Genomic DNA, 142,953 nt, shown 5'->3' with positions numbered 1-142,953 from the left:
CCAAAGGGGGACAATGCCGCTTCTGTGGCCTCTCTCCCTGTGAGCAAGCAGTTTGCTTCTGGCCTTTCATTGGAATTAGCACGTGGGAAGGTTTAATATCTGCATACTCAGGTGCTCAGAAATTTTCTTCAAAGCATATTAAAACTCTCAAGGGTCCCTAAGTGTCAGGTTTTGTGTTCAGCAGTTAAAAGATTGGTTTTGCACTTGCATGATAACTTCTGGAAACAAGCGCTGTGGTGTCTTTCTGAAAGGGTGTTTCAGAGGTGCCCTTCACAGTGCTGTTAGACACCCTGCAAGAATCTGGAGCACTGTGGACACGCAAGGGAACTGGTTGATTCACCATCATACTGTTTGTTCTTGTTAGTCATCCCTCAGCATGTGCCCATGCTCAGCTAAGTGAACAAAAACCATCAGAGGGTTAATGGGCACAATGGCTAACCACTCTTCCATTTTAGTTGCTGGATTTCACTGTAGGGGTCATAAGTGTACTCTTGCAAGCAAGTAAGTGTTAGGTATCTGTGACTCACATTTTATCATATGTGTGAACCTGAGGAAGTTGTTTACTCTGCCCCAAGGCCCATCTTGGACAGTCTTCCTTAAGAACACTTCCATTCCCTTCAATGTTGTACAAAAATTTTTGTTTCTGTTAACAGTCAGCTCGGGTCGGAAGACGGTAACACATGCAGCTCTTGGCACTACCCAGCAAAGGACTGCAGGACTGACTGAAAACACAGAGGAAAACTCTGCAGAGAGCACCCTGAAAGCCACTGCCAGAAATCAGCCACTTCTCTCAGTGGATACAGACATGTCTAACCAATCGCTTTCTCAGGGACCAAAGAAACAAATCAGTGGATTTGTGCCAGGTAAGATTTGAGTAAGTTTCAATAAATCCTTCTCCTTAAAGAAAGGAAGTGTCTTGCACCTTAAATTTCATTTAATTGTCTTTTGGCTCCTGGCTAAGAGGAAAAAAATTTCAAACATAAATAAATACAAAAGAAACCTGTAATAATGAAGTTCTAAGTAGGTTTTAATTTATTATTGTCAAGTCTGTTTTTCACTAGGTGGAAAATGAAGTTAAAATGTAGGAATGCTAGGAAAATAATACAGTCTAAAGAACAGAATGTGCAGTGAACTAAATAAAAATTCTGCCACAGGTTCAGCTGTGTAGGCTGATATATTCAGGCTCTTTAAATCTGTAGAGGAGTACTTCAGGAGAACATAATAAGGTACTGTTCAACTTGGGTGAAAGTAATTGCTTTTCTCCTGGTGCTAAGTATTACTTCTCTTTTTTTTTTTTTCCTGAACTAATATCTTTACTATTATGGGCATTGTTTTTTTCTGAACTCTGTCTCCAGGCCAGGAGAAGTGTTTCATCACTGTACAAAAGGAGATAGGCGTTGATAACAAGCTACTCAGGTGTCCGTGTACATGTCCCCGGTATTGTTCTGCACAGTGGCTGTGAGCCTGTAGTGAGTCATTGTGTGAGGTTACAGGCAGAGCCCCAACCCTGGCCTTGGTAAAGTTCCAGAAGCTGCAGTGAAATTGATGTGTCTTTTAAGGTTCATGATGATGAATTAAAATGATCTGAAATGGCAATTATATGAAAGCAAAACTGTGCACACAGAGCCTAAAATCAATACCCACCCACCCCACCCCCCTTCTATTTCTTCATGGTTTAGACTGATTCATGTGCCCTAAGACACAGCTATTTATAACCAGCTTAGTTTTCCAGTTACAACAGATCAGTGCTCAGTGCCCTCTGCTGTCAGCTCTGGAAAAGGGCATGCCCTGGTTGGCACCTGGACGTTCCTTCAAGGCGCTTGTACTTCCTCTGTGAAGTGCAGAAGAAGTGAAAACTCTGCAAAGGGAGTGAAAACAATGTTCTCAAGAATTTGATGGCCTCAGTGAATGTGTGGGGAATGATAGCAAAATCCTGTCCCAAATGTTTTCCCCTTTTCTGGCAGTGTAGCTGACCTCTAGATGACTCCTCACTGCTGACTAAAATTCTGAAGTCTGCTTCAAACCTTTCTCACCCACAGTCTTGAGTGACACCTGATATGGGGCCACCCAAACTAAACATCAAACTTCCAAAGGGCTTTGCAGGCTCCAGTAGGAAGTCAGCTGCTAAATAGGTCTCAAAAATCATTTGGCTTGTGAATCCGGGCATAAAACCAGAACTGAGGTCACCACCTTCAGCAACTGGTAATCAAGGGTTGTAACTGGATGTACAGAAGCAGAAGCATTTTTGCATAATCATTTTCTGTGTTTACCCATTGCACAGTAACTTACTTGCACCAGTTTTGCTCTAAAAGTAGCCTTTGGCACAGCAGTACACAAGCAAAGAAAAAGATTTGTAGAAAACTTAGGAAGTGTGATGGGGCTTCAGTGATTAGTGTACTACCAGTACCTGTTTTAATCTTCTAATTTTCAACAGGCAAGATTTCAAGCTGTTTTAATTCTTGTGGGTTTAATATTTTTCTTTTGACAAAGCTCAGTCAAAATTTTAGATGCTTAATAATTTTCCTGTGGAATAGAAAGATCCAGTCTTTATTGACCTAGGAGCCCAATACTTCTAACTAAAAAAAGCAGCAAATAGCTCAGTGAGGTTTAAAATCACCTATGGATCAATTCCAGTTAGGGTGCATGGGGTGGGACATGAAGAGTGCTGGTTAAATGCTAGGTACCTGGGTCTGAAGGGCAGCTGCCAAAAACTGCTCTGCCAAAACTTGCTCTGAGCTGCTGTCTTCTCCTGCCGACACTGAAACTTCATAGAGGTGATTCACAGAGGTCCAGAGAGACTCAAGTCTTGCCCCACTGGGAAGCACCTCAGTCTTTATGGAGTTGAAGAGACAAGCATCTAACCTATTCCTTAAAATCCACTCAGATCCATTAATTAGACTTCCCTCCATCACTGCCATCTCAGGGAGGTTACAGACCAAGTCTAATAATTATGTGGTACAAAAATGAGAGGCACAGAAATGCTGGAGCAGCTCCATGAAGCTCATCTGGAAATGTGTCCAGTAGGGCAATAATGCTAGTGCATTTTTGAGGAGAGGTAAGCAATGCTGAGCAGGAATCATACCAGCAGTCTCAGAAGTTCAGCAATGCCTCTGGCAGAAATCCTGTTCTGGGAGAGATTGTCTCCTGGTGCTTGTGTCAAGGTAGAACCTCTGCCTCTGAATCACTCTAGAGGTCTTTGTTGGACCAAGGCAGTCATGTTCTTGTTGGCCTGGAGCTGACACTGTGAACATCCAGGCTTCTTATATACAATTTTACATAAATTTTGAAAATAAGCTTTAGTGGTTTTAATGTCACTATGGTGAAAAGCTGTCTACTTAAGATACAGATTAGAGGATATGGCTTTACACTGGCAGCACAGGTTCCAGCTTTTCACTTGCAAGTGAAAAATTCAGGGCCACATTTTTCTTAATTCTCAGCTGACAGTTTCAGATCATCATGGAAATACAAGGAAAATGTAATACTCATAAATCCAGTGACTAAAAGGCAGAGGAAGTGAAGGTTTATATCTACTGGAGACAGCATGTGGCACATTCCAGCCAGCTGCTAGACTCAATGCTTCATACAGGAGCTTTCAGTTGATTTTTAAAGGAGAAGTTTTTCCCAAGATATTGTAGGACTGAAGAGTTCCTTTGTTTTCTTTTTTTAATTTGTTTTTTCGTTAGTGGTAGCTAAAGTAACAGTGAAGGCCTGTCCCTTCTGGTACTTACCTCTCCATAAACAGCTTTCATCTCTTGAGAATTCAATAAAGATGTCTAATAAAGGGACTTCCTTATCAAGTATGAGCATATTTATCTTTCCTCCTTTTCTTCAGAGGAGCTGGGCTAAGTTATAATGTTTTGGACTGTGGGATAGTTCCTGGTAGCAGATACAGAGTTTTCTATCTATGTGGGTGATACTAGGGGAGCTTTTTTCCAGAATCCATATTCTCTTAATAGTTTTTCTGTTCCAAATTTCCTTTAACCTTCCTTACAGTGGCCCTTCATACTTAGCTCTGACTTGATACAAACTTTAAGGATTTACACTGAAGTATCAGCGATCAGAGGAAAATGTGCAAGTCCAAGTTAAGGACTGTTTAAAACTTCTGCCTGGCCTAACAGGGGATCTATTCACAGTAAAGAGAAAAAAAACACAACCAACCAAAACAGAACCCAAAAATCATTGCTTGTTTACAATGGGTAAATCTTATTTTGCACTCGTGCCTTTTCAATGGATTTCTCTACAGCAGGTCAAGTCCAGGGGAACACCAAGTCTGACTTTGAAATAACCCCCTCAGACACTCAGGGCACTGAGTCTTCTGCAACAGGAGGTCTACTTTAGCCCAAGCTGAAAGGCCAAACATTTTCTTTCCAAGTCGGGAGTGGATGGAGGAAGAGGCATTTGATGTCAATAAGAGTCCTTTCTCTCTCTGTAGACATGTCTCCATGGTAGTAAAGTTACCCAGGCTGCATCTCCTGAAAAGGCCAGCGCAGCATTTCTGCATGGCTGCCTCCAGATAGCCCCAGTCTCCTTCTCCAGGGAAATTCTAAAGCCCAGCTGCATATTCTGGCACTCCTGAACTTGCAGATGAATATAGGAAACACTCAGTAGCAGCACAGCACTCTGGCTGAGCAGTGGACTGGTTTCTAAGCAGCAGGGGCCAGTAGCAAACAGGGTCATGCAGATGGGTTGAATTCACGTGCAGCCTGAAAATTTGCACTCTCCAGCACAGCCAACCCAAGTGTATAAATCACCATAACAGCTTTGTGCTCCCCTGGCACAGGGTCTCTGCCTCTCCCAGGCTGCCTGTGCAGTGGTGTTCAGGGCTGGGATTACAACATTTGACTGAGTGCCCAAGCCTTAGTCATGTTTTTACTGTGGAGGCACCCACAGCAGTAGCCGTAACCTAGATCTGTGATTAGGGTAAATGGAAAGGGCTGTAAATGGCAATTTTCTCAGAACAGACTAGAAAATCAAGAGAAAGTGAAAATCAAATTAAACCCATGTAAAATGCTTTATGCCAGGCTCCTAAACTTCTTTGGGGAAATTTCTCTTTGTGTTGTAGAGATAGCAGATAAGATACTGAGCAGCATTGACTCTGATAGTCTCTCCAGGCGTGTAAGAACAGCCACAAGTCCTAGCAAAACCCTACAAGCTTTATCAAAAGGATTCTGTTCTTCTACCCTTCCAAAAATTTCCCATTAAACTTCTCTCCATATTTACCAAATTTTTTGACTTAAAAATTGACTTAAAAATTCACTTTACTTATATGGCAGGGAAACAAATTTCTAAAACAGGCATTTAGATGCAGGCTGGAGTACCTCTTAAAAAGAGCTGATGTCTTTTGGGTATTTTCAAAATAAAGACAAATATTAATTTAGTTTAATTCAGGAAAAACAGAAGCAGAAAACAGCTGCTGGTGTTGGTGTCAGTTACATTCAGGTGGTCTTGCACATCTCTGACATCATACCGATATTTTAATTTGCTCTTAGGAATTTTTTAAGCCCACTTTACATGCCAGGACAACATCAGGAGCCCAGCAAGGAGAGGGCCATGGCTTGTTTCTACAGCATTCCCTGCAGTGAAGTTGGTGTTTATGCACCCCCAGCCAAAATGGCAGGGCAATGAGGCAGCAGCCTGGGAGGCTGTGTTCTGCCTTGGAGTGGGGGCATTAGCATGGACTTTCATGTCAGTACCAAGGAAACAATTTAAGCTGTAATTAGCAGTCGTGTACATTTGCTGCTGCCACTGCCAGGGACACCTTCTGCAGCTCTTCAGAGCTGGTGGTGGTGGGTGTGACTTACACACAGTGCACGTTCCAAATTGACTTAAACACTTCCTTAGCACCCACCACTATATGTAATTCCAATTACAACATTTCACATTCATATCCTACCAATCTTGTAGCACAGTGTGTTTCTGCTAGCTCTCCCACAGTTCTGAAGGCTGCCAGCAAATGTATCACAGCAGTCAAAGTGCCCTTGCTTTTGATTGAGATGCACTGTGCTTTGGGAGGTAAAATTGAATTTAAATTTTAGCTTTAGTTTCATATTATTTCAAAAATTCAAGTTACACAATCAGAAGTTCTTAAACTGTTCTTTTGTTTGTGTTTTTCTCTTATGTTTAAGTGCTTCACATTATTTAATACTAGTGTCCTGTGTGTGGATAAGGCTTCCTGAGTCACTGAACTGCAGTATTCATTCATCTTGCTTGATTTTGTGCAGATAACAGTTCCTCAGGGAAAAGAACAGATGATAAAAATGGGGATGGCATAATGATGCCAAAGAGAGATCAGGTTGGAGGTGGTCACCCAATCCCAGAAACAGGTAAGACCAACCATGTGAATTAATTTTGAATTACGACAGGTTTCCAGTCAGGTGCTATAGATACAGATAAAGTAGTCAAGAATTGAATAATGTACTTACATATTCTGAACTGTCCCTAACATGATCATACACTTTAGTTTCATAGTATGAGTTGTTCCAATGTTAGAAATTGGACTAACTAACTAACTAAGTGATAGACTAGCTGTATTTTTAAAGAAAAAATCCAGGTTTTCTCTACCAGCATCTCGCTGTGCTAAATAAAATGTAATTTTTCTTAACCTCACTGTAGGTGCTGTGTTACCCTTAGCCTTAGGCTTGGCAATCACTGCTTTGCTGCTGCTTATGGTTGCTTGCAGACTGCGCTTAGTGAAACAGAAGCTCAAAAAAGCTCGACCCATTACATCTGAAGAATCTGATTACCTCATCAATGGGATGTATCTCTAAAAACTGGATTTGGGTTGGTTGTTTTCTCCCCTTTCTCCTGTGTCCATGAATCTCTGCCTCTATGAAAGGACCAAAATCCGTAGTTTATTTTCAAGTGTAGAAGAAGCCTATGAGATGGAGAACATACTCTTCCCCTTTGGTGATAATATAAAAAGTGGGTAGATGTCCTTGCTCAGAAAATAAGAAACATTCAGGCTCCAGAGAATAGCTCCAGTTGATTGTTGTGCAGAAGACAATGCAAGGTGAGGAGATCCCAAAGTGGTTGTGGGGTGCCCTTTCCCTCCTCACAGCAGTTGGGATCTCAGCCAGGGCCGAGTGCACCCCAGGGCCTGGGCACTGGAGCAGCCAAGGCTCCACAGCCCGGCTGTGTTGGCCAAGGTGTGGAGGGAAGCCTGTGCCACCTTGCTCTTCTCAGTGCTGCCACCACTGTGGGGACCAGGATGCTCCAGCCAACATGTTCCTTCACTGTCCAGCAGAGACCAGTTGTGTTCTTTCCACCTGATGCACTGGGAGTATTGTCTTTAAAGAATGTGTCTTGCTATGTTAATTAAAAACAATTGCTATCCAAGCACCAGCTTTTGCAAAGAAAATTGGGATTTAAGGAAGAAAGCGTCTTATTTTCACTCGGTTTAGACTTCTGTGCTGCTAGCAGACAGCCATGCTTGCTAAATGCAGAAATGAAAAAATGCACTCCTCAGCAGATAAGCTTGGACTTCCCAGTGCTCAACAGCAGTCATGTACTGCTGCCTAAAGAAGCTGTGGATGCCCCATCGCTGGCAATGTTCAAGGCCAGGCTGGATGGAGCCCTGAGCAACCTGGTCTAGTGGAAGGTGTCCCTGCCCATGGCAGGGGGGCTGGAGCTAAATGATCTTTAAGGTCCTTTCCAACCCAAACCCCTCTATGATTCCATGTGCAGTCCCAGAGTTGTGTCTCTCCCCAGAGCTCAGGGCTTGTTCAGCCTTTTCCACATCTAGCCCACCACCCGCCCACAGTGTGAGAATGCAGCACACAGCAGTTTCTACTCAAGATGCTGGAGTGTAGATTCCTGCTGGTTATCCCATAGCTCCCTGCAAAGCTTGAAAGCTTCGGTGATCTGCCCTCACCCCAGAAAAATTCTCATAGAATTAGAGCAAGTAATTGATATGTGTGAGTGAACTGCAGATGTGTTACCAGTAAAATGTGTACAGTACATGTTATATATACATATATACACACACACTGTTCTGTCTGTCTTGTTTGGCTGTCCAAGGATGTCACATTCCTCATGGGTCTCAATAAAACCAGAGTCAAATGAGGCATGCATCATTTTGTATGTTGTCTTTTGTACTTCAGTAACTTTGAGTCAGCAAGAATATTGCCATGGTATACAAACAGTTCTTCAAGTAATTTGTTCTTGATTACTTTATGTAAAATAGATCTAATAAACCAATTCTATTCTTATATTTATTGCATTGTCTTTCGTTTCTATTGCCAGCTAAATTTTGTGCTACAAGACTCTATCATGAGAGTAGGCAGAAGTATATTATATTTCTCCTTTCTGTGAAACAGCCTTATAAGAAGCTGGAATGTGTATGCTGGGGGGAGTTGTTGAGATACTTATTTCAGGGAGACAGAGAAGGACAGAGCATCTACCTGTCTGACCTGTCTCTCGAGCAGTGCTTGAGCTGAGCAGGACAGTAGTTGTCAAGCTGGCTGTGCCAACCACTCAGGGAATGTGGTTGACAGTCCTCCTTGCTCATGCCACATGAGGCAAAGTCTGATTGTACTTCAGTGTTACAGTGGGTCCAGGACACCATCTGCTGATGCTGCCCATTTCCAGTTTGGGAGTACAGCCTCTCTTCCATGCCAGCCCGCAGCAGACATGGCAAACAGTGCAAGACCCAAAAGACCACGTATTAAATACAGCCTCCTGTGGAAGATTCACTGCCCATTTGGTTGGGGTCTTATTTTCCATCATTGAAATCTGCATTGGGTTTTAAGTAAGTACCTAAATGTCCTTCACCACCTTACCAAAGCAGCAAGAAAATGGTCTTTTCTCTCTGTGCCCATGGTGCTCCTATCACCAAAACCCATTACCCTGGCACACAGCCAGCAGCAGAACAAAAGGTTTGGTTTTGTTCTGCTGGGCAGGTCAACAGCAAGATCTGGCACAAAGCACAAGCCAGCCAGTACAGCCGTGGTGCAAGAGGCTGCTCAGCTTTCCAGTCACTTTACACAAGAGTAGGCTTTGTTTCTGTGCTGCTGCTAGTGGAATCAGCCTTGAGTGATTTTGCATATGACAGCTGAGAATGAACACCTCCAAGCAGAGAGCAGCAGACAGCAAGCATGGTACAGGAGTCTGGCTAGTGCTGCGTTAGCGTTGCCACAGTTCCCAGGGACTCTTCTTTCTGGGAAAGGAGATGGTGACAGTTGCTGCCCTGCAGGCCACTCCACAGCTGGAGCGAAATAAAATAGTTTTCACCTTACCAGAGAGCTTGGGGGCATTGTCAGCTGGATGGAGAGCAAGACAAAGTTAGCAAAGTAACAGATTGGCTTGGCAGCTCCTGCAACTAACACACACACACTGGTCTCAGTATCATGTGTTTGCATTTAATAGCTTTCATGCTATTTGATTTTAAATAAGTCATACTGAACTACTGAGCTGGAGCACACCTGGGAGTAGCAGAAAAGACTGTCAACATGCTCAGGATGCTTTTCCCTTTCTCCCCAGGCAGCTCCCAGCCACTGCCTCCTGCTGACACCACTTCTGTAGCCTTCCCAGCCACTCCCTAGGTTGGGGCTCTCCCTCTGATGTCAAAGATGTGCTCAGAGCAGGTGCTGCTTCTAGCCCATCTTCATGGCTGCATTGCTAAAACTGCATTCCTGGCCTCTCATGCAGACCCCAGAGCTGGGGAGTTTTACACGATCACAGAATATCCTGAGTCGAAAGGGACCTACGAGTGTTTATCCTGCAGCAGAAGTGAGACATTCTGTGTGAAAGTTGTCACTGTCTGAAGTCTGTCAGGTCTGTTTTTCCTGTCCTAAACATTGACGTTTGTCTATCTACCTACCTTTTAATATGCTCAGTCCACCTATTCTTACCAGCATTTTAGGTAAGCAGAGAATACTGACTACCCTGACTGCACAGCTCTCTGGATGTTGCTCCTCTGTGAGTTAGGAGAGGTCATTAAAATTTATTTTGTCAGTGTATTTTAATGTTGATCAAGATTCTTATTTCAATTAGACTTTTTTTTAAACTGTTTTGCCCTTCAGACAGCTAAAGGGTACAAAATACTCGAGAGTGGCAAACAATACTTACCTAGGTTTGATCCATATTTAGAAGGTTTGGGTTTTTTTACCATAATATGGGCTGCTTTCTGCCCACTTTTGCAGGGGATCCTAGGCTGAACATCTCGCTGTAATCATTCCATAGCACTGTAGGATAATAGCAGGGGCAGTTCCAAGAGCACATTTGCAAAACAAAAAGGCTGAAATAGGTCAGTGTGATGCTCCATTTGCTTTTCAAATCCTAGATAAAGCATAAGAGTTTCAATCCCAAACTGCACAGAGCCAGTCAGAGGCATGAACCAATAGCAACACAAACACGCCACCCCAAAACAAAGGGAGAGCCTTTCAAGTAAGCCCTAACAGAATCCACAGTCATGCATCACTGAGGTCTGTGCTGGCTGTTTTCATGTGCATCAGGAATTGTGACTTTTCAGTTTCTAATGGTAAAAGCTAAAAGAGTAAGAGCAAAAGGAAAAGCTAGAGAAGATTCAGAGAGCACTGGTGGGCATAAAGACCAGACAGAGGCAGTGAAAAAGAGCCCATGACACAATCAGTCTAAGCTGAGTGACAAGGAAACATGCTGTAAATGAGGAATATTTAAAGGGGGAGAAAAAATGCTGTAAAAGTAACTCTGCTCTGTATTTTTCAAGTATTAGTTACTTAAAACAACTAAAAAAGTGAGCTGGACTCAAGCCCTGAAATACAAACAATGAGAAATCTAGAATGACTGGATCAGCACACTTCAGAAACAGGTTTTTAAATACACCTGCTAAAATTTTGATTTTTTGCAGCTACAAGGGTCCTGACTGACAGTTATCAACCACCCATAAACCAATGAAAAGTGTATTTTGAGCAAGCCAGCAGAAACCAGGCAAGGCAGAAAGGTTCGGTGAAGGACTGAGAGTCACCACTTCCTTGGCCAACAGAAATGTATAATCCTGTTCTAGAGAGGGCAGAGCAAGACATTTTAACATAGTTCTTAAAACTAACAGATCCTAATGCATTAAAGAGATGCATTTAAGATTTCTACATTCAAACCAAATGACCGGACAACACAGATACAGAGGGAACAGGGAACTTGAATGACTGTGGAGGACTTGAAAGCAGGCAGCCCAGTGGAAGATTGGGCCCATAGGGAAAGCATCCCTGAAGGCTAATTCCATGCCCAAGGGATGACTATCCTGAGGCTGCCTCTATATTCAGAGGAGAGGAGCTTCTCTAGAGCAGTAGCAGGTGCTCTGAATCACCCATTTTCCTAACCAGAGGCATTTGAGAATGTCCTCCTAGTCCATAAGGCACCTGCAATAAAAGTTACTGATTTATCTCAGAGGCCACTTCTCCATTATAGCTGAAAAAGGATTTGGCAGAACATAGTAAACAAGAAACATGGACTGTTCCTAGTACAAACACATAAATGCAAACATAAGCCCAAACATGGCTGAAAAAAGGACTTTAGCTTCTCAGCAGCATTATGGAATGTTTTCAAGATTATCTACCAGATCAGTTGCTCAGAAGCATGTGATGAAAATGGCTGGACTACAAAGAAACCTTAGAGAATTGAAGTGAGATTTTACAGTAACTCCATCAACAGTCTTGAAAATAGTCTTGTTGCTAAAAAAGTTTTGCTAAGAGGCACAGGATTGTCTCAAATTCTAAGTTTGGTATGATGAGACACAGAATGAATTATTTTCATTTTCCCTTCCTGAAGCTTTCAGGCAATTCTCAATGGGCAGCTGGATCTCCTCCATACATATTTCAGCAATAGCTATGTCCACTCAATTAGTAATTTAAAGAAATACAATTTTAGTTCCTAAGCACATCCTGCTGAGCCTCTCATTAACACCCTGCCAAGAGCATGAGAGAACAGAAACAGCCTTTCACAGGAAACTTCAGAGTGCATCAGCTGCATCATGAATTTGTGCTGTGTAAAAAACTACTACCTGGAACAGAAAGCAGCCCTGTATGTCAAGGATGAAGTGTGGGAGTTAAATAGGCCAGCTAGAAGGAAGTTTACATCACCTCTGCCAGCATAAGGCCAAGGTTTAGTCCATGCTTATTTCCTCAGACCTGGCCAAGGCATGGAACCCCCAAACCTTGCCAGCTGGGGGGTCTGAGCACACAAGTGTGTGTTACTCGCAGTAAAGGCAAAGTGGGGTTATGATACCTTAAGAGTGCCTGTGCACTTAAACAACAGGTCTGCAGTTAACAACATTCCACAGTTAAAAGCAGATGGACAAAACTCAAATAGATCCAACAAAGGTAAAATGTATGAACTCATAAAACCAAATTAAACCCCATGCTCAAAGCCATCTATTGTATACCACAGTACTTAAACTCTAATTTACCCTTCCTGATCTATGAAATCTGAACATCCTGAAATGGAAAAGACCAATTTCAGAGCTCATCATCTCCTGCATCCCCCTGTGCCATCTTTGGGGCAACATGTCCCCTCTGAATTTTTTTGTTTGGTTCTGCACAATGTGCTTGTGTGACCTCACCATCTGCCTTTTTTCTGAACCAAGGACCACCCCTCATTCACTTGAGCAGAACCTCTTCCACATTGCTTGGGACAGGGATCAAGGTTCCATAAAGGTAACTATTCATCTTTTGAACTGCATCCCAATATGTATAAAATGAGCTAAACAGACACAAAATCACAAATCACTCAACCTTTGTATCATGTCAGAATTCAGAAGGAATTCTCTCATGTCCTCCTTCTGTGAACTGCATTTAAATCAAAAGCAGCACAATCTGGGGCACATTAATGAGTAGAAGGAAGAAAACACTGCTACTGTAAGAATGGGTTAACACCCTTCTTCCTGGCAGGAAAGAGAGCAGTAGTGCAGAATTTTCTTGAGTATTTTACTTTACCTCTTTGTGCTGATGTGCTAATTCCACAGTCCCTACACACTCAAAAATCCTGGAGCTTGTCACCCTGTCACAAAAACACTGCACATTTGGAAAGAACTGCTGCCAGCTGGAAGCTACAGAGCCTACCATGCAGAGCCCCCCTGGCTCCAGGCATTATTGCCCATTTCAAACTCGATGACTACAAAACATTTCAGGAATCATCCAGGTGGCTTCATCAGCAGTGCTGGTGTGTTGTGTGCTGGTTTCCCTCCAGAAAAAGTCATGTTACGGGCTCTGTGGCCTCAAGCCAGCTGACCAGCCTGAACAGAAAAAGAACATAGGTCATTCCTGCTACATAAACAGGAAGCATCCATACAGCACATCCAACTCCTCTGTGGAGAACCCACAACTCTTGGTGGGTTTTCAAGATACAAATATTGGCTTTCCAAGTCTTCTACTGTCTGGATCCCAGAAATGACTGGATAAGCAACTCAGAGTTCAGCCAATCCATTCTCCCAAGCTGTTCTGGCTTAGAGGTGACAGTAACAGCCCAGTGAAACATGACTGCACCTCTTATAAAGAGATAAAACTTTAATCCTTGCAAGTGGCAAATCACACTCTCCGAAGTAGCTGGATTCAACTATGGATAGCAGACAGAACTGTGCACAGAGCCTGTTGACCAAAACACACAGATGTGAACTAAGAGAAATTCCAAGCAGCCACCAAAAACCCCATTTACATTCCAGGTAGTATTACCAGGCTTTGTAACTGCTGCATTACATGAATTGACTGAAAAGGGACACATAGTTCTGGTCAGTTAGCAAATCAGTATTTTTATACATGTTTTCTTTTGGAGATGTGAAATCCCATTGAATGTTAAAAACAACAAAACCAATGACAAAATCAGACAGACACCTAGATACAGCTTCCTCTCAATTTGTTTTATTTGGCAAAGTAGCAATTCAGACAGTTCACACAGCATTTATTCAAGCTCTTCAAGTCTTCTGCATTTCAACTTGTCCTTGTCTCCAAGTTTTTACTTCAGAACCATTGCTCCACCATGGAGGAGTTTCCATTTTCGACTCCTAAATGCTACTCCTGGATACTCCTTTCTGTCCGAGTACCTTGACTATCATCAGCCCCTTCAGTGGAATGGGTGCACTATTCCCACCAGCCTTGGTCCCTGAAGCCTTACACCTCCTGAAGTGGTTCTCCCCCAGGAAGTTGTCATTGGGTCTATGCTTTAACACCACTTCCAAGTCAGGCTAGCTTATTACACTGTGTCCAGAGACAGGATTTTGGATACAGTTGAGCTCATATCTTTCATTTAACTGATTAAATTAGTGAGAAGATGTAAATAAAGCTGAACTCAAACTGAAAGATACAGCGACCAAAAGGTTGAACGTTAGCATGCATCAGTTAAGATATTTCACTTCAACATCAAGAACTAGAGTCACAGTTGATTGTGGGTTAGTACAAATTTGTCAGACGCAAGTGGATTTTTCTGGATTGTATTTTCTAGAATATGCACTATATTAATTTCTTTATAAGATTAATCTTATGCATGTGCTCCCAGGCTGCAGTCAGATCAGGAGGTGGTACATTAACATCCAAACATCTAAATAAATTAAGTCATATAGTATCTTTTACAGAAGAACAAAATGGGGCTGGCCTTCAAAAGGCAGTTTATTTAAAATGTTCCTTTTCCATATTCGGAAGCCTTTGAATTTTAACCTTTATGCTTCCAGGTATTAATCCTATCTCAAAATTATTTCTTCCACCATAAAAAGTTGTTTTGGATTTTTTCCCAGTGATCACTGTGGGTTGTTTTATTTTACAATCCTTCCTATCATAAAAAACCCCAAACAACAACAACAAACAAAAACACCCCCCTGTTCCCTGTTTATTTTAATTCCTGGTTGCTCAAATATGAGCAAGATGATTGAAGACACACTTCCCCCCTTTCCCAAAGCAGCCCACCTTACTGTACTGCTTCGCAATTTGCTGTTGACATTTACAGTACCAAAACAGAAAAAAATGGTTTATAGCCTTCCAACTATTCTTCTGAAAACTGAACAAGTACATCTATCTGTACTTAGGAGTCCAGGACTCTTTATGCATGCATGATGTGTTCCTTTTACAGCAATTTAGAATTCACCTTCTAAAAAGCCAGAATTTTTCCTGGATGCCCACTGTTATAAAAATAAGGATGTTAATACAGCAAATGGCTTTGCCAAAAGCAACTTTCTTTTAGAACCAAAGGGGGGTTTGGTTTTTTAATAAAGAACCTAGCAATCCATATCTCAGACTACCCATCCTAATCTTCCACACAAGCACAAAACCCCCCTTTTACGTTTATTTGGCAAAGCAGCATTGTGTAAATTGTTCAGTGATTGGAACACACCTCACTTCACATTTATGGAGTTAGATCCATGTGTATCACACCAGCACTGAGCTATAAACCACAAGAGAATATCAAGATTACATTAATCAACTTTAGAAGGAAGGGGAAAACCATGTCTGTTATGTCCAGCTTGAATAGCAATGTTTGATAAGAGCGGCCACCTATCTCTGATGTCTTGAAATTTTATATATACAAATGCCTGGTTTTAAGGTAAAAAAGCAGCTGATTGTATCTACTACATGCTAGTCTATGACACCATGTCAAAAGCTTAGAAAGGAAGTTCATCTCCTTTTAGTAGCATCTAGAAGACGTTGGAACACAGAAAACCTGGTAATACCTACATAGTGTCGTAAGGTGCACAGAAGCAGTTTTACCAAGGGACACAGGAGCCGAGAGAAGTGAGTGTTCAAGTTCCTCCATCAAATTTAAAGTTCACAAGCTATAGGTCTTTATCTGCAGTTTTGCAGAAATTCACTTTGAACAGATGAAAGTGAAATAAAGGCATGTTAAATAAAACAGTGCCCACATAAAACTTTCCACCATTTCTTTATCAGATTTGCCTTGAGCATCTAAAAAAATAAAACAAACATCACGCTTTTCCATGCTGATAACAACAGTATAACGAAGTCCAAAACAAGCTGCAATGCTGTTGGTTTTCAAAAAGCTTTTAGAACTGGAGATGAGCAGTCCACTGTAACACTATGTTTGGGTCAAGATGATGTAGCTTTTACAATTCATCCCTGTAGAAAGAAAACACATGCAGTTATGTTTCTTCTCCCCTTGGAAATGATATTTGAAAAGTTTTGTTATTGAATCAGGTTACATTTAAGTGCTCACGCACATCAGCAAAACTTCAGAAATCTCTTCAAGCATTTGAGAAAAAAAAACAAACCCCAAAGGAAAGACAACAGCAATCCCATCTCATCTCATACTATTATGCGATTTAACGTGAAATATGGGTCCCTCTATTTTACATTTAATGGATCACTTGACCTAAGGAAACTCCATACACTGCACAGCTAGCAACACAGGTACCTGCCATCCGAATTCTGCTGGCTACACACTGGCAAGCAACTGAGCCAACTTACTGGACAGAGTATTGGCAAAACCCATCCTCTGTAGTTGCCAAAAAGGCAAGTTTAGCTTCAGCTGCACTCAAGAATTCTCAAGAAAGTAGGAACACAATCTTGCATCCCTGTTATGCAGTTTGTACCACTTAAATTTATTTATTTCTCAGAGGATCTCGATTAGCACCTGAAGGAGCTACAATAAATCAGGAGTAGGTTATGGAAAAGCTGGGGGGGCAGGGCAGTGTATGTGGGGTGTATGTGTGTGTGAGCTAAAAGGAGATCTAGTCAGGAGAAAGGATGCATCAAGAAGTCTCTCTAAATTGCTGAAAGGAATCTAGAAAATGTAGAGGTTTGTTCCTGTAGGACATTTAAAACACATTGAAACAAGAAACGCGTAGAACCTATATTCCAACCATAAGTTGGAAGTTATAAGGTAATCATATAGTAGTGATTTAAGTATTTCTAAAGCATTAATTTTAATGCAAAACACCCAACAAATGTGAAAGCTGTGCACTGTGCCATTCTGAGCACTGGAAAACTCAAAGGGAAAAGTTTTGACTCTTTTTTTTTTTCACAAGGCATAAGTGATCTATAAATTGGGAATGAGTTTGCTGCAATTTTTCTATTAGCAGGTGCATCAGCCTCATTAGCCAAAGCAAACAGTGTCTGAATTAGAAAAAAAACCTCAGTAATGTGATTGCTGGCTCAATCAGTATTGATTTCAATAGTATTTCCTGCTATCATGCGCACTAACCCACAAAAATATAGTTCTACATGCACACATACAAAATTTTAAGTTACAAAGACATTATTACGCTCTAGGAATCATACAGCATGGAATGACAGCATGCAAAACATTTTAAAAGCAACTGAAAAGGCTGTAGAAACTAGTGCTTAAATGACTAGTTTTCTATCTAATGCAGCTGGGGATGCAAACCTTGTGATTTGTAAGTGATAAATATTTGCATTCTTTGCACTTTGCACTGCCTCCTAATAGCAAGGTACTAATCACACAGCTTTAGAGCACTGCAGTAATTACAGACAGCAGAAAAAAGCAGGAGGTGGAAGAAGACATCCTGGCAGGGATTAAAAAAAAATTATTTATAGCTAAAGGTTTGGAAGCTCTCCGTATTTGCTGTCTCACAGAATGGGTATTTGCTTACTTTAAACAGATAAAAAGAAATTAACATCTGATACCCAGTTTAAAATGCAGTGCCAGTGAATTCAGGACAAGTGCTTCATTCATCCCTAACACTTCCAGGAGCTGCATCATCAGTTAATTTTTACAACTTCAAGAAGTGTATGTAAATAATGACTACTGCTGTTGCTGGCTTAGTCTCATATGCCTAATTGTGGGTGTGATTTTTATCCTGATTCCTACCACACACTCACAGCTTTATTAAACACTGGTCTTTTACTGTGACAAGTAATTCTTAATCCTTCAAACCCAAGGTAGATTCTCAAGAAGCTGTAAGCCTAAGAAACATTCTGTATTTACTTCAAAATTATTAAACACAACAATTTTACCCAGCCACAGATGTTAGCAAAGCTTTTGCATAATGTTGCTAATGCACTTAAGGTATTTAAAGTGAGGATTTGTTTTTTCTTTTCCAAAATGATATTTCTACTTAAAACATGTAAGCATTACATAACTATATCATTTAAAATAAATTATATTAACATAGCAATGTTTTATTTGTTGGTATTTTTCATTGCTTTAACATATTTGTGACCACTACATCCTATATGTGACATTCAAAATAAGGATTTTCATATTTTATTTTTTAGAACATCTACTGTATTAAGGGGGATCAGCTTTCCTCAAGAGATTTTTCACTTGCTCTTCACTACTCATTAATCTAACAACAGCATGCCAGCCCAAACCAATCCATGATATGTGTCAAAAATATACAGCATTTATTTTCTACAGAGAGAAGTTGAATTTATATGTGCATTACTGGATTGTATGTATTAGAATGTTCCAGAAAAGTCTTGGATCACCTGATAGGTAACAGTTGTCAGCTTTCTCCCTAATGTAGCACAGCTTGCAGACATAAATACATATTGCAAACCAGCATCAGTTGACCTGAGCTGATCCTGTATGGATCGGAAACTGCCAAGCTATGAAATCCACCAGGTTTCAGCCACCATTAAGAATCAGAATACAGGTCTATCCTCCCACTGATGCAACAAAATCTATCCTGCTAAAAAGCTTAAAAGGAGACTCAAAAGATTGCTCTTTCCATGTTAAAACTATCCTGTTGTCCTCTAGAGCCACAGGAAAGATCTACTAATTTGCATTCTTCCTAGCCATGGCTATTTGCTATGATTCTTACACAACTTGTGCAATTTCCCTCCACCTTCATATATGCACTCCTTCCAATCTTCTTACCAGCTCCTGCTTAGCAAGCAATATCTATATTTAGGGTTTAAGTCACCACAGTAGTTCTTCTCAGGCCTTTGGAATTCCACCAAGAGAACCACTCATCTGTCAACTGAGGCATCAAAGCAACTTTGTAGGTTAAAGCAAATTTCAGAAGTCATTAGCTCAAAATGACTATTCTTGAAAAAAAAGTAATAAAGTTTGAAAAATGTTGGCTTACTTCTAGGGAAAACATATACATGAATACTCTATGCTTCCCATTATCCCATTATGAATATTCAACAACAAACCAAGAAACACTGTCAGAAAAAAATCCAGTAGGCAACATTTCAGGAAAATGACAGCGTTTGCCATGAAATAAAATAAAGAGAATCAATAATCTTACCAATAATAAGTTTGGAATATAAGTCATGCAGCTTTGCAATCCCTCACCACCTCTTTAGTGGAAGACATTCAAATTAAATATTTGAACATTTAGATTTATAAATCTAGCTAAAGTCTGTATCTCAATCTTTTAGATCCACTTCAATTTTCTTGTCATTAGGCAGTATTTGACTTTCCCTTTTCAATGTCATTCATCTATGAAAAACATGTTGTCATTACTGAAAGTGAAATTCAGAGCCCAGCCTTTTATTAATTAGAAATACAGCATCTACTCAGTGTTTCAGCAGCCCATTTCTCACTTTGTAACTTTAAAGATGCAATATTTGGACTTGTAACATTTTAATCTGGAAAGGTGCTGTTACAAAATATTTATAATTTGCCATGATCAATCATAAAATTCAGAGTAAATTGAAGTTATATAGGATTTTTTTTCTGTAACCCACTGCATCAGATATATCACATGTACTTTTACATAATTGTATTGGGTTTATCTGGCAAGGTTTTGGTGTTGGGGGGTGGGAGGACACAGGGTGGCTTCTGTGAGAACCTGCCAGAAGCTTCCTCCCTCCATGTTCTACAGGGCCAACATCAGCTGGCTCCTAGACGGACCCTCCACTGGCCAATGCTGAGCCAGTCAGGAATAGACGCAACATCTCTGTGGTAACACATTTTAGAAAGAAAGAATTATTGTGCAGAGAAGAGCGGGGTGAGAACATGTGAGAGGAACAGTGCTGCAGACACCCAGATCGGGGAGGAGGGGCTGGAGCTCCTCCAGGTACCAGAGCTGAGATTTCCCTGCAGCCCCTGGTGCAGACCATGGTGAGGCAGCTGTGGCCCTGCAGCCCATGGAGGGTCACAGGGATGCAGAGATCCACCTGCGGCCTGTGGAGGAGCCCACACTGGAGCAGCTGGATGTCTGAGAGGAGGCTGTGAAGCTGTGGGAATCATGCTGGAGCAGGGTCCTGGCAGGGGCCTGCAGACCCATGGAGAGAGGAGCCCACACTGGAGCAGCTTTCCTGGCAGGACTTGTCACCCTGTGGGGAACCTAGACTGGAGCAGGCTGTGCCTGCAGAACTGCATCCCAAGAACAGTGACCCATCTTGGAGCAGTTCATGATGAACTGTAGCCCATAGGCAGGAGTCATGTTGGAGAAGTTCATGGAGAACTGTGTCCTGTGGGAGAATCCCCACACTGAAGCAGAGGAAGGACTCCTCTCCCTGAGCAGCAGCAGGAAGAATGTGTGATTAATTGACTATAAACCCCATTCCTTGCCTCCTTGCACTGCCAGGGGACAGGAGGTAGAGCCAGGAAGGAGAGAAGGGGTGCAGGAAAGGTGTTTTGAAGGTTTGTTTTACCTCTCATTATCCTGCTTTGATTTTGCTTGGCAATAATTTCAATTAATATCCCCAAGTCAAGTCCATGGTGATAACTGGTGAGTGATCTCTTCCTGTCCTTAACTCATGAGCCTTCTGTTGAGTTCTTTCTCCTCTGTCTAGCTGTGGAGGGAGCAGCTTTGGTGAGCACCTGGCATTCAGTCAGGGTCAAACCACCACAATAATACCTAATTATTAAATTTAAACTGAAATGTTCTGTGCAGAGATTCTTTTAGCCAAAGTAAAATAAGCACCTGAACCATAATCATTGTAATAAACAGAGTATATGTATTTATAACAATCATTATTCTGCATGGCCTGAGAATTCCAGTAAACAGTACCTGTTAATTTGAAATTAAGTTGGTCAACTAGATCATCAGGGGCACTTGAAACACTGAGTAAGAGTTTTGAAGCAGAAACATATAAAAATATATCCTAATAAATACATTTTCCAAAAGGCTGTATTTTTAATTGTGGTTTATGTACAGATAAGTGGGATACATTAACAGTCCCAGTTCAGTCACTGAAGTTTTTGCTCAGAAGGGTAATACTGTCATTATAATTTTGTATTTTATCAGAAAATATGAGTTTAGCATAACATTTATAAATAATTTCTACTAATACAATCTCTAAGAGAAAAGCAGTTGTTAACATTTTTAAACAGCTGCCTGTCTGGAAATCAAATCCAAAATGCAGACCCACTGCTAAGTGTTATTTACATTGTTATTCTCTTATGCCTCTGTATAAGCAACAGCGTGGCCAGCAGGACAAGGTATCCTCTGGAGGTATTTAAAAGATGTGTAGAAGTAGCCCTTGAGAAAATGGTTTAGTGGTGGACTTGGCAGCACAGGGTTAACAGTCAGACTCAAAGACCTTAAATGTGTTTTCTATCCTAAATAATACCATGATCCTGTGACTTTTGAAATCGTTTTTCCAAATAAGTAGTATGTGAACTCTCATAGAGAAATAGAACCAGAGATCCTAGTTTATACAAGATCTGCCAATAAGGCAGCCATCAAGCCATGTTCCCAACTGTGCAACACAAGAGGCCTTCCCTCCATCCTACTTTTCAGTAAAAATACCCAAAACAATTGATAAGTTTTATATGAAAGGATACCCTTATCAATATAAACACATCTGGGCACTGGCTGCTGGATCTCTGGCACACTACTTTGTATTGTTTTGTACCAAAAATAGGGTTCCTGTGTATATTCTACTTCTAAATGTCCCAGGGACATTTGAGATGATTTCCACTAATATTGGGTGCTTAATAAAATATGACTGTAACTGAACCAAAACTAGAAAGTCATGGCCTAAATTTAAAGAAATTTAACAGTATTCACAAATAAGATGCTTTATTTAGCAATGTATTGAAATCCAAGTAATCTTTTCCTTCCAACTAGTCCAGATTTCCTTTTGCTACAAGACTGCAGTTTTACATAGTGAAGTATGATACACAGTACCTGAAGATAGGTTTGACTTCAAAGACCACTTAAGAGTGTTTCGCTGCTTTGCAAAAGCATCCTGCAGCCCCATTAAAGAACATTCCAAATCGTGAATGGCTCAGCAAAAGTTTAAACAGTTTCTTTCCTGCCAACTGGAAGGTCTGCTAGCCTAGGAAAATGCTGCTGGCCTATCAATTCTATTCTGTGAAGGGACACCAATTCTTCATTCAATGTAATGGAAGAGTTACCTGCATTAGGAATGAAATCACATAATGTAAACTAAAAGAATGACAAACTAAACACACAGAATTGAGCTAATCTTAATATGATTATTGTTTAATGAATTTGAGATGTACAGCAACAAACTGCTCACAGATCTTGAGCCATTTAGAAAAGAAAAACTGAAATCTAGGAAGTGAAGAAAAAACACCTCTTTCATCTTTGATGCCAGCATAGATAGCAAATGCTGACTTATAATTAGGAATTTCCTTAGCAGCAGCTGGCTGACTATACACTTCATAGTCACCAACAAAAAAACAACAACAACAACAACAACAAAATGCGACCTTCTGTAAGGTCAGCAGTACACTGACAGTTATCCTAGAAAACGGAGTGGGAATTTTATTCAGATCACAAAAAAAAACCAATTAAAGAAATACCAAACATTACAAGAAGTGGACTTCTGAGATTTTCTTTAACAGAGAGTTCCAAGATGGAACAAAATTTAAACGTGCATAGGAAGATACAGCCTCTATGCCATTGCAGAAGAACCCTTCAGGCTAAGCACTTATATTTTCTGGTAACACCACTGTAAATTCTTAAATTATAAATAAATAAATAAAATCAAGAAGTGTATCATAAAAGCACAGGAACTGGTATGAATTTCTGGAGAAAATAACCCTACAAGATGCATGACTGAAGAAGGCTCAAAGACAAACTACTAGCTCTTTCCAAGCTGGCAGACAAAATGAAATACCAAACTGCACCAAAGAGATGCAAAAAACTCAGAATTCTATTCTGTAACACAGTACACACCACCTTCACTTCTAGCAAGGGATAAACACTTTTGAGAAACCCTTCCTAAAGTGTTTTATGAACATACACTGCTGTGACCAAAAAAAATTCCAATTGCTACTATAATCAGATCAGCCTGAAATGGAGAAAAATCTATGAAACCTCTCTGAGAGAAGGAAGGCTTAAGAAGATGACTACTCTTTTTTAGAGCAAGTGAAGCATGGACTCCAAACTTAAATAAAACATTTGCCAGAGGAGGAAACCAACCACAAAGGAAAGCTTCCAAAGCCTTACAAGAGGCAGGAAACCCCTGAGTACCACACTGAGGGAATACTGGCGATATTCGAGGCCAAAGCATTCATTTGCATAACAAATGGAAAACATCTGAATAACAAGCATGCTTCACAAGCTTTGAACTAAGCAGTACCTCACTGAAGTTGTTTTAAGAGTCATTTGTACATGGTGGCAATATAGTAATCCAAGAAACACTGAAATGGGGTTTCACTAAGCAACAGTATGCAAAATACTTTATTTGTAGTTTTTATGATTATTTTGATATGTTAGACTAAGTATTCATGTATTCAAATCACAAACTATACTCCAGAATACCAAGGGAAAAAAGTAAAAAATCTAAATTTAGCTTATAAAGCTCAAGAGTTGTTTTCAGAGCTCAATGCACATCTCTGCACTTCACTAATGCAAATAATACATTCACAAGCACTTTCTGCCAGGAAGCAAAACAGCACTGCTGCTTTGTTCATTCACATACTAATGCCTACCATGGCTTAAGCTGACAGCTGCATTACATCTATTTATTTATTTATTTATTTACTACTGGCTATTCAATTCAGCAAACTGGAAGGTTTCCTACGTCTAGAAAGGCCTTTAGAGTTTGCTGTATTGGCAAACACAAATACTGCCCCATCAGAGACAGATGACAGACTTCTAATAACACATCTGAGACAATTTTCTGGACACTACTCAACTACATTTATACTTTAGGGAAGAAAGAATTATCTCCTCTACTTTTTGCTATTTGGGGGCTAAAGAAGAAGTGCTAGCAAGATCACCTACATTTTCCACAAAGGATTTTGCAAAGATTTTTCTTCATTTGTAGTGTTTCAGGAAAATAAAAAATGAACACCCAATTACCACTAACTTAAAGGACAAAACAGTATTTATTAAGTAAAATTTTACACTTCACCCTAATTATTTGGCAAAATAGTTATAAAAAGTTCATTAAAAGTGAAGTTTAGCCTTAGAAAATACTGTGTTTAAAACAACAATTAAGAATCTTCAAAACACCAAAGACTAAAGAAAACATGTCCAAAAATGACAAAGTGCAACCCATGCAATATTTTTCTTCTGCTTTTAATTTAGCTCAAACTTAGCATAACCTCCTTTGGGTGATGTAGTAATGCAGACTGAGTCACTTTTCATGGTATGGAGGAGCAGAAAGCAATGACAGCAGCAAAGGCAGGCCTTGCAGTCTATCTGCTTAAAATTCACACCCTTTCACCTTGAATGTGTGTGGAAGAAGTAAGTGGAACAGAAAATCACTTCCACCTGGACCACTGCTTCTCTTTATCTGTTAAAGGCACATATATCACTCCCATCAGAGGCTTCATTTTGACACTGCCATCTTCTAGTTTGTCATACTGTTCGAGCATCTGGTTTCCCCCAGCAGGGCCAACTGGTAATATCAATCTTCCGCCAGGTTTTAACTGGTCTATAAGCTAGAACACAACACAGAAATTAGAATGTAACCAGCCACTTCACAGAAGCTGGATCCAAAGTTTGTTACAGTAGATTAATAGCTTTGCCATTATGTATCTATCTACTTTCATGAAGTAGATAACTACTTCCATTAGGAAAAATAAAAAGTGCACTGAAAATGAGAGTATCACAGCAACATGGTAAAACAACTGGTATTACAGTAAAATAATTTAATTAACTGGGGAGGTTGCAGTTTTATTTTCTGTATATGTGGGTGGGGGAAGCATGTAAATCACAAATTATTAGCAGATTCAAACTTTTGAAACTGTTTAACTGTTTAATAGTTATTGTGTATCAGTACAGGCCCAGCATCAAAAATTCTGGGGGTAACTGATCTCCCCTTAAACCTTCAGAGTAAGATTGGTGACTTTTTATTATTTCTCTTCCTCAAAAAATTTTGTCTACAACACACTCATTACCCAACAGCTCCTCTTTCATTCTGTGAATGGAACAGTCTTTTATGAAACTAGTCTAAAATATATGAATATGAGTAAGATAAGTGACATGTAAACATAGTATGTGAAAAACGCTTGCATTTTTTTTCCACAGTTAAAGGCTAATCACAGTAGTCTCAAGGAAAATTTCATACTTCCCAGATGTCATGAAAAAAAAGCTTAATCCCCATTGCTAACAAAAGTTATAATTAAGAACTGTTTCATTCACAAATAAGCTTTCAATTACTTTTTAAATTGTCATTGTCAATGTTTTGCTGGGAACACCCTCCCACGCATCCCCACCAAAGAAAAAACAACAGAAAAACTCAAACAATGAAAACAAATAAATCCCCCTCAAAAAACACTTAAAACCACAACCAACTTTAAAAAAATTGAAGCACCCCCCCCCCCCCCCCCCACTGGTCATTGTCTGGAAATGTCCAATCTGTCTACGACGCCACAAAGCCCAATCTTTCACTATACCTCACTAAGACTTAAAAACCTTAACTGGCATCTAGCATATAAAAATTATGCTATATATTACCATGTGCCTGATGAAAGGAAGAGAAAAAAAAAAAATCTTATCTGCAAAAATGGACTATATGGATGCACACTCTAAAGCCCCTAGTTACTCTTCATCTTCTCTGGTAAGAACTGCCCCGTATCCATTCTGAAAGCTACGAACAAATGGCACTGTTTGTACTTCCAGCTGAGCATTTTACTTTCAACAGACTCAGTGCTTTGGAACTTGGGAAACACACTTAAATTTTGTAACTCAGTGTTTTGAAAAATTTTCTTATTAAATAAAATATACCAGTTCATTTTTGTAATAGATGGTTGCACACGTGTAATTTTAAAATATGTTTATTTAGAGCAGAGTTATTAGAACATACAGCTTTATCAGACCAACAGGAAGCCCAATTGTAACAGAGACAAAAACCCCACACCATACAGTAATACCACACTGCCCACTGATACTCCCAGCAGTGCAAGCTACCAAGTATACCAAGTATTTTACATACAGATATATGCAAAGCACTCTCTACAGCTAAGATATTACAGAAACACACACACAAAACATAAAGGCTTACTGCTTGGGGCACAACTGGGGCTGCAGCTCCAACATGAATCGCATCATAGGGAGCTTCTTCTGCATATCCCATTCGTCCATCTCCCACTGCAAGAAAACACTGTTTTTTAAAACATTTTCAAAAGGACTGGAGAAAACAGCTGGTTTCCCATATCTGTATGTAAAAAATAAACACATTTGTAAAATAAATGCAACAAAACATCCTCATATGCGCATACACATGCTTGTAAAATATACATATATAAATAATATTGAAGCATCTGAAATTAGAAAGCATGGATTTATAATGAAAGTTCTTGGAAACACATCATCCACCTAGAAAAGATACTAAAGTATTTATGCTCCCTACCAATTCAAGCACAGGTGAATTTCCCCCCTCATTTACCCTCTTGGAACAAACAATTTGCTTTGCCTTGTCTTCATGCACACCGTTCCTAAACATAATGCAAATCTTATGTCCAAAGCATTAAATGTCAGAATTATGTATCAGAAGACTCCAAAGGTGAGGAAAAGACAAAGGAAGTGTTCCCCATGGACTATGCCTACAACTGCACTACCAGTTGCAACAAAAGCCCACACCTATATGCATACATTAATGCAGTACTGCAGTAACCTCTGCACACCCCACATTCCAGCAGATGAGCCTCACTATTCTTCCTGCAGACAATCACTGGACTAACACAGAGAGCCAAATCAGACTCATGACTAAAGCTCCAGGTGGCTGCTTGGAAGATGCTAGGAGTAACTATGGTTTTCAGAAGTTACCAGTGCTGCTTCACCTTTGGTGGAGAACTCATGGAGAAGCACCCTAGCACAGACATCTCATTCCATCCCAGTTATGCAGAAGCAAAGAGTAACAGTTTGGGGGTTTTAAGCCAATGAAATGTGACAAACTAAACTGGACCTTGAGTCAAGCTTTGAAAAAAGACAATGTGAATATGGCATCTGCATTATTTACAGGAAAGCAACAGGAAATCAGAGCAAGTCAGGCAGGCTCCCTCTGGAGTTATTTAGAACAAATGCAATAAATGATGCTGAACCATCCATAAATTCATACTCTGTGATTACAGAAGTTCTAATAATCAGTCAAAAAGAAAAAACATGGAGGTTAATGAGCATAGTCTTCTGATCAGCACAAGTAATTTGGGGTTTCCCATCGTCAAGCAGGCTAAGCTTTGACTTCTGTGCAAACAACAGTATCACAGGTTAATTAAAACTGAAAGAATCAAAAGAAGTGCTATGCCCCAGTCAGACACTGAAACCTGTCAACTTTTTAACAACTCTCAAGGCAAGAAAAATATATAGTCACCAGAGCAGGTTTCATTTTGGCCTCCATGATAAGGAGAGCCATCTGGATAGTAAGAACACCCTCAGGTATCCAAGACAGTACAGGAAGACCTGGACAGCTCCACAAAACAATTAAAACTGAGGTATTTGTCATCTTCCTTATGAGGTCCTAAAAGATGATCCTCTCAAGGACCTTCTGCATCCATGCTCTTTACGAGAGCACATTTCCTCAGAAGCTGAGAAGCCTCTTAGAGGTCAGTGACATAAATACTCTTCAATTCTGACTAGCAAAAGCTCCAACCAAGGGCCACAACCAGAAGCTGCGAAGCAAGAAGTACCAGCGCTTCAAGAGAACTCATCCCTATTGGTCAGCATTTCCACTAAGTCAGATGGCAACAGAGATCACCAGTAATGAAAGTTCCAGTACTTCCAGGGTCTAATCCCTCTGACTGCCAGAGTGTTCTACTGGAACAACCATCTCAATGCAGTCAAGTATATAATACTTATATATCTTAATAGCACTGTACAACTCTTCTAAAGAAGCGGCAATGATGTGTTACTGTATCAAGCTGCTGTTCCATCAGAGATGGCAACAGAGAAAGACTTCTTTAGCTTATTCATACAGATAGTGCTAAAAATTATGTTAGTTACTCAAGGAGGCAGACCCTTATTCCCCAGGGTACACAGCAGGCATTAGAAGCAGTGACCTCCAGTACTGCTGGAAAAAGAAGTGATTGCCAAGTTGAAGAAGCAGCTGTGAAAGAAACTGCTGTCACTTCTGAAGAACACATGTATTGTGAGACATTAGTGTTCCTAGTGCACTCTCCAGAGAAGTTTGAATGTGGCTTCTGTACATCACTTTACTGACAGCAGTAAAACAGATCCAAAAACAACTATCCCTTTGCTCTCAGAAACCATAGCTAACATCTCCAAAAACAGCACACACACAACCAAAGTGGGGAAAAAAAGATCATGCTCCTTCATATGCATCAGGTACAGCATGACTCCTCCCTTTTAAAATCCACAAAACTTATGGTTACAGAAGAAATACATTCACCTACAATGGCAGGAGACTTTTAGATATCCAGGAGATTTAAAAAATAGTTAAGTTGGCGTTCATATATTCAATGTCATTCAAATTATTTTATTATTCAATGTCCAAGGGGAAAGAGGACCCCAAATTTTCAGCTTGTGTTTACATCCTGAATAATGTCACCTATCCTACTCACATCTCAAGTTACATGTAGCCTGTTAGTGAAGTAATTGTGGTGGTGGGTGGCAGGTGGTGATGAGGAAAAAATGTCAGGACTTTTTGTTATAAAATGGTTCTGTAGCTTGTTTATAAATCTAGACCTGATCTGCTGATCACAGTACTCAAGCCTTCAGTGCCTCTATGCAGACCTGTTTCACACAGTTGTAGCATAAGCACAGAAACAGAAGAACATTACTTCCCTCAGTCATTTAAAATCCCTCATCGCCACTGGCTATAGCTGCATCAGCAAATAGTGCAGTACAATAGAAGCAGATCCGTGCAGCAAAAGTTTTTGCTGAGAACCTGGCATCCATGCAACATACGCATTTCGGGATAATCACTGCAGTCTAGATCTAAGTCTTATTGTCTTAATATCCACATGCAACATATTTGGTTGCTAATTGGAACACATAATCTTGTCTAGTTTGTTCCAAAATGAATAAGATTTTGTGCTTTCCATGAGTACTCTCACGTGAGCCAAATGTGGTGAGTAGAAGCACTTGAGAGATTCACCTCAAAGGCTTCCTCCTGATATTAAGAGGAGACAAAATCAAGAGATAAAAAAATAAATAAATAAAAAAGCCAAAAGACACAAAAACTAACAAAGACATATTAATCCAAGTATACCTATTCCCAATCTCTCAATGCAGTTTTACTGAGACACCCCAAAATAATTTTGGTGTTCCTGAAATGCAGTTATGGCATATGTGAGATATGACAAAGCAGAGTAGAATCTGAAGGACACTGTGAAAAGCCAGCAACTGACACACCTGATCTTATTTCATACAGCTCCCATTATTAATCAACAGGTTTACACAATTTTTTTGTTTCTGTGTTTGGGATGGGGGTTTTGGTGGGGTTTTCTGTTGCTGTCTTTTTGTTTTAAATAAATAGCTGTCTGAAATCTTTCTCCACAAAGAGCTCCCAGGAATCCAGCACAGCTGAAACATTCTTTTCCACCTAATTCACAGAAGTATTACTTGTCCATCTGTACTTTTTCAAAATGTACCTCACAACAAAACTATTCACAAGTCTCTTAGTCACCCTGCTACATAGTCAAAAATAATGTAGATAATGATGTTTACTTAGAATTCTAGACTTGCAAGAGCACCAGAGTTTGTTCAGAAACGACCAAAAGCTAAGTCAAAATTGCTTTTGTATAGCAACAATGGAAATTATTCCCTCATTCCCCCTCTACAGCCCTAGCAATCTAACTTCTTTTCCAAGAAGTTCTGAGACCTAAGTGTTCTCAGCAAGATACACTGCACTATATTTATGCATACTTGTTGGTAAACTTATTTAAAAAACGTTTAGAAAAGTCCCTCCTTTACAAGAAAAGACCAAGAATCAAAATGGTAATTAAGCTAAGAGCCAAACGTCACATAATAATGATTTTTCCAACTGTTCTTGTAAGAAGCCTCAAAAAACATCCTGACCTTCAACTTCTTTTTAAACTTAATCAATAGAATGACACACTTCTCATGCCATCCTTGCATCTTCTAAGAAAAACAAACAATAACCAAACAAAAAAACAAATAACCAAAGAAAAAACAAACAAACAAACAAAAAACCCACACAATTTTTTAAATTTTTTTTTAGTAAAAAAACATTACTTAAAATAATTAACTGTCCTTGTATTGTTTGGGCATTTTTTCCTCTCAGTAACCAACTGAATTAGAGTACTTTGGCATCAATCACTTCCCTGACATACAACTACTGTCAATTTTAAAAACAAGTGAAATAAACTTCAGTGGTGCATGCTTCCAATCTAGTACTTTTTCCACTTGAATCTTCACATGCAGCTTTCTCAACTACTCTATCAGAAGTGTGAAGGCTTTGTTAAAACACCCGAATTTAGATGACAGGGTATTTATTCAAGAACAGTTGTGAATTAAACCCCAATTTTAAATAGCCAAAGATAAAATTACAGACCTTCAGCATGTATTTTCACTAAAAAAACACTTCCCTGTTAATGAGAATGATTACACAGTCTTTGAGATCAGCAGAAGTTATATTCTGAACACTGGGGGAATACACTGTTTTTCAAAGGTCTAAAGACAATTCAGATTTTAAAGTTTTCATTTGGCTTCTCTTTCTTCGGTTTAACATCTTAAATTCAAACATTTAATAACATCCAATTCAGTCATTTTCAACCAGCTGCTAGAAAGAATACAAATTTAATTAGTAAAAGTATCAGTCTGATGCTCACCAATCAGTTTCACTCTTCCTGAAGACAGCAATGTGGGATCGTCTTTTTTGACATTATTTATTGAGTCATCTACTAGTTCTTTGATATGATCAATTCCTACAACTTGTCCTTTGGGACCAACCTGGAATAAAAATATACAGTTGAACAATTTCTGCTAGTTTTACTTACAGAATGAGTATTTATACTTCCTGACCTCATTTCTCTAAAATAAAAACAAAAACAGAAAAGTGGAAGTATATTTTCCCAATGTTATTCAAACTCCTGTTAGAAATTACAAGCCCTGACTGCTAGAAACACCTGATAATTAAAGTGTGTCTGCACAGTTTTATAAATATTGTGACAGTGATCTTTCTGAGATGTGATTAATTTGTGTAATAATGTTAGTGGATATTTCTTCTTGGAATTTTTAGAAATTGAATTTGATTATGTTTGTTTTGATTACCTGAAATAAAAAGTAACTATGTCAAAGGCAAAGACTAGAACTGATCTCCTTTCACACTGAACAAAACTTACTACGGATTAAGGCTTTTCTAGAGAAGATCTTACTTCAAGGATTAAATCATGATTTTTACTCAAAATCATCTCAAGACTCCTTTCAGAAGCAAATGCTGCAATTACCAGTCAGGGACAAATTACCTTCCACATTCATAAATATGCTTTCAGATCATTCATGAATATACTTCAGATATATTTACAGCTCTCCTCCATAGGAAGAGTGGAACTTCTGAGAGCTCTTAACTCAAAAAAAGAGCTTGGAGAGGGGAAACGAGGGCTACTAACAAAAACTTCTCCATTACAGGTATTTCTTCCTGAATTTTGTCTTTAGTCCAGAAAAAAACATTCAAAACTAAATCTTCAAAAGTCTGACCACTTTTAACAGGATCCAGCTCAAAGAACAGAATAGCAAAGTACGTCCTAGCAGCAGCCCATGTTGTCTAACAACTGTCTTAGGACACATCTGAACACATTGTTTATGTTTCTGTATCTTACATTTTAATATTGTTAAGACATAGAAAATTAGTAACTGGCTATCCTGGAAAATTTTTTTATTGTTTTATTATGAACAAGTCCTATGTTAAAAGTATTAAAAGTGCAGAGTTAGCTTTTCTGGTTTGAGTGGAAGACCACCACAGACCCAGCCTTTGAAAAAGGGCAAGAGCTAGAGAAATGAAAATTTAGCAAAATGGTCAAGAGCATGAAATAGATAAAGTAAGAGAATCTCCTGCTGCATGTGATAGCCCATTATATTATATTAATATATAACCCTTATTTCTGAGTCCTCACCAATTACCTCTGTCTATTACCCTGGAACTGTGAAGCACATGCAATTGAGACAACAGAAAGATGGCACAATTTTTGGGATCTCCACGTTAGGAAGAAAAATATAGCCAACTCTTTTCATAAATCCAGTACTGAGAAAATGAAAACTGTAATTCATTTAATTTGCCAGCAATCTTCAAAAGTAAATAAACTTAATTTTGCAAGCCATGTAGATAAGTTTAGCACAGAAGTTTAACATGAAAATTCAAACAATAATCTTAAAGATATTTTACTAGTCTAAGTAAACATAAAGCTTTCCCAGAGGTTCCACATATGAGATTATCATCCTAAGAGTAAAGTTGTCATCTACGTGCACTGAGGCACTTGTGACCCAAATGAGAGCTACTAATTCTAGATCTCAAGTAGACTGAGAAGCAACATCAGCACAGTCACAAAAAGCACATCCCCAACTGAATTTTGGTGGTAAAACACTCCACCATTACTTCCTGTAATATATGTCCTTAAAGTTTTTATTACTGTTAGCAGTGCTATCAAGTAGAATGAAAGCATTTACTCCATTTTTCACGATGCATGTCTGTAAGCCATTCCAATGCAAACCACCAAGGAGGATTCATAAGAGGCACAAAACATTCATATGGCAATAAAAAGATAGAGGGATTAACTTCAGGAAATTTGGAAAGAAATTTCCTTTTTGTGCTGATGATTCTGACTTCTATACAGCTACTTTAGTAGAAAAAAGTGCACAACCACAATTTAGCACATCCTATTGAAAATGGCTATTCCTTTATGCATTCATAACTTCAGTGAGAAATAAGTACAGCCTGGACAAAAGTTTTAATGCTTGTAGGATTGGCGCTCCCATGCTAGCATTTCATTACTGACTTAGAGACCAAATACAATAGGCAGCAAGTTGAATTAAGTGCCATTTAAGATTTCCTCTAAGCTGCAGTTTGGTTAACTTATTCAAACTACCTTTTTTTTTAATTTTTTTTTTAATTTTGTAGCTAACACTTAGAAACGTAAATACTTTTGCAAGTGCATTGCCCAGTCCTAAACATTCTCAGCTAATTCTTAACACAGGGAAACAGAAGCGATTGCAGACTCAGACTGGTGCTTGAAAATCGAAAACTAAGCAGCGAAGAAACCTAAACGAGAAATTATCATATGTATCAACACCTTTCAAATTAACTTTGCAGAAAGACAAAACAAAAAATCTAGTTAGCAATTTAATGAAGGTCCCTACTAATCATAAAGCAATTATAAAGCCCTGGAACAGAGATAAGAACTGATTATATTCCTCTTCATGAATCAGTCTAACAATACAATTGCTACAACCACTAAAACCTAGATTTTTTTCATCTTTTTTTTTCCTGATGTAAGATAGGGAAGAAGACAGAAAATTCCTTAGGTACAGGTAGAATAACACAACTGAGATTAAGTAATTTGGAAAAGATGTAAAATTCAAATTAATATCTAACTTATAAAAAGTTAAATGGACACTTATAGTAATGCTTGTGCAATATAACAAGAAAAGAAAGCAATTAAATTCAATAACAATTTTTATATATATATATCTACACAAGATATTTGCCTGTGGAAATAGGATTCTTTTACTCCTCACTAAGCTCTCATTGTAACAGGAATCCATAACAATTTATCACAATGAGAACATTCATAGCCACACAGGATAACAAAAATTGAACTACTCAAGACAAAAATCTTCTTTCTTCAAGATGTAAAGCAACAACTAAAATTCAATCATTAAAAAAATCCCAAAAATATCCAAAAAAACCTAAACTTCCCCGCTAGGTGGTTTCTTTACCATTATACCATTTATTGGACAATTTAAGTTAAACATCTACTATCAGCTACCATAAGAAATGGCTATCAATCACACTCAGGAGAGTAAATTATTTTCTGTAGAATATACTTCAGTCCACTACAAAGGATGCTTTTTTTTCCCCTGTAATTCCTCAAGTTACACTTGAGTTCAAGCAGTTCTGATGATCAAGTGATTAAACGAAATAACTCACCATTCGCGAAAAGCATGCTGTAAGAATTCCACTTCCAGATCCTACATCAAGTGCTTTGGCTCCTTCATGTAACTGATCAGACAGAAGTTCAAGTGCATATGCATGCTAAGAGAAGACAGAGAGAGAAAATTTCAAATTATTTTTAGTGTATGTTTTACTCAATATATATTAATTTCTTCTGAGATTTTGGGAAATGCCCTGAGCATTTTGTGTAAGGAATTTCAGAATAATTTCTATTACAAAAAATGGGGGGTTCATTAGCTTCAACAAATTTCAGGAGTGTATTTTTTTTTTGTTAGCATCCATATACAAAGCCTCATTTGACCATTCAAGCTTCTAGCACAAACTCTATTTATGTGTTAGGAAAAAGACTATAAATCAGTTTATTTCTCCTCAGGTCTGGTGACTCTTCCTATTCTAGCAGTATATGGCCAATAAAGAATTTTGTTTATCATAATCCAATATGCATTGTAATAAGCTGGTACAAAAGCTAGCTAGGAATAAGGCAGCTCTAGAGCATCAAGGCAAATGACTATTAAAACTACCTCCTGTATTACCTGCACACTTGTTGAATCAAAGAATAAGAAAAAAAAGCTGTCTCTTACAAAGGCAGATAGCCAGGCTGACATATGAAATGCAGTGGTCTATAGACACATTTGACCACTTTTGCTTTGCTATGTGGTGGACCAGTACACAAACTAAGTTTGGGCTGCACACTAAAAAAACAATTTTCATGTTTCATAGATAGCCATTACAACACTTATTCAGCTTAATCCATCCCACCCAGAAAACAGAAATAATTAGAATATTCTCTTTTAGAACATTCCTAGTTCATATTTGCTTAGAGGATATATTACCTTTTTGCTCTAACACTTCATATACTTCTAGTGCTAAGCATTGGAAAAATAATGACTTAAGGGACTTAAAATTTTGAAGCATATTTAATACTTAGCAACAGTACTTTTTTCTGTTTTTTCTTGAATAATATCATTAACACATCTGTACAAAATTCCTGATTTTTTATATTGATAACTAGGTAAATTCTAAGCCAACTACACAGCTTTTAGTCAAGAGAAGCAGACTTTTACTATGTAATGACACTTTCCAAACATCACAAAGACAAAATACATGCTTCTATTCACCTTCTATCTCAAAGAAACATAGAAAAATTGTATCTGGGTTAGATATATGCACTGAAATCCCAGCGGGAGCACTCACTCTGGTCTCAAACCACATGGCAAAAAAACAGTACAATGCATCTTTCTTTCTGTCCAAAGATTTAAAGGCATCACAGCAGTACCATACTATAGGCATCACTGTCATTCACTCCACAATTCTTATGATTTTATAAATTACAGAGTAATTTACAATGGAAAGATCTCTTGAAATCTTCTGGTCCAGTCCTCTTTCAATACATAGGCATTTTAAATTAGGCTGCTTAGAATCCTGTTCAATCAGCTTCTTTGTATATCAAAGAACAGAATTTCCACAAGCTGCAAAGCCTGTTTAAGTGCCTAACTACCCTCAAAGTTGTTTTTTTAACTGTAGAAACTAATCAGAATTTCCTATGTTGCATTTTTTTGCCCACTACCCCATATCCTATTATGGTGTATCTGCAAGAAAAATCTTGACTTATCTTTTCTACTTCCTCCCAGTAGGCAGTTCACAAAAGTGTCACTGCAATCAACTGCTCATTAAATTTACTGTGGTAAATGTTTTATTTCAAAAGCACGTGGACGTTTATAAAATCACTATACTAAGCGCCTAGATTTAAAGCTTACCATATGTGGAGCACTGATTGTTGCTTGGAAACCTGCAAAACAAGAGAATGGAAGATGTTCATTGCTGTTCAGACAGTCACCTTACAATCTTTATTACCTCGACTGTAAAGTGCAACATCTTCACTGTCACCCTCAGTCAGGGTACAACATCCACACCCCAGCAGTTACGCAGTACTCAACATCAGAACTGAGTTATGGTACATCAGCTGAAAACTATGCTGTGTCAACTCTGGACAGGAAAAAAAAGGGTTTTATCCCTGATCTCAGTTACAATCTCCATTTTGTCACTATACATTGAATGAATATCACATATTGAGCAAGTAGGTTTACTTCAGAAGAGCAATGTCTCCCAGAATAATGTAATTCCTTTTCCACTCTTCCCATATGTGAAAACATGAATTTGTTAGTTTGAATTTCATGTAGTGGCAACCATAGAACATCTGGAGAACAACTTCATTTTGTATTTTGCAAACAGCAAGTGAGAATGAATACTTATAAGAATGGGAGGAACACTCACCTATATTTGTTTTTGTAAAGATATACAAGTCTTTGAGTAAGTATCTTAAAATATTTTTAAGTTTTCCTAAAGAACTAACAAAATCCTAATAAAATTCACTCACCATGTACTATTAAAGGCAGGGAGAAGATCAAGAAAAAATAAATTAGTAAATTTACATAGTTCATTTTCTTGTCTTGGAAAGATAAAACTGGGACCTGGATGGAAAACAACTGTCCTAGCAGTAGACCTTCCCATTCAAAGTCTATTTTTAAAGATGTCACATAAAAATAAACTTTGTTTCTTTTTGTTTCTTTGTTTGTTTGGTTTAAGAAACTTTGCATTGGTCCCAATTGAATAATGTCTGTAAAGATAGGGAATGTTTCTACCATAAACCAGATGCAAATAATTTTTAAGTATTGCATCAGCTGCACCATTACAAGTTACTGTGGTCTGAAAAAAAAAAGCCCACATATTTACACATATTAATATTGACTGAAGAACACCTCTCTACCTGATGTAACCAAATATGCCAACTATGCAAATATCCAAATATGCATTCTGCAAGAAATGGAAGCTTAATTAAAAGGTATGCAATAAATTGATGAAGAAGTAAACAACCTTCCAAATTAAAAAAAAAATCACATTCTTAACACATAAATGACAAAAGTAGTTCAGACAGTTATACAAATGAAAACAATCACTTTTGCACGATGCTCTTACCTATAGACTGTGGAGAGTCCATGTAAGGGTTGTATTTTGCATAGTGGCAACGGTCTGTAGCCAGCATTACTTCAAATACCTTGTCTGTCTTGATTATTCCATTTTCTATAAACAAACATATATATATAAATGAAGGCTTTGCCTCTCTTCTGCAGGGCAAGAGTCTGTGAAATGTGTTAACATATTCATAGCATTGTGAGAAATCATGTGCCTTACACAGATCTCTAACAGTCTTACCCTCATCATACAGCCCAAGGCAGGGGTTGGACTACATCATCTTTAAACGTCCCTTCCACCCCAAACCCTTCAGTGCTACTAAAATTAAATCTGGAGTCCAGAGATCAAACAATGGTTAAGCCAGTGAATGTTGAACAAGACTTTCCCAGCAGTTACAAATGTTTTTCTGAAACCATTTGCAAAGATCTACCCCCTAGGAAAACTCAACTTCATGCACACCTTTGATAAATCCTGAAAATACAGTCAGTAAGAAATTAGTATTGCCATGCACACCAAACAAGATATACTTTATATTTCTAAGAAGCCATACAAGTAATTACTGAAAAATATACAAAAGCAAGTTAGAAATGTGAAGTTGAAGCATTATTGCTCAACACTTCAGTTTCCAGATCTGTTTGTCTTGTGTTAGCAAAGAAAAAAAATCCTTTTGTAAAGAAACTCCCACTGAATCTGAATTCTTATGCTGGGGCAGGCTGAGGCCAAAATGTTTTTATACCGACAACTCTGAATCTTTTTTCACTTTTCAAAATAAAATATAAAAGTGCATGCATGTAAAATGTCAGAAGCATCCATTTTTCCTTGCTGTTTTATTAAAGTTTTTTTAACATTAATAATTCTATTTTTTTTTTTAAGTTCTGAGAGCCCATTAATGAATAACAGAAAACTTTGGAAAACAAATGGAAGAAATTAACTAATTACTTGCATTAAAAGACAATATAAACTAAAATAACTGACATTTCAATGATAGATTGCCTCATTAACTACTTTCTTTAAATAAGAGTTTATTTGCAAAATTATATCTACAAAGAAAAAAAAAAAATCATTTGAGCACCACTAATATCTAACCCAAAACATGAAAATCAGATAATGGAACTTGTGTAAGATTGTCCTGAAGTTGTACCAGTGGGTTTTTTTGAAGTACCACCAACAAAACACACCTGTGCCCAGGACTGGGCTAACTTCTGCAGAGACTTTTCCTGACTGTTTAGTGTGTGCTCCAAACTACAACTATTACTCATGGGATTTTCCTGTCTTTTTTTCTTATCTATTATCTGTGTCCAGAATTAATTATCCTATATAACACAGACTTGAATTCAGAAAGGAAAAGAACTCCTCAGATCATATTCCTTTTTCGTCTGAAGACAAAGTATCACATAGAACTGCAAAAGGAATATACTATTACTATGGAAAGTTTTAAAGAAAACAATTCCTTTTTAAAAAAATATAAATTTTTAGAAATATTTCTGTATCTGATAAGTCACAGAAAAAGCATACACTCCACTCATAGTCCCCACACATTGGACATATCCTGTTCTTTGACTTCATTTTGAACTGAATACTACAGCAGTCCCAGTTAGAGGAAACTCATTTCAATCCAAGGTTTTAAATCTGAGCCAGTAGGCACTTGCAGCAGTTCATGAGTTTATTTACTGAGCAAAATTGTACCCAAAAGAAAACAAACAAATCAATCCACTAATACATTGGCACTAACAACAGAGAATAATAAGGAGAAAAAAAAAAGTTTTCCCTGACCACTAGAAATTAGTTGGATAAGTTGTATAGCAGTTCTGTGAACAAAGCATAGAAATGAAAAAAATCAAACTTTTACTCTTAGAGTCTCATTAGGAAACATTAAGAAGTTAGTATCTCCAAAACAAATGTACTTTAAAGAAAGGAGAATAAGCAAGGCTGATTATAACAAAAGTGAGGCGATAAAGGCTCTAGGGGACTGAAGGGATGTCAAAAAATAGTAGCTGAGAAGCACTCACGAAAGATCTAAAATAGTGATTTATTTCTTTACATGCAGAGAGGTGTCTGTATTCCAGAACTATAGGTAGCCACCTGCTCTTTCCTGTTGTGCCTTGTGGAATAAACATGCAGAGAACAAAAGGAACAAGCTTCTAGCTTGGAAGTGCAACTGCAGGACCCTATGACAAGGCCAAGAACCTTCTCTAACTTCACAAAACTTAACTCAGATCCAAGTTCAGACAACTATCAAATAAGATGCTTACACTGACAGGCAAATTACAAAAACCCCCTGAAAATACAAACTACTAATATTCTACAAATTTTGAGCATTCAGGGTGCTCTCATTCAGCAAACAATCATGAGATTTGCTGACTGTTGTACTGTCTTTGATTGTTGTCTTCTTTTTCATCAGTAAATAATAATTGAATAAAGTTACCAATACACAAGAGTCCCCAGCAGAATCTCTGGGAGAAGCTGAATCTGCTATCAGCAATTTATTTCAATTACTGAATAACACTCCATTCTCATAAAAAAACCAACACCGTCTCAGCTATCCCCCCATAGATTAAATCTGCTTTTCAAATTTGCTTATTATATGATGAAAACAACATCAAATTTTAGGTGGGAATTAAGAAAAAAAAATCAAGCCCTAAACAGGAAGGTCAATATTGGCTTAGTTGCAATTTTTATTGTGTTGATAAAAATAAGATTTTTTTTCATAGTCTCACAGCTGAATATAGAGAAACAGCAACTGTAAGGTACCAAACTCCAAAAAAGTCCTTTCATTCCTGCAAGTCAGTCCCAAGATGACCAGCTGCCAAGATCTTAATTCTATCTGAAACATGTCTCTGTCAAATTCTCAATTAAGTCCAGAAAACAAGTATACCCCCTAAAGAAGCCAGTAATAGAACCTTATATTTCAAAGAAGACATTCTAATTTCATGCCGTCTCTACCAAAAATCAAAACAATCAAAAAGAAATTAACTACTAATAAAATGCTAATTAAAAACATTTTCTAAATCTTAAAACGAATCTGTATATTGCAAGAAAATAATTCACAATTAATGTATAGTAGAATATCCTTTCCAATTATAATGTGCAGAGAAAACTCTCCTTGAGGAAACTGTTGAGTTTCAAGACCGATAATCAGTTTGTACTGCAAACAAATCAGATATTAAAATGTTTACAAGCAAAGGATAATACACAAACACACTGACAGCTTGAAATAAAAAGTAAACTCAAATAAAACAAAGTTATATCAGCACAACTTCCAAGCTTCAAAGGGCTGAAGCTGAAAAGTAAGTACTTAACAGTGGAGCACTGCCTGCCAAGTTCAAGAGTTACTCTGCGCAGAGGCTGTGGCAATGACAACTTGACATAATTGGAGCATGTTTTGAAAACTCTCTCTGGTCTGCCTCTTTTCCACAAATAACACCATGAAAACAGGAAAAGAGCTCAGAGCAGTCCTTGGACTTGAAGGTGGGAATATACCATGGTTGAATGTAACCTGGGAAACTGGGCAGTTGGCTGTCAGAGAGCAAGGCAAGTAGAGTCTGAAAAGACACCATGGACTTGCAACAAGTAAACAACCTATCTTTTCATTTTGTCTTTTATTTAGCAACAAATGCACTACTGAAGTACTTTTGTTTCAAAGAATTGCCTGCCTCACTGATGGTATCCTGACTGGTGATCAAACACGTTTCTAACCAAACCATAAAATACTAGCAGTCAACATTTACACCAACACTGGCTTCCAGATCAGAAAAGAGGATGTGTCATTGCCACATGATCCAGCACACAAGCTTACTATACAAACCGTAACACCTACTCAAACTCCTCCTGTGGCTGACTTTTTACGTATTAAAAAAATGCTCTTGCAGATCCCAAAACCATTTACTGTGTAACTACTTCAGCATCTACATAGTTCAGCTTCTGAGATTATTTTCTCCATAACCGCTGCAGAATACCTCACTTAGGAAAACAAATTTTCAGCAAAACAGTGATATTTTAAAATCATACAGAGGTCTGAAGGCATGATGCAAAGCACACATGGCTTTACGTTACAGAAGATTCATTCATGTAGATTAAAATTACTGATGTGACAAATCATAGAATGGTTTGGGTTAGAAGAAACCAAAGGTTTCTTCTTAAAGCTCAACCAGCTCCTTCCTTGGAGCCCCGTGTTGGGGGCCTCAGGCCTGGATGCAGCACTCCAGGTGGGGTCTCACCAGAGCAGAGCAGAGGGGCAGAATTGCCTTCCTTGCCCTGCTGGCCATGTCACTTCAAAATGAAGTCACTTTTGATGCAGGACAGTTTGCCCTCCACAAATGTGCAGTGGGTGCAATTCCTGTCCTGATCCCACTGTCAATGTCAATGACAAAGATGTTAAACAACACCAGTCCAAGTGCCAACCCCTGAGGAACACCACTCATCACGGTCTACACTTGAACACAGAGCTTTTGACCACAACTCTTTTGGGTGCTACCACCCAGCCTTACCTATCAAATGGTCCATCTGTCTAATACATGCCTCTCACTTTTAAAGACATGGATGTAGTGCAGGACAGTGTCAAATGACAGCCTCCACCTGACCTATGCAAACCAGCTAGCAGCTTTCCAGAGGAGAATGGGCTGGAACAAAACCACATCCTGATTTGCAAGCAATGTGAAGATTGTTGACTTTAAGCACCTGATTAACTGACATTTTTAAAGTCAGTGTCTTTTTGTTTGAGCAGAGGAAGAAAAAAGATGGGAAAGAATGTGGTTCAGTTAATAGAATTTTATTTAAGTAATGAGCACAGGAAGACTTCACTGCAAAGCATGAACACAAAGAAAGCACTTAAAACAAGAAGCAGTGCATCAGCACCCAAAGATCCAATAATGGACACTGTCCCAAAACATACAAAGCTCTTCATGCTAAAGAAATTGAAATTAGGTGTTTGAAAACAGGTGGTTCTTATACCGCTCATATATGTAAAATTGTTGTGCTTTGATGATTATTTAAGAGCTATCTGCCTCAAACATTCAGCTGCCTATCTACTGTCACTGTGATTTGAATTCACAATATCCAAACATATTCCAAACAGGATGTTGCAAACAGCTCACTGGAAGGAATCACTTGAGCGTCAATCGTTCAGAGACACGACGACAGAAAGACTGAGGAAAGCAAGAGTCCATCAGAGCTAATCTTAACAGCCCAGGAATGAAACACAAATACCAAGCCCCATGAAAATTCTGAAGTGACAGAAACTAAAAATAATGGGAATAATAATAATGATAATAATTAAATTACTATTTAAATGTTACTCAAAAGCTGCAGAGGTAAAACAACACAAGAATAATAAACTAAGCTCAACACAACAAACTAGTATACAGCCTCCAGCTTCAATTAAATACAAACCTACCTGTCAACATTTCACTTCTATTTTAAGGAAGTATTCCTTCCCTATTTAATAAGACACCTTCAAAAACAACCCATCCACTTTGGTGTAACAGGTAAGAGCTTTCTATTCATTTTTGTGTATCTGAATGTCTGCAGTTATCTAATTTAGACATTTTAACCACAGCTGTATTGCCCCCTCCTACTGTCGGCCAATGTTGCGAAGCTGGTATTAACCATTTTCTTTTCCAGAGGAGGAGAAAGACCTGCTAACACAGCCTTCTAGCACACAGATTTATATAGAAGTTCTCTGTAATGCACTCCCATTTATCATAATGGTTATGTTGATTTAATCTAAATCTGTATCAGCAGCTGAATGAAGAAACATTGAGGAGTACATGAAAGAAGAAAGTAACTTTTAGGTTGGTTTCAGCATGCATAAACACAGAATCCCATCTTCCAATGAACTTTAACACCCATCTGCAGATGAGGGAGACTTTAACCTCTGGGCACTCCTCAATCCCTCAAGATTTGAGAAGGCTGAACTTCAATTACACATCACGTGGATAGTCAAAACTAAAGAGTTCAATACAAACTGGTAACAATCATCAGTCATGATGAAAAAATGATCAGAGGTTAGGATAAACTTAGCTGGATCAGACAGATAGACAGGGAACTCTCTTCACAGTAAGGCTTAAGGCAAGACGACTTACAGCTTTAGTAGATCTGTAAAGAAGGCAGATGGTGCACATCTCACACCTTACTGAGCAGATTCCATGCAACCACTCTGCAGTTTTCAGAAAAGCCAATGCTGTTAAGACCAGCACCTAGACCACATGAAGAGTTTGTTATTTTGAAGGTGGTTTCATTAAGACAAGCACTAGTACCACATGGATGTGAAGAAGATCAGAAGATCAGCAAAATATAACCCTGACTCTTGGGAGAAAATGACAAAGAGCTGTCCTACTGACAGAAATTATGAAGAATTTCTGAAACTGTATTTCAACAGTGCAAGCACTTAGAAGTATTTTGTGCTCAAGTCCACTATTGAAGTATTCAGGTTCTGAAGTCTTAAAATGTAACTCACAAATCAGCCAGTCCAGGAGAAGTCCACAGTTTATTGACCTCAAGCTTTAAAAGAGTTCACTCTGGTTTTTGCCAAATGTTGGTAACTTAAATTAAAAATTAAAACATTTATAAAATTAACCTAATAAAAAATGTAATAAAATTATTTATTTAAAGTGGTATGTAGCACTAAACATGACTTTGAGGGATAACATTCACATAAACAATCACTCAAAAGAACATGAACATTATACATTTTTTTCTAAGCATTCCAGTAGCTCTTAGTGATCTCTTGATACCACATCATGATGAAAAAAACAGCATTAAAAGAAAAGCTTAGAGTTATACTGAAACCAAACCATAGGAGTTTCCCTCTTTCTAAAACGCCTACATGCAGCAGTAATGACCTGTTTTGGACACATTTGCAGTATCATTTCCATTTTGCTACGGATTACTACGTAGCTTTAGACCACCATGACAAAAATCATATTATGCCATTATATTCACATACAAAACTAAAAATGTATCTTCAATCCAGCAAAAGAACCAAACATTTTTAATTAAAATTATTTATTAGAAGTTATAAAGATTTGTGATGTAAATAACCAGAAAAAAAAAAGCCTTCTATTTTTCTTGAATGATCAAGGACTTGGATTTTGATGCACTGAATTTTGTGAGTTTCTGGGATAGTATGGATATATTTTTAACATCACGTTGACACCCTGTCTAACAGTAGGGGAAAAAAAACCATGCCAACAACAAAGAACCAGTTAAGAAAGAACACAATCTTAATTTACACACCAATAAAATGTGATAAATTTTCTTAAATTTAGGTTGGGTTTTTTTCTTTCTGTTATAATTTCCTATTATCTGGGATATTTAGGCTGCCTTGATTTACTTGAAGGCCTGCCTCTTAAAAGATCAAAAGTGTAGAAATTCCTTCAAAATATTTCACTGATATGGGCAAATCATTAACAAATACTTAAGTCTTACTTAAAAATAAAAAAGTTTCACAACAACTCTTTTAGGCAATTATTCAAATTACTTACTAACAATTTTTTTTTAAATCTCAATGCTCCAAAAAATAGCATCACAGATTACAAGTCTGCCACCTGAGACATGAACTAAATTTAAGGAACTTTAGATATTCTTAAATTAACATATCAGTGGATGTGTTAATTTTTAATTGAAAAAAATAGTTCACTTTCTAACCGTTTCACTACCTGGTCATAAGTTACAATGCTTAGTCACTGAAGCCTCAATATATTTATGATGAAGGAAAGGGTGGTCACTGAACACACACAACAGGCAGCAGAAGTGCTTGGAGAGGGGAGTCATTAAATTCAGTCTAATTTTCCATTATCATTTCCCTTCTTCGTGTTCATCCAAGTTACATTACTCTTCCTTAAGCAAAATTAGAGAGATGTAGACGAGATTTGGTTAAACCAAGGGAAAAGACATGACAGGGGAAAATAAGCAAAAGCAAACCATGTTTACTGATTACTGAACCTAGGTTTGGCTTACTACATCCAATGCTGTCCCATTCATGGCAGTTCCCAAAGAGATTTGTCCTCAGCAACCAGAAATCTGCACCAAAATGCAGATTCATTGCAGATAAGCCTTCATCATGATGAAGCATGCCAAGATGTCATTTTTAATTGTTTACCATCTAAATAATTAAAACACTTGGAGAAATACCTTTAGCATGTTTAAAAATAGAATTCTCAGACCCTTATAATATTTGAATATATACTAATTAAGAATCTGATCTTATGTGAGGCACAAAATTCTATGGAATCTTGTGTATTAGAGCTGATAACTTTTGTGACACGAGTTTATTAGATGAGGAAGGTAAAAGAATGTAACAATAAACAAATCCACAGACAGTTAACAACTTCAGCCACAGCCAAGTTAACTCACTTTCACTGAAAAATGTGGATTCCAGAGCAGGTATATGTGATGAAAACACCATTGACACAATATGACCAGATAAATAAGCAAAGCAAGCTTGTCATACGGCAGTATGACATTGACTGGAGGAAAAAGGCACAATGGGAAACTTAATGAACTTTGATTGCTTTTGAACTGGACAGGGAACCAATTTTTCTGTCCTTCAGGTGGGAAAGAAAAGCTGACTTCTAAGATGCTGGCATGTAAAGTAACAGGACTTGGCAAAAGCCCAAGTATGAAAGACCAAAGATGAAATTATCTAATGGTGACGTATCAGTGGATAGCTGAAGATACAGAGAGGGGAAAAAAGTTACAGATTTAGAATCAAAAGACTTTCAATCAAGACAACAGTAAATAGCTCACCAATTCTTTTTCTCCTTCCTCAACAACTCTATATGACAGATTCATAATAAAAAAATTCCTGTCAGAGTTATTTATTTAAACACAGGCCATTTTTTCTGCGTTTAGTATGACTTCCAACCCTACAGTAACCTGCATTTAGTTAGCTTTCCTAGAAATGTTGTCTGCTAAAAGATCTTCCTTTAATTATATTTTAGGGGGAAGTTTACTCAAGTTTGAAGGTACATGTTCAACTATTTTCAGTTAGGAAGAAGCAAATATTTAAATAATTACTCTATGTTTTAAGGCTGTAATGAAGAAAGAATCATCAGATTAAAAAAATGCATTTTTAAAATATGAGACGTACTTTCAAGAATCACTGAAACAAAGCAGCTGAACACCTCATAGCAACAGCACATTCAAGAACAGCATTTTTATTGCAAAGAGCATGTTTTAAACAAATTTATTTTGTCTTTGTCAAATTGTGCATCTATGATGCCTCAAATTAACAGTGCAAAAACATGTTTACAATACAACAAGAAGTTAAAAATCAAAACAATAAAACTATTGTACTGCAACATTCTTCAGTCACTTGTCCCTAAATTTGCACTGAAGAATATGCAAAGTTCCAGGACCCTCTTCAGTAGTTTGTCCCTTTTAAGACAGGACAGCAAAAATAACGCCTATAAAGAATAATTGCCTAAATCTGCATTGCAAATACCCAAAATCACTTGTCACTGCCCTAACACAATGATTATTGCCATTACAGAATACTTACTTCCATAGTTAAGGCAACAGTGAAATGAGCAGTAAAGCAAATGTCATGAAATGGGGAACTTTATTGCCACAAAACAGAAACACTAGTAACTATCAAAACAGCTTATAATGAAGAATAATCTCTATAGCTGTTTTAAAGGAAAAGAAGACAAAGCCTACAGGAATCCTCCAATGATGTTTTTATTTGGAAGCAAAACCACTTTATTAAGTTCCCATTTTCCCCAGCCCTCATTTACCCACATCCAAGCTCACTGCTTCTCTAACAACAGTACAACAGCCTATAGACATTGAGGAGTTCAAATCTGGATGTTTCACAAGTCATGAGAAAGTGACCCAGCCTTACAGCACTGCCTCCCTCACAAGCAATTCTACAGGAACAGTCAAGAGAAGAACTGTAACGTAAATGCTGGGTCAAGAACCTCTCTGTCAAGATTTGCTGCAGAAGAAAACATACTGTGTCACTACAACCTGAATTATTTTCTTTAAGTTATGCAAAATATTCAGTACATTATACACACATTTACTAACTTACACACAAGACAAACACTGGACAACATCAAATTAATCACATCCAATTTGTATTCTTACTTTTAGCATAAAATGCTGTAAATGCTATGTAGCTGGTTTTAGAGAGGGGGAAATATATTGAGGAATCTACTACTCCAAAAGAATTCTCTGGAACATTTTAGTCTTTCTGTAACCAGTAATTTTTAAGTTTGTTGAAACATATCTGGGAGAATTGTATCACATTAAACAGTACTTTCTTCTAAATCTGTTCCCAACTTTAGCAAAAAGGTATCGTTTTACTTGAGGAACTCTAACTTGAAAATTATGGTCTTCATTCAGCAGCTGCTCTGCACTGATAAAACCCTACACCATGTTGAGAGTCCCCACTGAAGTTGACAACACAATCTTGCTGCAAGATCAAAGGCCTCTGTGCTTCCACAATATTTTATTGCCAATCCACTACTTCCCTGTTTAACACCCCTCAAAACATTTTGGCATGCATATGCAAAATAGAGGGAGAAATTACAGACTTTAATTTTCCAGGAAATTACCATCAGTGCATACTTTGAGATTACAATATTGAGTGCCTGTATTTTACTTTCCTCTTTCTATAGAGCTATTGCTGTATACTAAGTACAAAGTCTTTTTAGCTTTGTCATCATTATTCGCAATGCCCTAAACAGTTTCCATGTGCTGAAAAACTGCCCTTGTCTTCTGCAACAAAGAAACAGGTTTTGCCTTCAGGTTCTGAGCATCATAGACTATTCTGACAATAATTGCTTTTTGGATGTATTTTGGAGCTTAATGTTGATTTTTACATCAGAAAGTTTTTCCCTGTTGTGTAAGAGAACAGTATTTCACTAAAAGAGTGTATCTAGCCCTTTCACTTGCAGAAGAAAACAAAAAAAATGCATTGCAACACTTGTCACAGGAAAAGTTATTATCTATTTATTAAACAGAAATTTTTACAGTGAAACTCTACAATAATTAGTTGTTTTTACAGGGAAGCTGAAAGTCACTTCAGCATGTATTATTCTGCTGAATGTGATAGTTCACAGAAGAAAATACTGGAAAAGACCACAGGATCAGACGATCTAACATAAGCAGAGAAAAGGAGAAAGGAGAAAACAACAAGGGTGATTCTCCTTCACCAGAATAACGAGCTGAACTTGTCTGTGGTCTTGTAGTATCACTAAAATAGGAGACAACTGCCGTAATACACGGTCCAAATCTACATTCTTTTATGTCTTGGACACGAACTTTAGAAGAGGAAGGGAAAAGGCCAGGAGCAGAGACGAGAGGCACTGTAAGCATATTTAAGATAATTCTATTCTAATATGAAAAATGGAAGCTCCCAATATAGAAGGTGTCGTCTGTCCGTCCTCTCAGGACCTGCAGACTTCAGGATGTACTGAAGTACATCGGCGAAGAAGCGCCCGCCCAACACCTTTCACGTTCAGCACGGGGACAGCACAAACCCTCGGTGAGCACAAGGGAGCGCCCAGTGCCGGGGAGACACCGCAAAGCTCGGCTGTCACAGCACGAGTCCGCAACCCGACAGTTCCTCTCCTCTCCCTGCGGTCCCAGCCCACCCCTTCGAGCGGAGCCACTCCGGACCCCGCCGGGGAGGGGGAGGAGGGACTGCTGCCACACGCCCCTTTCACCCAACACAAACAACCGCGGCCTCTTCGGCGCGTTTCCCAAACCCGGGCGGCTCCTGCTGCGTTGTTCAGCCCGGGCCTGAAGGACCGGAGGGCGCCCGCCGACACCACCAGTCCCGCCGGCCGGAGGGAAGCCAGGCGGACGCCGATCCCGGTGCGTGCGGGGGATCACGGGCCCTCCGGCACTGCCGCCGCGGCCCCGCCTCAGCTCGCACAAGACAGACGAAGACGAGGCGGCGGGAACGGGGCCGGCGAGGGGGGGACGCGGCGAGTAGGGAACAGCCACGGCCGCCGCACGGCGCTTCCCCTCCGGCACCGCCATCGGCGCCACCCCGCCCGCCGCACTGCCTCCCGCAACAACAGCCCGGCCCGCCCTGCGACACCGGCCGCCGCCCGGACACACACCCCCCGCCCGAGCAGCCGGGCACGCACGGACACACCCCCGGCCGGACACAGAGACCCGCACAGGCAGACACGGACCGACGGACGGACGGACAACACGGACACACGCGGCCGGGCGCCGGTGCCGCTCCCTGTGACAGTTGGCTGCGGGTCGGGCGGGCGCCGCGGGAGCGCGCGGTCGCTAATGGTCACCGGGCGGCCGGTAACGGCCGCCCCGCAGCCCAGGAGACTCGCCCGCCCGCGCCCCCGCCTCGGGACTCACTGCGGAGGTTGTGGATGAGCTCGGAGTGGCTGGCGCCGCCCGACTTCCAGGCCATCGCTAGGCACACTCTGCGGAGCAGGTACAGAGCCGCCTTCAGCGCCGCGACTGCGCACAGCAGCTTCCCCAGGAAGGACACAACCTCCAGCGCCGACACAGGCGCCGCCTCCTCGCCGCCTCCTCCCGCGGCCGCCGCCGCAGCGGCTGCCGCGCGCTCGCCGAGGGGAGGGGCTACGCGCCCACCGCCCCGCGCGGCCGACATGCCCCGGCCGCTACCGCCGCCGATCCGCCGGCCCGCGCGGTGCCCCCCCGCGCATGCGCGCCCACCGCGCCCAGGGGCGCGCGTGGGGAGATCCTCGCGCGCCGGGGCGGGGATGCTCAGTTGCTGCTCCCGGCCCGCGCGATTTGTTGCCGGGGCCCTGGATCGCGCGCTGGCGGCGGGACCCCCAGTCCTGCTCTCGCCTCAGAAACGGCGGCGGGGCGGGACGGGTCTGGGGGCGCGGGTACGTGAATTTAGGAGCTCTGTTAATGAATGAGGTAGCGGAACGCCACCTCGGTGCGCACACAGTTTCCTCCCTGCCCCGGCCTTTGCCGCTCCCGTGACACAAGTCGTTACACGCCGTATACCGGAGAAGGCGGTGTCGGGGCTAGCGAGCCCCATCACGGTGGCTGCGCCGCCAGCTCCCGGCTCCGGCCCAGCGCGCGACCCGCCGCCCTTGCGACGGAGCCAATTAGCGGCGTCTCCCGGCGCGGTGTTTTGCATGGGGCGCGCCTATTGGCCGAGGCCAGCCCGCGCGGGCCAGGCCTACGTGTTGGAGGCTGCCATTGGTCAGGTGGCGCGGGAGCTGCGTGTCCCGAGTGTGTCCCGTGTGCTTCCACGGTGGGGACGGGGCAGGGCGGGTGCGACCCGCACCCGGGAAACAACGCGAGAGTTGGAGCGGGGTGGAAGGATGTGGAGAGTTGGCGTAGCCGTGAGGCTGGCTGGACGCTGCCCAGGAAGCATCCACCGGTGCAATGCCAATGGCATAGGACAAAGTTACAAATTAAAATTCCTTTTAAAAGGTGCCCAAGACAATAGCTCGGATTTTATTAAATGCCGATGGGGCTTTATTCTGTCCCAGGATAGGCCCATGATGAAGTAGCAATCCTAAGGGAAAAGTAGCACCTTCGGATTCTCCCACAGCCTGTAACATAACGAGGAAAACCAGAGAATTCACTTCATACAGTCATGTAGTATTTCTTCCTGCTCTGAATCTCCTTTATGATTAATTTTGCCGCAAATATTCATTTGCCACCTGCTATTTATACACGTTTCTATTGTTTAAAGGGAAAGCATATACCACCTTTGCAGTTGGGGAACGCACTGTCAGTGCCGTGACTTCTGTGTTTCTGCTGCCTTCTGGTCCCTGTGAATGGGCTTCATACACCTGGGAATAGTTATACAGCACTTCCTTTCTTAACCAGGCGCACTACCACAGGTTTTTCATCTACATGGTACCAGACAGCAGGGTTTTCAGTTCTTGGCTTTTGAAACATGAGAATAGTGATAGATAACTATGGGTAGGTTTGCCCTATCAATAGTATATTGTATAAACATTGGGGAAAATAAGGCATCATCCGGCAGATACAATTTCTAATATTATGTTGTTTCTTAGAAGCATTTCTGATACAAAGACACAGCCTAAGGGAAATTACACAGATTCTGTCTTCTGTGAGGGAGCCCATCTTGGCTGGGAGTGTTGAACTAGTTCCAGCTCCACACAACACATCTATTTCATCCAATCATTGCTGGTTCAGGTGAAGAGGTGAAGGTGGGAATCTGCTTCTCTACTTTGCAGTCAGTCCAGGGCATACTTGACAATTGTTCAATGCATATACCAGATCCTATCCATACACTTCCCATCTGATTATTTTAATCCTGGAGACAGATCCCCTGCTTCAGTCTGTATTCTCCATCTAACTTCTCCTAAGCATGATCTGGCAACTGCAATCCGTGTGAGGCTCCCAGCCTGTCCCAGAATATAAAAGGTCTCCCTGTTACACCCAGTGGGCTGAGAGAGAAGGAAAGAAGCCATGGATTTAGAGGAATTCCCAAAGGGCAGCAAGTACAGAGAACAGACAGACATTGTAAAAGTACAGCACAGAAATACTTAATTGTTTTAAATGCAAGACATTTGCCGTTGTCAGATTGCTAGCAAATGGCATTGCTCTCACATAGAGAGGTTGCTGGCAAGAAAATAGCTGGCCCATGTTTAAAAGCATTCCAGGGATACTTACCCCCTTGGGAAATCAAAATCACAACAGAAACCATTTACATACAAACGGATACTGCTTACCAGGACCAGCTTGAATTAGGCTTAGGCTTGTCACAGAACACCAAGAGCAAGCACACATTTCTCTCTTAGGAGTTTGCAGTCTTGCCCAATCACTTTCTGACCAAATGTACCTATTTGCCATGTTCTTGACATGAGTATTCAAAGAATTAAAACAAGTGTGGGACTTCCTTAACAATATCTGGGGTGTCTTGGATGGATACCAGGCATGTGTGAAGGAAATAGCATTTGGCTTGGCAGGCTTCCAGGAGCTCTAAGACAAGCCCTCAAAGGGCCCTGGGAAGCTAAGATGCACCAGTAGTGGCAAGATGCACCCATTTATACAGTAAACAAATATAGGAGTCCCTAACTCTTTCAGTTCCACAATCCCAAGCCGTGAGTCCATTCTAAAAACCTATTAGGAGCACATCCATTGAGACTAAACTAAAAGCAACATAGATGTTCCTTACTAGAGTGAAATACAACAGAAATAATAAAATTATTTTTTTTCTGGACATCATCATTCACGTGGAACCTCTCCATTTGCTCTGATATGCAGGATTTCTGTATCCTACTCCCCCTCACTTGTCCAAACCAGTGTGAGCACCTTGGCCTCTAGATGCGCACTGTCAATTGCAGGAACTTCCATTTTCCACATGTAGAGCCATTTCCCTAGACTCTCCAGGGAGCTGCTGCATGGACAATCCTCTTAGGGAAAAGACACAGGAATGCCAGCAGCCAGAGTGGGCCACCATATGATTGTTCTGACACGAAGATCCCACTAACTGTAAGCACATCGGCTCTTCTTCCTTTGCTGCACATTCACCCACATCCCAATCCTCAAGCTGTACTTATATACATTTATATATAAACCCCTCCAAGCTACTATTTCTGTTTCATTCCTTCCCTCCCACCTCATAAGTCCATTGGATTTTTTAAAAATTCTTTGAATTTAGAAAGAATTTGAAAAATTGCTCATCACTGTCTGCTCCCATCTGCTTCTGCATACCACAAGCAGAAATTTCCTTGTGAAATGTTCCTGCTGTACATTTCCGCAGTTATGTCCCAAACCCTACGCTAATTGGCTTTTACACCTACACTCCCTCCTCTTCTTGACTCCATTCTGTTTTTTAACTTAATCACTATCCTTCATCTCACTTTTTTTCCTATAAGCTCAAGCCAGTTTGGTGTGTACCTTGCTTTTGTATTATCATTTCAGAAGTTTACATTATTTTGAACTCCACATCCATGTTTTAACAGCTCTGCACTCGAAGATGAGGTGAGAAGGACTCAAGTCACATCAGTGACTTTCCCCATTAGGGAGCAACAGAACTGGAACCCCTTCATGAAGGAAGGTCGGCCTTCCAGATGAGACCTCCCAGATGACATGCCATCCCACAGCGTCCAAGCAAAGCAAGCAGAGCAGGGCTGGGGACAGAAATGGTTTTGCTATCAAGCGAAGTGACAAGTCAGGCCCCGTGACAAGTCAGGACCCATGTCAAGTCAGCCACCAAGTTTGGGCAACATGGCTGAGCACAGGCCCTCCTACAACACAGCTCAGGCCAAGAGCAAAATGCCCCAGCCCAGCCAAGGGCAAGACTTAGGAGTGCACTTTGGGCTGGGTCCTCTGCTGTTACGTCTGATCTGCAGTACCCTGCATTGTAACATTCAAGAGAATGAACTGGGCACAGCTCCAGGAATTCTTACCAGCTGTAAACATTGTTTTGTCATCTTTAAATATTGTTCAATGATGATTGGAGGAAAGCAGATTATAAACAAATCCAGTTCAGAATTAGCTTTATCCTGCCCTATTACAACCACTGATCTAGTAAGTGCCTTTGTTCTCAGGCCCCCTACTTTCTCTCAGAGACAGGCATACTTTCAGTTTTCTTCCCTTTCACTCACACTTCTAACTTTAGCCATATTTAAGGGTAATCCATAGATGTTCCTTGTTGTCTCAGCTGATATGTTTGTACCCAATGCTCAGAGTCAGCTTCATCTAGACTTAACATCCTTTTTGAAAAACATGGAAATACTAGATAAGGCATATTTTCTCCCCTGGTGCTTATTTCTGCCTTTTATATGTTTATTTAAATCTGCCATTACACCGAAATGATATACTAACACAGTACACATCTTTCATAGGGATCAAGCACAGAGAATATATTTGAAGGTTTGCAAAGCAGCCCTAAATCTATCACAGCTCTCACTTCCATCATAACATGCTGCCAACATTTTCTTTAAAAAATGTAGGACAGGGAAGAAAAACTGTGACTCTTCATTTCCTCTAAGTGAAAATAAGCCTGTTTGTCCAACTTACTTCCATTAATACTTCCCAAATGCTTTAGAACAAGCATTCCTGAGCAAAGAAATAAATTATCCAAAAGCACAAGGTAGAAAATACACACAGAAATCACAAACTAAGCAACAAAAATATTTTCCTAATAAAAATTTTCAATAATCCCAAAGTGTTTTCTCTTCAGCTTTTAGCTATCTGGTTTGTAGCTGTATTCTGAGGCTGCCTATTGATATTTCTCACAAGTGTTATAAGAATTAGCTTGGAGTTGACAGTGACATGCAGAACTGCTGTTAGCAGCTTAATAAAGGGTGCCAGGAGCATTTGCCACTGTAGAATAACAATGCTATTGCCATGCACAACAAAGCTGTTTTAAGGTATGTTTGTATGTTTTAAGTAGTAGACTACTATAGCATTCAGCTTTTCAAATATTTTCAGTGTTGGATTCTGCTGAATGTAATTATGGAAAAAAAATGTTAAATAAAGTTCAAAAGATGCATAAAGCACATAAAATATCACTGGTTTGGTACCACATCTGAGAGATTACAAAACAGCATAGCAGACTTGATATGGAACTGAAAAGTGCTGTATACAGGAAATCCGACAGATGCCTTTAGCAGGCAAACTGCAGTAACATAGTGGAAAATTTGTCCAAGCCACTGTTAAGTCCATCTGACAGAACCTCTGAGACCTGGCAGCATCAGCTGTGGAAAAAAATGCAGTAGAAAACAAAGTTGTAAAAGTCTTAATGAGAAAGTCCCTTACTGGACTGTAGTGACTGGACCAATAGTCTCATCCTCTGAAATGATAACTGACAACGCGACAGTGTCAGCCTTTAATTTTACACTTAACCTCAGAACTTTTTATTGCATAGTTGTTTAGGTCTCAAGAGAAATACTAGAAGGGAATTACGTGTGTGGTCCTCTTTAATTTAACCTACCATTTGGGATAAAAAAAAAAAAAAATCTGTTTATTTCTGTACAGGTAGGAATCTGTCAGAGCAAGAAGAGTATCGCTTGGAAGTACATTATCATGGTTTAACCTCAGCCAGCAAGTACCAGGCAAATATTTGGTCACATAAGCCCCACAAACCCCCCCAGCCCACCCCAGGGGAATGGGGAGGATAATTGGAATGAAAATGGGTTGAAATAAGAAAAACCTATCTCTTAATAACTTTAATAATTTAAATCAAAGAAGATAAATAGCCTGTCCCTGGACAGTAATTGGTCCTTCATGGCCACTGCCCCCCAGTTTATACAGCGCGTGTGATATTCTATGGTATGGAACATCCCTCTGGCCAGTTTGGGTCAGCTGTCCTGGCCATGCTCCCTCCTGGTTTCTTGTCCACCTGCTCACCAGCAGAGCGAGGACTGGAAAGATCTCGACTTGGGGTAAGTGCCACTGAGCAACACGTAACACATCAGTGTGTTGTCAACATTATTCCCACATTAAATCCGAAACAGAGTGCTGCGGCTGCTACTCGGAAATTAACTCTGCCCCAGCTGAAAGCAGGGCATACTTAAAAGCAGATCTAGACCAGAAATGCATAGTTGTGTCACTCATTTGGAGAAAACAGAAGTCGGTGCACGTCATGCAAAGGTGACACGCACTTACACAACGTTCCGGTGGACGCGGCCCAGCCGAGCAGACAGGTGCACAGCAATAACACAGCGGCACGATCACTTCTTCTGTATTTCCTCCTCTCCGCACCCGACCTGCAACTGACGCCGAGCCGATACGCGCCGGTGCAGCAGCTCGCAGGGGGCAGGCAGGGCGAAGTCCCGTCCCGTCCCGTCCCGTCCCGTCCCGTCCCGTCCCGTCCCGTCCCGTCCCGTCCCGGTAACCGCGGGCAGCTGCCGCCTCCAGACCGGCTCCTGCCGCCGCCTCAACGCCGCTCCCGGCCCGCCCCGCGCGCGCCCCCGCGCCCCGCCGCGCCCCCGGCCTGTCCCTCCGCGCTCGCCGTCGCGCCGCAGCCAATCGGCGCGCGCGGCGCGGGGCGGGCGGGAGCGGGCGCGGGGCGGGCGCGGCCATGGAGGACGTGAGCGCCAAGTTCGTGTCGCAGAAGATCAGCCGGACGCGCTGGCGGCCCCTGCCCGCCGCCGCGCTCCAGCCCCCCGACGTCTTCGCCACCGGCTCCTGGGACAACGAGGTACCGGCCGGGCGGGCCCGGAGGCGCGGCGCGACCTTCCCGCCGGGGCGCGGGGCGGGCGGCGGCGCGGCACCCCACGCCACCTGGATCCCCTGCGCCTCCGCCGCTTGGTGCGGGAGAGCGGGGCCGGAGCCGGCCGTGAGCACTGCCTGGCTCGGCAGTCCCGCCCTTCGCTTGACCATGCGGTGCTCGCGTCCCCAAGGAAGCCGTGGGGCCGTCCCGCCGCACGGCAGTGTTATCCCCTTGGGCAAGCGCTTCCCTCCGGCCGGCGGCGGCTCCCTCAGGAGCGGCGCGCAGCCCGCAGCCTATTGCTTTCCCTGGCTGAAGCTTATTGCTATGTACTTTCAAAAGCATTTTCGTATAAATGGGGTATCGTTTCTGTTCAGGATAACAGGATCTCCCTCTGGTCTGCTGGCGACCTTGGAAATGCGGGCCTCAATGGTGAATATCATGGAGAACCTCATCTGCTGTGTGACATCCAGCACAACGGTGATGTTATGGATATGCAGGTAAGATAGTTGTGTTGAGTAGATCCGTATTTTTTAAGGACTTGTCATTTAGGAGAAGTTAAGTGAGAGTGAACTGTCAAAATGCTGAGATTGGCCAAAAAATTCTTATGAAGAAAACAAAACCAATCAATGTTGTTTTGTGGGTTTGCTTTTTGTGCGTTTGGTTTTTTCCCCTCCACCTACCAATAGTTTAGGTTACTCTAAGATCAAAATTATCACTTTGATACTGTCATTGACTAATAGCATGCTTATTATCTCTCTCTAGTTTTTGGATCAAGAGAGAATTGTGGTTGCCTCATCAACAGGAACTGTAACTATATTCCGTCATCATCAAAACAACCAGGTATGTGACCTTCACTGGCTTTAAGACGCTATTCTCTCTACTACAGGTGACTTTGATCTTAGCATAAAAAATATCTGGCTACCAAACTAAATTTGTTTTTAAAGTCTGTTAAAAAAAGCTTTGACTTTACACATATGGGGAAAGAAAATAGTGTTTCGCATGCATGAACTAGATTCCATAAACTAGATTCCAGAGTGAGACAGACTGGGCTATCTCCTCGTCTGTGTCTGTAACCAAACTGCCCATTCATTGAAAATATACTTCAAGACATTAGAGTGTTTTGGGGCAGTAGGTATTAATGGACTTTTGTCTGCCTTATCAGAGTTTTTGTATTCTTGAACTAAATGACTCATGTTCAATTCTAACAAATTATGAATGAATTCTCATGAATGTTAGGTGAAGGAAGACATGTAGACTCTGTAGTCTTTTGCTTTGATTATAAATCCGTGGAAATAAATGCATAATTTATTTATTTATGTTCAAAATGACATAGTACAGGTGAATGTCAGTTAATAATTTGGTGTAGTACCTAAAATAAACTTAAGTTTCTTGCAATCAAGATCTGAATCTGACCTTTCAATTTCTAAGGACCTCAGTTCTTTTCCCCTGTCCTGGGGAAATATTGAAGACATCAGCCTAGTAAAAGACATTTTACAGTCAATAGTGTTATTTCTGATTGCTAGGTCATTTGAAAATGGTGGTTCAGAGAAGAAATTATAAACATTTTATTTTTGTGTGCTTAAAGTTGATGAAAATTTAGATTCCTTGATCCGCATTTGTATAGGAGGCTCTAATTTCCATTAAATAGTGTGGCTTTCCTGGAGCTTGTTTCTGACTTCATGAGTATTCTGGAAGCTTTGTTCTATCAGGTTTATTATTTAAGACCATCATTTCATGTCTGGTTACTACTTAGACGTTATCTGCCAGCCACCAGTGGGAGAAAGCACATTATCATGTGGATCAAGACACATCTTGTGGTGGAGCAGCCTGTACCGGAGTCATCTGCAACAACCCAGAAATTGTCACTGTTGGAGAAGATGGTAGAATAAATCTCTTCAGAGCTGACCAAAAAGATGCAGTAAGAATCATAGGTATGTGAAATAGCTGTCTTCTTAAATAAGTCTGGTTTGGAGGGGGTTGTTTGGTTTTCAGCTTATTATAACAAAACAAAAAGGTTAGTTGAGTATTGATTTCAGTAGTCCAGGTTGAACATGTTTGTTCCAGATTATTCCCATATCCCTCCAGAATTCAAATACTTGAAGCATATTTCAGATATATTTCTATATTCATCTAGGTATTTGTAAGTTCATGGTTTCACAGTAACAGTTGGAGAGGGAAGAGAGAGAACATCTTGGAAGGTGCTCTCATGTTCTTCAGGATGGAGTTCTATGGTGTAAGCAATCTGTTTTACTGGTTCCCAATTCAATGACACCTTGACATTTCCCAGGCACTAAGCTGAATCCTTAACATGAAGAAAGAATTCTTATACCTCATTCAATTGTTCCAAAGGAATGCCTTGGTATTTTTGTTATTGTTTAGTGGATTTAAGAGTACAGTACAAAGTGCACAGGTTTGTAGTCAGTTAAGGTAAGAAAAAAAAATAAATCTTTAGAGATTATGTAAAAATCTTTTGGAACCGTAAGGATGTATCATTGCTAAACCACTTAGTGTTACTCTGTCATAAAACTTTAAATCCTCTAGAACGTCAGTATTCAGTAATCTAACATTTCTTTTTAATGGTGTTCTGGTGAGTTTTTTCTTCCCCTCTGCTTTAATTTAAACAATAGGTAGAAAAGTAATTCAAATATCTGTAACCAGGCATCAGTGTAACTTTTTTGTCTTCATATAAGAAAATGTTTCCATCTTATGCAGAAAGATACTAATTTGCCTACATTTTCAGTATGGGCTTACAGAAATAATTTTAAAATATTTGAGGTGAAAGTAGACTTAACAAAGTTACCCCATCATTATAATGATGAAAGGTTTATATATAGTAACAGAAATTAAATACTAGACAATAGTGCCTGCTTTTTCAGAAGGCCTCAAAAATTTCACCTCAAAAGCTGTGAATTGTTTGACATTGTAAATTACTCTGTCAGAAAGAGGCACTGGAGAAAAGGACTTGAAAAAAAGGGTTTTGTTATTTAGTTATTAACAAGCACAGCATAATTTGTGTTTAACTTGATACCACATTGGCAGTTCAGAAAAGGACTAAAAGTTGGTGAATTGTTTCTTTATAAAACTGCTTAATGCTGTTAGCCAGAGTTACTGTTTCTTGTGTTTAGAGCTCCATTATGAAAAGCTCCATAGCTGCTTCCTGTCAGTAGGTGCTGATCATATAAAAAAAAAACTTTTGAGAGCCATAAACTTGGCTGAATTGATTCCTCTTCTATGAAGTACAAAAAGAAATCTTACAAATCAACAAGTAGTCACCAGAGCTAATTTAATACATCCTCTTACAGATTTGTCTCAGTGTTTCATACAGTAAGCAAGGGCTCCTTTTTCACAGGGTATTTGCAGATACCAGTCTGACCCTGAAACAGCAGAGGTTATTCACATGTTTAAGCAGCTGTGTTCTATTCTCTATTAAGAGTTATTTTGTTGCAATTAAATGGAGATTAGCATTCCATAGGTTTACCTGAATGCTTTCCTCATCTCTTGCAGAAAACGCAGACAGCAGTACACTCCATGCGGTGACTTTCCTTCGCACATCTGAGATCTTGACAGTAAATTCAATTGGACAGTTAAAAATATGGGACCTCAGACAGCAAAGAAATGAGCCATCTCAAATATTTTCTTTGTAAGACCTCCACTTTTTTACTTATTTACTGAAAAGCATGTGCTACTTTTATATAATCTGATTCAAATCTTTCCTAATAGCTTCCTAACAACAGGATGGTAAATGACTGATTTTTCTTTTTTAAGGATTTTAACTTCTTTGGTACTTAAATAAACAAAGGCAGACTGCTTAGTGGCTGAACCACTATTACTCAGCACTGTGCTTAGCAGGTCTGTTTTATGATTTAACTTTCGAGGGACTATTACACCTGGACACTTCTCTTTTTTGAGAAAAAAACTTTCAATCCTCAACCCCAAATTCTTTACCTGTTTATATTTGCTTTTCTCCATAGGTTTAATGTAAGGTTTCTGGCATTTGGAATGTATTTGAATGGTAACTTTATGCCTTAAAAGGTACTGTGAGAAAACAAAACAAGCTAGATTTCAATCCTGGTGTTGTCTGTATAATAATTCCCATTGCTGTTCATAGAGTAGTTTAGGTACTTGATTTTGTTAGTGCACAGTCTTTATATCATGCACCAGAATATTATTAGTAGTACTAGTATTATTATTAGTATATGTAGAGTATTATTTGCCTGTAAGGCTTCTCACTCCTATTAAGCTGTCAGATGCTGTGTAGATGTCAGATGTCTACCATAGGGCACGGAACCCGATTGTAGCCTCACGTTACTGTCATACCTCTGGTTTCCAGTAGATGTCGTGTGCCTTCAGCCCGGGGTGGTCAGATGTTACAGGAATTGAAGGTCCTGTCGATACTGGTACCTTGCTTGTCAATGCTCCTGATGGTGAATTAGGGATTAAGAAGGGGGAAATAGAAGCTAAATTAAAAAAATAATGTTTGGGTTATTTGGATGTTTTGTTTTTTCCTCTTTGCAGGGCAGGTGACAGAGTTCCACTGCACTGTGTGGACAGGCATCCCAATCAGCAGCATATTGTAGCCACGGGGGGCCAGGATGGAATGCTGAGTATATGGGACATCAGGCAGGGTACCATGCCAGTGTCCCTGCTAAATGCTCATGAAGCAGAAAGTAAGTGTCTGAAATGGAGGGGGGGAGAAGAAGGTGGCATTTTAGAGAAGTTTCTGATTTCTGTAAAAATGAGCCGTTGTAACTGTGGTAGAAAACAATCACATACTTGCTACTTCATTGAATCATAGAATGGTTTGGGTTAGAAGGGACCTTAAAGCGCACTTAGTTCCAACCTCCCCTACCAAGGGTAGAGGCACTTTCCACTAGACCACGTTGCTCAAAGGCCCATTCAGCCTGACCTTGAACATTTCCAGGGATAAGGCATTCACAGCTTCTCTGGGAAACCTGTTCCAGTGCCTCACCACCCTCACAGTAAAGAATTGCTTCCTAACAACCTAATCTAAACCTACTCTGTCAGTTTAAAGCCATTCTCCTTTGTCCTATCACTACATGTCCTTGTAAAAATTCCCTCACATGTCCTTCATGTGTTTTAGCATGGTTTCTAAAAGGATTTGTTCCATGTTTTTCCAAGGAGCAGAGCTGAAGCTGACAGATTGGTAGTTCTCAGGGTGTTCCTTTCTATTATTTTTAAACATGGGTTTGTTCCCATCTTTCCATTTTTCCAGTCCTCTAGAAATTCATCTGACTGCCATAGACTTGCAGATATGGAGACTGGCTTGGCAGCTGCATCATCCAATTCCTTCAGGACTCTGGGATTCATCTCATAGGTTTATGTACATTCAGGTTCCTTAGGTGATCATGAACCTGAGCTTCTCTTACAGTGGGAAGGACTTTGCTCCCCCAGACCCTGTCTTGCAGCCCACCCACTTGAGAGGTATGGCAAGAGAGGTTGCCATTGAAGATTGAGGCAAGAAAATTGTTGAGTAGCTCAACCTTGTCCTTGTCCAGTGTTACCAGTTTTCCAGTATTGGTTCCGGGGGGTGTACACCTTCTTTGACCTTTCTTTTCCAGTTGACATGCCTGTAGAAGCCCTTCCTGTTCTTTTCATCCCTTGCCAGGTTCAGGTCCAGCTTCTCCTTGGCCTTCCTCACTCTTACTGCACGCACTCACTTCCTTCGTCTCTGCTCTTCCCAGGATACCTACTACTACTCCATGTGTTTTCATCCAGTTGGCTTGCTTCTCTGTATAGGAAACCATTCTTACCTAAAAGTGAACTCTATCTAAACTAAAAGTGGACTTAGTAAGCAATTCTGTAATGAGCTGCTGGATGCATTTTATCAGAGTGGCTGAGTTTCTAGCAGGGTAGGTGTATAAATAGTCATGGAAGCTGATGCACTGTTAGGCAGATAGAGTAAAGCAGAATGTAGACACTAACAAACTTGAAAACATGAGGAAAAAAGGGGACAGTCAACATTCATTTGGTGTCTCCACTCCACAGGGCTGAAACAGCTCACTTTCCTGGTAACTACGTGAACAAGACAGCAATCAATTTTATGCTGAAAATCTTTTGATTTGATGCTATAATTAAACTAAAGGAGTAAAAATATTTCTTGATATTAAATTTTACTGACTTAAATGTCTTCTGTAGTTGCAGTATTTAGACACAAAATAATATGTGTCCTGGGAAGGAATGCAAGCTATGTGCAGATTTAAACTTAATAGCAGGGAAGATGACATGATAGTATGCAGAATGCCTGAATTCAGATAAGACTTCAACAATTTTCACCGTACTGAAAATGCAACAAAATAGTGTCTTTTTCTTTTATTTTTCTTCTTTTTTCTTTCCCCCTTTCCGTCTGCCAGAAGAGGGAAAACTGCAGTATATAACTTAGGATGAGGCTTTGGGTTTCCTCCCCACACACAGTTAAAAATGAAAGTTTTTGATGGAGACATGGGTTCATGTAAATGCATGTCTGTGTCATACTATCCAAATGCATTGACTGAAGTACTTGAGACTTATTCTGAAGTGGTTTTGTTTGATACTTCCAGTGTGGGAAGTTCACTTCCATCCCTCCGACCCTGATCATTTATTTACGTGTTCTGAAGATGGATCTCTTTGGCACTGGGATACTTCCTCAAACGTATCTGAAAAACCATCTTTTCTTCATCAAGGTAAGGATGTTTGAAGTCCATCTGCACTAAATTTGTCAGTTGGTAACATCATTACAGTGTTCTCACATGACTAAATTAATAACACAATCCTAATACAGAAAATAAAAAGCAGGTTTCTTTTCTTAGAAAGCAAGTTCAGATAGGCACTTGAGGAAAACTACTTATACAGCAAACAGTTGTGCAAGGGTTTTCATGTTCTGGTTTGGGATTTTTTAATCTCCTGCCCTCTGGCCAATGTGTGAAGGAGCACATGTATGATTTCAAAGATAAACTGTGTTCACTTAAAAATCATCTGTATATAGAAAAGAAACAGAGGCAGCCTAACTGACATCATTGAGTCTCTGAGGGAGTTGCACTAAGTTAGAATGCAAAAATAATGGATAGGTTAATAAGATAGTAGTAATATGAATTTACAATTCAGGGTAATAATTGGAACTTTAAGTAAATGAAACTGGATCTTTTTGGCATGGTAGCAGGATTTTAAAGTTATGATACTGATTTTTAATATGAGCATTTATTTTCACATTCTAATCACAAAGACTGCTAAGTGCTTTCCACTTTAGGCTTTCAGATATCACCTGCTGCCTTTGGCCTCAAAGTTGTCATTCAAAGTTAAATTTTATCTATGGAAATTATAGGATTACTGATTCAAGTTGGACTCCACATGTTTTCAAGTATATGAAATACAAATCCTTCGGCATCACTTCTGACTTGATCACTGCTAATCTTATGCTGAATGACAGTTCTTACAGTGTGAGACTTCAATTTGAACATAAAATGAAAAATTCAAAGTCAAATATATTTATGTCACTTGCTGCAGAGTAAGTAGGGAGGAGGAGCAGTAGGGAGTGATACTGAAGCAAAGCTGAAAACCCCAAATAGAGCAAGACACTCTATGAACAGACTTGTGTTCTTGTATCCTTCCATTAGTATCTGGCTAGAGAAACTTGCAGGTATTTACACAGTTTGGTCAGTGAGATGAGATAATAGCTGTCGTGATGTATTTGTCATAACTGAGGGTAGAGCTGGTAGAAAATTTTTGTAATTATTTCAAGTACTTGGTTTTTTAAGCTATTTTTTCCTTAATTTACCCAAGAAACAGCATCTCAACTAATCTGAAAACTGACTTTAATGTAAAATTATATTTCCATTATGTCTGACCCATGTGTACTGTGTTTCTCCAAATTCCGAGAATATGTAAACTAAATTGAAACTTACTTCCTTGTCTTCCCTCTCCTTCTTTCAGGAGGAAGAAGCACTGCCTATCTTTCCCACAGTACCATTAACCAGTCTGTAGTAAGTGCCTGGCTAAGCAATGATCCGACCAAAGACCGCATGGAAATCACCAACCTGATTCCAAATCAGACTTTGTCTGTGAATAGTTTAGATGTTCTAGGACCATGCCTGGTATACGGTACTGACGCAGAGGCTATTTATGTGAACAGACAACTTTTTGCATGAAGTGACTGCAGTATCCCTTTGAAGTATTGGCCAGCTTCAACTACTGGGAAATGTCAGGTTCATTCTTAACGCTACTCATTAGTCTGTTATTGGCATGTGTGGGAGAGGCCTCAGTTTGGTCCTGGTGCTGTGGAAGAAGTGAGGTACTTCACATTCTGACAGCTGTCACTTGATGCTCCAGGATGGGTAACTCAGCAAGCTTACATGCCACTTCTTCCCTGCTGCCTGCTTGGTTTTGACAAGCAGGAAAGTAGTCACTAAGGGCAAAATCTTTGCTGTAAAGTGATGTCTATAATACATGTGCACATAGAAACAGAAGAAAGGTAAACCCTGGATTTTTATTTTTCCCTGTAAAGGTATTTTTCAAGTATTGTTTCTAAAGCGAAACTTGGGCTTCATGGAAATTCTTTTTTATGCCACCTGAGAGAGATGGGGTTTTTTTTAAGCTGAGTTTTTTATATATATATAGGGAACATAACTTTTAATGTTAGTTCATGAGAGTTGGAAGGAAAACTGTTAAAGCTATGAAGTGTGAAAGGTTCTATAGGAATCTAAGCATTCTAGCAACATTATTTTGAATTATTTACAGCTTCATCATGGATGCTGCATATTAAAACTTGATAATGCACCAGTAAATTTCCCCAACAGACAAGTGGGGTTTATAATTAAGAAGTCATAACTGACAGATGTGTTGGCTGTGTTTTCAGGTGCAAGAATAAGACTTTCTAAACTGGAGACATAGTCTTTGTCAAAAAGTCACATCTAACCAGATGAAGTCTTTGAAAAGTTTAATTTTATTATTAGCATTGTACCTGCTTTTTGTTACAAAGAACCCTTTCTCTTTTTAATAAAAAGTTTTGCACAAGACTAGTGGTCTGATTTAGTAAAATAATTCGAATAGATGTGCTTGGAGGAATTTACTTGGATTGAGCCTGGCTATTGAATCTGAAGGATGGAGAAACCTCCATCCTTTGGGCAGGAACAGGTTAGTTATGAGGTGTTACACGGCATTTCCACCAAAACCATTCTAGAGTGTACTTTAATTCACGTCGGCGCGAATGGCCTGGATCTGCAGTGTCAGGAACGCCTTACCTGATGCACATTCCGTGTGCGTCTGGCTGCAGGAACTGGATGGGGACAGGGCGGTCCTCCCTTTGCAGGGCAAGGTACTGAGTCGCCAATGAGCTCCTTAGAGCAGCTTAAATTTTGCTTCCCGATTTATTGGAAATGCAAAAGATGGAAATTAAATGGGTCACTCCGAGTGCTAACCGGTGGGTTCTCCTTCCTGTTGGTCTGTAACGTGTCCATCGTTCGGGCATCAGCCGAAACACGAAGCTCGGCGGAGCTTTCTCCCCCCCATTAAAAGATAACAGCAAAATTAGAAAACGGAAATATAAAAATTAGAAAACGGGCATTGGTCCGGGAGAAGCCAGCCGGTCCCGGCAGCGCGGGGGCTGTGCTGTGCGTACGGCTGCCCCGCACGGGCGCGCAGGGTTCACGGGGCGCTGCCGCTCCCCGCCGCCGCTCCATCCGGGAGCCGCCGCCGCTCCATCCGGCAGCGGCAGGAGCCGCGCGAGGCAGGCCGGGATCTGCCCATATCCGGGCGGCTCCGCGGCGGGGACACTGACAAAATGGCGGCGCCGAACTGAGCGGCCCCAGGCGGCGGCGGGCGCTGGCGGAGGGACCGAGCGGGCGCTGCCGGCATCGCCGAGTGGCGGAGGAAGGGCGGAAGGAAGGAAAGGGCCGCGGCCGGTCGGCGCCGCGCGGGCGGGGCCGAGCTCCGAGCGCCCGGGGCGCTGCCGCCGCCGCCTTCTCGCCGCAGGTAGAGTTCGCCGTGCTCGGGGCCGGAGGGGGGATCGGGGAGATAAAGGGCCCGCTCCGGCTCGTCCCGGCGTCCCGGGCCCTCTGCGGGACGCAGCCGTGGCAGGAGCGACCTCAGGTCACGGCCTGAGGCCGGCGGGGCCATGGAAGCGCAGGTGTCCCAGCGGGGCACATTCGGGATACTCCTCCCGGCGGTGAAAGCCTCCTGGCCTGCGTGGTCCTTGGGAGGCCGGGTCCTGCTGTCCTGCAGGATTCGGTGCCGGCCTGAGCCAGCGCTGCGGGGCTGTGGTGCTCAGACGCTGCCCTGCTGTTGTTAGCCGTGAAGATCGCTCCGAGGTGCGCCTGAAATAACTCCTGCTGCTCCCGGGAATTCATGTGCACGTAGAAGAGCTGTATCCTGCTAAAGGAGATAGCAGAGCGTAAGAATGGAAACAAACCGAGCGAATGCGCAATGTTCCCAGTGTTCAGCTGGCGTCTGTTTCTTTCCAGCTCTGGCTTCTCTGACCGTATGTAGTTGTGCTTATGGGCTGATTTCGGGATCCAGTTTTCTCCTCATCCTATGAAAACTTTTAGCGCTGGAAATGCATCCTTTGGGAAATTGCTTTTGCAGCTCAATGACTTGTTACCTGAAACAAGAGCTTCCTTTAGTTGGTCTGAACCAAGTCTCTTCAAACTTAACTTTTATGACTTGCAAAGTCTCTGTTACTTTCTTTATCCCTAGCAGTGAAGCACTGTGATTATGTATAAAATAAGCTGTTAGAATAGGTACGTGAGGGAGGGTACCTAAATACATTAATATGTGATGTTCAGTGCTCAGTTGGAAATGTGAGCATTGAAAGTATTTTGATGAAGAATGTTTAAGTTAGATTATAAAGCTGTGTATTTTTTCCCTCAGAAAATCGTGGGAGTCATTGACAGTTCTGTGTTGCCATTCAGAGCATCACAGACTGGTTTGGCTTGGAAGGGACCTTAGAGATCATCTGGTTCCAACTGCCTGCCACAGCCAGGTTACTTTAAGCCTCATCTGGCCTGGCCTTGAACACTTCTGAGTTATCATTCAAGCACTTATTTATCTAAGTCCAGTCTTTTATGATTATAATGTGAAAAAAAAAAACCAAGGTGAGCTTCTTTTCCCCTTGCAGTTTGACCTGTGGAAGAAAATACTGTATTCCCATATTTTGAAAATAAGTGAAAGATTATTTTTTCAACTCCTTTAAGGAAGAGAATTTAATCAGCAAAAACAGCTGCATTAACAAGCAGATCATTTAATTACACAAAACTACTACAAGAGGTAATAGACATCAGTTCTCTTGGATACAGTTGATGTTTGGTAGTTAGAAGTACAAAGCTGAGATACGTTTCTTACTCAGCAGTCAACACTTTCTTCCTTTAAAATATGTCCCAATGTCTATAAGCAGAGGTGACTTGTGAATTTTGAGTTTCATGTGTAAAGCAAGGTGAACTGTAGTAATTCCTGCTTTCTGGGGTACTAATTTGTTTTCTAAGAATCAAGACTTAGTTTCACATATACATGCTGGTACCCATTGGTGCTGCCAAAAGGAACAACCCACCAAAAAAAATTATTTATTTAGCTAAGTTTCTTAGCTTGGTTCATGCTGTGTGGTCTTAGAAACAGTTAGACTGTCTGTGGTAAGTGGTGGGAGATAAGAGATAAGGTTTACGCTCCTAAACCTAAGCTGCTGCTGAAAATTTTAGAGTGCAGCTTTATTTTCCAAGACTACTCCTGATTTATGATTTTACTGTCCCATTAATTTAACCTTGATTTCTCTTAGGGGTGTTAGATTTGTCTATCATAGATACCCGACACGTAACCATAAAGTGAATACTGAAATACCACATGAAATTTGTAAAATGTGTAGGTGCAAACCCCCTGTTTTTTCCTGAATTCCAGGCCTTTGGAATTTGTTAAAAGCTTATGTATGGGTATTTTGTCAAGTTTTTACTTAATTTTCTTTCGAAAAAATTCTCTGTTGAAAAAGTATTTTCAATGTGGTCTTAAATATGGCATGTTTGGAAAATTATTTTGAAAGTGGCCAAAATTAAATTACATTATAATTGCTCTCAAGCTGTACTTTCTGCTGATTACTGGATTTCTTAATACTTTGAGCAAAATTTCACTGTTAATTATTAAAATTCACTCTCGTGTCTGATGATTTGTTCCTTATTCAGTGAACACTGAATATATGCTATCAGACTGTATTTAAAAACATAAAAACAACTACACTCACTTAAGGTTTCAAAACTATTACAGTGCAAGGAAAGCTTATGGATGCAGTTATACCCTTTAAGATTTAGAAAGTTTCATAAGAGAAATTATGTTATTTCTAAAATGGTTCTCTAAGGAGGATGGGATTAGGTGGGTATCCCTTGTGTTTCTTTTCACAGTCCTCATTTATATATTACTTCCCAACTTTCAGGTTTTATTAATATATGGGTAGCATGGGTATTTAATTCACGTAATTTGCATGTGCTTCTGAGAGTTCTTTTTCCTGTTAACTTGTCATATTCTTCCTCAGTAGCTGAATCCCTAATTGGTTTGTTACAATGCAAGTATTACAGAAATGAAACCTGAATGGAGAAAGAGTGACTTTTTTGTAGACTGTGTAAAATTTAGATACTTGTTTAATTTATGTCTAATATGAGAAACACTCAACAACACAGTAGTAAAGGGGCAGTGTGAGTTGAGCTTCAACATTTTTGGTGCTTGTGAAGAAAAGACAGTGCCGAATCAGTTTATCTTGCACCGTCTTATTTCATGATACTCTGAAGAGGCAAAGGCTCTGCAATTTCTTCAGTGTTTCACTGTGGTTGCTTTATCCTTTGCCATGGCAGTTGCAGTAATAATTAGTGCCCAGCCTGGACACAGAGATTTGAGTTCTCTGCAGACACGGGGCTCTTTCCCTGATGAGTCAGCGCCTTCAAAATGCAAACGTTTTTTATTTGGCTTTTGGCAGAAAATTCTGTTTCCCTTACCAAATGTCATAGCTATGCTCTCAGCAAATTTGATGCTTGAGTTGTTGAACAATTTTACATTAAAAAAAAAGTCTGAGTTTTCAGTTTTCTTTGTTTCTCTTCCTGTTCTCATTTTCCCTTATGTAAAATAAATTTAAGAATCCCTTATGTAAAATAAATTTAATAATTACTTAGCTGTCGATGAAGACTGGTTCAAGGAGTTTGGAGCTAAGAAACTGTGAAAGCCTCAGAATCTGAGTTCTGAACAGGTTCAGGTGGCAGATGGTACAAAATGGTTCAAGAAATCATAAATTACATGTGATGAGCTAGGCAAGTGTTTACTCTTAACACATGTGACTGCTAGGGAATGGATAAAATCACTGTAATTACATGCTCTTACTGGTGTACTTCTCAATTCTATCTTTTTCTGGAGTTGGATGTCAGAATAATTGATCAGCAAGGTTATTTGACCCATATCCTGGCTGACTGGGTAGTAGAGCTGGCTCTTCTGGCTATAAAGGTGTTGATGGGGAGAACATAGGTGACAAATGGACACAGGAGAGAGGGGAGGCAAAGAAGTAGTGATAGGTTAGCACACACCTGTGGTTCGTATCTGCTCTTGAAAACTTTGTCCACCAGACAGAGGAGTTGCTCTTTACTGCATCCACATCCTTTGCAATTCAGGACTGTTTAAGACTTGAGGCACCTAAAACATTCATTGTTAACAGACAGTTAAAAACCCAACGTGGTTTGTAAATAAGGTTGTGTAAAGACTGCCTGAAGAATTTGCTTAGCATGCTTTTAGTATCTGTGAAGGCAGAGCTGCTTGTGAACATTTCACTGCCAGCAGTGCTACATTGTGAATTTCTTTACTGCTCTGTTAAATGTGATTTGTTTTGTTATGTTTTGTTAACAGAATAGCAGTTTTGGGTTGTGACAAACTCCAACACTACAGGAACCAAGGTTTCACGGTGAAGAGCCACTACTTTCACAAGTTCTGACATCAGCCAGTCTTCCTTGAATTCTGGTGTGTGCGAGTCCTTGGTGGAGGTTGCATATATACATGTTTTCATGAAGAGAAGTGAGAAACCAGAAGGTTATAGACAAATGAGGCCTAAAACTTTTCCTGCCAGTAATTATACTGGCAGCAGCCAGCAGATGCTACAGGAAATACGAGAGAGCCTCAGGAATTTGCCTAAACCCTCAGATGCTGCTAAAGCTGATCACAGCATGGGAAAAATGTTACCTGAAGATCCTAGACAAGGCCGAAATCCACCCAAATTCGTAACATATCATAAAGTTTTGCAGGAGATAAGAAACTCACTTCTGCCTTTTGCAAATGAAGCAACCTCAGCTGTCAAAGGAACATCAGAAGTTAATCGACAAATGCTGCAAGACTTGCAAGCTGCTGGCTTTGATGAGGTGAAGTGTTTTATTTTGAAGATTTGGTGTTCTGCTAGCTAGAAACTATTAATGTATGTTGGAGGGGGTGTTGGTCAGGGAACAGCATGATAAGCAAAATGCTTCAAAACCTGGTGGGTTTCTGGTTAGGACATGAAACTGGTATTAGTGAGGAATGTAGAAGAAGACTAGAAGGATTTAGAGAGACTTGGCTTTGTTTTTTTAAGCATCTTGTCCAGATTGTTGTTATGTGGTAGATTGTTCTAATTACATAATTTAAGGCAGAGAGGACTGGACTCTAGATTTTGCTTTTGATACTTAAAGTAATTTTGGATTGTGCACAATTAAAATTATGGTATTAAAATATGGTTGTTCTAAATTGAAAGGCAATACCAAATATTTTGGAAATTAATCTGAAAAGTGGTTTCAGAAGGGGAAAAATGAGTACACTTACAGCTCCTGTGTTTTTACTGGGACCTGCACATCAAAGTAAATCACACTTGTTTTCATGCCTTCTTTGTAAACCTGGGTACAAAAGCATGTTTAAAAAAGAGCTAGCAAACCACTTATCTTTCCAAAGGAAAAAGGCACAGTATCACAATAGGGATTAACTTCACAGTCATGTACTGCTTGCAGTAGTGACCAGCTCATGAGTTTCTGCTATCTGTGATGTGTTGGTATTTACAGAGAGATCTACATTTACCAAGAGTGAGCTTCTCCAAAACTACCAACTGGCTTTTCCTCAACAGCATCCCAGTGTCAAGTGCTGATAGTGACTTTGCACATTCCTTTCTCTTGATCACACAAATGCACAGTCCAGACTGTGTGTCAGGAAGAATGGAAGGATTTTATATTGATAAATGATTTTTTTAATAATTTGCTCCAGCTCTGTGGTTTGTTGCTGCGGTTGAGGAAGTTTCGTTGTTGCTGTTGTGTGGGATTTTGGGGCGAGGAGGGGTGTGCATTTGTTTTTTCCAAGTAGACCAGTTCTCAGCTCCATTTTTACAGACTGAACCTGCAGCTGGTTTTGCAAACTGAAGTTTGTGGTATGTGGCTGGACAATAAACTAGAAAGGTAGCTTAAGTTGGTATTTTTGTTGGATCCTTTGTATCTTGAAGCCTTTTGCTTCTACCCTTTGTTCTTGGATACAACTGCAAATTCCCATGACACTTGTGATTATATGGGGCTTTTTTCAGGCACAGTGCCAGGATAAGCCCTTTCTGCCATGTGTTAACCTACAGTGGTGTTACCACAATAGCCCATATGGCTGATCCACATACGTCACTAGGAACAGATACAGCTGAAGTAGAAAAGCATTCTTCTTGGTTGAGAAGTTTCAAATTTTATTGATTTTTCTTTTTTTTTTTTTTTTTTTCTCAAATTAAATACCACAAACATGCTGGTTATTTCCCCCCACCTCGCAGGTAGTAGGTAGTATTAAGGGTTAAAGTGGAACAGATAGATACCAGTAAGTATCAGGTGGGTGTATATAGATACTTTTATATGCATATATGTATGTATGTATATGTATAAGAATCAGGGTAGAATGCTGTTCACTGTATTAGGGGTTTTTTATCCTAAACAGCTTACAGAAAATCTCTTTTGCTTTGCTTGCTATGTTTCAAGTCCAATCCTCATATGTTCTGTGTATAGTGATAGTCTTAAAGACATTGAATACTTCATGTCACATAGGTGATCAAATTTTTGAGCTGAAAATGTTTTTCTAATGTCAGCTGGTCCATAAAGACTGTGGCAACTTTATTGTATAGGTATTTATATTACAAAACCCCTTTTTAAGGATTGTGTGACCAAGCTGTTGTATGAATAGCAAGATGACATGATTTACATCAAACTACAGTGCTTCAACAAGTTAAGTTTTTTTCTGAACATCGAGACTGCAGTACTATTTTGAATGATCTCTTCTGGAGAAGACATTTTAAAATTAGTTTTAAAACAATCAAGAGAAATTGATACTTTGTAAAATTACTTTGGTAGAATTAGTGGATGCTATTTGGCTAAGTAGCCATGATTTTTGGTATTTTTTGTGACTTCCTTGTAAATCATTTTTTGTATATAATTTTCTCTTTAGGATATGGTTATACAAGCTCTTAGACAAACTAACAACCGTAGTATAGAAGCTGCCATTGAATTCATAAGTAAAATGAGCTACCAGGATCCTCGTCGGGAACAGATGGTTGCAGCAGCAGCAAGACCTGTAAATGCGGGTATGAAACCACCAGGTAAGTGTATCCATGGTGACTCAGTAACTCACTGAGTATATTCTTATAGGTGAAAAAAAAAGATTTTGCCTTGACGTGCTCACAGTGGAACAGAGATGCTGAGATACAGGTGTTTTGCTTTTAAAAACAGCATTTTACTGTTATTATCTTATGTAATCCTTCTGGAAGATAGGTCCATTTGACATGAATTTCTTAAGCATTGTTTTGTAACTGCATGGTTTTATTACTGTGCATAAAAATTTTATACAAGGAATGGCATTTAGATTTCATTTTGGTAATTTCTGCCTTGCTGATGTGGTGCCTGTATTTTGTTCTATGTCAGGCACCACTTAGACATAAGTGCTGAGCATTGAATTCGTCTTTTAATTTTTTGTCCGTCTTCACACACACTCCCACACAACAGCGTACTGTATGTGTATTTTTGTGTATATATGTGTGTATTTATATATCTCATATGACTACGATGTTTATATTTTAGGATATTATATTTCAGGATCCCTCTCTGCTTAATTTTCTGCTTGGTTCCAGCTTTTGTTTGTATAGTTTTCAAGGCAGCCTTCACATTCTTAGAGATTTTAGAGTATGGACTGTGTCTTTACTAGCAGAGTCAGAATTTTGCCTCTTGCTATTACTGCTTTCTTTACAGATGCTAACACATTTTTAATGCAACGTGATGCCTTTTTAGTAGCATACACCTGAAAAAAGGGTAACTTTAAAATGCAGCAGAAATACTGAACTTTTATTTGACTAAAGTTGGGCATTGAGCTGCTAGCACCTGAGTTAGATTTTAAATTAACAATATAGGCAGGAGGAAAAATTAGCCAGCAAAGAGTTGCAAAGAACAGCGTTATTTTCCTTTAGTCTGTTAAGCAGGATTAGTTGGTGCTTGTATGAAGTTTGTAGGTAAATTCCACCATTTAGACATAGTTTTCATTGTTGCCTGCAAAAATATAGTAATTAACACATTCTTTAAATGAGGACAGGGTGATTTTCAGCAGTTACACTACTGTATGTGTTTACACATATCTTAGTGTTAACATGATAAAAACCACTGTAAGACTGCCTGCACTATTAGGTCCTTGTATATGATGCAGAATAGCCTCTGTGAAGTAAATATATAGCAGAGTTTTGCTCTGTAAGTTTTGCATTCATCCAGTTTTAGTTCTTGCCTCTCTATAACATTTTACTCAAAAAGATACAACTTTTAAAATTAAAGTACTTAATCAAATTCTGCATGATGGGAATATAACAAGTGTAGGTCATCAATATGCACATAAGGGTGGAAGCCTTGATTTTACAGCATTCATTTAATTTTAGTTTAAGAACACTTACGTGTTTTGATAGTGTTAACTGGAAGGGATAGCAACATAACATACTTTTCCATGCTATTACTTATTTTGCATTCGTGCTGAACATTCTGAGTTTCTTGTGCACATGATTAAAAATACACTGTGTGACTAATAATTTTGCATGTTACCATTTTTTTCAATTAAATTTTGCATTTTTTACTGAAGCAAAATGCGTTTTCAGAAAAGTGATTTCTAAAAAAATCACTTTCTGGTATTATAGTTTTATAGTTTCAATGCTGGGGTTTTTCTTCCTCTTTTATGTAGACTGAGCATATTAGCATGCAATGCTGTGTATTACTAGAAAAAGTTTTCACATCAAGTACAGTGGATTATATTGTGTCAGAGAATTCAAGTCCTGTTTCTGTAGTAATTAATGCAGAAGAACAAAATACTCAAAGCAGTAAATAGTAATAATTTCCAATAATGTAAATGCTGTGTTTTCTTCTCATGGAAGCAGGGGCTGTCCAGCAGTCAGTTAACCGCAAGCAGAGCTGGAAGGGTTCTAAGGAGTCCTTGGTTCCTCAGCGGCACGGCCCTTCCCTGGCAGAGGGTGTTGTTTATCGCTCGGAAAGTCCCAGTTCCCAGCCTGATGTAGGAAGGCCATTATCTGGATCTGGCATTGCAGCATTTGCTCAGGCTCATCCTGGCAATGGACAAAGAGTGAATCCCCCACCTCTACCACAGATAAGGAGTGTCACTCCTCCTCCTCCACCTCCTCGGGGACAGACGCCCCCTCCAAGGGGAACTACTCCTCCACCTCCTTCCTGGGAGCCAAATTCTCAAACAAAGCGGTACTCTGGAAACATGGAATATGTGATCTCCCGTATTTCTCCAGTGCCACCAGGAGCATGGCAGGATGGTTATCCACCTCCACCTATGAATCCTTCTCCAATGAATTCATCCACACAGGGTCAGAGAGGCATGAGTGCTGTCCCCATTGGCAGGCAACCAATAATCATGCAGAGTTCTGCCAACAGCAAATTCACTTTTCCCTCAGGAAGAGCTGGAATGCAGAATGGCAACTGTCAGGCAGAATTCATAGTTCACCAGAATGTGGTGTCTGGAAATTCGGTGAGTCGCCAGCCACCTCCGTACCCAATGAATCCAAGCAACAGGCAGAGTCCCACAGCACTACAGATGCAGGCAGGAGGATCTGCTCCTCCTTCAGCATACACCAATGGGAATCTTCCACAGGCAATAATGGTGCCAAACAGAAATAGTCACAACCTGGAACTTTACAACACAAATGTAGCTGGAATACCTGCATCCTGGTCACAGCCTTCTCCTGTGCAGCCACAGTCGTCGCCGGGCAATGGGCACGACATGCCTGCATGGCAGCCCAGCGTTCCCGTGCGGTCAAACTCCTTCAACAACCATCACGGCAGCAGGCAGAGTCACTCTGGCAGCTCCCAGCCTTCGGCCACCACAGTGACAGCCATAACGCCAGCTCCCATCCAGCAACCAGTGAAAAGCATGCGAGTGTTGAAACCAGAGCTACAGACTGCCTTGGCACCCACTCACCCTTCCTGGATGCCGCAGCCCGTGCAAACTGTTCAGACCATTCCCTTCTCTGACGGTCCCTCCACCAATATGGCAGTTATGTCTCCTGTTGTGGAGGCTCCAAATTACCAGGGTCCCCCACCACCTTACCCTAAACACCTGTTACATCAGAATCCTTCTGTCAATCTGTATGAGGCAGGACCCAAGCTCAGCAAGGAGGAGCCACCTCCTTTATCCAGGGAAGATGAGAATGAAAAGAATTACGAATGTGTTGATTCAACAGATAAAGAAAAGAAACAAATTACAACCTCACCTGTTCCCGTTAGAAAAAACAAGAAAGATGAAGAAAGAAGAGAGTCTCGCATTCAAAGTTACTCCCCTCAAGCTTTTAAATTCTTCATGGAGCAGCATGTGGAGAATATACTCAAGTCACACCAGCAGCGTTTGCATCGGAAAAAACAACTAGAGAATGAAATGATGCGGGTAAACTCTTCCTTCTTTCTAAATCTATGACTAAACTGTTCCTGTATTAGTTTTATGGGATATGTCTTAATTGAAGAATTAAATAGTACAGATAAGTAGGACATTTAGAACTGTGGTATTGGAGTCTATTTTTATTCTTTGTATTTAAGATGCGGCAAGTTTCTTCCTTGTCTTGTTTACATATTTAATTTTCTTCTTAGAAATTGATTTTTAAGTATTTTTGTTTTATTTAAGTTTTTTGTATGTCTAAAGGTAATTCATATGGCCAACATACAGTAAGATGACAGAAGCAAAATAATTGTTGCATGAACTGAGATGTAGCTACATGGCTCATAGCTTTTTGTTATGGGTTCTGTTTAATCTTGATTTTCGAGTTATAGGCAACATTTTAATGACTAAATATTTCTGGTTTTTTTTTTAAATAAGTGCTGAAGGTACAAGCAAATTTGGGACAAGTTGCAGGCTGGCTAGTGCTCTTATATAGACACCCAAACAGTGATATTTTTTACATTCTGCAGTTTGTTCCCAGTATGGATAGTTTTTCTAAGTTAAAATGAAAAAAAAAACATTTAAAGGTTAGTTGGGTTTATTTTTAGAATGAAAGAGATGGTGTCTTTTGTCTAATTATTTCATAATCTGCACTGTAAATACATCTTTTTAAACAAGAGCAGTTGAAGGGCGTAATTATAAAACAAATACTTGTGAAATCAACTTTTTTTGTGCCTGCATCAAGTCAGTGGTCCAGTTCTAGTATTTGTGTTCTGTTAAACCAAATCAAAAGGGTAAAAAACTGGAGCTGACAAGCATATATCATTTCAAAAGAGAAAACAGTGAGAAGTAGCAAAACAGATTTGCAGAAAGATGAAAATGAGATGTGTCACACAGATATATTTCTTAGCAATTGTAGTTGAAAGTTTGACATAAGCATGATGTTCCTTTTTATTTATTCTATAAGAGTATGTATTTGGCTTATGCCGCTTTCTTGACATGCTGTTTTTTAAATGCTGTGTTTTCTTACTCTTTGAAAATTCTTACTGTAAGCTGTAGTCTTTTGTAAGTGTTTGCTTAATCACGAATATGTAAATGTTAGCAAGATTTCATCCTGGAACTCTTACTAGATCTTTATTCTTAGTCTTCTCTCTTTCCTTTTTCACTTCACTAACAGCTGATTTAAACTGTTAAGGTGTGGGAAGCTTTCCTGAACTCTGTAGCCTCCATCCCTGTGTAGACAAGTAAGATTCTGAAGCAACAGTGTTTCTTAAGAATAGCATGATCCCTTTTTAGAGGGCTTTGCATGCAATCCTGCATCAAAATTAAGCATGAATTTATTTTGGCTATTTTTGAGTACTTAAATGTAAGATTATAATTAATGTTGATTTGCAAACTTCATTTTCCCTTCTTACTGTGTTGTGTTCTGTAGTATCTCAGAATAAGTATTACTTACATGAAAGCACTGATACAACTTTCCTTGATATTTTTCTTGTGCTTTTAAAGCACTTCAGTAGGTGTATTTTATAATAGTTATAATATTAATGCTAGAGTTTTAATGGTTTATGCTAGATTTAAAGCTGGGATGTTTAATTACAGGCTGGAATATGGGTTATTGTGCTGCAGCAGACCTCTCCTTTTTCATAAGCATGCAGGAGAGGAATGCCACAACAATAAAGTATATTTTGGGTCTTCATGAGAAGGAGAAAGGGAAACATGCTCATTACTTATTTTCAGAAAGTTTTAAGACAATTAAGCAAATATTGATTCCCTTCCTCTCTCCCCTTTGAATTTTGAAAGAAAAAAATGTCAAAATGCATCCCTGTGAAAATACCTACTTTCACCAGATGCTGTATTTCTAGCATGTGATGTATTTCTGTGGTGTCAGGTCTTCTAGGAGTTGAGTGGTCTCAAAAATGTTTGATGTAAATGTGTGAGTTTGGCCAAGAGTTATAATAGGTGTCTTTCCTGAGACAAAAAAAAGAGAAATTTAAGTCACCCTATAAGGCACAGCAAGATGAGAAGGAACCAGAATGAGAGCAAATTGTGTGATGATAGAGAGCAAGTCATGAAACTTTTGGTGTCTGACATTTTCTTGAAATAATTGGAGATATATGTGCAGAAAGGTTTGTGCAGCTCTCAGTTTGTTAGTTTTTGGTAAATGCTGAAGCTGAGGAGAATTCTGGGGAAAATACAGCAACTCAGAGAGAAGGTTTGTAACTAACATTTGGTTTAGTAAATGACAGGGGAAATTAAAGTGGGTTGAGGGAAGAGATGACAAATTGCAGTACTTGGGCTAGTTTTTTACGATAAAACTGTTCAAAGGCAAGAACTAGAGAGCAGGTAGAAGAAAGCAAAGCTACAAGGGTTTTGGAGGCTGTATGTCTTGCAGTGATTAAATATTGTATTGAGTCTCACTCCTAGGGGGCTGTTGCTGTCTAGGTTTTATTCTTCGCCAGCTTTGTCAGTGATGGGTGGGGTTCAGTTTGTGTCAAGTGGGTCCATACTGAGGCAGACTTCAGGGTTCAGATGGGCCAGAAGAAGGTGACCCACCATTGTCTGAACTTTACCAAGCTCAGGTCTTTGGTTGTCTTCTTGACATTTGTAATCCTTCCTTCTGTGTTGAGGTGTGCCTTAAGCCTGTTAGTTCAAAGAAAACTGCAGATGTTTCTGTCTTAGAAGACAGTATGCAGATATACCCACAATAAGACAATTTTTTGATCCAAAATATGTAGTTGAGCCTATATCCCATACCAGTCTTGAATCTACAGCTAACCCATCCTAACTACTGCCTGTCTGATGTCTACAAAAATTTTTGTCTCAAATTTGAGACAGCCTTCCTCATTTAAATCTTACTAAATTTGTCTAACTTGTGAAGTTCCTTTGGGTAGGCAAGCATTTTATATGCATTTTCCTAATTGCATCTCCTTTGGATCCATTTTTGCTATGATGCCTGTAAGAAATTTTCTGTGTTCTAACAATATTTTCTTTAATAGGTGACATATAGTAACTCATGGAAGTATTTTTAAGATACTGAATGATAGCTAATTGATTTTTTTTTTCTTTTTTCTCAGTCACATCTATTATATTTTGTTTCAAGTTATGTTGGAAATTAGGCAGGGCCAAAGTAATCTATTAACATACATTCTATACAGGCCTAGACTAGTTAATTAGTCCTATTGATGGTTTGACTGCTATGAAGACAGTATCTCAGATATTTGAGGCTTTAAATAGATGGAAAAAGCAAGATTTGGTATCGAGAATTGGTAAGATGTGACAGTAAAAAATGGAAAGCTTTTAAAATAGTGCTTGACTACAGTTGTGATGTTTGCAGGGGTTCAGTGTGGGCATGTTTGAGTTTATGATCAACATGAAAAAATAAGGAGGTATGTTATAGGTTAAACTTGGAAATCATTGGTTTTGGATGGTGATTTCAAGCCAGATAGGCAGATAAAATAATTGAGATGCTGTGAGGAAGGTAGCATATAGTAATTTGAAAATACTGTCAGAAAACAAAAGAAGGAATGAACATCAAGCTATGTGGGGACTGTGTCACAGAGAAAAAATATAAAAAATTGAAGACAGATTCTATTCACATTAAAACAAAGAAGAAGGATTATTCTGATTCCAGGCCCTAAAATTTGCCACAAAAAACTGCACCAAAATTGAATGGGACTTTTAAGGGAATTGAAACCAGCAAAAATATACCAGGAGGGCACAGAGGTTGGAGTACAATGAGAGTGATCAATGTGGTTCTTGTAGATAAGGGTTTCAACCCTGTGGGTGATGAGTTGTGTGTGGGCTATGAATGTTTCAGCTGTCAGAATGTTGGTGGCATTGGCTGGAACACCAGGGATGTTCAGTCAAGATAGGGATATGTACACAGATGGAAGCCAAGAAAAGATACTGTCAGGAGGAGTGAGCCACTTCAAAAGGAAGCGCTCTGCTCAGCTGGCTCCTAGGTAGAGTGGAGAGCAGTGGTGAGAGTGTGAGTGAAGAGCTGTTAGAAAGGGGTGCATTATGTGATAAGAGGGAACATCAGGTTCAGGCTTGTGGCAGAGGCATGGGCTTGGTGTGGGCGGGCAGTAGGAAGCAGTGCCAGTAGAATCTGTTTTGGGTAGCTACACATGGGAAAGAGGGAGAGGGAGTGCATATTCCCTCTGCAGCTGAAATTCTAGAGCGTGGTCAGGAAGTTCAGTGACTTCTGCTCCAGCTAGGCTGCCTTTCCTGTGGCAGCTCCTTAGCCCTCAGCAAGTTACAGCTCCTAGACATGTTTTGGCTTTCTTTAACCCTGAAAGGAGAACCAGGGAGGCAGCTGATGCACATTGTTACTCAGATGATATTTTTTGCAGTGGATTTTTATCAGTAATTTGTAAATTACCTTTCTTAAGAATGTAGTAGTCCCTTCTCTAGAACCTTCTGGTGCATGGCACCTTGTGCATTTTGCTGTTGAAAATGATCACATTTCAGTTTTTTATCACTCCTATATGTTTTCATAGAATCCTAATATGTAAATTAAAACCAAATCCCTTTAAGTATTATTTCTTGTGCTGTGTATAAGTATTTGGTTTGCTTTGCCTAAGCCTTGTAATTAATTATGAGAAAATCACCAAGAATTAAGAGTACTGTTCACTCTTCAGATTTAACTCTGTTTGCTGCGCAGGTTGGATTGTCACCAGAAGCCCGGGATCAAATGAGAAAAATGTTGTGCCAGAAAGAGTCAAATTACATTCGGCTAAGAAGAGCTAAAATGGACAAGTCAATGTTTGTAAAAATTAAAACCCTGGGAGTTGGTGCATTTGGAGAAGTTTGCCTAGCAAGAAAGGTGGATACTAATGCCCTATATGCAACAAAGACTCTGAGGAAAAAAGATGTCTTGCTTAGAAATCAAGTTGCTCATGTTAAAGCTGAGAGGGATATCCTTGCAGAGGCTGATAATGAATGGGTGGTTCGCCTGTACTATTCATTCCAAGATAAGGACAATTTGTACTTTGTAATGGACTACATTCCAGGAGGTGATATGATGAGTCTCCTAATTAGAATGGGTGTCTTTCCAGAAAATCTGGCACGGTTCTACACAGCAGAACTGACATGTGCAGTTGAAAGTGTTCATAAAATGGGCTTCATCCACAGAGATATTAAACCTGATAATATCTTGATAGACCGTGATGGTCATATCAAATTGACTGACTTCGGGCTCTGTACTGGTTTTCGATGGACCCATGACTCAAAATACTACCAGAGCGGTAAGAGAAATACAAATATTCTTTACAAGGAATTGAATTATAAATGAGTAGAAAGATGACTGTGCTGTTTCCTTTATGAGAAGGTTTAAGTAGGCTTTTCAAAATCCTACTTGATTACCTAAAACAACAGCTAAAGAAAAAGCTGGAGCAGAAGAGAAGTCACAGTTTTGGGAGTGGTAAAATACAGATTATGTGGCAACTTGTTTTTAGTTTGAAAAAATAAAAACATACCTTCAAAAACAAGGTTTAAATTACTTTTGATTAGTTTTTCTCAAAATTCATGTATCTTAGGCCAGACTGTTACACAGTCTCTGGTGAGAAAATAAAGATTTAAAATCTGCTTTTATTTTTTTATGATTTGAGTGTTACAGGTTCTATGTTTACCTAAGTGTAAAAACAATATAAACAGTATACACCCAATTTGGTGATGTTAAAAAAAATCTGAAAGGTATCGAAATTGATACTTTCTCACAGTTATGTCAAAAATTAACTTAAAAAAATTGTGTCCTCTGAGGTATTTTATATAATAAACAAAAATCAACATCTTGATTTTGATTTCTCTTTTAACTGTCGAGTATTGAAGCTGAAGCACATTCTGTCTCGTAACACGAAATGTTAACGGATAAGGAAAATGTCGTATTAGATAAGAATTAAAGTAATCGTCCTCAATTTTGCCGTCCTTGTCACTCCACGGCAGGTGATCATGCCCGTCAGGACAGTATGGATTTCAGCAGTGAGTGGGGGGACCCGGCGAACTGCAGGTGTGGGGATCGGCTGAAGCCGCTGGAGCGAAGGGCTGCACGGCAGCACCAGCGCTGCCTGGCCCATTCCCTGGTGGGCACACCCAACTACATTGCCCCAGAAGTGTTGTTACGAACAGGTAATGAATGCATTTTTGTACTGCAGTCTCACTGCAGAGTAACTGGTATTCATGTGTCCTGCTTCACCTTTCCCACACTCCTGCTTTTCCCAAGGATGCGGTATTTTAACTAAAAAATAAATAGTTGTTAATATAGAAATCTTAAATGAGTATTGAATAAAATTGAAATCTCTTGTGGTCTTTTTTGTTCTTTGAAATTCAAAAAACTGTACAAAGGCTCAACCACCTTATTTGAACTTTATTTCAGGTTACACACAGTTGTGTGACTGGTGGAGTGTTGGAGTAATTCTCTTTGAGATGCTAGTGGGGCAGCCTCCATTTCTGGCACAAACACCACTGGAAACACAAATGAAGGTAACTTTAAAAGTCTGGTATTAGCAGTCTGATAAAGGCTTGAAACTTGCATGGTCTTGCTAATTTGTAGTGGAAACAAAGGTGATGTTTGAGAGGGCTGCCTATCCAAGCATGTTATAAACTGTGGAGATTTTAAACTTTATGTTACCGTGGAGGTGCACTTAATTTATAAAGTGACTTCTAGAATCATATTTGTAACGTATCTGGTTGTGCAGTAAACGTGCCAACTAAAAATACTATCACATCTCAGCCTTTCACTGTTTGTATCTGTTCCAGTTGTTACTCCCTTTCTCCTTCCCTTTCCCTCTTCCAGTGTCAGTGTGTTCTTTTTCCACCTCTTGGCTTCCATGCCTCTTTGCCTGCAGAGGATTTCCTTTGGTGAGGTACCTGCAGGTGCTTAGCATGGGAAGGTGGAGGAGCAGTCAATGACTGTCTGCTCAGGGTGACTGACAGCTCAGAGCCTTTCCTTCCTGAGCCCCTGCTGTTTCAGAGAAAGCATCAAGGCAGTCTGCTACAGGTGTCATTTTTGCAAAACTGTATTCAGGTGCACTACTCACATGTAGTGCATTATTGATTTATTTTTTTTTTTAACTTGAAATCTGTTAGTCTTTACAGTATGTCATATAGCTCAAAACTCATCTCCCTCACTTTTTTAGGATTGTAAGGCATGTTCCTTCAGGTTCCAGGTGCTGGATTTTATGGTATCTCTGTTGGTTTATAGCAAGGGTCTTCCATGCTAGACTCTAGTTTAGATTGGAATGTGAATAAACTTTACTTGGATTTTGCCAGATTTCCAGACAAAATATTCCTTGTGTTTCTGAAAGAGCAGCTTCATGTTTTTCCCTCTACTGTGAAAAACCTTAGACATACTGAACTCTTTCTTTCTGGTCATTTGTTTTGTTTTGTTGTTTAAATGCATTTTTTCCTTTTTGTGAAATTTTAAATAAATAACACATCTTTTTGCTTTTAAGGTTATCAACTGGCAAACTGCACTTCACATTCCACCTCAGGCTAAATTGACTCCAGAGGCCTCCGACCTTATTATTAAACTCTGCCGAGGGCCAGAAGATCGTTTAGGCAAAAACGGTGCCGATGAAATAAAAGCTCATCCATTCTTCAAAACAATTGATTTTTCAAGCGATCTACGGCGACAGTCTGCTTTCTACATTCCCAAAATTGCTCATCCTACGGACACGTCAAACTTTGATCCAGTCGATCCAGATAAATTGTGGAGTGATGATGATAAGGAGGGGAACAGAAACGATACCCTCAATGGGTGGTACAAAAACGGAAAACATCCTGAACATGCTTTTTATGAGTTCACCTTCCGAAGGTTTTTTGATGACAATGGCTACCCATACAACAATCCAAAGCCCATTGAGTATGAGTATGGTAGTTCCCAAAACTCAGAACAGCAGTCAGATGATGATGATGATGATGAACAGGCAGGTAGAGGAGTTCAGAGTCGTGATCTGGTTTATGTTTAGTAGAGGAATGAAGGTCAAAAATTAAATTATCAATTTTGCAGCTATAGCTTTTGAAAAGTCTCTTCCTTTAAGAGAATTGAAAGAATATTGCTAGGGTAAATATGGGCATACTTTTTTTTAAATGCTAAAAAAATTATTTCTTCAGTTGCCCTCTCTGTACATTTTGTCTCCCCAGAATACAGGGAAATCCTTCTCAAAAATTAATTTATTCTAGTGATGTTAATTGTTTAATTTAGAAGAGATTTGATGGTAGGTAAAAAAAAAATCACTTGAATATTGTTATTGGTCCTCTGTACTCTAAGTACTCAAAATAGGAAATAGTGATTTTTTTTTTTTTCCCTAAGATGCCTGGTATCTATTTATACATATATTTAATAATTTTAGAGGACATATCTCTGCTTCAGAATTTTTAATCACAGTTTTTCCATGCATTGACCAAATATAAAACCTACTTTATGCTAATAAAGTTCTCTGATACATTTCTGAAAAGAAAAAAAAAGCTGCTGTACCCTCACTTATTACTGTATTTAGCCTTATTATTCACAGTGTTGGAAAAGCAGCCACTTATCTGGTGAAATGTTTCCAGCTGCTGTGGGAGTGGCCTAGTTCTCTCTCTGCTTTGAAACAAGAAAGTGTCAGTCTTGGGTATACTATGATCATAAGATGATAAAACATTAGAACTAGTATTTTATTAAATAGTAATTGGATTTGATATTAGTAAACTGTAGCGTGTGACTGGTACTCTCAAAGCAGGACTGCTCATTCAGAAACAACTTGACTGTCTCCTGGCATCAGTTGTATAGATGTGAGAGGAAAAGAAGCCTTAGAAACAACACTTTTGAAATCTAGTTCAATTTTCTGACTACAACCAAACTGTAAAGTGTGTACAGTGCTGCTTTAGTTGGAATTTTTAGTTTGAAAAATTAATTTTAGAGTAGTGTCTTTGTGATAAATTTGAGATAGTAATGGGAAAAGATTATAAATTATGACTTTTGAGACTTTTTGTGGAGATCCATTTCCCTTGGCTGGAACAGTTATCCTCCTGGTTACACAGGCACTGAGAAGGGCTGTGCACAGGTCTGTCTGAGCTGGCAGTACAGTTTCAATCCTCTTTCACAGCCCGGTTCTGAACAGAATTGGGAACTTACAGCTGTGCCTGCTGCCTTGTGCATTACTGTTTCCATAATTTCCAGCAGCAGATGCTCAGGTGTTTCCTAGGGTCTCCCAGTGGGAGGGTACTGAGCTTGTTGAGGTTACGTGGAGCAGGGATGGGAGCATCACTAAGCAGCTTCACTGAGACAAGATCAGGAGTTAGTGCTGAGAGGCAGAAAGAATTATGTTTTTGTCTCTATCCTTCTTTTTCCTAAAATAAACACAGTGGTAAAAAAAATGTACTATTTTTAGTAAACTTAATGTCTTTTGAAACATTTCTTCTTCTTTGGAATTGAATTCCAATGGATAATCTAATAACATGCATGTACGCATTACTATTTTCCTAAATTATTTTGTGCCATTGCACTGGCATTGCAACTGTCTAAACGTCATGAAATTGGTGTTCAAAGCTGTTCTTGCAGCGAACATCCATTACCAGTTTACTTTTCGCACCAAGCTGGTTTGTTTGCTTATGGCCATTTGTTCTCTTTCTGTGCTCCAGTCCTGTGTCTCTCTTTGTGCTAGTGCAACTGTCTCTAGTACTGTCCTAAGTACTGGATCAGTGAAGAAAAGTGCTTGTTGGTTAGCATTTGAGTTTCCTTTCTTGTAAGCGTGGTCATTTGACTGATCCAGTTTCTAGAGTGGTCCAAAAATGATTTATATTGACATAACTGAGGAACTGCAGCAGGTTGGCAGTGAGGAAACTTCTTAAACATACTTTGTCACAGGAGAAAATGTTTGTGGAAGTTCACCCCACTACTATGAACAGTTTATAATGGTTAGAAGATGGTTATGAGAAATTGTTTTCTCAAACAAGTAGTTAGTTAGTTAGTTGCTTTCTATAATGAAAATGAGTTTGCAGCTTAATAAAACAATTCCTGTTCTGCCTTCCCCACAGCTGTTCAAATAGATTAGCTTTTAAGATTAATTTCATTTAGCTTAATTATTATAAAATGGCTCCAGTGCATAACTACTCCATTTTATATATTATGTAAAAAAAGATTGCTTTTCATGTAAATAAACTTTAAAGATTATCCTCCTTCATAGTAAGTATCCCAGTAAAACTGGTCTACTTGTCTTGGAGCAAAGTGTAATATATTGCTGGTTAAAGGTAATTTAATCAAGCCTGCCTCACCATTTTTGAAGTGTGCAGAGAAAATAATGTCAATTCATTAAATTGACTCTTAAAATTGCCTTTTCATCAGAGTATATCTCTCATCTGCCTGCACTATACTATGGTGTATTCCTGTTTAATACTATTTCTGATCTTAGGCAATTTAAAAATAATTCTAAAAAAGGTAAAAAATGTGTACTGTAAAGGCACCATTGCTCTAAAAAGAAAGAACAATTGCTTTTTTTAAAGGAAATTACTGATTCTTTTAAGGACATGTGCAAGTACTGAAATACTAAATACTCTTGCCTTTTTAAAACAAATACAGGAAGTGCTCACATCTTTAGTATTTCATAGATGCACCTGGCATTTTCTAATATTGGGTGTTAGAAGTTGTAATGTACCTTGTTTGAATTTTGCCACCTATATGCTGCAGTATTATGTATTCCCTTGCAAAAAGTGCAGTTTGTTACAGTCCAGGTTCTCCTCTGAGAAAGGTAGTTACATGTGAATGTTGTCACAGCTCTCCAGCACGCTCTGCCTTACCCATGTTTTGAAACTTGACGTTTCATACATAGATTCAGAGTCTGTTGAGATTCTTCATAGTTGCTGCTTAAAACATGGGTGTTTCACTGGTGACCTACGATGGGGATTGGTTTGTACAGGCAGTGGAGAAGAGAGGCTCCTAGCCAGCAGCTGTGGAATTCTGCAGTAAGTTTTAGTTCAGGTTACTTTTACTTTGTAAAGCATGAAAACAAGTTTCTCTTTTATGTGCCCTTGTATACATATTAATTGTATTTATAAAATGTTCTATAATCCTATAACTTGTACTGTAAATACTATTTGATATTCAGTGGCATTCTATCCTCGGGCAGGCCCTCTTGCTGTATCTTTTCTTTCCTCAATTTGTAATAGAATCTATAGAATATATGGCTAGAAAGTCTCTTTGAGACTGATGTATCGCTGTTGCAAAAACTGTGAGTGGGAATGATTTATTTAGACTCCTTTTAATAGTATTCAGCTGATAGGCAGTGCAGTGGGTGAGTGGGTTCTTAGATGATGCTGCTGTCACTGAAGATGCTATTAAACTTTTGTTTCAGATGTTGTGGGTGTTTCAGATCAGACCTTTAAATCTGTTTGCTTTATTTCAGCCAAAGCAAAAAGATAATGAATTGGGTCAATGTCATAGTAAAATGTCTGAATGCCTTAAGATGCTCATGATAAAGGCACTATTCAAGTTTACTGATTTATATATATCTATGCAGATATATATAGACATATTCTGTGTGTATATGTATATATAATGTCTTTTTTGTATTATAAGACTGTCAGTTCTTTTGGACTCTCCAATTAAATACATAGACCATCTCCCACAATTCTGCTTAAGCGGATCATTCATTCTGTGTCTATCTAGTAAACTTAAAAATCTCACATTATCTCATGGCCATAGTAAGTTATTCAGTGTTTTTTTGAGTATTGTCTCGATCATGACCTGGGCATCCCCTTTTGCCAGGTCTCTGCATTCCTGCAATCCAGCTACATGTGTGCCATGTGATCTCCCAATGCCCATTGGCACATTTGGGTCTTAGAGGCTTATGGGGTGGTGGCTTGGACCATGATCTCCAAGACTCCAGGTGTTCATATGAAAAGAATGTGCGTGTTTGCTGACTTTTCCAGTAGACTGGAATGCTCCAGTACACTGGAGCATCCATCCCCTTCATCCAGGAGTGCCAGGTTTCCAGTTTGTCAGTGCCCAGCAGTTGGGTAGTGAAGGCTTCCTTGCCCCTGCCGACTGAATGCACAGCATGTGTGTGTTTGACCTGGGGGATGGGATGTGCAACCTGGTGGTTGCACTGACACCTTCTTAAAAGTTGTTTCAGAATAAGAGAGAGAATTCCAGCTCTTGTGAGCAGCTTAACTGAATTATCAGCTACTGGTAGTTGGTGACATTCCTGAGTTATAGAAACTGTTCCTGTTTTCTCAGAATCAGTTTCTGAAGTGTAACACTTGATGGAATAATAAACGCCACATTTAATCTTTATAAGAAGTGAAAATCATATTCTTTAAACACTAGATTCCCAGTTGCACTTATTTTCCTGTCCTTCACATCCCTTCTCTACAAGTCCCATTTATGCTGCAACAGCTCTACTGTTTAACAATAAAATGGCACAAGTTTAACAGCAGGAATGCTGTTGTACTTGGCTGTCACCTCATGTTCGTAACCTGTTCTCAAAAGTATACATGTTGATGTTCAAGAGTTCATTTTGTTTTTTCCACGCCTTCTGCTGCCTCTTTCATCAAAATAAGTAAATCTTAGAAATTACTACTATTATTATTTATTATGCACACATTATGTACCATTAAGCTGTTCCTTAAGGGGACAATGTATCACAGCTTTCATCTCTATGGGTCTTTGTGAAAATCCCCTTCTTTAAGTGCACATCTCAAAGTGCTAATGCAAAAACCGACGTGTTATTGGAGAGACTGAGTTATAACCTAATTCTTCTACACATGGCAGGGAGGTTATGGAACTGCAGCACCATTTTTTATTCATTAGCCCACCGACAAAAGGGAGAAAGGAAATTCCTCCAGCTCTCATCAGGCAGATGATGTGATATACTTAAAATTTTAGAAACTCATCAGCAGCTTTGTGTGTCTTTACAGCTGAAGTAATGTCGGAATGATTGTTTTAAGTGTAGACTTATACTTTAAGTGTAGACTCGTTAAAGGGATAGACTAAAACTGCCAGTTTAAGAATGGGTAGAAATAGAATAACAAGACAAGTAAGAATGGATGTGATACACTTAATTAAAGGATAGCATTCTGCTGTGGGGTTTGGAGTTCACACTGAAGGACTATCATAAACCTCTTGCATTGTGCCCAACCTTTAGATCCTATTTGTTGCTAAGCAGCTGAGTCTATTTAGACAGGTGACGAGGCACTGCTCCATCAGGGACACTTAAGGGCAGTTTCCTGGTCTGACGCCGCTCGGCAGCAGGTTTACCTCAGCACTCTCAGATGCGTTTTCATCCAAAGTTTGAAGGGGTGCAGACAGGTCACGAACAAAGAGCATGTAGATAAAAGTGGGTACTTGCTATTCACTCGGCAAAACTGACATTTATGAATTAGGGAATTAGTCGAAGGGAGGCCCTCGACGGCTAGGGCGGGATGTCAGGTGTGTGCGCTGGGGCGGGGTGATTCGCGTTTGTCACCTTTGAGTGATGAAGGCAGAGCACTCTCCACGCACAAGCATTGGTGGTTCAGTGGTAGAATTCTCGCCTGCCACGCGGGAGGCCCGGGTTCGATTCCCGGCCAATGCAGTTGCTCTTTTCTCGCCGCTTTTTATTTCACTTTTTTTTTTTTTTTTTTTTTTTTTTTTCACCTCTACTCTTTAAAATTTTCAACCAAACCAGCTCCTCACTTTTAGTAATAATGCTCAAACACCAACTCCTCGTAGACCCTGCCGGGCGGACCTTCTCCCCAGTCCCACCACGCTGGAAGTGACGCAGCCGGATTTGCCTTCAAAAATTGCCGGCGGCGGCGGCGGCGGGAGGAGGCGGTGGGCAGGGCCGGGGCGGGCCCAGCGCTGCTGCAGGAGGAAGGGGGCGGAAGAAGTGAAGGGCTCGTGGCTGGTGCTGCCGGGAGTCGCCGCCGCGGGTGCGAGCTCCGGAGAGGAGTAAGTGAGCGAGAGGGGCCCGCGGGGTCCGTCCCGGCCCGCACGGACAGGCGGGCCCGGGGCGGGGGGCGATGGCCGCGCCAGGCGGGGCCACCCCGAGCGTTCCCGGGCACGGGCGGGCTCCGGCTGCTCCGGTCCGCGGCCGGGGGGTGAGGGGCCGCGGGGGTTGCTGTCGCGACAGCCGTGACCGTGGCCACGGAGCTCATGATATCTGGGCTGTGGCTCACACGTGCTCGGCGCCTCACGGACATCGCCGTCGGGGGCTGCCCGCAGGTGTGCGGCCGGCGCTCCCGGGCCCCGCAGCCCGCCTGGGTGGGCTCCTGGCGCTCCTGGCACTGGCAACTCTGCTTCCTAAGTCTCCCTCCACCTGCTTTATTGGTTTGGGGGTTTTTTTGTTAATCTGCGACAATGCAGGTTTTCTCTCCAGACAGAGAGAAGCTTCGGGAACCAATTTCAGATATCTGTTTAGCCGCGGACCTCTCTAAACTTCCAGAGAAATTTGTTAATTTAACATTAATCATCAAAAAGAATGCCAGCCTCCATGAAGTGGGGAAAAAGTAGCCTGTTTAATAAAGCCTCCTGAAAGACTTAGCCTGGAAAACATAAAATCACATGCCACCAGTGTTCCATCTCACCATCTCTACCTAGTGATTGATTTTTTTAAAATGTTTTTTTATTTTGCACAAATTTCGAGCCATGCTTATGTTTGTGGCTGCTGGTGGTTCTGCTACCGTTACTGTTAAATACAGCAACTGCATGAGAACCATTTTGTTTAGTGTCCAGTAAGTCTGGCACCTCTTTTTCCCAAGTAATCAACACAATCACTTGTTGATACCAATTGTTGCTGGCCATGGATGTTATGAAAAGAGTGTTAAAGGTGGAGGGGAACTCAGAAGTGATGCAGGCCATCGTGCCATCAGTAAAAACTGATTCCTGAAAGCTGTTACTTTGGGGTGTTTTTTTCTCATCTGGCTTGCCAAGAGAGCTTTGCAAATATTACACAGTTGCTTTGATGTCAGAGCCTGTATAGCAGGCTGAAATAATGGAAACATGTGCTCTCTGCCAAAGTTCAGGCTCTGGCTTAGTCCAGACGTTAAGTAAGGTTGGAGCAAAGAACCTCTTGGAAGTATTTTCCATGTGTGGCTTGTGCTCTTCTTCAAGTCAGCACGTCCACCACAGTAATTGGCACAGTCCAATGTTAATATTCACTTTTAATGTCTGCATATCAATCTCTTATTTTTTTAAAGTTTGGGAGATTTCCTTGTGTTACAGGATTGATGTAGTGTTCCTGGATTCTAGCATATGACTATGAGCAGGAATTACTTACAGTCATTTCTACTAATGATTTCCCGAAGTTATTGTGGAAAACACGAAGTGTCCCCAGTGTTTTCTTGATAATGGTTAGGCTGGCTATTCTCACAAGCGGTGGGGATCTTGAACTTTGTTAGGTTCAACTCTTGGCTGTTTTGTACTCTAGAAATACTTTAGGTCCTTGGAGCAAATGGTAAAATGTATTTTGTAACTAGAGATGGGCTAATTTCAGGGAACCTTATATACTCACAGCTGCTCTGAAGAGTGATTATTCTTGTTGTGAAGTCTTGCATGTTTGTATACAGTGAAGAATTAAACTTGAAGGAAAAAGTGTTTAGGTTATTTTCCTTATATCCTGTTCACTGTAAACTTTACGAGCTCTTCATTGTCTCAGCGGCTGTTGGAACACAGATAACTTCACTGGTCATGATTCATGGAAAGGTTGTGGCTGATAAGTGCAGACCTGCTGCTTTGACATCCTGTTACGTGATAGCACCAAGTATTTGTAAACACATGGGATATTGCTAAGTATTTGTAAATACTTAAAAAAACTAGTAAGTAGTGCAGGATTAATTTTGTGAGAATTTTAATCCCTTCAGTGCTGGTTTAACTCTGGATTTGTGTGTAGGCACGCCTCTCCCACGTCCTCCACCCTGCTGAGCTGCCCCAGTATGTTGTGACCTTCTGCCACAAACTTCCATTTGCTTCCAGATTAGTACTCTAACTCTTCTTTTTCCCCCTGCTTTACCATCTTCACTTACAAATGCAGCAGACCCATGAACTCTCATTAGTGTATCAGCTCTGACACTGCCTGAAGTCAAGTGGCAGCAGCAGTGTCATGTCCAGACATAAGCAGAGCCAGCAGCTTTTTCTGCCTCAGTTGTACTCAAGAGCCTTCTATTTGGAAGCCACTTCAAACTCTTCTGCTCTCATGAGTCAAGATGAAGTAACAAATTAAATTTGTTTTCTAGTTTAAACCAAATTATGCTGCATTTTCAATAGCACTGATGAAAGAGGTAGATTCCAATAACATTATAAACTTGAGTGAGCACCTTCTTTGTTTCTTTCTTTGCTTCCCAGGAGTTCCTAGCTTCTTCTGCTTACGTGTCTGTTTCTACATTCTGTCCTTACCTTCTCTGCCCTTTCTAACCTTAAAATGTCATTGGCTCTTTTATTATGTGCAGTGCTATCCTTTTGGTCCTGAGCTTTCATATGTTTCTGACTTAGCCTCTTTAGTTTTGTTGTTTTGGTATTTTTTATTTTTAATTCTAGTTATTTTCATATTTCCAGATGAAAACAATTCTTACAAACTTGTTTTTTCTTTTTCTGTATACATAAAACTGCTGCTTTGCTTGGATTGCTCTACAGCATTCAGTGAAAAAAAAAGTTACCTCTGACTTCTCTGTGTATTTAAAAGTTTAGTTTTGTTTCAGTAACTTGCTATTACTTGAATTTTAAAATGTCTGTTAGCATCTTGCTCAACTTGTGATTTCAGTAGTATTAGTCATCGGTTTGAATTCTCAGGACAGGCAAACAGGTGTATCTGGTAGGATGAGCAGGAGTGGAAAAGCTTGCTCCTGAATACAGCAGGGAAAACTTTGTTAACATCTGTGTGATGACCCATACAGCAGTTGACAAACATCTTCAGGCTCTTTCTCCTGAGGTTAAAACCAACAAAACTCCCGAGCCAATCCCTGTCTCCAAAGCCTAATTAGCCTGGGATATGTTAGTCTTTGTAGTTGGTGGTCACATTGACTGTATCAGCTTGTAGACATGGTGGCCAGCTGGGCGAGTCTCTGGCTGGAGTGCGATGACACCATGTAGGTTCTGTGATAGCAGGGTTCCTGCTCACCCCCATGGGTCCCCTCTGCAGGGATGGGTGTGGGCTCTCAGAGACCTGTCTTCAGCTCCCCTGCTGCCACAGTTCTGCTGTTCTGGACTGAAAATTTTGACAGCAGCTATTTGCTCCAAAAGAAGCTAGGGAGGGAAGAGGAAGGAAGCAAAAAAAGAAGAGGATGTTGGCTCAGGAGTGCCCGAGCTGTGTTTTTGTGCATGAAACTGCTTGGGAAGGGGATAGAAAAAGGAGTGAAAGGCCTAAAATGTTTTATTTGTACTTAGCAGCCCTCTTTACAATGGAGGGCTCACATTTTAACAATAGATTGGCAGGTGTGTGCAGAGAATGGCTTCTGAAACCTCTGATAATTGTGTCTGAACTCGACCCTGACCTGGTCTTGAAATATATTCAGTCCTAAGTCTGTTTATTGCGCATGTGAATTTCTTTAAATAGTTGATCTGTATAAAGTATGCTTCATCCTAGGGCTTAGCTGGAATTGCTTGTCTGCAGTTGCTTCTTTCTGGCACTGGGTACAGGTACCAAAGTGAGAGGAGGATGACTCTCTTGCCGGCTTGTTTTTTTTTGCCAATTTTAATGTTTTCTGTGCCTGGTTAGGAAATTATGAGGAGAGTGGGGAAATTCTCGGTGTGTAAGAGACAAGAAAAGTGGAGACAGTACGAGCATCTTAGAGAAGAAGGGGATGGGGTGTATAAGACACTGACAGCAATGTGGGACATTGTCGACAGTGGCACTGTAAAGAATGAATCTACTTCTGCTGCTTCTACTTCTACTGTACTTGCATAAATAATATTTCTGTGCTATTCTAATCTAAAAGCACAGATTCTGTTAGTGCTGCAAAGTGGAAGTAGTCACAGTCTGTGATGTTTGCTCCAAAAAAACACAAACAAGCACCAATGACCGGGAAAGCCAGCATGGCTTGAACAATATGTTAAATAAAATGGGTTGTTACACAGTAAATGTTTAATTGTGGCTTTTGCTTTACGTTTCAGTGATAGCTTAAATAGCCTTGATGTTTTTAAAGGGGTTTCTTTTTAGGTGTAAGAATGAAGGTGATAGGAAGGTGCAAGCTGGGTGCTTGGCAAAATCAGGCTATTAAAACTCACATGCACAGAAGGTTAAGGCAAAAAAAAAATTAATGAAACATAATGCATTAGGAAGAAGAGTTTTGATTTATTGCTTGTTTAGTGCTTTTTGTGTTATTTTTAAACCACATAGCACAGGCCAGGCACAGTAAAATACTAATTTATCTTACAGTAGAATAAAGTGGTAAGGAGAGTATGCAATTGTGACTTGTAATAATGCATTTTAATCTGCATATCTTACATCAACTTTTTGACAGAACCTCCATGACGAGAAAGAAAGCTGTGACATGAAAAGTTTAATTTCTTCTAATAGAATATTAATTATCTTTTAATATATATGACGTTCATTTTAGACCTTTTGTTTTTAGCCAGTATTTTCTCAGCTTCTATCTTTTGATATGCCAAATGTGGTAATAAGCATATGACAATACTTGCAAAAATTTGTTTCAGTATTTGGTTGTTTTTTTACTTCCTTAATATTTCCTGTTTTTTTTTCCAGCTTCATGTTGAACATGAGCCTTGTTATGATCATTGAGAATGTGAAGTTGGCCCGTGAATATGCCTTACTGGGAAATTATGACTCTGCAATGGTCTACTACCAGGGAGTTCTTGACCAAATGAATAAGTATCTGTACTCTGTGAGAGATACCTACCTGCAACAGAAGTGGCAGCAGGTAAATAGCACTTTTCTGGGATGTTTTGAGGGAAAAGCATTGAAGTAGCAAGAGCTGCCTGTCTTATTGTAAAAAAAATACAAAAAGACTTACCCCATTCTCTCATAAACTAGTGTTATATATAGGCTTCTTTTTTTTGTTTTATAGACTTGTTTAAATCATCTTTATGACTTCTTTGTCTGTCAGTGCCAGAAGAGTCAATGGAATGTGGCTCTGAGGAGCCAGTGCACTGTCTGTTCTGACAGCTATGCTGATGCGTACCCGTTATGCTCAAGATTTTTAGCCTGGTATCATTCAAGTCTTACTTCCCTCAATGTTTTAGTGGGATTAAGGTCCTTAGTAGCAAGTTGACCATTTGTCCTCAACAAAAACCCTCTTTTTTTCCATTGATTCCATTTCTAACTCTGCCTGTTAGGTTGATACTTTTGATTGATATTTACCAGTTTAATCTGCAAAATTTATCAAAAGTCTCTTTGATGTTAAGTCCAAAATCTCTTTCTTTGTTCTTTAAATGTGCTGAGGAAGGCAGAAAAACTTCCTTAATATCTAATGTGCGTAATTCTTGTTTATTAAAGTAGAATTAGGTAGCTCGTTAAACCCTGTGGAATCCATCCAGGCATTACAACGGCTTGAACAGAGGACTGTTACAAACTTATTTCCAATGTGCATAATCTGCCTTTTTTTTAAAAAAAAATCAGGTTTGGCAGGAGATAAGTGTGGAAGCTAAGCATGTGAAAGATATAATGAAAACACTGGAGAGTTTTAAACTAGACAATACTCCATTGAAAGCCTCACAACAAGAATTACCAGCTCATGATGCAGAAGTCTGGTCTTTGCCAGTACCTGCTGAACGTAGGTAAGAGGAAACCTGAAGACTTAAATTAATATTTATCAGGACAAAGTGTACTTTGACTTCAGCCTGTTGTGGTGTAATTTTTGTTCTTGAACTTAGATGTGTAACACTGACACCAGCAGCTTGACACCATTTGTGGTGAAGGCAGTGTCATTTTGAGGCAGTCTAATCCAGAATGTTCTGGAGGTTTTATCTTACATAGTCCTGACTAATGTCAAGCTTCTTTCCCCCACACACTGTTGCCTGAGTTGTTTGGTTTTTCCTTTTGAGTTTTTATTTCACTTTTGTTTCTGTTGGCATTAATTAGCTGGTTCAGGATGCTAAAGACATTGTTCTGTGTGTATAGTGGGTTTTTGTTTGGTTGTTTTGGGGTTTTTTTTTGTCTTCTTTTTGAGTAGCTATCTGACCTGGTTCACAGGAGGTTCTAACTCATGCCAGTGGTAGCATGAAGGAGGGGACAGGAGTAAATGCAAAGCAGACACAGAACTGCAATTTGATAGAAAGTTAGATTACTTTAGCTGTATTGTCAAATTATTGTTTGTTAATTTTTTCTAAGCTCCATATTACTTCTACTGATGAAATATACAAAGGAAGGCACTTGTTTTAAGCAAGTGGACCCTGAGCTTGTGGCACAGGGAAAAGGGATTTTTAGTCATTATCTAAAAATATCTGTCTTGTTTCTGGCATACAGATTTTTATCTTGAGCAAAATGGCTTTTCAGTTTGTAACCAGTTGATTTGGTTATGTAGTGCTCACCAGTGGCTTTACACTGAGGCTTTTTGCATATGTTACAACTAATTAGACCTTCGCCAGGACCCAGGAAGCGTCAGTCTGCTCCGTGCAGTGATTGCAGAGGTCACAATAATCGTGTAAGTGCAGCTGTCAGAGGCTCTCACCGTCCATCTTCTCGAAACCCCAATGATAAAGGGAAGGCAGTCCGCAGCCGGGAAAAAAAGGATCAGCAAAACAAAGGAAAAGAGGAAAAGGTAAACTTGCAAATAGCTTCATGGAGTTGAGAAACTCAGTTGTGCTCTCTTACTACTGAGTGTATTATAAACTGACATGCCTACAAAATGTTTCTTCTGTTCATGTCAGTGTGCTGATTTGAATCTCACCTTGTAAGGTATCTTCTTTGTGCACGGTGTTGGTTATGGATTAATTAAAAATGAATGATGGCTCTAGGAGGTTGGGATCTGGTAAATGTATCTAAAAGTGGGTCCCAAGAGGATGTTTCCAGGCTCTTCTTAGTGGTGCCAAACAATAGGACAAGAGGCAGTGAGCAGAAACTGATGCATGGGAAGTTCCAGCTGAACATGAGGAACAACTTCTTTACTGTGACCGAGCACTGGAACAGGCTGTCCAGAGAGGGTGTGGAGTGTCCTTCACTGGAGATATGCAAGAACCATCTGGACACAATCCTGTGCCATCTGCTCTGGGATGATGCTGTTTGAGCAGGGAAGTCAGACCAGATGACCCACTGTGGTCTCTTCCAGCCTAACCCATTCTGTGATTCTGTGTTTACTGGAACTTGAAGGCAATTTTTTAAAACGATACCACTGAATTTCTGAAGTAGAGTCTGTTTGAGCTCCTTCACGTGGGACATCCTTGCGGCTTAATTGCTTTGAGTATAATTTAAACCAAGATTGACTTGCCTCTTCCAAAACATATCAAGATTTACTTAATCCTTAAATGAGACCCTTGCCTTTTTTTCTTTTTTTTTTTTTTTCTTTTGAGATATACTGTTAGCTCCATACTCTCTTCAGTTGTAAATGAACAAAACCCCAGCATACTTGAGCTATGATCTGTTCTTGGCAATAAGAATGCCTTAATTTTTGCTCTGTGCTCTGGTCTACATAAATTTAACAGATGACCAAGGTAAGAGACCATATAGGAAACAGTCGATTCATAGTTTTCCAGGGTCTAAATAAATCAAATATCCATGCAATAGTTTGTTAGCTTCAGCGACCTTAAGTTGTGGGAAGGTGTCATGGCCTGTGGAGATAGGATAATCTACAAGGGTGGAATTTTTTAGCTGTGTAAGATACTACTTTTATTAGGAGCTAAATTGGATTGTCTTTGAGTGATAATCCTCTCTCCATTAGAATATACCCACAGAGAGACAGGATAGGTCTCTTTTTCTCTTTTACAGTTGTTCTGTCATCACCAGTGCTTGCTGTTAAATGTATAAAACCAGGGTATGTCTAGCGCATTTTATTTCCTTTCAGTTGCATGGTCTCTGCTGTTTGAGCCCTTTCAGCTATGTAGCTTCTTTGCTTTGACTCTGCTGCAGAGTTGCTTCTCTGCTGTTCATGTCCATGCTTCTGTATCAGTTAATTAGCTCTGGTTTTACCCCTGTGGTCTCCCTGCAGATCACCATTGCTCATTCTACATATGGAAGTCATGCTTAATTTTTTTTTTTTTTTGTGTCCCATACACATGGCATATTTATGATACGTAGAGAATTTGAGATACTCTATGTGTGACACTTTGTGGTCCAGTGTTACACATAATTTTTCCCTTCTCTGTCTCAGATAGTGTCAGATTTCTGTGGGAGAAGAGGCAGAAACAGTTTCACTGGGATAGGTATATGCAGTTTTGATTAGGTACCAAAACAAAGAAACTGCAGCAGTACAACATGCTGGCTTTGGGGAGAAGGGAATGGAACCAGGGCAGTACAGAAATCTGGGTGAAACACACAGATCCATCCTGCAGTGCAGCTGTAATAAGATGCTTCATAATTTTCATGCTGGTTTATGTTGTCACCTTCTAAAAATATGATGCTGTTGTGGACTTGGATAAAAATTCATTAGTAGCATAACCATTGTTATGTATTTACCTTGTTATATCATTTATATGTAGAACAAATCCACATCTGAGATTTCAGAGTCTGAACCAAAGAAATTTGATAGTACTGGATATGACAAAGATTTAGTAGAAGCTTTGGAAAGAGATATCATTTCTCAGAATCCCAACATTCGATGGTAAGTTTGAGTACTGCTGCCAGTCTCTTGAATTGTTTCTGTTTCCTTTCACATCATATGACAAGAATTAAGTATTTTAACAGATACTTACATATAAAAAGTACATACAGGTTTTCCTTACTGCCTTTGAATAGGGAACTGAGCTTCTTATGTAGTTGAATACTTCTAGAGCTCAAATTTTTTTTTTTCCACACATAGATTCATATAATAGTTCGGGCTGGATGGAACCTTTAAAGATCAAGTAAAGCAGTCCCCTGCCATGGCAGGAGCATCTTTCTCTAAATCAGGTTGCCTAAAGTCCTGTCCAGCTTAGCCATACAAGCTTCTCAAAATTTTTAAGAGTACTAAAATAATTTTTTGAGATACTCTTTTGCAATGTAAAAGTTTCTAATATCTGTCAGTGTCTCTTCATTTAAAAATCTGTTTTGCTGCTCTGGGGCATATCAAGATAGAAAACTGATTAGCAGAGAAGTTATATCAATATAGGAACCCTTCGAAATGTTACTGGATGTAATGTGGCCACTAGTATAAAATATAGCTCTGTGCCAGTACCTTTACATAAATGTGTTAAATATTAAACTGTATATAAAGGTTGTTTTGTGTTCCAAATGCTTCCAAGCTTAGGTGGTTTTGTGAGAATTAAATGAGCAAAAATCTGGCAAGTAAAGTAGGCTTTAAAAAAAACCAAACAGTCCCACAAAACACTTTGTGTGCATGCAACTGTCTTATATTTTAGTTTCGTATTTAAATATATGTTTCAGTTTTTATATTGAATCTTAAATTACAACTTCAGTTTTGAAATTAATTCTTCATGTAGATGTATTTTGAAACCAAAATGTTACTCGGGCACATGCTGATAAGAGGAATGCCCCGAAAGTTATTTTCAAGGAAATAAGACAGACCTATAAGGTATCTAAGAATTAATACTTTTGTAACTCACAAAGACAATTCTAAAAATTCTGTTTAATTCTGCTCGGTGTACTAGTCTTCAGCAAGTTGTTCTTGTAACAATGAAAGATGGTATTTAAGTTTCAGGGACATCTAACGTCAGCAAGACAAGGAAGCGTAATTGGTACTTAGCCTAAGTTTAACCAACCTGCTTTCTTCTCTGCTTGTCTTTCTCTGAATACTAACAGTGGTGCTCTAGTGAAATAGTTCATGGGTTTTTTCTTTTGCATCCATCTGGAGTCTGCCAGGCAGATGTCAGTTGTAGCTGTTACAGGCTTTTGCCATTAGGATGTAAATAATTCAGGAAAATTAATTAGATTTATGAGAGAGCCAACATGTAACAATAAGTTTATTGTGTGGTTTTTGAGCTGTGGAGTGATTCTTTTGCCTGCTGTCTGAATCTGTTAAACAACTTTCTCTTTCTTGTCAGGGATGACATTGCTGATTTAGTAGAAGCCAAAAAGCTGCTTAAGGAAGCTGTAGTTTTACCAATGTGGATGCCAGAGTTTTTCAAGGGGATTAGAAGACCGTGGAAGGTATGAAAAAATCTGGTCCTGCGATCATAAGTAGGATTTTGAGATTGGATCTGAGCATAACAAGAAATTTCAAATGTTTTACAGTTTAAATAAATTCTTCCTGCATTTTAGTAACAAAATTTATTGTAAATAATAGAACAAAATAAAGATGTCAGCCAGATACCTGCACACTGTCTTCAACTACGTGTTTGCGAGTAAGCAGTGATATTCATTACTTACCTTTGAATAACTTTTCAAGGAAAAGTTTACATCCAGTAGTTTACTACTATGCTAAAATTCTCTGTTTTGTTTCTTGTCCTAAAAGTGGTTCTTTTTCATTTTAATAGGGTGTGCTGATGGTTGGTCCTCCTGGTACTGGAAAGACCCTCCTAGCAAAAGCTGTAGCCACTGAATGCAAGACAACTTTTTTCAATGTTTCTTCTTCCACACTTACCTCAAAATATAGAGGAGAATCTGAGAAACTTGTTCGTCTGCTGTTTGAAATGGTGATTTAAGTTTCTGAATATGAACAGTGAGATAATGAAGCAGAACCACCCCTGGGATGCTGAAACCTTACCAAGGTTTCAAACTCATAGCATACATGAACAGCTCTCCAAGCTTCAAATGCTTGGGCATTTCTGATTTGCTCATTTTCATTTCAAGATTATTCTTAAATGGATTTATGAAAGCTGAAAAATAGGTCATCTTTTGTTTTCAGGGTTAGCTTGCTACATTAGAGGTAGCTCACTATAAGCTGGTGAGTGCTGTAGAACATACTTGAATGTAAATCTAAGGACAGAATTAATTGCTTTCTGGGCGAGACCCTTATTTAGGCTGCGCGTTTTGTTGTTTTTGTGGGTGTTTTTTTTGTTTGTGGTTAAAAGAAGTGGCCTTCCAAACTGTAGTTGGCTTCAGAGCACATAATACTTGAAATGGGCTCAGAGAATAGTTGGGTTTTTTTCCCATGTGTTACCAGGTGTGCGTGCAGTGTTTGCTAGGTTGCCCAGTACTGAAGGGGACAGCAGAGTTGCAATTACAGTAATCAGAAAAGGCAGGAAATAAAAGATCTTTTACATTATAGTCTCTTAGGTGGGATACCGGCTCATTTAATATGATTGTTCAAAAATGCAGATAACACAGCATCACAACTGCTCTAATACAATAGCTTGTATTATCCTGTGTCCTTGTCTTTAAAGGCTCTTGTTTTCAGAAAGGTCAGTTATTTCACAGTTGACCTATCTCCTGGACAGGTTCCATGTCATGGTGTCCCAGCTTAACATTCATCCTGGCTTTAACTGAAATATTACTCAAGCATTCTTTGATGACTTTCACAGTTAAAAATGTTACTCCTAATGTGGGAAACTGCCTATAGCTTATGAAATGTTTGTTTATAGCTCTAACAACTAGAGGAATTTGCCAAAAGCTCTTCTACTCAAACACTTTGAATGAATGCACAGCTGCTCTGTACCTGAGTGCTGGGGTCCAAGAGAGGGAAGGGTGGGGATCATTTGATAGTTAGAAGCCGGGGCAAATACATCACTGCTCAGCTCTGAATATGCTGCTGCTTCTTTAATGGGAGTGAACTGCTATTTCAGCTTCTGCTTTATCTTTTGCTTTCTTCAGGCTCGATTCTATGCCCCAACAACCATATTCATTGATGAGATAGATTCAATCTGTAGCCGCAGGGGAACTTCGGAGGAGCATGAGGCCAGCCGACGTGTGAAGGCAGAACTACTGGTTCAAATGGATGGTAAATAATCTGATCACTGGGAACTGCTGGACTGGAGGAAACTTGAGGGACCAAAAAAAACCAAAAAAAAACCCAATAAAAGCCCCAAACTTCATTCTTCAGTAGCACTTTTTTGAAAGCCCTACATGAAATAGGGGTTAAAAGCTACTAGTGACATTATTTAAGAGTCTTTTGGCCTCTGAGTTATGATCTTTTATTAGTGACCCAGAATAAGGAAGATTCAGTGGAAAATACAAGATTTCAAAAGAGGAGGAGAAAAATACCCTGCTTCTCAGTCTTTGCCTGGCATATCACTCACTTCAAAATTAAGTAAAAAGTGGTTCAAAAGAACTGTTACTTGTTTCTATTTAAACTTCAAAGGCAGTTTAAGGCATCACACTTAACTTCTTTGTGATCTCTTTTTCTCCTAAAAATATAAACAACAAGTGGAGATCTTCTGTTTTGTGGAAGTGGTTAGGAGAGTTTTCATTTTAAAACACTGAGTTCACTACAGATATGTGGGTAATATTTCACAAATCAACAAAGTTCAAAAGTAGGTAACAATGCAGAGTTGCTGTAGAGGCATCCATTTTATATTCTGGGGTGCAGAGAGGAGGAAAGGAACTACTGAGAAATGCTAATCTGTGGACTGATTTGTGATAGAATTCCATGAGTCAGAAGGTTTGCATATTTATTTCTCGTTCTCTGATGTTGGTACCCTTTTATTTTTATCTTTAAAGAGCAGCAGAGCTCTAATACTGTTCTCATATCAAGTGTGTACATAATCTGATTTTATTAGTAAGAACTGTTTGAATCCTTTTACTTGGGCATTCATAAGTGGTGTTTTATATGCAGACTCCCAGGCAGACAATGTACAATGGCTACCCCAGAGCCCAATCCTGTTGTTCTAAGCAAAAACACTAGATACAGAGTAGCAACTTCAACAAAATTAGCTTCTTCCTGGTGTAGCAGATCCATAGTATTTAGAAACTGAGGTGGTCTGTCTTTAAGAAGTTGTGATTTAGTCCACCATGTTTAAAGATTCACTTCAGCAGTTTGTACAGTCCACCTGTACATATGAAACCTTTGGGCTGACTTTGGAAGGGAGGACATCTTGTAGGGGAGTCATGCTGCTTTTGTGTGGCTGTTGGTGAATACTGTGGGGGATGTAGTTTTTTTTGTGTGGTGATGGTGTTGGGTGTTGTGTCCTCAAACGCTGCTGCAAGATTTTGACGTGAAAATTGAACCCCTGTTGCAGTAGAAGTGCAAACAACTCTGCTGTAAAAGCATTCTAGCTGTGATAGAGAGGAACTTCCTGGTCTGAGCAGTAGCCTATGCCCCTGCTGCTGTTTAAACAAAATTTCCCATTTATGCTTGCAGGCTGTCATGGAGAGGAAAAAGCAAACTCTGTTGCGCTTTGTGATTCTATTATCCTTAGCCTCATTAAGGTGCAATAGAATAGGTGCTTTAATACTGCAGAACTGTTTACTCTGTACGTGAATTTTTTTTAAAAATATGCATATTTTACTCCCTCTTTTCTCCACTGCAGGTGTTGGGGGGGCTACTGAAAATGATGATCCTTCTAAGATGGTCATGGTACTTGCTGCTACTAATTTTCCTTGGGATATTGATGAAGCCCTAAGACGGAGACTAGAAAAGAGAATTTACATTCCTTTACCATCAGGTAGGAAGAATTGGGGAGAGGAGTGGCTAAAAATTTAAAAATCTAAACTTTATCAACATTCCTTAAGTTTTGATCACTTGGTTTAAAAATGTAATTGCTACAGATACGCAAATTCACTTACAGATTCAGGACCAGCTTAAATCTAAACATGAACATTTATTCTTGTAGCAATTACAGCACCCTTTTTCTCATTCTTCCTTCTTATCCTCCTTCAATTTATTACTTATCTTCAGAAGCCAAATTGTACAGACTCAGTTTTCTTTTCTGTGATTAGCCAAAGGTAGAGAGGAACTCCTAAAAATAAATCTGCGAGAGCTGGAACTGGCTGATGATGTTGACCTTGCAAACATAGCTGAGAAAATGGAGGGTTATTCAGGTGCAGACATTACCAATGTGTGCAGGTAAGTTGACATTCCATCATTTGCATTATTACTGCTGCAAACTTTGGGAAAACTGTTTGTAAAGTAACCAGTTTACATGATTAAAATTATTCAGTAAAAATGGACTGTAACTTGTCTTTTGTGTATGGCTAAAAGGTGAAATACTGCATTAATATTTACCTAAATTTCCATTTGAAAAGTAGTAATCTAATAAGCTGTGATTCAGGTAAAATTCTTATGTAGACTAAATTCCATGCATGAGGACTATCCAGAGGATGGTAGACTTTAACTTGCAGAGTTGTATTCATTCTGCTTGGGCTATATGACTTCTGCAGAAATCCATATATAAGAGGCAATAGTGTTAGAGGCTGGAATAACTGAAGTAAAAACATGGAGTTTTCTTCTTTCATAGCATGGAAAATGTGTAGAGTTCTGTGTGATGGTATAAGAGCGGTGTACTCAGCACATTGGTTCTGGTGATGAGACTGACTAAAGTTTTCTGCTACCTCCTTCATTTCCCTGTCTCCTCTGTACTGTTGGCATACAGTTGTTTGTGGGCCTATTCTCTAGCCTAGATTCCTGAAATAATTGACTAAAAATACCTTCTAATTCTTCCCTTATATTTTCTTTGAAAAATCAGAGAGGGAAGGGGAGGACTGATCTGTTAAGAGACAAGTGCCAGTTGTCCTGTTTACATTAAAACACTTGGCAAACTCTGAGATCTGCAGTACGGGACAGAGAACTGAGGCTGCTTAGGATGCTGTTGTCATCTGATAAGCATCTGTGTAACGCTGCTTTCAGGCTCTGGAGGTAGCACTGAAGCGTGGCAGGGCAAGGCTTGAGCTCCTAGTTGTTCCAGCCCAGCTTTTGTGGGGCTGTGCTTCAAGCAGGCTGAGAGAGCTGGAGTAAAAGCACCTCCTGGCTACTTCCTCAAACGCGGATCCATTTCTTGCCTAGATTCTTAACACGGCTCTGCAGACACGTGTCAGCACAGCTGAGAGGACAATGTGCTGTGCCACAGGGATGAAAGCAAGTAGCCTGTACACAAAGCTGCCATCAAAGCCTCTGTCAGCAGGGCCACTGCAGGCTGAGCTAAAAGTTTGGAGCCTCAGTACGGTTTCCTGAACAAACCTTGCGCAGTGTCTGGGAAAAGAATGGTACGTTAGTTGCTCTGAATCTGTGTTGTGGAGATTTGTTTCATTTGTAGGTTTGTGAGATGAATTTCTTTTGATCAGTCTTGGTTCTGCTTTGAAAGGAGTTTGTGTTAATAGGTTCATGTTATATGAAAGTTTATTTGGTCTGCTGCTTTGTGCATTTTAGCTGCAGTTTGTCTCCTCCAGTCTGTTCAGTGTTTGTTGTTTGTAATTCATTTTATACTGAATATCAAAACATTTATTTTAGAAATGAAAACACTTGTAATGTTTTACAGTGAATTTTGTGTGCTTGTGCACAATTACTTTTGATTTTTTTAACCAAAGCCCCTTTGTACAAATACTATTTAACAAAAAAAAAAAAAAAAAAGGCAAACAGATTAAAAAAACACAAAGAAACATCTTCTATTTGTGGCAGTCTCTGAAGGGATGACTGAGGTGGCAGCAAGCAGAAATCCAGATGAACTGGGATTTGGATGTACATTGTTTGAAAGTACTCATACTAGGCTGTGTATTTACTCTTTGTTCATGGTGTCAGGAGAAATAGCTCTTGGATATGATTGTTTCATTTATATTGAGACAAAAAGATGTGGATAATTTAGAAGTGCTTTTTTGTGGTTCAGGCTCTCAATATATAAGCATAGTAAAATTCAAACCTGTATGCTATGATAGTCCTTGCTAGTGACACAAGCAAAACATAGGTGGACAAAGAACTCTGATTTACTGAAATGACCCTCCTATCTTAAAGAATTTGAGGTGAAGTCCAAAGTTTGCTGAGCCAGAAGGAAAACCAGTCAAAGGTGGCAAACACTAGAGTTCCTAGCAGTCAGCATGTAACCAAGGGGAAATGAAGGTGAACATTCCATTTTAAAATGACATTCAGGAAATAAAAAATGCATCCAAATTGCAGATTAGATGTGAGTATGAACTAACTTTGAATTGTTGTTTTGAGTGGACTGTCAATGTTGAAAACCCTTTAGAACAGAACTGGCACCTGCTGTATCTTCCAGTGGGTGGCTGCTTGTTTTTTGAGTAGAGTTTTGGTGCTTCTCCAGGCACCAAGAGTGCATTTGAGAAAGTACCAGGAGTTCAGTTTGGAATGACTATCCATAAAATGACTACAAAAGGAAGTGGTGGCAACTGCACTTCAGTTCTGCCAGTGTGTTAAGGTATGATGTGCTTGTTGGTTGGCTGGATTGTTTTTGCTGGACTTTTTTTTTGACTGCTGTCTGGAAGCAAATTAATTGAATGGCATGTCCCCCCCACCCCACCGTGTAACAGTAGCTTATGGTTTACACATGATGTTGTAGCAGCGAAGCATGGTGATGCTTGGTGGAAATGTAGTTCAACAAGGTAACCTTTTGGTTCTGAAATTTCAGTTCCTGTATTAGAAATTTTAATTTATTAATTAACTCTGAGATTAGCTCAGTTGGTCAGAGCATGGTGCTAATATTAGGGTTGTGGGTTTGACCCCTGTACAGGCTGTTCATTTAAGACTTGTACTTGATGATCCTTGTGGGCCCCTTCCAACTTGGAACATTCTGTGAATTATTTAGTAAATGTCTGAAGTTTGACAGTTATGGTTGCCTTTAGCGGGAGGGGATAGTACTGAAACAGAATATGCTCAAACCATTTTTTCTAAATCCTTCCTGAAGACAACGTGTAAGTTTTTTTCTCTTTGGATTCTTACCTTCTGATATGACACAATATACTATTGTGGTATCACCGAGATTACACTTCCATCTTTTTTACTGCTAGACAGATAAGCAGCATTTTCTTCTTATAAGATACATAACAATGAATTAGCAGGAACTGCAGCCTTCTAGTGTTACTTAATTATCACCTCACCAGCTCATCACCTGCTGCTACCAGATTTACTGCTGGAAATCTAAATGTAGTCAAATCTAACATGAAAGAAAATGACACCCTTGTAAAAACACTCAGTGCTCATTAAGGCCAGAAGTTTGAGGAGCTACAGACAGAACAGGTTTTGTTATTTAACATTTAGCTCTTCAGTGTACAGGTTGGAGGTAGATACTGTTGACTTCTCTGTCTTTGACGTGGGATTCCTGTTCAAACCAGGAAACATTCAAAACACTCCAGCTGCTTCTTCTATATCTAGGAGGAGTGAAATTGTTATTGCCTTGTTCCTGTTTAAAAATACTATAAACAGCAGCTACATCATAGGCATGCAGTGACATCAGCTAAACCAGTTTGTCTTTACCTGTTTTGCAGCTGTTCAGATATCTGGTGAGGATAATGCCATGTTTGAAAAATACGTATAACATGGTATTGTAGCTTGTACAAGCATTTGGAGATCTTCCCATAAAAGTTTACAGTTCTTTATTGAATCTTTTTGAATACAGCAGCTTAATGGGAATGCTGTGTTGAGCCTTTCAAACAACTGAACTCACCATCCTGTATTGAGTAATGATTTTATTTTCTTACCCTCCTGACTAGAGATGCATCGTTGATGGCTATGAGGAGGCGTATTGAAGGCTTGACACCAGAAGAAATAAGAAATCTTCCCCGAGATGAAATGCACATGCCAACAACTATGGAAGACTTTGAAATAGCTTTGAAGAAAGTTTCTAAATCTGTTTCTGCTGCGGACATTGAGAAATATGAGAAATGGATACTTGAGTTTGGATCATGTTGAGTTGTCTTCTCTCAAAGAAACCACCTTATGTCTTAAAACAGCTTTAGAAGTAATCGGTGATGTGTCAGTGCACTGTGTGCTCTTTTTAACTTTTGTAATTTAAGAGCAACAGGTGTCTAAATAAATTTTTTTCTAAAATGCAAGTTCTGCCTAGCTCTCTTTGAAGTAGCTCAGAAGTCACCTATTTTTCTCAAATGCTGATGGTATCTGATTTTATTTTTAAGATTACTTTAATACTAGAACTCCTTTCATCAGAGTACTTACTCTTGAAAAATTGTGTCAATAAAACCCCCCAAACTAGCCCTGCTAAGTGAGTCAGGGATCCTGAAAACTTGAAAATGGGACAAACAAGATGCAGTTACACAGATAGTTTTCCTAGCTGATCTTGGAGAGTTCTACCCGTAAACTGTTGTTAAAGAACCTGTGCAAAGTCTGAGACATGGAACAGTCAGTGGAGTCAGTGAAGTTTGAGCAAGGGGTAAAATCATCACAGTTTTACAGTAGCTGTTAAATAAAACTAAAATAACGTCCAGCCAGTGTAAACTAATTCTGTGCAGCCAGCAGTGATGCTGTCACATGTCTAGTTTCCTTGTTAGTCTGAGAAATCAAAAGCTTTCTGGCATTAATTCGGAAGTAGACTTCCGAAGGTGTTTCTTCCTTGACTGTCTGGTACTGTGAGCAGCAAAACACTAGACTAGTGGGTTGGGTCCTGGTTTACACAGTTACTCTGGTAAGGCTGTTCTGATAAGGCATCGTGTGTTGTGTTTGTGCTCAGCTGATAACCCTGACTTTACAATTGACATAAAATCTAAATTCTTGTTTTTCATTATTTAACTGCTTCTCCGTGCCACTTACTATCTGAGAATGGTTCAGCAGTTAACTATCCAGGTAATAATTTTAGATTTTGCTGAACAGTGGTAATTGTAACTAAACCACCTCTAATTTCTGTCCATCTTTGACTGTTTGGGAAACACTTCTTCCTGCTAGCTCCTCCTAGTGCAGCCAGCTGTAGCTCTGCTTATGGGTAAACTTCATGAATTTTCATAAATCAAAAAGGTTTGGACTTGTTCCAGCTGATAGATACTTGCTGTATTAAAGCTGTCTGTGGAATTCCTGCTCATGTGTCTCTTTAGATGCTGCAAGGTAGGTGGGAAGGTGTCCTGGGGTGACTTTATGATACTGGTATCCCCAATCGTCTGGTTTATGTTATATATTAAGTTCTGCACCTTTAAGACTGGCTCTGAGAGCAAGAGAGGGGGAAGAAGAAGCTGCAGTTTGTGTTAAAGAAAAACATCACTCCCACACATCCCGCTCCTGGACTGTGGTGTCTGCAGCACGGACAGACAGCGGGACAGAGCTTCTCCCTGGTTTTTAGTTAGTTTTAGCTAGCTGAGGCAGAGGAGTTCCCTGGACCTTTGTTTTTTTCCTTTTTTCTTGGATCTGTGCAAGCCTGCTCTGGACTGAACACCCAGCCAGGCCCTGGGAGCTCACGCCTGTGGCCCACCGGGGCCTGGGCCTCGGCACTTTCCAGTGCCGGAGGGACTGATAAGAACCTGAGCGAGCCGAGCTACACCACATGAAAAGGACTTTTCTTCCTAGATTTGATCCCATCAAACAGCAAGAGGTTTTATTATTTAATATTATTCAATTTTCTGTTAAATAAACAGCTTTTTCCACTTCTCTCCAAGGAATTTTTTTTTTTTTTTTTTTTTTCCCGGACCAGTTGGTGGGGAGGGGCGTTTCCCTGGGGGAAATCCCCATTTGGAGTTTTCCTCCCTAATTTGCCCTAAACTAGGACAAATACAGTTTTTGGCGCCCAACGTGGGGCTCAAGAAAGTGGAAAAACCTGTACTGATTGTTGGTTGTATTTTTGTTTGTATTTATTCTGTATTGAGATAAAGCAGTCAGCAGCCATGTTGTTTGGATACATAATATCTCTCGGGGTGGAGGCCTTCATGTCAATCTGGTCCCTAGAATTTTTTGAGGTTTTAATACCTGTCTTTGCCCTCTTTCACAGTAGAGAGGCACGGATTAGAATGGTTATTGTGCTGGGCTTGGTGATAATGATTTATAGGAAGTTCATAGAACGACTGAAGTTTCTGTCAGGTATGTTTGGCTTATGGTTTCTTCGCCTAACCCTGCCTCCCAGTCCCAGTAGCACATTTTGGGAGTTTATTAGTAATTGTACCCAGTTTGTTAGAGGAAGAGCAGGGGATGAGGCTTTTCAGCCTTTTCTTTCCTTCTTCTCCTTTGAATCTGTTATGTCCCTCTTTGAGAATATCCAGTTTCCCCTGAGTGTTAAGGATACCACTTTCCTGGTCACTTTCCTGGTAGTTCAGCTGTTAAGCTTCCTCTATATGATCTGCAACTTCTCTAGAATGAGGGCTGAGATATCCAGAGGAGCCAATGAGACCCCTGTCCCAGAAGTAGACTCAGGTGTGAGAAATCCTGAGTGGTGTAGAGAATGGGAGAGAATTGGCCGAACTCTGAAGGAATTTTCTGATCCCCCAGCCTGGGAATTTTCACGTGAACAAATTCAGAACCCAGATGAAGTAGGGAAATATCTGGAAGAGAATTGCTGTGATGATTCTAAGAAGAAAAATATCATTGCAATAAGCTGGGCCCTAGCGTATGCTTATTGCACACTGCTAGATACTGTAGGGCAGGCAGATAAATCAGCAGCTACCCCAGTCACTCCGGCTGCAGCTAAGCCAGCAGCCAAACCAGACAGTGAGCCTAAGCCAGCAGCCAAACCAGACAGTGAGCCTAAGCCAGCAGCCAAACCGGACAGTGAGCCTAAGCCAGTGTCTGTTGCTCCTACCACGAGAGGCATGAAATTCAAAACCAAAACCGATCGGCCAGTAGATGATGATAATGGCGATGCGGGGGAAGGACCCTCAAGACCAGCAACTGATCAAAAATCAGAAGGCACTGGTGAACCTTTCTCCCTGAAGGACCTTCGTGGCCTGAGAAAAGATTATACCCGACGACCTGATGAATCTATAATTAGTTGGTTAGTCCGTCTGTGGGATGCTGCAGGTGAGGCTACAGTTCTGGATGGCACTGAAGCGAGGCATCTGGGATCCCTGTCACACGATCCGGTTATCGACCAAGAAGTGATGAGGGGGGCTGACCCTTACAGTCTCTGAGAACAGGTCCTAAGAAGTGTGGCACAAAGATATCTGTGTGCAGACGATCTCTATATACAGCAAACTCGTTGGAAAACCATAGAACAAGGGATTCAGCGCTTGAGAGAAATGGCAATAGTAGAGATCGTCTTCGTGGGTGACTTAGGTACTAGAAATCCAGACTTGGTGCCATGTACATCTGTGATGTGGCGAAAACTGGTTCGACTTGGGCCACAAGAATACGCTTCTGCTTTAGCAACAATGAAGCGGGATGACCGGAAGGAGACTGTGCTGGATATGGCGAAGAAACTTCGAGCATATGCAGATACCGTGCATGGCCCTATGCAGGCAACAATTGCAGCTGTGAGAACAGATATGCAACAAATGGTAACGCAAAGTTGCAGTCTGAGTAGGAGGCAAGTGCAGTTCAGTGACACAGCTGTGTAAATGCCATGATTGTGAGCATGTTCGTGTGCCTAAAATTCATCACTACATTGTGAGTGATACTGAAAAGAGACTTCCAGCAGTGTCAGCGATGAGAGGCTCAGTGAAGACACTGAGATCTTGTAAGAGCTCCTGAATCCCTGGGTGGACCTGGCATGATGAACCCAGAAATGAAAGGAAAAGGTTGAGTTGAGTATACAGGTATGTACATTTATATGTGTATATTATATACATTTCCAGAATTTACTGGAAATTTACTATTTTCAGATAGTCTTATCCGTTAGAGTTAATAAAAATATTTTAAGATGTGGGTACTCTTAATATTTGTTTTTCTGTTTGTATATAAGGATGAGAGTGTAACTGTCAGCTGTTGTTGCAGGAGATTTCTTCTCATAATTCAAACAAACCAGAATACTTAATCAGTCTCCCACATAAGAAGGGAGAGTAGACAAGCTTTGGTCCTTGGCAGCAGTCCATTAAGGGGCCACTTAGACTAAATGTGATACATTTTGAGAACTCCTAAAGCAAACCTCAACTTAAAAGCAGTAGTTTAGTACTCAACCAGCTCTGTTCACTCCAAATGAACAAAATTAACATCTCTGCAATGCATAGTACAGGAAAGAAAAGGTGCTAGAGGCTGAAGTTACTGTTCAGAATTTCATTTTGGTTTGGGACAGCCAATGTGGTATTCTGAGAGCAGGAAGAGCAATGTGGTATTCAGTGAGCTGCTCCTGAGGAGATGATGTTGCTGTTTCTATGCACCTACCACTATCCCACCAGGGATTTTTTTGAGTAGATGGGTTTTGTTGGGGTTTTTTTTCAGTTCCCAGTCCCCCCGCATGCCTTCCCTTAGAGGGCACATGTATCCTGATCAGTTCATGTCCTGGAAAAATGAGACTTACCATGACTGTCATGCAGGACAGTTGCCCTTTCCTTACTGTCTTAGTTGGGTGAGGTAGTTTTTTAATTGATTTACAAAATAGTTCAGAGTGGTGCCAGCTCTCCGAGTAGCACTCCTCTGAAAGGCATGAGACTCATGATTTGGGAAAACTATGTGCATGCTAAAGCAGAAACACAAAAGCTTTAACTTTATAAGGACTTGATAACTCCAGCTCTATAAAGCAGCAGAAACTGTCTGGCAGTTACTGTGTTGAAGGTTTGCACTATCTTTAGAATTTCATTAACCTGATGGAGTGTTTCTTTCCTGGTGTTTTTTAACTGCAGAAATCAGACAAGTTTTGAAGCAGTACCAACACTTTCAGGCTTAACCATGAATTTGTTGCAGCTGTTTAGAACAGCTAAATCTCCTTGTGGCTGTTGCAGGTGCTTGGTTTCCAGTTTCATAAGGAGGGATGCAAAGAGCACATGCAAACAGCTGCCGAGTTTCCATCTGCAGCATAATTCCTACTGCGTCTGTGCACCAGCTATTGTGTTTCTTGTCTATCCTGGGCTTTTTTTTCCTCAGAAGAAGCTAACTTCAGCCTTGTACATCACTTCTTCTTGAACTACACTACTGGAGGGGCCAGGGAAATAGCCACATACAGAGAAGTTTGTCTACACCTGTTTGCAGACTTCTTGTCTGTGCAGTCACCATTGCTGTGCTAATCCTAGCAGTCTCCTGTTCAGCCATGGGTGGCAATCCCTCTGCCACCCACATGGTACTAGAACAAAAAATAAAAAACAAGAGGAAGTTTAAGCACTGTCCTCTGGTGTGGTGTGTACCACACTGCACTGCTGGGTGGTGAAATTTGGCTTTTTTACAAAGCCAAGTCAGTGTTAGAAATGTTCCTTTTATCACTGCAGTGCTGTCAGTTCAGTGAGACAATGAGAGATGTTCCTGTCACAGACCAGCAGTAGGGACCAGCATCTGAGTAACCTGGATCTCATAAAACTCATGATAATGTCTCCTTAGGGCAGGAGGAGGAGGAATCCCAGCTTTCCCCCCTCACTCCAACAACTTCATCCAGCTGCACATGGGTAATTCTGATCACTCAGATGATAACTGTGCTCAGTCTAGGCAGGTAGTTACAGTTACGAAGTTTTTTTTTTCCTATTCATTCTTTTGATGCAATTTTTGTAAATAAGAACAATGAAAAGCTAAGAGTCTGAAATGTTTGGCAAACTGCTGTTTTACCTAACTATGAATGCACACATGAAGACAGTATAATAAACAATTTAAATGTTTATTTGAAAAATGTTAACAGTACAAACTGGCATGAGCAGACTGGGCCTACTCAGCAGTAGTTCAGCCAGTATTTCTGCAGGATTTAATGGAATTTTCATTTTTCTTTTGGGACTTTCACAGAGTACTGCTGTCACAGATACAAAAAGCAAGCTGGTTACAACTGCTAACAATTTTTATGAGTGGAAGGGACCATAAAAATGTAAAGTGCTTGAAATATAAATCTGCCATTCAAATTTTTGTTTTGCATATATAAAATGTCAGATCTTTTGAGTAACACAAATGTTTGGTAGTGGTATCTTCCTTGCAAGACACACTCAACCCTATGAGACCTGGAACCAGGTGGGGCAGGTTTGCTTAGGTTTGCAGGCACAGCTGATGTTTGCAATATTCCCTCATCTTTTTCTGAAGAATGCTATCTGCGGACTTAAGGACACCCTGAATTTCATCATCTTGTTAGTCAGGACAGCTGACTTAGTTTATGGGCACGAAGGCAGCCAGCATCCTGTCCAAGGTGTGGAAAAGTGACTTCACAGAAGTTAAAACCAATGGTAGCCCTCAGGGTGGAAAGCTGCTCTGTTTTGAAGCTTCTGAAAAGGAGGCTGTTCAATTTTGAAGCTTCTGAAAAGGCTGCTTGTTTATGGAGAGGCACAAGGAAGTCAGCTTTGGGCTTCAGCCTGAGAGGCCCTTTATCAATTAATCAACTGACTTAGTTTTCTTAGTAGGAAAAAACCAAGGTATTAAGATTAGGTGCCAAATATCAGATCAACTAAAAGTGTGTTTTTTAAAAACCAGTAACTCCAAAGTAAATACAGTATTAAGTACATGATTTCTCATCTAAATTATTTTTCCTGTCTGAAAGGTCTGAAGGCAGGCTGATGGTAGTCACAGGTACAAAGCTGACTTGATCCAGGAGAAGGATGCCTCTGAAAGGTAAAGTTACCTGGCATTAGAAAACAGTAACATAAAACGATTCCGTGTTCTACAAATTAGACTTGCTCTTAAACTCCCTAAACTTAAGTTTAAATCAATGCACCAACTCAGTATTACCCTCATAATATCTCTTACGTGAAGTTGCAATGAAAAATGCTCTCAAAATGTACTGGCTGTGGTTTCTGAGGGCTCCCTTTGCCCAGTTTGTACATCTGAAATGTCAGCAGTGTAGGCTCTATCTGTTCAGTTTCATAGTAGCCTGAAAGTGTGTGCTCTCAGGACCTACAGCTGATTCTCCAGGACAACAGACTCCAGTTTTACCAGTGTAACGTAGAATGGCATTAAAGACTTGGGATGAGATCCTAACTCATATCTGCAACTGTCCATCACCAGATGAGATGTTCTGTTCATTCTTACTGGTTTACAATCCTGAGTTAAACCTTTACCATTCTTTAGAGGACCACACAGGTAGCCAGAAAATAACTTTGTGGTTTAGGTGTTTTTGGTGTTGTTTTTTTGGGGTTTTTTTTCTGGTTGGTTTGTTTTTTTAAGTGGGGGGAGTTCAATTTCTTTATGCACACTAACAAGGCTTGAGCAAGCCCCGTGTTCCTCAAGTGGAAGAGAAATTAATACAAGCTGGTTCCTCTGCTCCATTCTGACCTCTGCTATGGACAGGCCATCATCCACTTTGCTGAACAGTTTGTTGGCATTAGAACTTCCCAGTTCTACTTTGTTCAGTTTCATACATGGCAGTGTTAAGCTACTTACTGCCAGTGGTAAGCTGCTTACTCCTGGGGAAAGTACAAAGTGTTTCTCCAGTGCTTCTGCTCTAACCAGGGAAGCCCTCCCATCTGACAGCATGCCAGGGGAAGTACTGCCTCTTTTGTCACTGCAGTTTCCAACTTTCCTCACCTTCCAACCCTCCATTTTCTCGTTTCTCAGAAGGACCAAAGCCTTCATACTCCTGAGTGGATATATAAATTTACTGCATGCAGGGCCATTCAGAGGCACAGCTGATCAGCTGCATTTGAAGATACCAGCTGTGCTTGGGGCTGATGAAGCACACTGTGCTGTCAGTCGCTTCCCAAAGAACATAAAGTTCCAAGGGACAGCTCTTCCAGAGCTGACTTAGGTTCCTTTAAAGTACACATGCTTGCCCATTATAGCACTAAATCTACACTGATTTGTGACCTGCAGTTACCAATTCATCTTTCAGCCCCTTGTTCTGAGACCTTGCTTTCCTGAAAAATGTTAGTTCTGCTAACACACTGAATGGATAGAGCCCTTGCAGGCAATCAGCTTCATTTGTGGCCTCTTGCCACCTATGCCAGCACCAGGCACTATGGCTTGGAAGCTGCCTACAGAGGTAGGTCTCCCTTGGAGAATTCCCATGCAAATTTGCGAATCCAAATTTGAGGCCTTTCAGAACTACTGTAAAACTCCAACACAGGAGGAGTATGAAAAGAATTGTTTAGCCCTAGTTTCTACCCTCCTTTCTTGGAATTATGTTAATAGCATCTCACAATGTAGTCCTTAGAAGACTTGATAAAAATTTGGCAGTATGACAGCTCAGCTAAAGACATTTCCAATGAAATACTTTCCTGTGTCTCTCTGAAATGCCTGTGTGTCAGAAGTGCACTTGGAATGGAAAGTTACCAGTTGCTTTCTCGCTGAATTCTTGCTACCATTATCCTACAGAATGGGCCTGCTTCTAGGAAGATTCTTTTAGTCAATATTTTGCCTTCATCACAGCAAAAAAATAATTACAAAAATTACTTACTTATTTTCACAGGAAGGAAGAATCACCTTTAAGACTTTGATAATCAGAGCTGCTCCAACAACTCCAACAATAACAACTTCCATGAAGCTAAACAAGATAGGTAAAGACTGAAACCAGAATCTGCACAACCCTTTTCTCAAGTCTTCCACCCACTGGCACATCACCTACAAAACAGGTAAAAATACAAAAATTGCAAAACAAAGCAGCTGCTGGGGTTTTGGGGATTTTTTTTTAGCTACTGGTAAATTGCATTACATGGCAGTAATTTTACTTAAACTCATATATGCTTAAACATACATAAAAGCAAGATGGAACTGACTGCTGGTTCATATATCTTTATTGTTCAAAGTTTGAAACAGGTGAAGGTTTAGCTCTCTGTTCATTAAAGCCCCCTTTGGAAAATAAAGCACGCTTGAACAGAGCAGACACTGTGTTATAGCTGTGAGTGTTCTGGCCACAGAGGAGCTCATGAAACTCATCCTTGCCTAAGCTGGAACTGAAAACTTCTCCAGCTGTTACTGTGTTTCCTACAGCAGGTGAGACCAGCTGTCCATTTCTCAGAAGGGTAAGCACTTAAACAGTCAGGAAAAAATGGTGGAATTTAAAGCTAAGCAATATTTGAAATTGTCATAAATGCTTAGCTTGGTATAATGTAAATATCATAACTGACTATCATGAAGTATCTGTGTGTTCAGAACATGGCAAGAGTTAGAAGCCCAATGGATTCCTACTGGACTTGTCATTGCTAAACAGTCATTTGGGAGGGGGCATTTTTTGATTTATTTGGGCTTTGTTTATCTGCAGAAATCCACTTGTCTTAGTGGTTGTCTGTCTTTAAATAATTATATTTATATAATAATAATATACTAACAATTAAAACAAGCAAGCAAACAACAAAAGCACCTTGTAAGAAGATGGAGGCTCTATCCTAAGAGGGGTCTCTGGTAACTTGCCAGGTAATGTCTCTTCGTCCACTGTAGTTTCTACTTGCTGGATGAGGTACTGACTGGTAGTTTGCAGTGGATCTTGAATATCTGAAGAAGAAAAGCTAGATTTAGTGGGGAGTTTGCTTTTTGTTTGACTCACTCTGCAGGAAAATAAAGACATGCTGTGTTTCTCTGCAGAGGGTACAGTTCTCACACATTTACAGCAAGAACACAGAAGGGTTTTTTATGACTTGAGTCGTGAATTTGATAAGAAGTCGAAGAGTGTTACAGTGCAGCCTTTAGCTGTGCCCTTAGCTGTAAATTTCAGATTAAAAGGTGATGGATCAGATCAAAATATTCTACTGCAGTTAAATCCTTGACTGTTTTTGATTAAACAAAACTGAAATAAAATTAAGGCATCAATTAACTTCTATTTCTTTTAAGTTATTCAAGTTTAATAACAGAAAACTGCTCTGTGGTTTGGAATTGACCTGGACAGGTATTTCCTCTACAGTTCTCTCTTTCATTCTCAGGAAAAAGGGGGAGCTGTAGAGAAACTTCCATTGCAGATCTCAGAGAGAAATTTATTCCTGTCAGATGTCTGTATTGCAGACTATCAAGTATCAAGCACTTCAAAGGAGAACAGTTTTGAAAGCAAACAAATAAAATACCTAATACAAAGAGTTGAATTTAGGTGTTTTAAAAAAATAAAAACCAAGACATACAAAATAAAACCCATCCCTCTTAATGAAAAAACTCTTCCGCTATGTAAAACAAGGGATGAATGATCCTCTCTTACCCAGTAAAGCAATACATTGGACTTGGATGAAAATACTACTTAAAAGCTGAGAGATACCTTTTCCTGAGAGGTTGGGCAGTGTAAATAACACGTCGTTGTCCCTTGGCATGGAATACAGCATGCTCTCTTTCAAAGGGACGGTGTAGTTGGAGTGTCTAAGTACTCTCAGGTCCTTTACTAAAATATCTATTTCTGTTACTTCTTCCTGCTGAACCTACAAAAGATGCAAGCACAGTATTACTGAGTTTAAAGCAACACTGAAGCAGGCTGGCAGAGGGCACCAGTACATCCCAGAAAACTTCAGGCCACTAGGACGGACATGTAGGGCTGTTATAACACAAATTAGTATTCTTTTGCATATCACACTTATGTAGACCATAGCACATCAGAAAACACACTGAACAGACTGGGTCCCTCTCCCTGCAAAAGCACATGTTAGTCAAAGCCATGGGCTTTTGAAACAAGTCTTACATAGTACATCACTATCCTCTTGCAGGGAGGCATTTTAGGGCATGGAAAACTCACGTATGTAGTGAAAGCACTTGCAAACATTGAAAGTCTTGCTGAGATAAGACTGACACTTGTGCATTTGTAGGAACATTGCTTGTTTTTAGCAACTGAAAGCCAAGTGTCAGCATTTGACAGTGTCCTGCTTCACATCTTTGTCTCTAAACAAAAGACGTGCACTTGACAGATGGAGCAGGCAGTGGGTAAGGCATTGGCTGGATGGCTGCACTCTAGAAAGTTGCTGTCTGTGGCTCAATATCCAAATGGACATCTGTGACAAGTGGTCAAGTAGTGTCCTCAGAGATGGGTATTTGCACTGCTGCTGTTTAACAACTTTGCTGACACCATGGAGAGTGAGACTGAGTGCACCCTCAGCAAGTTTGTTGATGACACTGTGTGGTCAACCTGCTGAAGGGAAGAGATGCCATCCAGAAGCAGCTGAACAGACTTGAGAGGTGGACCCCTCACGAAGTTCAACAAGGCCAAGTGCAAGGTGCTGTACCTGGGTTGGGGCAGTTCCAAGCACAAGTACAGGCTGGGCAGTGAATGGATAAAGAGCAGCCTTAAAGAGAAGGACTTGGGAGTGTTGGTGGATGAGAAGCTCAACATGACCTGGCAACATGCACTCACATTCCAAAAAGCAAACTCTGTTCTAGGGCTGCATCAAAAGCAGTGTGGCCAGAAGGTCAAGGGAGGTGATTCTGCTCCTCTACTGTGCTTATGTGAGACTGCTTTTGACTTCAAGGAACAATGAAGGAAACAGCATTAGCTTTCTGGTTGTTTTCACTAGGTCCCTATGAAAATGTGAAATGCAGTGTGATGTCTACTTTGGGGCCTGAAATACAATGCCGCTGTTGTGTAACAACTGGATCAAATCACAATATCTTAGGCTCTTATCAGTGGGATAAAGACCTCTTTGGAAAAGCTACAGCCCTCTCAGTGGGGCTTTTCACTAACCAACAGATTCTGACATTATACATATCCCTGAAAAAAATACTACATGTTGACCATGCAATTAATCAAGGATCAGTGTTAATGTCATCATTATCCTTTTAAAAAAGAAAAAGGCAGCAGAACACAAGCCAGTTTCAAAAAAGCCTGGCCACATGTAAGATGCAGATGTGCAGACACAGAAATAAGTCACTGGTCTTAACTGGCTTCAGTAGCTGGATGTTTTCTACTGAATCTCTTTGGTTAGTAAATCAACTACACCGTACAGGTGATTTTGAGAACTCAATTCTGCACATTTCAATGTCAGCTAGAATTGCAACCCCTCACATTGACTGCTATTTGTGCAAATACACTTAGAATTGGAGGGGTGGAGGTGCTTGTTCATCTCAAAATGCACGTTCATTATCAAAATTCAAATTATTTTGCTTGCAAAGTCTTCTAAGGCTAAGCTCTCATGTGGTGGGCTTTCACAATAAGCCCACTTGCCATGAGTTTACTACTGCAAGCTGTTCCCCATGCTACCTGCTTGAAGCCTTTTGTTAGCTTGGAATAAACAACAGGGAAAACCCCAAGATGCAGAATGACCCCATGCCCCTTTTTGTTTTGTTTTTTGTGCATTATTTTATAAATCAGCTCTTGCTTGTGAGTCTGGCTTTGCTTGCACAAGTTCACTTATTCAAAGTGCATGTGATATAGTTAATGATAATTATTAAAATATGAATAGAAGCATTAAAACTTGATGTTTCCTCATGAAACATCTCCACTTATTATACTGCCAACTCTGCTGTTATCTCCTTTAGTACTGTGTTAGTTAACATTAATTATGAACTTCAGTGTTCTATCACCAGCCAGATACATGTACATCTTTTAATCCTTGGGAGCTACTTGCCTCTTCTAAATTAAAAACAAGCAGAATGTTGTAGCAGGGCTTTTTTTTACCTGTTTTCCATCAATTTCTGTCACTTCTTCCTGAATGACAATCAGCTGCAAATCTGAAGTAGATGCCAAAGGCCACTCGTGAACCATGATGCGAACACTGACGGTTCCCAGGCGCTGCTGATCCGGTATGTTATCCAAGCTTCTGTTCTCCACTGTTAACACACAATGTCATGATTTTCGAAGAGAAAACACCTCAAGCAGAAAGCAGTAGCCAACCATAGAGAAAACAGGTGCAACTCTGACATAGATGCCTTTGTACATGCAGCACTTGAATGGAGAAGTCAGAGTAGCACTAGCATCAAACCAGAGATGCCAGGACAACTGTACAGAATATTTGCGCTATGCCGATGTGCTTAACATTTCCGGTAACTGCTTTTACAACCAGTAGTAATCTGGGCAACAGCTAGAACAGGTGCCATGATTTTTTTACCAGTATATCACCAAATCAGACTCAGAGCAGGTCTCCTAACACAGCAGAGCTGTACAATCCCCTGACTCAGGAAGCCTGCAAACAATGTTGAATGTCTGCTTTTGAGGTTTGCATTTAAGCACTCTAAGCAGACCTCTTTGGCTTGGTTATTGCTGCATTCTTATTTCAGTCGTCCAAAGGACATCATAAGAGTTATGCCACAGCCTAGCTAGCCACCTGTGTAAACATCTTGGTTTGCACAACATTCCCCTTCCTCTGAATACAGAAACAAATGTGCTCTTTTCCAGGCACACTGCATCTCCTGCTCAAGATGAGTGACAGTTCTCTCCTACATATTTTTCTGTCCCCCTCTCTGTTTTCATATGTGACTGGTGACACCTCAACCTCTCTTCCTAACAAAAGCTTTCAGCTATTTCAACAACTTAATATTCTACAAGGACACACAGAACTGCCTTTCTACCCTGACTGTTTCTGCGTAGTCTTAGCATCCTCCTCCCAGCTACCACACCTCTGCTTCAGGTGATGGCATGCAAGAACTGAAGTCCTGGAGAAACACAAGAGTGGAGGTGAGGGATCTCTCCAGCATGCAGATACTGAGGGACATGAACTGAGACCAAACCATCCCTGCTGCTAAGCCACAGGTGCTGTGTGTGTGTTGCTTGCAGTGCTGAGCCTGTCAGTTAATGTGGGATAAGGTTTGACTTGGGTCTCTTAGTCACACAGTAACTACTCAGCATGTCCCTTACTTTTATGCTGTGACCCCTGTCCTCACAAAGGTATTTTTCTCATTTAAAATATAGAAAAATACTTTCAGGCATAGTTTAGTACTGTCTTCCACTGCCAAAATAAGTGGCAGAAAGAAAGTTCACTACAGGTGTGAGCCAGGGCACTAACCTGGTTACTGAATGTTTTCTGACTTGGAGCAGCAAGCATGCACTAAAGGCCCAAAGCCTCTAAGATGCCAAGCAGCTGAGGCTCCCTGTGTTCCCAGCTTTTACCGTGTGTCAGGCTGTTCAACCACCTCTACATTCACAGGAGTGACAGATACACTTCTGATACAAAACTGACATCTGGAGGAACTTCAAGTGGGGATGTAGGTGCCAGGAATGATCTGACAACGATGTCAGAGTACGTGGTGTCTCATATTCTAAAGCATGATTATGAAGGTCAAGTTTTGTTTTTATATACACTCAGGGGTATTTTTCCCCTCTATTAGTAAGTATCTTGACATTCCTTTAGCATTTTACAAATACTGCCTGAATCTGCTGCCAATAATTTAATAAGTAAATAGTATAAACATTACATTATAGGTAACAGAGAGGTATTGCGGTGGGGACTCAGACCCAAACATGGAGATAAAGAGTTCCAGGTTTCTAGCTCCCAGGTCAAATCAGTATTTTCCTCACTGTTTCAGATTCAAAACTAGTCACTGCAAGTGCTACAACTGTTATTTGGGAAATTAATAGGAGCTACAGAAGAGTGATCAGAAGCTCTCAGAATTAGTCAATAAAATCATATCTATTTTTCTGGAGTGAGTTAATTTGCAAGTAAATGACATTTTGCTGTGGTTTTGTACCAGAAAAAAGAGAAATTGATTACTGCTCTCTCTCTCTCTCCAGAAAAGAAATACTCTCAAATTAATAATTGATCATGCTTGAGAAAAAAAGGTTCAAGCAACAAGGTCACAGCTCAGAGAGGCAGTTTGAAAAAGTGTTAGTATTCCCGAAGTGCCTGAGGAGGATGACCTCAGATATCAACCTAGAGACTGACTGCATCTCATGCAGCAGAAGACTCTTCTCAATACAACAGAAGCTTAAATCAAGTAAGTACAATGGTCCTTGTTTAATAAATTACACAGTATGCTCTGTGGATTTCCAAAAAATCACAGTACTTTCTGTTTTTTCATGAAAAATGTAGCATTGACTCAGTGGAAAAACAGTTTCAAGACAATTTGAGGTCATTAACTACTGCAGGACCCTAGCAAAAGTGCCGTATTTTGCTATAATATCCTATCCAGAAGAAACTTGTTTGTCCAACAGACACAGAAGTGATATCATTAAAAGATCTTCCTAACAACAATTCATACTTTTGTTATTGAATCTCCTTCTGGATGTATGCCAGCCAACCTAGGGACACAGCCATTAGCAGGGTGGAGTTGCATCCTTCTGTTTACATTGACTAGCTTGTAGTGCAAAACATTCTTTTGAAAAGATGGGCAGAGTCTGGATTTCAGATTAGACCATTTACACACAAGACTGTTAATGTGACTTGAGATGAAGGTGGTAAGATTTTTGGATCCATTTTAATGCCAAAATTAAATTTCCTACTTTGGGAAATATTTTGCTTCCACAATGCTCTGGTTTAAAACATGCAAAACACACAGCCATTGTAAGATTTAGTTGCTAGACAACAGAGAAGCCAAATACCCCAGGAGAGGGAGGAAAACTAAAAAAAATTTAAAAAAAAAGGAAAAGAGAATACTCACGTATTATTGTTTGACATGTTATGTGGGCAACGCCACTTTTCATAGGAAAGTCATTTAGATATACCTGTCCATTAACATAGGTGATGTTAAAAAGAACCTGAAAGAAACACAGCCAGAATGAGTGTATGTTTCCTATCCCTGTGCTACAATTCTGCTCTCAGAGGAACACACTCCATACTGACTGATGTCAGAATAAAGGATATACTTGTGGACTTTGTTTTGCTGCATATTAATTCACTGAATAAATAGAAAAACCAGACAAACCTGTCCTTTGTGAAATTCTCCACTGGTGTTCAGCATCATAACACCAACTCTGATTGCTTCCTGGAAAAAAAGTGAGAAGAGACGTAAGTTTGAGAAAATACATGAGCCACTGCAGGCAACTTTCATGTTCTGGCACGTGTCCTGGCAGAATGACTTCGTACTAACCCCATAGTGCATTCCCAGGCTTTCTATCCAGCAGACAGAAGGAAAAGGAATATGCTTTCTTGTTTCATGTAAGGATTAGTCTGGTTTTTCATCCCTCTTTTTAATAAAGAGGATTGATGAGAAAGAATGACATCTGCATCCCCCTATGTATAGTTTGTGGTTTTTTGTAATAAAGATAAAATAATAATAATAATCCCTTGTTTCACAAGGATAAAATTGGAAGTCTCTCATATTAGCTGAAAAATAATAGACCATAAAAGATAAAAATCAGATTCTCTGTAAATGTTTTTTCAAGCACTCCAGTTAGTCTTTGAAGTGAAGTTTTATACATTTTAGTTTATAGTAAAAAACATTAGTTTTGTCAGCAGAAATCCTGTTTCTTTGGTTATGATTCCCAAATTATGCCACATGGGACACCTCAAACTCACAGAAAATGGGAATTTCCTTCTTTCTTTCAAACCCTAATTGCTGTAATTTATTGAATCACTCATTCTGTCCTCTCATTTCTCCTTTGTAATTTCAGCAGCTGCTTTGCAAATGGGACCTTAAATGTCCCAGGTCTGTCCCTGAAAAAAACCTACATACAAAAATCGAATCTTGATTGCACATAGCCAAAAGTAATGATTGCCACACTGCTTTCCACAGGCACCTCTTCAAAAATAACGTTAAGCTCCATATTTGGCTTGTGGGAGCCTTAAATCATTCATTTCATTAACACCTGGACATGGCACTTAGTGCTGTGGTTTAGTTAACTGGGTGGTGTCCAGTCAAAGGCTGGACTTCATCTTAGAGGTCTTTTCCAACCTAAATAATTTGGTGATTCTGTGGATCCATTTTCCTCTCGAAAATGTCTCCACACCTTCAGCAATACCTTCTTCTTTAGCTCTGTAGTTGAGTCATTGTTTCACAGCCAACAGTTAAAAAGTGAGTCATGTCTCAATAAAAAGCTGAACATGCTCAGAATTTAAAATAAATAAAAATGTAAATACACAAAAAGACTTTTCATTTAGTATTTTTAAACACTAGATTTTCAGCCAGAAAATATGTGAAATACACAATACCTAACATAATAAAGCCTCAGTTCATGAGCAGAAAAATTCTGAAGCATGATTGTAATGTCAAAAAAGTAATTTAAACAATGTAATGAGTATACTAAAGGAGCCAGAACTGTCAAAAACTGAAAAACAATCTCAAAGTCTGATTCAGCTGGAATCTGGCATCATGAGAAGAATGGTTTAACCTACCACAGATAACCTTTGGGTTTGGAGCAACTTGGAAATAGGCCAAATGGGTCTGAAGTATCTGGCCAGCCAAACAGAAATGGCTTCCTCAATGCCCCTTCTATGAAACAGGTTTTTATAGTGACTTTTCTTCAAAACTTAAATCCTAGCTATTCAAAGGAAATGAAAATTACCAAATTACTCAGTCAAGTGAAGTCTGAGTAATAAAGATATAAACTGGATTAACAGTATAAACATAGGATATATTCTATCCTGTCTTCCTGTAATTTCCTCAAACCATTTACTTTCTTCTCATATTTTAAGAATTGTGTATATTAACAGTAAAATAAAAATCCACCAAACTTTTAGATCTTTTAGCTCTTAGCAATCAGAACTGTAAATCTTTTATACTCTCAAACTGTTTAACAGATTAGCATCTTTGTGGCATCACTTGCTAGGTTTTTCTGTTTTCTGGGAATTCAAAGGGCACAAAAGATGGATTTTCCAGGCAGTCATAATAGTCCTTCATTTTTTAAGCCACAAATTACATCTGAGGTTTTTTACACAGAAAGTATTTCACAATCTTTTTTTGACATCTACAAAGGGACTGAGATTACAAGAAAAAGGAAATGACTGATGAAAAATAGGAAAATCCCCACCTTCTTTTTTTTTTTTTTTTTATTAAATGCTCTATTTGAAAGTGAAGGGCATGAAGGAAGCTAGATATGCTCAACAATTGACTGTGAAATGTACAAAGCTAGCTATACATACAATGATTAATTTCCTTCAAAACATCTGTCAGCTCTGTTGGCACAGTGAACTCCAGAATATACTTAATACTTGCCCTTGAAGAGCATGTTACATGTTTAAGAAATTAAATATTTCAGTGGATCACTTCTGTGCCGTTAAAGGTTCGAGAATCAGATTGTAACAAATATATTGATTGTAATCAGATTGTGGACAAATAAGACAGTTTAAACACTTGCTGCCTCTGCCACTGAAAGAGAGTGCAGAGCTCTCCTGCATATCACCCTTCCCTCTCATCTATCCCAAGTCAGTGAGGTAATTTAGCTCATTAAATTGGCACAAAAACTTTCCCTTTTTTGCAGACCATTTTTCTATTGCTCACTTGAGCAAGAAAGGAAGAGCTGGACAAGCATAAGAAATACAAGAACTCAGCTGGGAAGAATGAGCTGGGCTCCTTGTTCTCATGGACACAGATGGTTGGACTGCCTCTGCTGCGTGATCTGTCTGTCCTTGCAGCATGTCCTTGGGAGACGTCTGTCCTCACCACCATCTCAAGTGATGCATCTCCTTAATGGTGCAGGTCCATAAAGTAACTCAGAGCAATGATCAGTATTCCCCTACAGCAGCTGTATCATGACCCTTGCAATTTTTTTGTTCACACACAATGAGAACTCACATTGTTGCCATTCCTGGGACTAACTAGTCTGTTCACATTCAGATCCAACAAATTCTACTGGTATCTTCCCTGTACATCCATTCTACTGAGTTGTCATATGCTCTTGTTTTACAGTTTATGAACAGGTAGTTCATTACCCTTCATATCTTCCCACAGAAAACAGCTGTGTTCCAGCTCAGTCTTAACCCTTTTTTGAACACAAGTTTCACACTGCTGTCCTCCCATGGCTTCCCACTGGTGTCTCCTGCAGTATCACACTCAAAACGCAATGGGTCCTGCTGTGGCCAATCTTCCTGACCCTACACATACCCCATAACAATATCTACACGATGGCAAAAATAACAAGATGCATGCCAAATGCAATAAAAAGCTGGGCAAGAGGGCTGGGGAAAAGGAAGCCACAGTTCACAGAAGAGCAGAGCACCATCCCAGATAATCCACTTTCACCCATGGCAGGGAAGAAGTGATGCATGGCACTGCTCCTGTTATCACAAACCTGACTGGTACCCCTTCAATATCTGCATGTTGATGAGTGCTCAGGAGCCATACATTGTTTATGCCTCCTTAAGGGGGGAAACAGATGTGGCAGGCCAACGGCTCTTGTAGCCATTTTAGGAGGAAATGCCTGGTCTGACAAGCCACACTTGCTAGAAAGTTCTCCAGTGATAATTCAAATCCCCATCTTTCCAGTCCTAGGGCTGAGGACTCACACACTTACAGAACATCCTTTAATTTCAACAGAGGAAATTTCTTTTCTGTTACCATAATAAAATTCACAACCTGAAGGTGGAGGGGAAAAAAGTGTTTTATAGTGCTTTGTAGAAATGTCTTGTGGTTATGAACTTCAGTACTAAGAAAGGTAAATAACCCCACATCCCTTATTTTGTAAAGGCAAACTAGCCAATCCTGCAATAACAAAGCCACTGAGAGCAGAACACAGAACTCTGCAGTAGTCCATACTATTGCACTGCTGATTTCTGGAGAAGCCTTAACCATGAGTGTAAAGTTTGGTTATATAACTTACAATACACTTTTCAGTATCATGCAAGTTTCAAACAGGCCCGTAATTTAAAAGGTTCTGAATTTACAGGGATAATTGAAAAAGCAGTGCTTTGACAGAGCCAGAATGAAAGGACAGCCCCAAGAAGCAATTCAAGTCCCTAAGAATTGGGGTGTGCTTTCAGTTTAACATTGACCCCATTCCATAATCCTCAGCCCTTTGTACCCTCCTGTGCTGGCAAATGCCTTCACACAAAACTCCCATCTGCACTAAAAATGGCCCTATCATTCGTAATGCTCTTACAGGATGTAAATGTCTCTCCTGAGTTATCTTATGATTTCTCATCCCTGTGTTAGTGCTCCAGCAGTGATATTTACAGTGGTAGTGGCCAAAGAACCTGCAAAGAGGACAGCACCCCTACCACAAATATAAGTCATTCTGTTCTAGGACAGCAGCACTAACAGCGTGAGGGCATAGGTTACAGTGAACTGGTGAATTTCTGAGAGCTTGGATCAGCAGAGGTAAACAGGTAGTAATCATTTTCTAACCTTTTTCACTGTGTGCTGCAACAGAACCCAGGACTGTTAACTGGGGCAGTATAATCACAGTAGCACCAGAACAACAAGAAGGGGAAAATATGTCAGCAAAGAATATAAAGCATCTGGCATAAGTTAAAAGGGAATATTCATTAATTCTCAAAGACTAACACCACACAAATCTAGAGAGAACATTTCACCTAATACTGCTTTTTAAGAAAAATGCCGCAAAAGAAAAAGCTGATGGGTCCGATCACGCAGGAACTTCAAACAGATCTGATGATGTGATTAAAGAATCATGGAAAAACTTTATCCACAGGCAGTGAATACCTGATGGGGTGCACTGTACAGTTTCTCCCAGTACAGGGTAACTGTTCAGTCCTACACAGCTGCATCAATCACACAAGCCTCATCAAGATTCTGCCGCTAGCAGCCGGCCCACTTGAAGCACAGCTGTTCTCTATTGAGGCTCTCTCAAACAAGGCTTTTTCTGCACTACAAGGCCTGTGGGCAGCCCTAGGAACAGATGGCACAATGCCTTACAAGATGGCCAGCTGTACAGAGACTTGAAAGGCAGACAATCCCCTCACAGCCATTACACAGGCACTTCTGATATCCTGTTTGTGACTGAAAAATGTAAAGTCCCATGCAGGTTGCTGAGCAGGTAAAAATAGACAAAACTAATCGCCTGTTTCTAAATTTGAGAAGAGATTATAGGAAAAGAAGTGTCTGAATAGACAGACAAATCTACCACAAGAACTCATAACACTTGACCTCTGGCACTCACATGATCAACTGGGTCCAAGTAGTGTAACCATATATTGCAATCCAGGGCTCCATGATCCATGCTTCACGTAATTCTTTCATAAGAATCAAAACAGAACTATGTTGTGGAGTCTTAACTGCAGTCAGGCATAACTGAATTGAGAAGTAACCATGATAAAAGTTTGATGTGACAAGTTATAATTTTACAAGTTTGCAGGACAGTAATTTGCCCCTCGCATTTCAGAAAATTTTTGTACAAAATTTTCTCCATTAGGATTTGGCATTATTAAACTGCATGACAATATTTAGGGTAAGATAACTACATCCAGTATTTTCTTAACTAGCTAAAGCTGAGCTCTTTCTTAACGTAATGATCTAACATGATGCTTTTGCTTTACTTCGCTTTCCTGAAGAAGCACACCTAATTTCATTCCTTCCTTGTTTTACAACAACATGGCTTATACTTCCATTTCCCTATGTGTGTTACCAGAATTAATTGCCTTTGTACCCTTCCTATTAAACCAACTCATACAAGAATATTTTGTCATGAGTTTTAAAGGTGACTACTCAGTCTCACATCTTAGAGACACAGTTGCATCATACTGCTTTAATTTAATCAAATATACATAGGAAGATGATGTCAGCTATTTAAGGCCTAAAATTCACATGTGCTGGGCTGCCAATAGAGAAGCTGGCATAAAGCAATGGAAGAAATGTTCCAGCATGTTGCTATTAACAAGTTTCTTTTTTGATTAAAATGCATTGTACTCAATGCACCAAATGGTTGATGTGTAGTGAGGATTATTTCCTGCTGTTGTGAAACGACTCATTCACACAGAGGTTTCTTGCAGGCAACAAATAATATAAAATTATTTTTTTTCCCAGGCAACTGAACTAAAAAGAAATAAAACATCTGTTAGGCAAGTATGCTATTTAGAAAGAACTCTGCTAGCCTAAATTATCAAGAGGTAAATAGAATAAGCAAATAACATGGTGTTAGCACTGCTTTTAGCCATATCCTATCAACACATTAAAAAAACACTCTAAAGCACAAAACCTTATTCCTGACCTTGCACCAGAACATTACTTTAACATGAAGGTCAGCTCTCTTATTGCACCATTCCCTATAAGTTTTTTTAAAGAAAAAAAAAAGCCCAAAATAACAACAATAAAAACTGAATTGTGCCTAAAATCAATCAATTAATCAATCAATTTTACTCCAGTTTTGCATATCCAAATTTTATGAGGAGAAATAAAAACCATAACAGACGTGCTAATGTTAAAAAAAAAAAGGTTGATTTCAAAACAGCTTTTTTAAGAAATTACAAGTATTGCACAACAGTTGAGGCGTTCACATTCCAGAGCTGAACAAAAGCATTTCAGCCTTACAAAATGCTATTCCAGTGTCTCAAGGTTTTTCCTCAGTCCTTCCACTATGGTTTCTGTAACACCATTGCCATCAGCATGGAGGTAAACTTTAGCATCAGCTTTAATCCCCACATGGAAGAGTTAACAAAATGTGAAGCTGTTAGTACAGTGCAGGCAGTGGGCTCACAGAGTTGCAAAGCACAGTTATGCTGTCCAGCCGAAGCAAAGCTGACCATGTTGATGCTGCCTGCTCCCAACCAGTCTCCCAGTCCCAAGCCACCCTGAGGAAACAACACAGTTATTCTGACCTCACTGCCACTGAGCTCATGGCTCCTGAAGGCAACTTGACAGCATGGTATTCCCACTGCCTAGGCACTTCTGTTCCTAACAGGCCACCAAAAAACAGCTCTGTCAAAAAACATTGATTCTTCTACACAAAACTTTCTCAAGACACACTGTTCCTTTTGAATCAGAACTGGTCCTGTATGTACAAAACTAAATTGTGCAGGAGAAAACACAACTTTTTATTTGGCTAAATCTAACATTTAAAAAGAAAAAACTTTAAAGTAAAAATTTGTATGTCCCTTTTTGACTCTAGAAGAAATTTTCTGCATATACTTAAGCCACCAGACCTTCGTCAAACTAAAAGAGTGCAGATGCTTCCAAACTAGCAAATCATGAGTTCACAAGACCACCTGAGCAATACGGCACTAGTGGACAAACTCAACCCCACCAACAGCACAACTGTGCCCACAAGACATTACAGTTCCTAATTCAAGCCCTATTCACACTCCAAAACATACCTAATGTTCTATCTCTGACCCAAGCTGCCTTATGTGGGACTGCCCCAGCACCCCTGCACGCTGCTCACGCTTTCACATCCAAAGACAGCAAACACAAATATGCCTCCACGTCCTTTAAAACTGCCAGCAGTGACAAAGAACTCTAATGTTACCAAGCTGTAGTTTCAGTGTGGAATTGTGACAGCTCCTGGGTAGAAGGTGAGCAAGAGCATAAGTCTGTATTACATTGTCATTTCATGAGCCTTTTGGCAAATTCAAGCCAGCACTCCCTTTCTCAGAGGGATAAGCAAAGTACACAAGTATTGAGCTCCCTCTGCTCTCTTTACTGCACCTCACTTCAGGCATTCAGGCACTTTTATAGATGTCTGAAGATCTAGATCCCTGTTTTGAAATCAGAGCTAAGGAGGTCTCTCCTCAGAAGTTCATAAAGAGAAGCAGAAACCAGGAAGTAAGGCCAGGAATGAATCCTGCTTCGCAACACAGGATGTGTCACTGCAGGGCCTCCGTCAGGCTTTCTTGGAAATGCTGTACTTAAATTACACTAATAAAGAAGTAACTCTGGAGGAAAAAAAGACATAATAAATTTGGTCAGGTAACAGTAACTTCACATTGGCTAGATAATTTGACTACAAACCCCTCACAACTTCCCTCTGTGATCTTACACTTTGGGTTCACAATTATAACAATTTTAGAGGATCTAAATCTGATCATGACTTAACCTCACACAGAAGTACCCAGCTCTTCTGTAATTCTAGATGTCAGAGCTTACCTGGTTCTATGGCAAATCTTTTCATTCCCACTAGAAAATTCTCCTAAGTAGTACACAAAACATTCCTTCCACTCTTTTAAAAAGCCACCAAATTTAAAACTGATGTCACCAAGATACCGCATAGATATTGGAACAGAAAAAGACACCACGATGCCCTGTGTATTTACAGATATACACCAATATATCAAAACCTCTTCCTTAGTTGGATTCACGAGTAGGCTAGGCGCAAGTGAGGAGCTAATGCAGTGCATACTTCTACGGCACTGAACCACGGAGCTGTAGAAGGACAAGCCTGAAAATAAAATACAAACACATCTACACTACACAGAAGTAACCATCTCCCCTCTCAGACCTGCCAGATACAGCACATCGAATCCTATACAGACGAACCAGCAAAGGGAGAGGGGAAACCCTGTCGCCCCTCACAGGGTCTGGCTCACCCCTGTGAGGGAGCGGGGCTGGGGCAGGGACAAGGAGAGGGGCAGAGACAAGGAGAGGGACAGGGAGAGGGGCAGGGGCAGGGAGAGGGGCAGGGCAGGGAAAGGGACAGGGAGAGGGTCAGGGGCAGGGACAGGGAGAGGGTCAGGGGCAGTGCAGGGAAAGGGGCAGGGGCAGGGAGAGGGGCAGGGGCAGGGAGAGGGGCAGGGGCAGGGAGAGGGGCAGGGGCAGGGAGAGGGGCAGGGGCAGTGCAGGGAAAGGGGCAGGGAGCAGGGGCAGGGGGCAGGGGCAGGGGGCAGGGGCAGGGCCGGGGCTGGCTCCGGCGGTACCTGTCCTAGCGGCGCGGCCGGGCCCAGCAGAGCGGCGGCCAGAGGCGGCAGCAGCAGCGACAGCGGCAGCAGCAGCAGCTCCCGGCGTCCCAGTGCCGCCTCCATCTTGCGACCCGGGAATTAAAAGCAAGTGAAACATCAACAGGCGGGGCCGGGAGGAAGCGGGGGAGGTGACGGGAGGGGGCCGGCCCTGCCCGGCCCTGCCCCTGTCGCTGCCCCTGACCGGGCAGCGCCGCCGGCGGGAGATCCCGAGTGCGAATGGAGCTGCACCTACAGGAGCCCGTCACGCTTCCTAGGTGACTGCAACCTTTGAAAGCACTAAAAGAGGTACCCGTATAGAAGGTGTTAATAATTGCAGTTTGTCTTGAGCTGCTGTTGTGGCCTGCTCTGCGTGGAGGGGGTCTTTGGGCCGGAGCAATACCGGGCTGAGCCCTCAGCACCACACTGCAGGAAAGGGTTCTGGAGAGCAAAAGCAGGCAGAGTACTCCAGGAGGAAGCAGAAAGTCATCGAAATGATGAAAGCACAAGATAAACTTTTCAGGAGCTAGAGGTCATCATCCTAAAGAAGTGAAAGCAGAGGGAAACTTAGTAGTGGCAGTCAAAACCGTGAAAGTCTCAGACAAAAATGAAGAAAACAAGCTGGACCACCAAGTCCTCAGTGGATTTGAAGATAACAAGTGTTTTATTTGCAACAAGAAGGATTGCCATTACCTATTAGCAAAAAGATGGTAGGCATGGCAAATATATGAACACCTTGTCTAGGGAGGTTTCAATATTTCCATAAGTTAGCTGTCCTGTTGAAGCAGTCTTTAGCCTGATTTTATTTTGCTCTACGACTCCCTATTGGTTGATAATGAACGTAAATCATAAAACCCACAAAAACTTAGTATTTTGTGTACAGTTCATATTCATGAGGCACTGATGAAAACATCTGGCACAAGGAACAAGGCACTGGAAAATGAGGCCTAAGAGTTCTATATTGTGAAGTACATTTCACACACTTCCATGAAACCCTCAAATATTTAATCCCTAAACACATTTTTCATCAGTAGTTCCTACTGCTTCAGAGATTGCAAAAAACAAAGCTGACTAACTGCGTTTGTAATACCCACAGAAGTCAGTAACAGAAGGGATAAAAACTGACATCTTAATTTCCACCACCTCTCTTCACCATCACCTAGTTTACCTAATTTCTCACATGCTTGTCCTCTAGATATTTTATTTTTTATTTTTTTAATCTGTTGTGTTTGGTAAACTGAAAGCAGTAGGTAAAGGATCTGTTCACTGTGCAGTCTCATGAGGCAGAGATGTACGCAATAAATGAGCTCCCCAACATGGCATTTTGCTGCCACTCCTGACGGCTGCAGGAGCATGTTCAGGGATATAAGGGCTCTCAGGATGCAGCTCTTGTCAGGACTTGCAGTCATTTCCATATGCTGGTGGGAGGAAGTTTAAATTACCAAAATTCCTAACTATGAGTTGTATTCTCTAGAGCTCAGAGTGGGGATTGCCTTCCAGCGGGAGAATTGTGTTTTGTGTAATAGATTCATTACCTCAAATGTGTACAAAATATACCAGAGGCATAATAATTAATGTTATCAGGGTACATTAAAATGAAGGGAAGCAGATCTGCAGAATTTATAGATTCAGCAAAATTCAGGCTGGGTTCTGAGCTGACCTTGAGGAGTTTAGCATCTCACTGAAATGGAATAATAGATGAATGCCTATTCATTTTTTACTATGTGTTTGCAAATTGCCTGGTAAATTACCTATCAATCAGCACTCTCTTTCTGTTTCCATTGCTCTTTCCTTTTTCTTCCCATCTTTTCCACCCTCTTTTCTTCAATCCTCTCTCTTACTCTCTTTTTATTCTCCTGGAACTTAATTAAAACTTCAAAAATTATGGACTAGTAGTGCTTTCAAGTATTTATGTTTTCTTCAAATTTCGAAGCTTTCATTAGTCTCACAAGCGTAACCGATGTTATAACAGTTTCATTTAATGTAAATGGTAACATTCCTTGCAATAACTATATAAATCATGATCAGTTTCACTGGTAAGCTGTCCTTGAGTGCTAGGAGGAGCTGAGAGAGGATAACAGAGTTTTCCCTTTGGGCTCAGCTGTGAGGCTCTTAGGTTCCTCCAGTCTGCTAATGAACATGTCCTGACATTTTAAACTGTTATTAGAATATGTAACATTTTTAAGTATATGATATTGAGACTGACTACTGCTTGAGCTGCTGTGTGCCAAAAGTGCTATATTTCATTGGGTTTTTACTTAGGGTGGAATTGATATCTTTGACCTTTCTAAGTAATTTCTAAGTAATTGTGAAAAGCTGTTTTTTCATTGAACCTTCATTACAGGCATGGGTTATTAGGAGGCAGAAGCCAGTGTAAAGAAGAAGGAAATTAGGATTTATTATTTTTTTATGACTAAAAAGAGTGATAAAAGCCTGCTTTTAGTTAGTATGTTTTCTTACTGAAGTGCAAAGTAAGAGTGCTTAGAGTAGGAAGTAAATAGTTAAATTTCAGACAGCACAGGCTTGCATGAGACTGATACACCATTTGCATGTCTACTAAAGTTTCAAAATAATAAATGTGTGCTATAGTGCTTTCTTCTGTCAATAACTGCTGTATGGATGGCTTAAAACCAGCCTTGAATCAATTCTGGATTGACATACAGGCTGGGAATAAGCTCGCAAAAAAAATACAACACTGCCAACCACTCGATGACAGCACAAACAGCTTTGAGAACTAGCACAATGTGGAAGCAGAACACAGTTCCCTGCAGTGCAGATCTTGGCCCCAGGACCAGCCCACTATGTCTCCAGGACCATCCTGCAGCAGTATAGCATCAAAAACTAAATTCCCTGCTTGGCCATTTATAAAGGTGCTGCAAGATCTTCTATTTACTTTTGCTGCTACTCAAAGAGGAGACCCTGCTCTCACCAACCTACACACAGCTCTGCACTCCCAGCTCCTGCTCCCCTCTTTCCCCTTCGCTGGTTCCATTCTGCTGTACAGTGAGTCAATTCAGGCCACTAATCTGGCAGAAAACAAATTCAGCAATAAAAAAAGAGAAATAGTTTTACAGCAGATTAGTGACTTGGACCAGCACATTATGTGATGAGTACCAGAGCATGATCTGGAAAGAAGTGAAGACAGTGGCCTGAAGCAGAAGTTCTCTACTCTGGGGAGCAGGATGCCTTCTTTTGAAGGCAGCAGGCCTGTTTTGATGAGTTCAGCTGTTAACACATAAGCCCAAGAACACACTAGAGCATGTGAAGGAAGGGAATAAATTCTGTTTGCTTGGCTGTCCTTTCAGAAGTGCCCACAGTACTACAGGTCATGTTGTGACCATATACTCACAGTAAATATTGGGACTGTTGATTGTTTTGAAATCCTCGAATTAATATCTGTGAGGCAGACTGGGTAAAATAAGCACACAGCCCCTCAGCATGCACCACGTTCAAAAGCTGAGTGATCCACATCAAAATGTGTACTCTCCCATTGGAGGTTGCTCTTGGGGCGGTGTGGGTGTATTTCATTTCCCACATTCCCTCCAGGACAGGCTCCCTGTCGGCCTACTCACAGCATTGTCCACAAAATTGGATTAATTACCTGACGTGCAACAAGCCAATAATTACACACTCAAAAGAGGTGCCCTACTTTAACTGATAAAAGGTATGTCCTGCCTTGAAGGTGGACTTCAACTCTGAAAAGGGTGTGTACTATTAAAAACATTATACTCTTCTAAGTAAGTATCATCTGTTTTATTTGAAAGGCGGACAGTTTAGGGCTAGGCAGTCTCATAGAAAGCAGTTATTCATTGTATTCTAGTGCATATGATCCTTAATGGGGAAGGGGCTCATCCATATCACCAACACCATCATCTCATTCCACAGAAATGCAAATCCTGTTGGATGCTATAAAAGGCAGGGAATAGGATAAAATCCTTTCCTGCTCTGTGAATCGGTCCAGTGGCAGTGTCCTTCAGTGTAGCTGTGACACTGCATCTGATTTAAGCTATTGGGATTGAAATTTTTTTGTGTGTTCTCATGGAATGTATCTGAACATTTCCATGCATATCTGTATAGAGAAGATGCATATTTGGAAAGGAAATTTAATGAAAATGGATGTCAGCAGTTAAATTTAAAATTTTTGTATTTTGCAAACTAGCTGTTGTGATACAGAGCACAGTAAGCAATTGAAGCTCATTGTCTGTAAATAGGACTAATATTTTGTTTCTGACTTCATATGATTTTTGTGAAGTTGCATAAGTGAAAAGAATATTGAGTTCCTGAATGCAGACTTTGGTTAAGTGTATACTTAGTTTTCTGTGACAATTGGCACAAAATAATAATAATGAAGCAGAATAATTTTCTTGCAAAAAGCATATGAAAAGTAAAAGTGAGGTGCTTTGGATGCTGTTGGAAAAAAAATGGGGGACATAAGTAGTTTGAGAATTAAGGTAAAGCTTCTCTGCATGGGAATTGATTGTTTCTCCTTGTTCTGACCTCATCACTCCTGCTGCACCTGAAATCTATTCAGAGTCACGGAGCAGCCAGTTACTGCTCACCTCGCTGTGACCTGTGCAGTCAAAAGCTGCCTTTTTGGTGCAAAAGAAAACAGCTCTTACAGAAGCACACACTGCTGAGGCCAGTGCTTATGTTGGGAAATGCGGCTTTCTCCCACCTCCTGTCAGTCTTTACTGTTTTGTTTGAATATTGTCTCCTCCTGAGTGTTCTCATTTCCAAACTGCTGGGAACATGAGTCTCCATAGAGCAAAGTACTGAGCAGTAGACCTGGTTAGAAGCTTTTCAGATGGAAATAAAAGGGAGATTTGTATTCATTAATTTCGGACTCCTGTAGTCTTAGCAGAATGTGACAGCAGTCCCAGCAACAGCAAATCACAATGACTCTGGCAGTCTCCTGAGAAATGGGAAATGCAGGGTAGGGCCTGCTTTCCCAGGTTTCAACAAGAATCTAGTGGGAATCTACTAGAAAAAGGGATCATGTTGCAGGAGTCCAGTGGTCTGGTAGCTGTGCCAGCACTGCTCAGGCTCTGCAGAACCCTGGATGGAGGCACCAGGTGCACTGTCAGTGTCTCCTGGTGTGCCTTTGAGGTGTTCATGTACTGAGGACTGGAAGTCAGGGTACTGGGAGCTGGACATTAGGGACTAGTCTCTGGGATTTGGTGCTCATAGAAACAAAGACTAACAGAGAAGGAATAAGAAAAACATTATGGACTGAAACAAGATTCTTAATTTCAGTGCAGTACAAAGAAATGTGAGTTATTTTGCTTTGAATGAAAGTACCGAAACAAAAAAATGAAGCAGATAAAGTGCATTTGTGTAGTACTAGGAATGCTTGGATATCAAAGCACTGAGAAATGGTAGCTATTATGCTGCAGCCTTCAAATAAATATTTACATATCTTTAAACTAATGCACTACTACCTTGATTTATGTTATATCACTGGTAACTTAGTTTCCAGCAGTATAAGTTACTACCACTGAAAATACTGTCTTAGCCATCAGTATTTCAGCTAGTGATTTATGTTTAAAATGCATTGGTACAGAAGTAACACTCTGTAGCAAGCTGGCTCTCCAAAACCCCAGCAAAATCAGTCAGTCTCTTTTTTTTTCTTCCAAAAGAATAAATTAGATCCATTTTGTTAATTACATTGACCTTTGGTTATGTATAGTAATACTGTAAATAGTGGGCCCACTTCACAATCAAGTAGCATGAACTCATTGAATTAAGATAATGAGAAAGTATTGTTGAAAGAGAAAAAAAGGATTGCTACACTCCCATCCTGCAGCACCAAACACAATGGCTGCTCAGGATTGGGCTTTTTCAATTATAGCACTGTTTTTCAGCTTGAATCAGGACAGGTCATCTGTTTTCCTCTTAAATGTAGACGATTTGCATTTTCAAAGGTACCAAAGCAGACTGACACAGTGGTTTGCAGCCGTCAATAGCCCCATTTACTGATTCAGGAATGCTTTTTTAATAAATAAGCATTAATTACACAGGTATTGCTGTGAACCAAGCCTATTGTCCAAAGGAAGCACATTTCTTACCTAATTAAAAGTTTGTAATAAAAATATGTTTTTATAATGGATCTGAATAGCTGCTGTGCAAGTTATTAAAATTTTGTGTCTTCCTGCTCACACTTTGTACCAACACAAAAAAAAAGAATAAACATGCAGTAAAATGTAGCACCATTTAGAAAATAATGTGTAAAAAAAAGGTAGGTATTTCCTAGTGCTGTGCTGGGACATCTTGCTCCCTTTGGTGGGGAGAAAGATGAATGGCTTCCCTCTCTTGGAAGTGTTCAAAGAAAATCAACAGATACTTTCACAGGTGAGAGTGGGGAAGATGTGGTCCTTTTTTGTGTTCATCGTCTTCTCCCAAACTGTAGTGAAAAAAGACTGAATAAGACTGCTGTTCTGCTGTAAATTATGGGATTGGCTGCTTTTTCAAGGCAAAGTCAATGAGTGTCTCCTAAGATCATGTTGAAAAAGAATGTCTTTATTAAAGTGTTTGTGCAGTATGTATGCATGTGTCATGATTTTCAATCTGCCTTTCCAGAGCAGCAATCCCAGTGGCTGCAATTGTTAATGCTGCTGAGCTGTCCTTTTCTCTTGATCTGGAAGTGATGAGCTTTAGCCACAGCACAAGCTAAAAGCTCCCCCCTGTGGCACCACAAATTTTATTGTGCAAGGATCACACTTTGCTTTGGGGGATTCATAAATCCCCCAAATGATTTGGATACAGCTCATCCTCCTGAGCAGACCTCTGCATCAGGGCAGGTAAGCCCAGGGGTTTTCTTGTGTACCTGAGTCTAGCTTAAGTTCTTCTGGGTAGAGGTGAGGTGACAGACTAGGGAAGCATGAGTGAAGGAGGATGCGTGCCACATCATTATTTAATTGTATTTTCTTTTTAAATACTAAAATCTTGTAGACCTGCAAGCCTTAATTTTATTTCCTCTGCCATATTTGTATCCATTGGATTTGTGTAAAGTTTCCCCACAAAAGTGAGAACAAAACCAGGTCATTCATCTTTCACAGCCCTTGTCCTATTATAAATATTCTAAATAGTGCACTTTGTGTCCAGCTATATCTAAGAGAAAAATAATTTCCTGGCCATACATAGACGCTCACCTGATCATCACTATCTGCTGCCTTCTCCCAGTAAAAGGGGAGCAGTTCTTAGGCTGAGCAATGGCAGTCATCTTGTGTAAAGAGATGTGTTTAATTTGATGTTTTATTTTGCTGTGTGAGGGTAGCATAGGTTGCAGTACATTTTATGTTCTGTTTCACCGCATCTTCTCTTGACAGCAGTGGATGTGGAACTTTGAAAGTTGGATTACAGACAGAAGTAACATGTAAATATCCAAACTGTCATCCTCCTAAGCAAGATATGGTGGCCAGCTCTTTCCATTTGTGCTGACAGATTTTCATGCCTCATTCCATGTGGAAAGTAGATTTGACTATCACAGATCATTAGAGCATTTCTCTTAAAGAGAGGAATTGTCATTTGCTCTCTAATAGGAGTAATAGATGAAAGTGTTACCTTATTCTTATAATCTCTATTCTTGGTATTGGTGAGTGACTTAAAAATTTCTTAAAAATTTCTTAAAATTTCTTAAAATTCTTAGATGACTTTACAATAAGAGAACAGGATCTTGATGTCTTTCCATCTGGCTCTTCCTTCCAGCCTCTTTCACTGGGGTGATTTGGGAACATTTCTAATCTCTAGTTCCATCAGGACTAGAACAGTGTCTTGTTAAGTTTGAGCTGCTGGGTATTAAAGACTGAAAAATTGTGCCAGAAGGAGCTGGAATGCTCTTCTGTCTTTACTTATGGCTATACATAAATTACAGATTGTGTTTCTGTTGACTGCCTTACTTCAGAGACTCTTCACTGTGGCTAGCAGTAGTTGCTGTAGTTTAGATGGGAAAAAAAATATTGATGTGACTTTGGCTTGATGTGGGATCTCTAGATCAGGTTTTAAAATCTGTGCCTGAGGTTCTTCAGTAACTTTAAGAGATTTCAGAAATGGATGCTTTGTCCTCTTGGTTAGCACAAGTTAGTGAGAAGCCTCTTTTCAGAGGGTGCTTTTCAACCAAAAACACCTTCTTGGGCCATCACCCTGTTTCTTCCTGTTCTTTCACAACTTCCCAGAGTCCCCCAATGATTCAGCCTGTGGTTATGATCAGGCTAGTTTTGATTTGTGTGTGCTCACTCCCACTACAGAGAAGAGAGAGAAAACTGCTTGTAGCATAAAGTTTATTTTATAGCATGACAGTTTATATCAAGTGAAGAAAATAGAATCCTACATGATAAAAGTACTTGATGCCTTTTACAAAACACTATGATGCCTTTTAAAACAATTGTTTTTGATGCTTTGTGGAAGAACAATGGATTCTCCTGAAGAACCAGGCATTTTTATATTTTAATACTATTGTCTTGAAAGCTCTTGTTTTAACTTGACTCGGAGTCTTGTCGCTCCCTGCACTTTAGTCATTCACCAGAAGAGGGGGCTTAAGGTATATTGTCAGTGAACTAGAACTGAAGGAATTTCACGAAGCCCTTTGGATTGGAGAGTTTGAAATGTGTATTCTCTCCTCCCTGTTTTGCAGAGGAAATCCTGGATCAGCATGCCAGCTCCTCAGGCCGTAGCACCTCACGGTCAGGAATCTTAGTGGTCCCAGACTGTCTGGTGCCAGCACAATCTAATTAAGCCAAAATATCATCACCTAACACACATCAAAGAACAGAATCATTGTACCAAAAATGAGAATCATTGTGCCCCTGGAGATGCTAGTGCTGTTCTTTGGGATTACTGTGAAACTAATGAATGGAGAGAGAGGAGTGTTTGCCTCATGTTTCTGCCCCAGTCCCAGCAGGCACCACTGTTACAGAATGACAGAACAGTTTGGGGTGGAAGGGTCCTTAGAGATCACCCAGTTCCAGCTCCCATGCTATAGGCAGGGACACCTTCCACTAGACCAGGCTGCTCAAAGCCCTGCTGAACCTGGCCTTGACTTGTGTCCCTATGGGCCAGAAGTTGGTCAGCTCGATTCCTCTGTGGGGGTTTGCAATGCTGGGCCCCACGCCCCCCTTGGCACATGTGAGCTCTTGGGGAAGACTCTCTCTGGCACCCAAACCACTGCTGCCTTGATGTGGAGTTAACTTGTCAGCTGCAATCATTGCACTGCAGTAGCAGGAAGCCTTCTGGACAGCAGGGACCCAAACCCCACAGTGCCTCAGGGACGAGTGTTTCTGATGTTGAACCTGAATCAATTCTCTGTGAGGATGTGTCAGAGAAGCAGGGGTACATAAGGGTGTCTGCAGTGACATGTACTACTAGGATGCTGAACAGCAATGGGAGCATTCTCATGGCTTTCTGCTTATATACACATGTTGCTTAAATCCAGTCTGGATCATGCTAGGTCATGCTTATTTCCATAACTAGAAGCTGGATAGATTTGGCTAGCTTCTTTATGGATGTACTCAGGATTAAGACTTCATACTGAACAGCACTTGACTAAAAACATAGCAGCTTCCTTAGCTTTTCCTTTTTAGCTCTAATTTGGGAGGAAGGATAGCTACCTTCTCTGCATGATGCAAGGAGTGTTTGACTCCAAGCAGCCCTTGTTCATGCTCTTTTATGGGTCAGAAAGATACAGTTTGGGTCCAGTTATCTTTGCTGGAAGTCCATGTAGATTCTTTTCCTGGATGATATGGATGGGATGAGATTTTTGTGTCTTGCTCTTACGTGAGCTTTCTACTGAAACTGTTTGACCAGAGTAGCTGCTCTCTGTAGTGGCAACTCACATCACAACACCAGAAATGTCTTTTTTGGGTGAAACCAAAGTTTCAGCTAGATCCTATCTTTGTCAGTCTTTGGGAATGGCCAAAGGCTGATGCCTAGGGAAGAGGATAAGAATAGAGCAAATGTATAGCAATTGTTCCCTATAGTACATCTCTGATCAGCAGTGATTTCCAGCTGACGGATTCATTGAACTAGAGATGATGCCTTTATGTTCAATTGCCCTTTTAGAGACTTGAAACAATTCCAGTGAGCAGTTTTCCCAGGCCCTGTTTGTCCTAAGGTTAGATTCCCACCACCTCAACTGAGAAGCTGTAATGGACCCACTGGAAATCACTTCAGTGTTGGATGTATCAGATTCCCTTGGTTAGCCATCTAGGTGCTGACAACACTGATCAGTGAAGATTTAGTTCCTTCAGTTTTACAGCGTTCCAATGAACGGTACAAAATCATTTGCTCAAGATAGCAAAACCCAAGAGGGGTGGCAAAATTT

At 40.1% G+C, this 142,953-nt stretch overlaps 6 protein-coding genes and 1 non-coding gene across 14 annotated transcripts in view; 5 read left to right on the top strand and 2 right to left on the bottom strand.

Moving 5' to 3' along the window:
* LRP11 (LDL receptor related protein 11) overlaps positions 1 to 8,207 on the top strand; it is a 19,259-nt gene extending 11,052 nt beyond the window's left edge. The window contains exons 5-7 of the mRNA XM_058835156.1: positions 654 to 863; positions 6,222 to 6,323; positions 6,613 to 8,207. Coding sequence (XP_058691139.1) covers positions 654 to 863; positions 6,222 to 6,323; positions 6,613 to 6,767 — 467 coding nt within the window. The 3' untranslated portion in view covers positions 6,768 to 8,207. The remainder of the gene's footprint in view (positions 1 to 653; positions 864 to 6,221; positions 6,324 to 6,612) is intronic.
* Positions 8,208 to 13,804: 5,597 nt separating this feature from the next.
* PCMT1 (protein-L-isoaspartate (D-aspartate) O-methyltransferase) lies at positions 13,805 to 49,940 on the bottom strand. 3 transcript variants are annotated; one of them, XM_058835158.1, is made up of 8 exons: positions 49,647 to 49,938; positions 37,320 to 37,424; positions 36,101 to 36,132; positions 34,320 to 34,424; positions 31,006 to 31,126; positions 26,259 to 26,344; positions 24,524 to 24,693; positions 13,805 to 16,028 (listed from the first exon to the last, which is right to left on the bottom strand). In XM_058835158.1, exons 1-8 carry the CDS (start codon positions 49,903 to 49,905, stop codon positions 16,016 to 16,018), a joined length of 891 nt encoding a protein of 296 aa, XP_058691141.1. In that variant the 5' UTR covers positions 49,906 to 49,938; the 3' UTR covers positions 13,805 to 16,015. The 3 variants fall into 3 exon arrangements, with proteins under 3 accessions (XP_058691141.1, XP_058691143.1, XP_058691144.1); XM_058835160.1 differs by having other exon boundaries at positions 24,477 to 24,693; positions 49,647 to 49,937; XM_058835161.1 differs by lacking the exon at positions 24,524 to 24,693 and having other exon boundaries at positions 49,647 to 49,940.
* Positions 49,941 to 56,236: 6,296 nt separating this feature from the next.
* On the top strand, positions 56,237 to 65,420 carry NUP43 (nucleoporin 43). The gene is made up of 8 exons (XM_058835157.1): positions 56,237 to 56,400; positions 56,787 to 56,909; positions 57,175 to 57,252; positions 58,166 to 58,343; positions 59,917 to 60,052; positions 60,928 to 61,079; positions 62,970 to 63,092; positions 64,339 to 65,420. The coding sequence occupies exons 1-8, from the start codon at positions 56,281 to 56,283 to the stop codon at positions 64,551 to 64,553; spliced, it is 1,125 nt and encodes a 374-aa protein (XP_058691140.1). The 5' UTR covers positions 56,237 to 56,280; the 3' UTR covers positions 64,554 to 65,420.
* Positions 65,421 to 66,142: 722 nt separating this feature from the next.
* LATS1 (large tumor suppressor kinase 1) lies at positions 66,143 to 87,914 on the top strand. Of its 3 annotated transcripts, none has more exons than XM_058835152.1 (8): positions 66,143 to 66,375; positions 70,264 to 70,769; positions 72,838 to 72,988; positions 74,795 to 76,320; positions 80,972 to 81,554; positions 82,252 to 82,434; positions 82,682 to 82,788; positions 83,760 to 87,914. In XM_058835152.1, exons 2-8 carry the CDS (start codon positions 70,419 to 70,421, stop codon positions 84,273 to 84,275), a joined length of 3,417 nt encoding a protein of 1,138 aa, XP_058691135.1. In that variant the 5' UTR covers positions 66,143 to 66,375; positions 70,264 to 70,418; the 3' UTR covers positions 84,276 to 87,914. The 3 variants fall into 3 exon arrangements, with proteins under 3 accessions (XP_058691135.1, XP_058691132.1, XP_058691133.1); XM_058835149.1 differs by having other exon boundaries at positions 74,792 to 76,320; XM_058835150.1 differs by lacking the exon at positions 66,143 to 66,375 and adding an exon at positions 66,392 to 66,880 and having other exon boundaries at positions 74,792 to 76,320.
* A 1,873-nt stretch (positions 87,915 to 89,787) lies between these two features.
* Positions 89,788 to 89,858, top strand: TRNAG-GCC (transfer RNA glycine (anticodon GCC)). The gene has a single exon. It is a non-coding gene; the product is annotated as a tRNA-Gly (tRNA).
* A 208-nt stretch (positions 89,859 to 90,066) lies between these two features.
* KATNA1 (katanin catalytic subunit A1) lies at positions 90,067 to 108,179 on the top strand. 4 transcript variants are annotated; one of them, XR_009277197.1, is made up of 12 exons: positions 90,067 to 90,214; positions 94,962 to 95,136; positions 95,835 to 95,992; positions 96,792 to 96,975; positions 98,849 to 98,970; positions 100,349 to 100,454; positions 100,781 to 100,939; positions 102,057 to 102,183; positions 103,712 to 103,846; positions 104,121 to 104,247; positions 105,184 to 105,383; positions 107,838 to 107,975. XR_009277197.1 is itself a non-coding variant. In XM_058835153.1 (11 exons), exons 2-11 carry the CDS (start codon positions 94,966 to 94,968, stop codon positions 108,034 to 108,036), a joined length of 1,488 nt encoding a protein of 495 aa, XP_058691136.1. In that variant the 5' UTR covers positions 90,067 to 90,214; positions 94,962 to 94,965; the 3' UTR covers positions 108,037 to 108,179. The 4 variants fall into 4 exon arrangements, 3 of the variants coding, with proteins under 3 accessions (XP_058691136.1, XP_058691137.1, XP_058691138.1); XM_058835153.1 differs by lacking the exon at positions 105,184 to 105,383 and having other exon boundaries at positions 107,838 to 108,179; XM_058835154.1 differs by lacking the exons at positions 90,067 to 90,214; positions 105,184 to 105,383 and adding an exon at positions 90,469 to 90,487 and having other exon boundaries at positions 107,838 to 108,179.
* A 5,596-nt stretch (positions 108,180 to 113,775) lies between these two features.
* GINM1 (glycosylated integral membrane protein 1) lies at positions 113,776 to 132,772 on the bottom strand. Its single transcript, XM_058836143.1, has 8 exons — positions 132,621 to 132,772; positions 123,805 to 123,864; positions 123,541 to 123,637; positions 120,626 to 120,777; positions 118,286 to 118,442; positions 117,407 to 117,537; positions 116,504 to 116,667; positions 113,776 to 114,716 (listed from the first exon to the last, which is right to left on the bottom strand). Exons 1-8 carry the CDS (start codon positions 132,723 to 132,725, stop codon positions 114,608 to 114,610), a joined length of 975 nt encoding a protein of 324 aa, XP_058692126.1. The 5' UTR covers positions 132,726 to 132,772; the 3' UTR covers positions 113,776 to 114,607.
* Positions 132,773 to 142,953: the final 10,181 nt, after the last annotated feature.

Source organism: Poecile atricapillus, chromosome 3, assembly GCF_030490865.1.
Source record: "Poecile atricapillus isolate bPoeAtr1 chromosome 3, bPoeAtr1.hap1, whole genome shotgun sequence".
NCBI lineage: Eukaryota > Metazoa > Chordata > Aves > Passeriformes > Paridae > Poecile > Poecile atricapillus.
This window is presented reverse-complemented; position numbering and strand designations above follow the sequence as displayed.

Excerpts from the sequence above, each read along its gene's own strand:
- KATNA1 (XM_058835153.1), top strand. The coding sequence starts at position 94,966 with ATGTTGAACATGAGCCTTGTTATGATCATTGAGAATGTGAAGTTGGCC. Across the intron at positions 102,184-103,711 it reads ACTACTGGTTCAAATGGATG|GTGTTGGGGGGGCTACTGAA; the intron begins GTAAATAATCTG and ends TCTCCACTGCAG. Across the intron at positions 104,248-107,837 it reads GACATTACCAATGTGTGCAG|AGATGCATCGTTGATGGCTA; the intron begins GTAAGTTGACAT and ends CCTCCTGACTAG.
- NUP43 (XM_058835157.1), top strand. The coding sequence starts at position 56,281 with ATGGAGGACGTGAGCGCCAAGTTCGTGTCGCAGAAGATCAGCCGGACG. Across the intron at positions 58,344-59,916 it reads AGATGCAGTAAGAATCATAG|AAAACGCAGACAGCAGTACA; the intron begins GTATGTGAAATA and ends CATCTCTTGCAG. Across the intron at positions 60,053-60,927 it reads CCATCTCAAATATTTTCTTT|GGCAGGTGACAGAGTTCCAC; the intron begins GTAAGACCTCCA and ends TCCTCTTTGCAG.
- GINM1 (XM_058836143.1), bottom strand. The coding sequence starts at position 132,725 with ATGGAGGCGGCACTGGGACGCCGGGAGCTGCTGCTGCTGCCGCTGTCG. Across the intron at positions 123,638-123,804 it reads GAGAATTTCACAAAGGACAG|GTTCTTTTTAACATCACCTA; the intron begins GTTTGTCTGGTT and ends TGTTTCTTTCAG. Across the intron at positions 114,717-116,503 it reads CTTCCTTCCTGTGAAAATAA|AGGCATCCTTCTCCTGGATC; the intron begins GTAAGTAATTTT and ends TTTACCTTTCAG.
- PCMT1 (XM_058835158.1), bottom strand. The coding sequence starts at position 49,905 with ATGTCGGCCGCGCGGGGCGGTGGGCGCGTAGCCCCTCCCCTCGGCGAG. Across the intron at positions 37,425-49,646 it reads GCTCATCCACAACCTCCGCA|AAAATGGAATAATCAAGACA; the intron begins GTGAGTCCCGAG and ends GTTTGTTTATAG. Across the intron at positions 36,133-37,319 it reads GGACTCTCCACAGTCTATAG|GTTTCCAAGCAACAATCAGT; the intron begins GTAAGAGCATCG and ends CTTGTTTTGCAG.
- LATS1 (XM_058835149.1), top strand. The coding sequence starts at position 70,419 with ATGAAGAGAAGTGAGAAACCAGAAGGTTATAGACAAATGAGGCCTAAA. Across the intron at positions 72,989-74,791 it reads TGCGGGTATGAAACCACCAG|CAGGGGCTGTCCAGCAGTCA; the intron begins GTAAGTGTATCC and ends TTCTCATGGAAG. Across the intron at positions 82,435-82,681 it reads AGAAGTGTTGTTACGAACAG|GTTACACACAGTTGTGTGAC; the intron begins GTAATGAATGCA and ends ACTTTATTTCAG.